Source organism: Chanodichthys erythropterus, chromosome 22, assembly GCF_024489055.1.
Source record: "Chanodichthys erythropterus isolate Z2021 chromosome 22, ASM2448905v1, whole genome shotgun sequence".
NCBI lineage: Eukaryota > Metazoa > Chordata > Actinopteri > Cypriniformes > Xenocyprididae > Chanodichthys > Chanodichthys erythropterus.
In genome coordinates this window covers 32,207,878-32,352,056 of record NC_090242.1, presented here as the reverse complement: position 1 = coordinate 32,352,056, position 144,179 = coordinate 32,207,878, and the positions used below count along the sequence as shown (strand labels likewise).

General features: G+C 37.4%; 7 protein-coding genes across 13 annotated transcripts in view; 2 read left to right on the top strand and 5 right to left on the bottom strand.

Annotated features, from left to right (window-relative positions):
• Positions 1–2,752, bottom strand: part of notch1a (notch receptor 1a) — a 36,249-nt gene extending 33,497 nt beyond the window's left edge. The window contains exons 1-2 of the mRNA XM_067375578.1: positions 2,405–2,752; positions 1–12 (exon numbers count right to left, since the gene is read on the bottom strand). The exon at positions 1–12 is cut by the window's left edge and continues 61 nt beyond it. Coding sequence (XP_067231679.1) covers positions 1–12; positions 2,405–2,468 — 76 coding nt within the window. The 5' untranslated portion in view covers positions 2,469–2,752. The remainder of the gene's footprint in view (positions 13–2,404) is intronic.
• Positions 2,753–17,526: 14,774 nt separating this feature from the next.
• kcnt1a (potassium sodium-activated channel subfamily T member 1a) lies at positions 17,527–42,220 on the bottom strand. The gene is given in 30 exon segments (XM_067375658.1): positions 17,527–18,957; positions 19,597–19,681; positions 19,985–20,047; positions 25,192–25,483; positions 25,669–25,791; positions 25,887–25,970; positions 27,593–27,739; positions 27,787–27,898; positions 28,083–28,217; positions 29,066–29,137; positions 29,230–29,402; positions 29,516–29,621; positions 30,461–30,671; positions 30,746–30,981; positions 31,053–31,202; positions 32,565–32,673; positions 32,844–32,952; positions 33,405–33,468; positions 33,788–33,924; positions 34,046–34,210; positions 34,301–34,484; positions 35,945–36,039; positions 36,124–36,207; positions 36,287–36,361; positions 36,536–36,595; positions 38,477–38,525; positions 38,637–38,678; positions 39,042–39,144; positions 39,221–39,300; positions 42,132–42,220. Coding segments are annotated over 30 exon segments (3,534 nt in total). The 3' UTR covers positions 17,527–18,857.
• Positions 42,221–70,973: 28,753 nt separating this feature from the next.
• On the top strand, positions 70,974–73,470 carry LOC137012302 (beta-1,3-galactosyltransferase 9). The gene is made up of 2 exons (XM_067375427.1): positions 70,974–70,979; positions 72,364–73,470. Exons 1-2 carry the CDS (start codon positions 70,974–70,976, stop codon positions 73,468–73,470), a joined length of 1,113 nt encoding a protein of 370 aa, XP_067231528.1.
• A 745-nt stretch (positions 73,471–74,215) lies between these two features.
• ark2ca (arkadia (RNF111) C-terminal like ring finger ubiquitin ligase 2Ca) lies at positions 74,216–96,246 on the bottom strand. Of its 4 annotated transcripts, XM_067375764.1 has the most exons (9): positions 95,605–96,246; positions 86,418–86,428; positions 83,231–83,443; positions 82,988–83,113; positions 82,752–82,878; positions 81,183–81,287; positions 80,998–81,093; positions 80,816–80,919; positions 74,216–78,696 (listed from the first exon to the last, which is right to left on the bottom strand). In XM_067375764.1, the coding sequence occupies exons 1-9, from the start codon at positions 95,671–95,673 to the stop codon at positions 78,579–78,581; spliced, it is 969 nt and encodes a 322-aa protein (XP_067231865.1). In that variant the 5' UTR covers positions 95,674–96,246; the 3' UTR covers positions 74,216–78,578. The 4 variants fall into 4 exon arrangements, with proteins under 4 accessions (XP_067231865.1, XP_067231863.1, XP_067231862.1 ...); XM_067375762.1 differs by lacking the exon at positions 86,418–86,428 and having other exon boundaries at positions 81,183–81,251; positions 83,231–83,429; positions 95,613–96,246; XM_067375761.1 differs by lacking the exon at positions 86,418–86,428 and having other exon boundaries at positions 83,231–83,429; positions 95,613–96,245.
• An 11,002-nt stretch (positions 96,247–107,248) lies between these two features.
• ark2n (arkadia (rnf111) N-terminal like PKA signaling regulator 2n) lies at positions 107,249–125,407 on the bottom strand. 4 transcript variants are annotated; one of them, XM_067376142.1, is made up of 5 exons: positions 125,241–125,407; positions 122,094–122,855; positions 112,939–113,016; positions 110,571–110,655; positions 107,249–108,843 (listed from the first exon to the last, which is right to left on the bottom strand). In XM_067376142.1, the coding sequence occupies exons 2-5, from the start codon at positions 122,782–122,784 to the stop codon at positions 108,678–108,680; spliced, it is 1,020 nt and encodes a 339-aa protein (XP_067232243.1). In that variant the 5' UTR covers positions 122,785–122,855; positions 125,241–125,407; the 3' UTR covers positions 107,249–108,677. The 4 variants fall into 4 exon arrangements, with proteins under 4 accessions (XP_067232243.1, XP_067232244.1, XP_067232241.1 ...); XM_067376143.1 differs by lacking the exon at positions 112,939–113,016; XM_067376140.1 differs by lacking the exons at positions 107,249–108,843; positions 110,571–110,655; positions 112,939–113,016 and adding an exon at positions 116,844–117,483.
• A 95-nt stretch (positions 125,408–125,502) lies between these two features.
• Positions 125,503–131,261, bottom strand: haus1 (HAUS augmin-like complex, subunit 1). The gene is made up of 9 exons (XM_067376772.1): positions 131,152–131,261; positions 130,537–130,711; positions 130,256–130,391; positions 129,761–129,895; positions 128,295–128,418; positions 128,149–128,214; positions 127,311–127,382; positions 127,004–127,051; positions 125,503–125,642 (listed from the first exon to the last, which is right to left on the bottom strand). Exons 1-9 carry the CDS (start codon positions 131,170–131,172, stop codon positions 125,583–125,585), a joined length of 837 nt encoding a protein of 278 aa, XP_067232873.1. The 5' UTR covers positions 131,173–131,261; the 3' UTR covers positions 125,503–125,582.
• A 740-nt stretch (positions 131,262–132,001) lies between these two features.
• Positions 132,002–138,660, top strand: atp5fa1 (ATP synthase F1 subunit alpha). Its single transcript, XM_067375165.1, has 11 exons — positions 132,002–132,157; positions 132,836–132,911; positions 133,005–133,174; positions 134,946–135,119; positions 135,229–135,395; positions 135,493–135,793; positions 137,255–137,479; positions 137,557–137,664; positions 137,918–138,062; positions 138,150–138,300; positions 138,438–138,660. Exons 1-11 carry the CDS (start codon positions 132,098–132,100, stop codon positions 138,514–138,516), a joined length of 1,656 nt encoding a protein of 551 aa, XP_067231266.1. The 5' UTR covers positions 132,002–132,097; the 3' UTR covers positions 138,517–138,660.
• Positions 138,661–144,179: the final 5,519 nt, after the last annotated feature.

Sequence of the window (144,179 nt, the reverse complement as noted above, 5' to 3'; positions counted from 1 at the left end):
AGCATCTTTGCCCTAAACAAACACAAACATCTGTTAGTGCATCCCATCAACTAAACCACAAAAATCACCTGCAGAAAACCAGGTCAAACATTCACCCACCCACCTGTACAACCCAAAGCACACCTGTCAATGCAAACACACATGCTAACTCCTTACAAAAGAACCTCGCCACCTATACACATCAATAAAGAGCCCTGAGCCCTTTGTTTTGTGGCCCCAATGGAGAGCCACTGGCCTTTTGTTGGACTGTGAATAACTGACTTTGATGGAGGACTGGAGAGGGGGGGGTTCTTGACTATTCATCTAAAGAGATCCTGAAAAATCCAGTTATCCAACACTGAGCCTGGAAATACCTCCACATTCTCAACAATTCCCTCTCCGTGTGGCAGTCAGCCTTTAACAAGGGTTTAAACTCAAAATACAGTCCTTCCCGTTTCGGTATTAATATATCACACTAAGTTTAGCTGACACAGTTGGGATGTGCACATTTGGGTCTGAGTAAGCATTCAATGTTTTTTATTAAGCCAAATGTGTCCAACATTGGAATGAAACAATATTTTTTAGCAGGAGCGTGCAACATCACACTTTAGGGATTAACAGCACATCTAAGCCAGTCAGCATGGACTGCAGTTGTGCACTTGTTGAATGAAACCAGCTGCCTGCAGGCCGTCTTTAATTGGTAACGACTGTCTAGAGACAAAGCTCTTAGTCAAAATCCTGAGACTGCTACTAATTATAGATTACACCACTCGTACTAATTCTCCTTTATTCTTTTTCATATGATTCAAACAAGCTTCTGTGCACAGACTAGGACGCACAATGGATTTCAAATACTTTCTAAGCAAATGTTTGACTGAAAAAAAAGGGGTTTTCAATCATTTGACATTATTGGAAAGAGATTCATAAAGTTATTTTTTCAAGACTGCCATTAAAAGTTAAACAGTCCAAGTTAAAGTTGTACATGTTTTCTATGCGTTGTCCACATGTTATGAATAAAATGTAGGCTAATGGAAGTTAAGTAATAAAAAATAACCTTTCCAGAAATTCTAACCTAAGGTGGCTGTTGGTCATCTTTGAAGTAGGCGATCATGTAAATAACACAAAGTACCATGCAATTTGCTATATACAGAACTTCATGTTTGCATAATTTCTCTCTTTCTTAACTTGTCCCTCAGGCTTGAAATATGAAAGATTAAACATTAATAAGCGTCTGTTTCGTTTCCTGTGCCTTCTGTCTAGTTGTGTCATTTCCCCTGTCTGTCTTCTCTCGGTTCCTCTACGGGAGCGTGGCCTAGTGGAGCGGCCGCGCGTGTGTGGAGGAGGGAGGGAGTTGGGGGGGGTTCTAGGGACACACGCGCGCCTGACGGGAGCGCGCGCGACAGCTGCGGAGCCCACGCCGCGCGGACAAAAGGAATCAGAGTCCAGCACGAGCCCATAAAACACTGTCTCGAGCCATTGTTTACCAGCGCACGAGAACAACAGCACAACCCCCTCCTCCTCCTCCTCCTCCACCTCCCTTCATTCATTCACTCACAGATCGCTTTCCTCCAGACTCCAAACACAATGCAACTCAATCAACATCAGGGATGAGACAAAAAAATCCTGAACACTAAAAAAAGCCACAATAACTTCAGAAATCAAGCACTTCTACTGTCATGAAGTTCTGAAGTTACTCAACTTTGATGTGAAGAAATGAATCTGTGATTTGATTTTTACTGTTATACTCCTAATAACAAGAATAGAAACTACCCCAAAGTTACATTAGTGAATCAAATTAAAAACAGATTTTAGATAAACTGGAAACTATTTTTGTAACTCAATGTGATCTAATTCACCCCAAATAGACTGAAACCATAAACTTGCACTGAATTACAATAATGCATATCAATATATTAAACACCCTATATCAGAAAGAGAGTTGTGTGAGAGTATGTTGGTTTTTACTTACAAAACTGGTACATTGCCATTTTTGTTCATGCAAATAATAAAAAAGTACTTGACATTAAAAAATAATACATTATATTATATATACAAGATAAACATTATATGCATCCCAATATCAGAATAGCTGTTAAATGTGTTCTAACACACCCCAAATAGACTAAAACCATAAACTTGCACTGAATTACAATAATGCATATCAATATATCAGAAAGAGAGTTATGAAAGAGTTGGTTTTTACTTACACAACTGGTAAATTGCCACTTTTTGTCATGCAAATAATACATTATATTATATATACACAGAAAATAAACATTATATTTATCCCAATATCAGACTATTTTATGCAACAAGTGACGCTAAAAAACAACACATTCACCTCTCCACGCAAAACAAAACAGAACAGTTTGGAAATATCAAATTAGACTGCATTTAAAACATTATTGTTGCATTGATCTTATACCTTGTGACACCGTCGCGAGCGATGCTGCCGTCAGTAGCGTTAATTTCACCAAGAAACGGTTCATAACTCCGCCTCGGCGTTACAGCTTCTTTAAAATCCTTTCTGAAGTTCTCATAGATCCCCTGAAGTCTTCTTTTAAACTTCCCAAAAAGTGCAAAAGAGTTAGAATAAATATCCGTATTATTAATTAATAAATAAATCCCAATCTCTCTCAGGAGCGTCTCTTTTCGCTGCTGCTGCTCGTGGGAACTCTTGCTTGATTCTCAGCTAGTAGCGCGCGTGAGCGTGCGCGTGCGCTGATGTCACTGTCGCGTGGGACTCTGGAGGAGCTCTTCTGAATGACTTCTCACGCTCTGGACGGAAAGCGCCCGCCCCTGTTATCCATCCGCGCAGGTACTGAGAGAGAGAGAGAGAGAGAGAGAGAGAGATTTCCTAGTTCAAATTAATGTGCTTCTGAGAAAAAAAAGGAGCAAACACTCCCTGCACAGTTTAGTTTCACCGCAAGGGAAGAAAAAAAAAAAAAACTTTCTCACACTTTCTTCCCAGGATAAATGTGGGATATGCAAGTTTATTCCTGTCCCATGTAGAGGATTGAGGAGGGACTAGGGCGGATCACTGCTTTCTGCTGGCGCCGGTTCAGACCCACAGAAAAGGGGGGAGGCCTCATTAACAAATCAAGACGCAATGCTGAAAGTGTGTGTCTTTTGTCCCCCATTTCTAAAGGAGGGAAATGTTTTTGTATCACCAGCTTAAAAAGTTTTTGCCATAGAAATACTGTTTTTCTTACATGGTACCAGCTTTTTGGATATATGGCAAAACCAAGTTTGTTTTGAACATTTAATAACATATTTTCTTACATGTTTTTGAACACATTTTAATCATTTAGTAGACTTACTTTGGACAAGAAGTACAAATGAAGACTTCAGATGCAAAAGCCTCTAAGTGCCATCTGAAATTTTCTTCTAAAATGAGCATTTTTATCAAGCTTGTATATTTAGGTTCAGTAATTTTACTTTAAATTGCAATTAATAGGTCCTTTTAATTGCCATTAAAGTGAAATAACTGAACATAAACATACAAAAATGCTCATTTTAGAAGAAAATTTCAGACGGCACTTAGAGGCTTTTGCATCTGAAGTCTTCGAATATCACATGAACGCATCTACAAATATTATTTCTCAGACACAATCACATTACCAGGTACTTTTTTGTAAATGTGAGCACATTGTTACTTAGTCATAATCTCTTTTTCTCTCTTTATCTCACTCAGACACTTCAAAAGTCATCTCTAAAATGATCAATGAGAGGTAAAGAGAGGAATTTCCCTTTGTATGACCTATAACTGCACTGAACTTACGATCTCCATGTGACAGCACTGATGCAATATTCTGTCATTCTGATACTGTTTTTGTTCATCTACAAGTTTGTTTGCCTTTCTCCCCCCTTTTTTGGCATGAAACTGCATGTGTGGTTTCATCGCCTCAGGAATTATAGTAATGACACATCATGTTTGACAGTACGCACGATATGTGTGCATGTCTGTGTGTGTCGGCCCGTGGGAACCGTTTCATTGTGGAATCTGCAACCGCAGGGCATTAAAAAAAAAGGAGTTGAATGAGAGGGCGAGTGTGTGCCAATACTGTAAATGACAAATGTTGGATAACTGTCGATGAGCTCAAGAGACAAATAACGTCCCGTCGTGCCACTGAAGTTTCATTTTGATTCCTAAATGCAAATCTGCAAATGTTTGTAGAAAGGTTAAGGGTGAAAAAGTCACCGAAATGCACTCAGCCTACTTTGATTTGAGAACAGCGGTACTTCCTTTTTCCTCTGTTCCTAAAACTCCCTTCCTTCCCATTTGAACGCACACATTTCACAGGGACAGGGGGTTTGAGTTTTGCATGGGTAAAATTTATACCTGAAAATCTTGCTTATAGCAAAAATCTGTTTGTTTTAAGTGCTTTCAAATCGATTGCTATTAATTATGTCTGACATAAATGTATACTAATATATGTGCTGTCAAATCAATTAATTGCGATTAATCATCTAGCATAAATGTATACTAATATATAAACTTATATATATGTATATAATAACTAATATATATGTATATATTAGTGCTGTCAAATCGATTAATCACAGCTAACAAAAGTATGTCAATATATGTATATATATAAATAGATATTTACAAACTTACTTTAGAAGCGAGTATGTGTGTGTATGTATATTAGTGCTATCAAATCGATTAATCACGATTAATCGCATCTAAAGTATGTAAATGTGTGTGTGTATATATTTATATGTAAATACATACACACATTTGCAAAATTTTTAAGTAAAAAATTAATCGATTAATCAATTTGACAGCACTTATATATACACACTTATTAGTATACGTTTATGTTAGACACGATTAATGGCAATTAATAGTGTTTAAAATAAACATATACTAACATATATGTATATACACTAATATTATATGTTAGTAATATATATATATATTACTAATATATGTATATATATTAGTGCTGTCAAACTGATTAATCGCAATTAATCGCAACTAAATATGTGCGTGTGTGTATATATATATATATACACTTACACACATTATATATTTATAAACTTACTTTAGATGTAAGTATATATGAGTGTGTATATATAATGTATATATATTAGTGCTGTCAAATCGATTCATCCTGATTAATCACATCTAAAGTATTTAATATGTTTATGTATTTATATATATATATAAAAATACATACACATATATTATATATTTGTACATTTTTACTATAGACATGATTAATTGCAATTAATTGTTTTGACAGCACATATATACATATATTAATATACATTTATGTTAAATGCTATTAATGCCGATTAATCGATATGAAAGCACTAATATATATATATATATATATATATATATATATATATATATATATATATATATATATATATATATATATATATATATATATATATACACACACACACACACACATATATGTACATACATATATTTGTGACCCTGGACAACAAAACCAGTCATAAGTCACATGGGTATATTTGTAGCAATAGCCAACAATACATTGTATGGGTCAAAAATACAGATTTTTCTTTTATGCCAAAAATCATTAGGATATTAGGTAAAGATCATGTTCCATGAAGATATTTTGTAGATTTCCTACTGTAAATATATGAAAAATGTATTTTTCTGATTGAAAATGCATTGCTAAGGACTTCATTTGGTCAACTTTAAAGGAGATTTTCTCAATTTAGATTTTTTTCATCCTCAGATTCCAGATTTTCAAATAGCTGTATCTCTGCCAAATATTGTCTTACCCTAACAAACCATACGTCAATGGAAAGCTTATTTCAGATGACTTATAGATCTCAATTTAAAAATGACTCAGTGACTGGTTTTGTGGTCCATGGTCACATATACTCTTAAACAAGACTGTAAGACTATCTATTGCAGTGCAGTTAAAAAGTTAACTTGGAGACTGTGAGTTAAGCAGATCAAATTATTTTAGTCAACTTCTTGGGCTTGTCTGACTTGAGATGTTTTGCATCTCATCAGATGCAACATAACAACATGGCTGGTTGACTAGAATAACTCAACTAGGTTAGGTTAACTAGCACAGAGCTCCATCATGATCAAAGAGCAGCGGACTGTGAGTGTGACTGGGTTTAAACGGCGTCTGTCACCTACAAGATCCTGGACGACTGAGGTGCTGTAATCACCTGATGAATTTCACACATATACACTGCGAACGAGTCCTCGCATGCTGCCCTGATGCATCTGTGCCTTCCCTCCCCCTGCCAGTGTTTGAATAATAAAGCTTTATTTGCATTTCTAAAGCTGATGACAGACACAACCCCCATTGGAGAAATCTCAAATCTGAGCAGAGCATGCCTGTACTCTTTACCCTACAGTGCGCATGTGTGTGTGTAAACACACGTAGGGACAGTACATCAGGATTTAAGAGAGACCGGGCTGCAGTCTTCACACACACACACACTGATAGTTGTGTGCTGGTGAGAAAGTAGACGCTTCAAGCCTCATGGCAGGAAATGAGCCCAATTCACACTGAACAGACAGAACTGAGATCTGAACCCACAAATGAGTGACTGTAAAATCTGCTGCTGACATCCTGAATGTATTTATAGTCTCTTGCTGTAATCATGATGCATAATAACCTCAATCATCATTTTGACTTTCTTTTAAGTCCTTAAAAAGAACTCAAATGTTTTCAGGTCACATTTAAGTAAAGACAAACCTGAAAAAACACAGACAATACGTTATTTTAAGTGCACGCACGCTCATGTTTATCAAAGCTGAAATCATCTGATAATCTTCTCAGACAGGAGATTGTGTGTATTCGTGAGTATTTGTGTGTTTGTTTGTGTGTATATAAAGATCTCATATTTCAGTAGCTTTAGTGCTACAAAACCACCAACAAGATCTCAACATCTCACAGATCCGTTTCTTATTTCAGTGTTAAAAGATTCACATCTTTTCAAGTCTGGTCTGGTCTTGTCTCTGAATGTACTTTTATATGTAGAGTTTCAAAAACATCATTTAGTCTGTTGAATTATGTTTTGGGTGCAGAAAAGTTGGTAATCTGAAAAATTAAGATACAGCAAATAGATTGAATATTCATTTAGAATTTAACTGATAACTTTAATCAATGTGCATTAAAGGCACAATATGTAGTTTTTCGCCTCTAGAGGTCGCATATTCAAAACAAAGGCGTAGCTTGATGATGTCATCTTCACCTCATGGTGGAAAAAGAATCCGACGGGAATCGGGCAGAAATCATGTTCATGGATGAGCAGAAATGAGGCCGCTTTGTAATGAGAGACGAGCGTGACACACGTCTGGAGAGCAGCGGGACTTTTATTATGCCACAGTCACCACTTCCACTTCTTCCGGTCAAGCGTATGTGGAAAAATTCAGCGCTGTTTATCATATTAGATACATTTGTGTGTTGAAAGTTGTTATAATGCTCGGCGGCTGCTATGAGACACTTGTTGCACACAATATTAGGCATGGTAAATCATGGTACTCGCGGTAAATCAACAAAACGAGATTTAAATAATAAGACTAAATGTGTTGAGCTATATAACATGATTAGTTTTCTGTCTGTAAATGTATCCAAAAAGTTGTTTCCTTGTATAATGAAACATAATTGTCACGACCGTCAGTGAGAGTGCCCGAATTAGCCACTTGAGGGCACTCCATCCTGGACTGTTTTCCCCCATTGACTACACTACCCATAACGCACTGCCGGACTCATTATCCAATTATCACATCATCACATCCAGCTGTCACGTATTTTGTAATCAGTGTCTGTCTATTTTATCTCAGTTGTTTCTGTTCACATCCTGGAGTTTTCAGTTCACATTCCCTGGGGCCTGTACCATGAAGCTGGATTAGCTGGCTAGCCAGGTAAATTTCAGATTAGTTTGCACCAATCCTGGGTTTTAGGTACCATGAAAGTGACTTGGCTTTTAGCGGTGTTCATCGCCATGGTAACTTACACTCCACGGCTAATCTGCTCCGGGGCAGGTTATGTTCAGGGTTAGAGATCTCAAACTGAAATTGGACCAATCAGGTGTAAGCTAAGTGACACTGACACACCCAATGCAATAAAGTCACTCCCCCAGTTTCTCTTCCTCCAAATTAAAGGTCATTATATAGTAAAAACAAATATTTAATGATGAAATTGTCTGGTTTTAATGATAATATAATTTATATATGATTTGTATATGATCTATATTTTTATTAATCCATTACACACATGCAAGTTTAGTTTAACAGTTGTTATTAAGCACTTAGTTTCAATGAATATTGATCATATGTAGGCTAATATAAATAAGGTGTAAATATACTATTTAAATATGACTACATGTGAGCTTGTATGTTTGAGTCTCTATCGCTATATATTATTAACCATATAAACTAACTTCACTTGGACTGATAGAGAAAGATCATTTCTTTTATTTGTCCTCTTTCAAAGATAAGTATTTTCCATTAGTGTAAATGCGTTTAAATTCTTAATTTTCAGTGAATTGAATCTCGCTGGCTCTCTCGTGAGAAGTTAATCACAGTTTATTTCTGTTGCAAGGCATGTGATTGGCTGTTCACCACTGATGTCACAGATTCATGTGCACACACTTCACAAACTCAGGATCAAAGCCTGAGTTGACAGAGAAAGTTGATGATCAGCATCATGGCACCAACAAAGCCGGATTGGAGTGGTTTGGTTTTGTCAACTCGAAACTAATCCTATAACCCTGAGTTTGTTCATCTACCATCATGGTACAGGCCCCTGGTCTGTGTTTTTTTCCTGTTCCCGTGTTTTGTTCTTTGATGGACTGATTACCTGGCCTTTGACCCATGCTTGTTTGTGGACTACGATTTTGGATTACCCTAAATAAATTACCTGCAATTGGATCTGTCTCTCGTCTCCGTGTTTGCACCCGTGACAGAATTTAGGGTAATCCAAAATCGTAGTCCACAAACAAGCATGGGTCAAAGGCCAGGTAATCAGTCCATCAAAAAATAAGAACAAAACACGGGAACAGGAAAAAAACACAGACCAAGTTTTCTATGTGAATACACTGCGTTCCAAATTATTATGCAAGAGACAAATCAGTAAGATTTCTGTACAATAAACATTCAGATTTTAGTTTTTCAAAGAAAATGTTTGTTTGTTTGTTTATCCATGTCTTTTTTAGATAACTGGTATCAATCTCAGACAAAATAATTTGCCAGATCTATGGAAACCCTACTTAGAGGTTGTTCCACATTACTAAGCATTATTAAGTTCTCATGCAATATGGGGAGGAAGAAAGATCTTTCTGAAGATGAAAAGCATGAAATGGTGCAATGTTGTGCAAAAGGCATGAAAACAACTAATATTGTGTGAAACTGAATGGAGATTATCGAATTATAATGAGATTTGTGAGTGATTTAGAGCACAGCAGAACTCGGTCAGATAAAGGCTTATTAATGAAAGTTCCTGTCAAAAAGTAATTGTATTAAAAGGGCAGCTATAAAAAAGCCAGTGTTGAGCAGCAAACAGGTATTTGAAGCTGCTGGTGTCTCTGGAGTCTCAAGAAGCTCTCCATGCAGGCTGGCAGTTGTGCGTAAAGATGCATTTCAGCCACTCCAAACCAAACCTCACAAAGAGAAACATTTACAGTGGGTTTAGAAATACATGAAGACTCATTTTTAAATAGTTTTATTCACTGAATAATGCCGTACTACAATGGATGATCTAAATGGATGGATTTCTGGATGGTTGGTAAATGGCCACCACGTTCCAACAAGACTGCGACGTCAGCAAGGAGCTGGTCGGTGATGATTTGGGCTGGAATATTGGGAAGTGAGATGGAGGGTATTAAAATGACTTTTGCAAGATATGTGGAGTTCATAACTGTCCATTTTCAGCTATGGTATAAAAAGGAGGATAGTGCATAGTACAACGCACTATTGTACAATGCACTATGCACTATCCCACGCTGCAAAAAACACCACAGCAATCAATCTGTTTGTATTTGTACACCCACTGTAAATGTTTCTCTTTGTTAGGTTTGGTTAGTGGTGTCTAAAATGCATCTTTACCCACAACTGCCAGCCTGCATGGTGAGGATCTCAAGACTCCAGAGACACCAGTAGCTTCAAATACCTGTTTGCTGCTCAACACTGGCTTTTTTATAGCTGCCCTTTTAATACAATACATTTTTTTGATAGGAACTTTCATTAATAAGCCTTTATCTGACCGAGTTCTGCTGTGCTCTAAATCAATCACAAATCTTATGATAATTTGATAATCTCCATTCAGTTTCACACAATATTAGTTGTTTTCATGCCTTTTGCACAACATTGCACCATTTCATGCTTTTCATCTTCAGAAAGATCTTTCTTCCTCCCCATATTGCATGAGAACTTAATAATGCTTAGTAATGTGGAACAACCTCTAAGTAGGGTTTCCATAGATCTGGCAAATTATTTTGTCTGAGATTGATACCAGTTGTCTAAAAAGACATGGATAAATAAACAAACAAACATTTTCTTAGAAAAAACAAAATCTGAATGTTTTTTGTACTGAAATCTTACTGATATGTCAATTGCATAATAATTTGGAACGCAGTATATATATATTAAAATGTAATTTATTCCTGTGATCAAAGCTGAATTTTCAGCATCATTACTCCAGTCTTCAGTGTCACATGATCCTTCAGAAATCATTCTAATATATTGATTTGATGCTCAAGAAACATTCCTGATTATTATCAGTGTTAAAAACAGTTGTGCTGCGGAATATTTTTGTGGAAACTGAGAAAATTTTTTTACATTGATGTCCTAAGACACGAAACGATCGGTTTGTGCGAAAAACCGAACAGTATTTACTATTTATATCATATTTTACCTCTAAAACACCACTATGTCCAACTGCATTCAGCATTCGCTTAGTGAGGTCTGATCGCGCTCTGACAGCAGCAGTGATGTCTCGCGCATATACTTCAATGAGTGCTGAATGCAGTTGGTGTTACTATGAACGCATAGTGGTGTATTAGAGGTAAAAAATGATATAAATACTGTTTGGTTTCTCGCATAAACCGATCGTTTTGTGTCTTAGGACATCAATGTGTCGTCACAAGCCGCAGGGTTTCATTTGGATTTGTCTGTGCATGTTTTTTTTGACTCTCATAGATGAAGTTCCCATTGACATGCATTATACGGCTAACAGACGGCAACGGCTGGAGTTAAAAATCATCATTTGTGTTCTACTGAAGAAACATAGTCACCTACATCTTGGATGTGCTGGGGGTAAGCTGATAAACATCACATTTTCATTTTTGGGTGAACTATCACTTTAATAAAAGATAATTAAAACCTCTTTTCTTGCTTCATCCCATCTGTATTTTTTTATCTGGCTGTGATTCTTATTTTGACTCTTTTTGTGTGTTTTGTCTCGCTGTGTCTCGTCTCTTCTACTCTCTTCTCTTCTCTCATTTGGTATGTTTGTCTCTTGCTGATGTGTGTGTGTGTGTTTGTGAGGGTTTGTTTCTCAGCTGTTCGCTGTATCATTTTCTCTAAGTCTCCAACAACTGCTGTCCAGACCTCGCCCTGGGGTTGGTCCTCTCGCTTTCCAAAAACAGACTCCTTAAACACTCACGGGGCTTTCGTTGACTTATCGAGCGCGTGTGCTGTGTTCTTGCCAGCATCTTGTGGATGTCGTACAACATGTGGCATAAGCCATCTCTGTGCTCTTGTTGAAGGTTTTAAGCTGCTCACCATTCAGACAGTGTCCTTGAGACAAACTCCTGCGCTCAGCATCCTCCAAAATATCTCACAGCATTCTGCTCATAGCAGACCGCCATGTCTCTCTCTCTCTCGCTCTGCATCCTTGACCTCGCACTAACTCGATCCCCTGGCATCTCTCTTTACTCTCTCTTTCTTAACGTCTCTTTCTCACGCTCCAAGCGGATATGTGTCTCTGCCAGGAGTGTGTCGATCATATAACATTTCACCCATTGAGCCCATCAATGAGAAGAAGATTTCACTCTCTCTCACTCAGATACACACAGCAGGGGTTGTGTGTTCATATGTTCATGTATCACTTTCTAAGTAGATGCATCAGGCAAGAGTGGGATTTTGCCAGACATGTTCCTGGGTCAACATATTTTGCTGATCCTGGAACAACATTCCTGTCCTACCCCTAAACCTAACCCTACCCCATAACTTGCCCCTAAAATCAGAGGGAAATGAATAACACTGATGTATCACTGGTTGTAAGCCTAAACTTGACATAAACTGTGAACTCTAAAATCTGATTGGTTGATTGTTATGTTGATCCATTAACATGTTCACTATGTGGGTCTATATGTGTGTGTTGATGTTTGTTTGGTTAAATTCATAAAATATAACATTCAAATATTAAATATACCACACTGTAAAAAAAAAAAAATCCTGTACAAAAATACAGACCATTACCTGTAAATTTACATTTATTTTTAAGTGCATTCAAAATGTTGGGGTCAATGTCATTTTACTTTTATTAATATTTTGAATAGCTTTTATTTTTTATATTTGTAGTTTTTATGTTAATTTTAGTTTTTTTTTTTTTGTACTTTGTCTTTTTAAGTTTGATTTATTTTCATTTCACTTTTAGTTTTTTATTCATTTCCAGTTTAATAATTTTAGCAACATTTCTAATTTTCATTTAGTTTATTTTTCATCTACTTTTCATCTACTTTTTTCAATTAACAGAAATTATTTTGATACTTTTAGTTTAAGTTAACAACAATAACCCTGGTAAGATATTTCTTTTTTAAAGAAATTAATGCTTGTATTAATCCAAATTGGTCAAAAGTAACAATAAAGACGTTTATAATGTTAACAAGAGATCAAATAAATGTTTTTTTAAACTTTCAATTCATGAAAGAAGATGGTATCACTGTTTCCACAAAATATGAAGCAGAACAACTGTTTTCAACATTGATAATAATCAGAAATGTTTCTTCATCATCAAATCGTCATTTTAGAATGATTTCTGAAGGATCATGTGACACTGAAGACTGGAGTAATGATGCTGAAAATTCAGCTTTGATCACAGGAATAAATTACTTTTTAATTAAATTTTACAATATTACTGGTTTTTACTATATTTATGATAAATAAAACCTTGGTGAGCAGAAGCTTCTTTCAAAAACATTAAAATAATTTTAATAAACTAAAATAATCACACAAAAATAATCTTAATTATTCCAATTATATATATTAGGCTATATATATTATAGATATTTCTCTAAAAAAATCTTTGGAGAAAAAAAATAAACAGCTCAGATTCAGATCTCATTTATGATATGACTTTACAATGGTAAAATGTGAGTATAAATAGTTTTGTATGTGATGAGTGAATGTGTGCTGCTGTCCGTCTGGATCAATTTAATCCCGTGTGTGTGTGTGTGTGTGTGTGTGTGTGTGAGAGAGAGAGACAGAGAGACTGCTTTAGGGCCACTCGTAACAGACAGCTGTTTTAGTGAAATGCTAACCACGCTAAATGCTAATGTGTTTAATGGTTAAAGGCCGTGCGAGCTGACAGTCCTCTGAACCTGACACTACACACACACACACACACACACACACACAGTTAAACACTCACTGAAATCCTGAGGTGAAAAGACGGGGAACACGAGTGCGCACTCGCTTGGGTTCAGAAGCAGGACCATGTCATGAGGATTTTCAGCTAAACCACATAAAACATGGATTTGATTGAACTAGTTGAGTTGAAGTTTTGGTTAAAGGGTTAGTTCACCCAAAAATTAAGACCTTCGTTAATCTTCGGAACACAAATTAAGATATTTCAGATGAAATCCGATGGCTCCGTGAGGCCTCCTTAGGGAGCAATGACATTTCCTCTCTCAAGATCCATAAATTTATTAAAAACATATTTAAATCGGTTCATGTGAGTACAGTGGTTCAATATTAATATTATAAAGCGACAAGAATATTTTTGGAGCGCCAAAAAAACTAAATAACGACTTATTTGGTGATGGGCGATTTCAAAACACTGCTTCATGAAGCTTCAGAGCAAAAATGAATCAGTGTGTCGAATCATGATTCAGATCGTGTTTCAAACTGCCAACGGCTGAAATCACGTGACTTTGGCGCTCCGAACAGCAGATTCGACACACTGATTCATCTGTGTTCCGAATCTTACCGCAGCAGTGTTTTGAAATCGCCCATCACTAAATACGTCGTTATTTAGTTTTTTTTTGGCGCTCCAAAAATATTCTCGTCGCTTTATAATATTAATATTGAACCACTGTACTCAAACGAACCGATTTAAATGTTTTTGGTACCTTTATGGATCTTGAGAGAGGAAGTGTCCATTGCATGAGGGTAAGTAATAAATGACAGAAATTTCATTTTTTGGGTGAATTAACCCTTTAATATCTGTTTATTTGATAAAAAAATACAGTAATATTGTTAAATATTACAATTTAAAACAATTTTTTTTTTGTTTTATATTTGAATACATGTTAAAATGTAATTTATTCATTACTCCAGTCTTCAGTGTCACATGATCCTTCAGAAATCATTCTGATATGCTGATCTGCTGCTCAAGAAACATTTCTTATTATTATCAATGTTGAAACCAGTTGTGCTGCTTCAATTTTTTTGTGGAAACCATGATACGGCTATATATATTTTTCAAAATAACATTAATTCGAAATAGAAATAACATGAAATATCGGTAACACTTAGTTGGTTAATAGCAAAAACTATAGTAATAGTCATGTGCAAGTAAAGTCATACAACATAATGATACATTTTCAAATCGTTAGTTAATGATTAATTAAAGCAGACAACTGGAAGTTGAAGTACATGGCTTCAACCCATTGTGGTAACTTACACTATTAGTTAATAAAATATGTTATTAAGAAATTAATACATTATGACACATTTAATTAATAAAAATTCATATATTACTTAACCTATTAATCATATAGAAACATTATTTGCTGATGCAGTAATCATTAATTAATGGTTTAGTTCTTCATGAGTCATACATTAACACATATTAGTGCACCCGTATTGTAAAGTGTTACCGAAATATCAATTTAATGTGTTCTTGTTGAGTAAAAGTATTAATTACTTTCAAAACAAAAAATCTTATTGACCCCAGCTTTTGCCTAGGTCAGCTTAACGGTCACTAAGCACGCAGAATGCTGCCATTGACCAATCAAAATCAAGTATCAACCACATGTGTTTGAAGGCAAAATTCAGGCAGTGACACTGACCTTTTGCTCTTTGTAGGAGTGTGTGCGTGTGTGTGTGTGTTGGGGAGAAGCTGGTTCTCATGGTCTGATGTCTCACGGGACACTGCGACAGATGTGACGTCTGCCCTCCCTCTCGCTCTCACACACACACACTGCAATCCTACACTATCCATGTTCATGTGCACATCCTTCTTATACACGTCCATTTGTTTGCCATGTGCATGTTTGCATGCACCTGCACACGTGTGCATACATGTCTGCGTTGCATGCGGACAGTATATCTAGGCGTGAAATGGCACAGATAAACGCTCTGGGTGTGTTTGTGGGTGTGAATGGAGATGCTAAAGAGCGCAGCCTCGGGTGATCTCTCAGGATGGGTGCAGGTTTGGGCCTGAGGCCGTCACACTTGAGGTAATGACACGGTACGATCAGAAAACACCTCCACAGGATGAAGAGATTAGCATCTGAGAGCTTCTCACAGTGGAGCCGCAGGAAGAACAATAAAACTTGACATGAACAGCTCCATGCACTCACCATGTTTTGTGTTTTATTCATCATTAATCACTGTTTGTTGTTTAATTTAGGAATTAAGAGTTTAGGGAAAGCTTAAGGGGATTTTTTTCTGCAGGCAGGGTTTAACATGGGAAGATTAAGGCAAAAAACACTTAGGAAAAGAAAAAGTGTTTATATTTAATGAATCTTGATTTACTCTGTTTAGGGACACTTTTGACTACTTAACCTTACATATAAAAATTTTGCAAGCTATGAATTATGAAGTTAATTTGTTAAAATATTGTTCACATGTCCTGTTAAAAAAATCTGATCATGGAGTTTGGTATAATTAAGTTTTGGTTTTATTAGAGGATTAGTTCACATCAACATGAAAATGTCCTGATAATTTACTAACCTCCATGTCATCCGAGATATTTATGTCTTTCTGTCTTCAGTCGAAAAGAAATAATGGTTTTTGAGGAAAACATTCCAGGATTTTTCTCCATATAGTGGACTTCACAACAGGTTGAAGGTCCAAATGTCAGTTTCAGTGCAGCTTCAAAGAGCTCTACATGATCCCAGACAAGGAATAAGGGTTTCATCTAGCGAAGCGATTGCTCATTTTCTAAAAAAAAAATACAATTATACACATTTTACCCAGAAATGCTCGTCTTGCACTGCTCTGCGATGCTCCACACATTGCATAATCATGTTGGAAAGTTCATTTCATTTTCTTCTCCAACTTCAAAAAGGCGTTTGACTTAATCTGTGCATATTTGCTTTGTAGACACTGGATTGGTATTTCCTACATCACATATGACCTTTCCAACGTGATTACGTTATGCGTGGTGCAGTGCAAGATGAGCATTTGTAGTTAAAAAGTATATAAATTTTGATCTTTTTTAGAAAATGACCAATTGTTTCGCTAGATAAGACCCTTATTCCTCGTCTGGGATCATGTAGAGCTCTTTGAGAAGCTTCACTGAAACTGACATTTGGACCTTCAACCCGTTGTGAAGTCCACTATATGGAGAAAAATACTGGAATGTTTTCCTCAAAAACCTTCATTTCTTTTCGACTGAAGAAAGAAAGACATGAACATCTTGGCTGACATGGGGGTGAGTAAATTATCAGGAAACTTTCATTCAGAAGTGAACTAATCCTTTAAAATCTGGGTAGACAGAAATTAAGGCAAATGCATCTTTACACTCAGATAAACTAAACAGACACAATCAATTCTAGTGTATTGCACTCTGTCCTTTAAAACTTAAATGTATTTCTTTAATTTTTCAAGTGATTTTTTTTCTCTTTAAACTTAGAGAGAAGCTCCTCTAACTGAAGAACCACCCATATATATATATCAAGAGAGAGAGAGAGAGAGATTATTAGGCTGATACTAAAATGTTCCCTCTCAAATCAAATAATTCATCACTCTTAAACAAACAAGCACACACACTTTTCCACAAATTTTTCCTCATACACTCCTTGCCGTTCACACGCCTCCCAGTCTCGCCCTCTTGCTCAGACCTGTCGACCGAAACTGCCTCACTCATCAGTGTGTGTGTGAGAGTGTGTGTGTGTGTGTTTGTACCCCACACTGCTGGCAATCGCTCTCATTCCCACTCTCATATGATTCTTCCAAATGGACACACCTCACATTATTGTTATTATACTATTAAATGTTCACACACACAAGCTAAAACAACATATGCATTAAATACTTTAATTTCAAAAGGCACCAATATCACAAAAATATCTGACGTACAAATTACATTCTATGTAAGTACATTGTACAGTATAATTACAATATCAACACATTGCACTTTTCATTATTACTGTTATGTTGACAACTTAGTGTAATTTAAAACTAACTAAATGTGCACAGCAATAATAATGGAGGTAATACCCGATACAGTGACCCCAAAAAACTGACACTTAAGTCTACAAGGGAATGTTCTCAGCTAATATTCAAAGTTATGAACGAACGTTCTTCCAGTAATATTAATAGAAAGTTATCTGGCCTTTAATCATTCATTCAGAAATAACGTTTTCATAACATAACATGGGAACGTTATCACAACGTTATTAGAACATATTTTTGTTAGCTGGGATGCTGCAGGATCTTCACTTCTCATTATGATTTTTGCACTATATTGCTTTGAATCAACTGCTGATTTTAAGTGCACGTGCTCCAAGTTCACACAACTCTGTGCATCTTTCTTTAAAACAAATGCTACTTGGTTTGATATTTTCCTATATAATCAGACATACATTTTTGTGGCCACTGTACAGAATTAAGAATTCTGTTTGTGATCTTCTGAATGCAAAACACACTGTAAGGCAATAAACAAACATGAAACAAAAGTGCAAACAAAATGAGAAATGCATGTCTGCATTTAAACAGCAAAAAGTTGATTTTCTAAGATTGACTTCAGTCAGTTTTTATGCTGACATCAACGCCCTCTACCGTCTGATCTACAACAGGACACTTTTTAATTCACATGATCTCTGTGTTTCCCCTACAGGTCAAATGTGGTACTGCACAGATTAGGACAACAGCCCCAGATGAACAACTCTCTTCTTTGATGGAACATTAAGTTTGACTTCACTGCACAATATTTCACAAATTAGTTAACTCACATTTCAAAGCTCTTCTTTTGTATTATTATATGCAGTGTTCAGACCATAATATCACTGATGAATCTAAACAAGAGCTTGTATGAGCCAACATTACCAACAGCTCTTTAGAGTCCAGTTATATCATGGCTTTTGAGCTGCTTCAGAGCGTCTGAATATGATCTAGTTCTAGTGGTGAGTTCTGACCGGTTAAAGGGATAGTTCATCCGAAAATTATTTAAATGATAATTTACTCACCCTCAAGCCATACAAGGTGTATATGACTTCCTTCTTTCAGATGAACACAATTGGGGATGTATTTAAAAATATCATGCTTCAGAAGGCCATTATTAACCCCCTGGATTACTTTTATGATGGATGGATGCACCTTTTTTGGCTTCAAAATCTCACCCCCTATTTACTACCATTATAAAGCTTGGAAGAGCCAGGATATTTTTAAATATGTCTCTGATTGTGTTTGTCTAAAAGAAGATAATTATCATGGGATAATTTTCATTTTCAGATTAACTAACCCTTTAAATCTAGTTGAGTTCTGGTGTGTCAGTCATGGACCGGCATCGGCGGTTCTGTGCAGGCGGCGCTTCGGGTACATGAGCCAGTGGATCCGGACGGATCAGGAACCTGCAGAACACAATGAGCACTTTGAGCGATTCAAGTTTGAGGTTTTACTCTGATAATGTGATTTGTTTGTGTGTATGCATATATATATATATATATATATATATATATATATATATATATATATATATATATATATATATATGAGAAAAGCTTGTGTGTGCATCAGGATTTGCTGCCTTTATGAGGGCCAAATGTCACCACAAATTTGCTTAAACTTGACCCACACACACAAACACACAATAAATATGACCAAATGTCCCCATAAAAATAGTAAAACCTGGAACAACCTACATTTTGGGGACTTTTGAGTGGCGTCCTTGAGAATAACAGATGGGTCCAAATAATGTTGTTCCAAACCTGTATGAGTTTCTTTCTTCTGCTGAACACGAAAGAAGATATTTTGAAGAAGGTTGGTAACCAAACAGTTGATGGACCCCATTGACTTCCATAGTATTTTTTTCTACTATGCAAGTCAATGGGTACCATCAACATTCTTCAAAATATCTTCTTTTGTGTTCAACTGAAGAAAGAAACAGTATAACAGTCTACTTGCATATAAAATGCATATAAATTATGATATTAATGAGAGGTATGTGTGCATGCCTGTATCTGTGTGTGCTGTCAGGATGTGCTACATACACAACATCATTGAGCTGCAGCAGCGTGTCGGGGGCGGGGTTTATGAGCACATATGAGATGGAGTTCTGCTGGTCATTCAACTCATCTGCAACAGAGATTGGTGGATACATCTGTCACTCAAACAATATGGGTGTGGTTAAACAAAGTTCCACAGGGAAAGATGAAGTATGACTAAACACACACACACAAAAAAAAAAAAATTTTGCAACAAAGTAAGGTACTACAATTTGTTATGTGCTATGTAGTATGTAATACAATTCAGATAATAAGTATATTATCATCAGTGGCAGTAATAATGGGAATACTGTTCATTATAACTTTTCAGATGCTGTTCTTCATCTTTTCTCCCAAAATCTCCTTTCCCATCAGTACTGTAGAAGGTGTTTACCTTGCAAATACCCCAAATTAACTCTGTTCATCACATCACTGGCTGTTAGATTAGTGACATCTTCTATATGAGATGAAAGATAGAATAAAAAAGAGGAATAAAGAAATGACGGTATATTTAGGATCAAAATTATTATCTAGAAATATAATTTCTGACAAAACAGTTTTCAAAAAAAGTTTAGCAATTAATTAAGTGATGATTGAGCATTAGTGATGAACACCTGCTGTTAACAAGCAGAATCACTAAAGAAAAGGGAAACACAAGAACTACAAGTGACTTCAGTCACAGCCTTAAGGCCTGTACACACTGGGACGAATATCGCACGCATTTATCACCAGTGTTTTTCGAGACGTTTTTTGTGTTCATACCCAAGTGATTTTCACTGTCGAAGTGTTGATGCGCAGAGTGGACGTGCAAATTAACTCCCTGACAGTATGTGACGCTTGTGCTTAACGGTAGTGCAAATAAACATATTTATGATATTAATAAAAAGTTAAAGATAAAAATGCAGATATAAAATGTCAGATATAATATATATATATATATATATATGACATATGAGAGATGGTAGTCAGAAATGGTAGTGCAAATAAGTCACAATGACAGTAGGCTAGTGCAAGTGAACGGTAGTGCAAATAAACATATTTATGAAATTAATGGTAACGCTTTAGATTACAGCCCGGAAAGTACTGCGTAATTACAACGAATTTACAGCATAACTTTCAATAATTATAGTGTAACTATACAGTAAATATGTGTAAGTATAGGGGAACAATATGTAAAGTATTGGGAATAAAGGGGGAACAACCAGGAAAATAACAAATTATTTATACTGTAAATATTTTATATCTAAGGGGTACCTATGACATATAACTAAGGGGTAAGTATGACATTACGGGCCGTAAATTAAAGTGGTGCTTGTTACCCTCTTATTTCATGTAGTTACAGGGTAAGTAATTAATAAAATGCAAACAATCTGATATCACTGACTCTGAAACCTTTATTTGAAAAACAACTTTATTAAAAACAGGTCTACAACACTTATTATTCATTTTTTTAAATCAACTTTTCATTTCAAACTCTAAAGTCCTGACAGAAAGTAACAAGTTTTGTCTGTTTTTTGGTTGTTGTTGTTTCTCGCTTGGCTTCCACCAGCTCTTGTTTCTCAGCTGATGAATCTTAAGAAGGAATCCCGTTACTATTCTGTATTAAAAGAAAATACAGTAAGTTACACCCCGAAATTTTCTCATGGTTTAGGCTATTCATCTTTTCGCTTCTGACCAACTGTCACCAGTGCCTGCATGAGAGTCGACTTCGCGTTCGATGCGGTTCGATAAAGCAGCATGAAGCTTTCATGACGTTCTCGCGGGAGATTCGTGTGAAACTCGCGCGAGAACTGCCGTCTCTGTTGTTCTGTCTTGTTTGTTTCTCATTCTCATTATCTGTTATTCTGTGTATTTTGTTGTGAGCATTACTAAAATAATAATAATGAAAAAAAAAAAAAACTGACAGCATCCAACATCTGCGTGAGTTTCTCGGCATGCCTACGTCACGCTTCAAGTTACGTCACGCATGAACTCTCAACCCTCGCATGCACGCGCAAGGAGACAGCTGGTCGAAAGTTTTAAAAATATTCAAATATTTGGTATTTTTATTACAAATACATATCGTTTCACTTCAAAAGACATCGATTCATCCATTAGGGCCGTATGGATTACTGTAGTTATTGCTGTTTGTGCTGTTTGATGCTTCGACTTTTAGGAACACGTGAGCTTGCATTATAAAGCGTTCCCAGATGATTTATTTTTTTCCTAAAATCCTTTTTGTGTTCATCTTAAGAAGGAAAGTCGTATACATCTCAGATGGCATGAGGGTAAAAGATGAGTAAACGGTGAGCACATTTCCGGGTGTTCTGTATTTTTTAAATACAGAATAGCAAATGGGATTCCCTCTTAAGATTCATCAGTGGTAAGAACGAACGAAGAGGAACAAGAGGAGGAGGAAACCAAGCAAGAGAAACAAATAAGAAGTGTTGCAACTTTAAATCTGTTTTGAAATAAGTTGTTTTTCAAATAAAGTTTTCCAAGTGATATGACTGTTTGCGTTTTTATTTATTTATTTATTTATTTATTTTTTTTTATTAATTACTTACCCTGTAACTACATGAAATAAGAGGGTAACAAGCTCCACTTTAATTTACGGCCCGTAATGTCATATTTACCCCTTAGTTATGTCATACGTACCCCTTAGTTATAAAATATTAAAAGTATGAATAATTTGTTATTTTTCCTGGTTGTTACCCCTTTATTCCCAATACTTCACATATTGTTCCCCTATACTTACACATACTTACTGTATAGTTACACTATAATTATTGAAAGTTACGCTGTAAATTTGTTGTAATTACGCAGTACTTTCCGGGCTGTAATCTAAAGTGTTACCAAACATTTCTGCTGCACTTAAGGTTCCCAAGAGCACAGTGGCCTCCATAATCCTTAAATGGAAGACGTTTGGGACGACCAGAACCCTTCCTAGAGCTGTCCAAACTGAGCTATCTGGGGAGAAGAGCCTTGGTGAGAGAGGTAAAGAAGAACCAAAAGATCACTGTGGTTGAGCTCCAGAGATGCAGTCGGGAGATGGGAGAAAGTTTTAGAAAGTCAACCATCACTGCAGCCCTCCACCTGTAGGGGCTTTATGGCAGAGTGGCCCGACGGAAGCCTCTCCTCAGTGCAGGACACATGAAAGCCCGCATGGAGTTTGCCAAGATGGTGAGAAATAAGATTCTCTGGTCTGATGAGACCAAGATAGATCTTTTTGGCCTTAATTCTAAGCGGTATGTGTGGAGAAAACCAGGCACTGCTCATCACCTGTCCAATACAGTCCCAACAGTGAAGCATGGTGGTGGCAGCATCATGCTGTGGGGGTGTTTTTCAGCTGCAGGGACAGGACGAATGGTTGCAATCGAGGGAAAGATGAATGCGGCCAAGTACAGGGATATCCTGAATGAAAACCTTCTCCAGAGTGCTCAGGACCTCAGACTGGGCCGAAGGTTTACCTTCCAACAAGACAATGACCCTAAGCACACAGCTAAAATAACGAAGGAGTGGCTTTATAACAACTCTGTGACTGTTATTGAATGGCCCAGCCAGAGCCCTGACTTAAACCCAATTGAGCATCTCTGGAGAGACCTAAAAATGGCTGTCCATCAACGTTTACGATCCAACCTGACAGAACTGGAGAGGATCTACAAGTAGGAATGCCAGAGGACAAATTCAGATGTGAAAAACTTGTTGCATCTTTCCCAAAAAGACTCATGGCTGTATTAGATCAAAAGGGTGATTCTACTAAATACTGAGCAAAGGGTCTGAATACTTAGGACCATGTGATATTTCAGTTTTTCTTTTTTAATAAATCTGCAAAAATGTCAACAATTCTGTGTTTTTCTGTCTATATGGGGTGCTGTGTGTACATTAATGAAGAAAAAAATTAACTTAAATGATTTTAGTAAATGGCTGCAATATAACAAAGAGTGAAAAATTTAAGGGGGTCTGAATACTTTCTGTACCCACTGTATATATATATATGACATGAGAGATGGTAGTCAGAAATGGTAGTGCAAATAAGTCACAATGACAGTAGGCTAGTCCAAGTGAACGATAGTGCAAATAAACATATTTATGAAATAGACATTCTCAACTATATTTCTTGAATGTAAAAGAAAAAAACAAACAGTAAAAATGCAGAAATAATACACATCTATTGGTGAGGCCAAGAACTGGCAGAACAGTTTGTAGGGGTCTTCCTCATCTACTTAATTTCTCTTCGTCGTCTTGGTATCAGTGTGTGCCCGGAAAGACCTTTTTGTGCTTGAGCGCCACCAAGTCATGTTTTACTGTAACTTCAGCATCTCCAGGCATGTGAACAAAAGCGCCACTCTCATTGGTCTGCCAGTTTTTAACGCGGCGTGCCAAACCAAAAAAACGAACCCGAGGCGTTTTAAAAAAAATGACGCTTTTACGTGTCGGTGTGCACACTCACATTGGCGCCCTTTGTTTAGTCAGGAGGCGGTATACGTCGGCGATAATCGCACGTGATATTTGTCCCGGTGTGTACAGGCCTTTAGATGAAATCAACTGAAGATAAAAATCATTAAATCTATCAAGATCTGATTAAAAGATTTGATTCAGTTATTACTAACCAGATTGACTTTATTTCTGTCACACGTCTACAGAAGTTTTTATTGAGATTAGTAATATGTGAAGCTGGTAATGCTGTTTGTGGAGTTGTTTAATCAAATCTTCAGAGATTTAACGATTTTTATCTTCAGTTGATTTTATCTAAGGCTGTGACTGAAGTCAGTTGTAGTTTCTCTTTTCTTCAGTGATTCTGCTTGTTAACAGCAGGTGTTCATCACTAATGCTCAATCATCACTTAATTAATTGCTTAATTATCTCATTAACTTTAACTCTGCTTCAGTGTTATTTTAACACTATTTAGAGAGGGACCAAATGTACTCTGAGCAGAGTTGATTTAACTCTGGGGATTCGGTTGTGTTCTGACCAAGAATGTAACCATATATTCATATATACATAAATCAGTGTTCACAACCCTTTTTACTTCCATAATTTGACATCAATTTTCAAGTGAAACATGATATGAGAGAAATTTAGGACAGGACTTGATTTTATCCATCAGGAATTTGTGAAAAGGGAGGGTTTTATGGTGGTTACAGTCTCTTTACCATATCAAAATAAACATGGTTTGGTTAGATCTTTCCACAAACTGAATTCAATTACTGCACTTAAAGTGACATTTTTATGGAATATTGCAGTATTTATTATAAATGATTTATCAGTGCACATCATTATTTCATTAAAAATTCATGTACCCTCGGAAACTTTAATTAACATAACTTTGCTTCCCTCTTGCAGAAACATCTCTTTTCTGATGACATGCATACTGGCGGGAGGGCGGGACAAACTGTCACTCACATGAGGTCGACCAATAGCAAACCACAACCATCCAATCAATTCCCCATGGTCAAAATCAAGTCCCACTCTACATTTTTTCTTGTTCGGGATGCTGTTTCATTCATATATACGTCACAATACGGAAGAAATAACTATGACAATTTCAGTTTCAAGCTGACTTTAAAAATAAACATTATACATATTTATGTTATTAATGAGGTAAAGGACATGGTTTACTGTATCCAGCTGTGTGAAGGCCCAAGTGCTGCATGCGGTTCCTGACCAGTTCCGTAAGCTCCTCCCTTTCCGAGCGCCGTAGTACGCCCAGACGCTGCTGAATGGAGCTGAGGGAGGAGTCACTCCTCTTCACACTCCGCCTACTGAGACGCCTCGTCCAGTACATGCTCTTCTTTCTCAGGAGCGGGTGGTCTGATTGGTCACTGCTGGAGGAGCTCCGGGTGAGGATCTTTGACTCTTCCCCCTTCTCTCTGGTGTCGTTTAACCCCTCGTTGCTGACTGAACCTTGAAACTGGAGGCAGAGGTCAGAGAGATACAGATAGATAGATAGATAGATAGATAGATATAGATAGATAGATGAATAGATAGATAGATAGATAGATAGATAGATAGATAGATAGATAGATAGATAGATAGATAGATAGATAGATAGATAGATAGATAGATAGATAGATAGATAGATAGATAGATAGATACCTCAGGGGGTGCATGTGATTCTGTGCGGTAAATTCCGATGGGAATCTCTGAACTAGACGAACAGAACTTCTGGAAGAGTCTCCCGTATGTGCGGATCCAGAGGTCAGCCTCGCATACATGCATCTAACACACACAGGAACATGATCATAACCAAACAATGACAGATCAGTGTAAAACATTATAACTCACATCTAAACACATAAATGTGTTGCACTCACAGCACACAGGTACCCTGATCCAGGTGTGGTGTCCAATCCCAGCAGTAATCTGGCTATTGGGATCATGTAGTCCTTCACAAAACACTCACACACAAAATAGACCCAAAATGACCATTAAACAAAAGCTTTGCATCACAGGAATAAATTACATTTTAAAGTATATTAAAATAGGAAACAGTTATTTTAAACAGTAAAAATGTTTCATAATATTACTGATTTGATCAATTAAATGCATCCTTTATGAACAGAAGAGACTTCTTTTTTAAAAAATGGAAACTGTATCAACCCCAAACTTCTACCAGGAATGCACTGCAAGTCTCCAAGAATTTAAAGTAAATGCAAGTTACTATTTGTAATTGTAATGTTCAATTCCTGAGCACAAGAGGGCGCTGTGGCTGAATTTATTAGGGATAAACCATAGACTGTAAAAAAATATGGACGTAGCGTCCGTGACGTCACCCATAGAGTTCTGAACAGCAGTTTTGAAGTGAAAATGAGGCCGCGGCCATCTTAGCTGCGCGTCACCGCATGTCACTCCCGGATAACTGAAAATGGGCAAAGAGGCGGGGAGGTGGTTTGAGCTGATGTGATTGGTTGCTGAAACCACGCCCGCCTAGCTCGACGTGACCACGTTAGCATGCAAAGGAGCTATCTATCTAGATACTATCTAGATTATTAATAGAGATAAGTTTTAACATCAGAAAGTTCTAAAGGTTTACTGTCAATTTACGGTGTTTTTTTAAGATATAGATGCTCCAACACCAGTAGTGTTGGGTGTGCAAATAACAACATGGAAAATCAAATGGGACTTCATACCTTGAATCCAATCTGTGGCACTTGGGTAAAATATAAATGTCCATTGCAAAACAAAAAAAAACATTTCACATTTCTTCTGAATGATCTGCTCTCTGTCATCGTTCTTCAAGAAAGGATGCAATCTGAGCAGCGATCATATCTAACAAACAAATGAGCCTGTGTCCAAAGTAGATTTTTTAAAAATAGTGCAGCAGTTTTAGTTATAATATCCAAGCAGTGCTGTCAGAGTTGTATATCCTCCTGGTATTGTCATTGTAGTAAATCTCGCAATCAAAACTTTCAGCCAATGCCACGATCCAACAACGTGTGTTCTGTGTCTCTTCCCCATGCACGCACACAGACACACATCAGTCTCGAATATTATGCAGCAAGCCATATTTTATAATTGTACAAAACAATCGAGGAAAAAAAGCACAAAAACGGCTGAGATGCCAAATTCAGCAGCAGCTGAGGTAAAGTGACAGCTCACAGACAGCAGCGCACTCTACCTGTCACTCAAGTAACCACGCCCTTAATTATGCAGAACTTTAAGGCTTAATATAATTTAAATGGATAAGTTATAAAAAAATTCACCCCCCTCAGAGTTGTCATGAAGGGCAAAAATAGCAGTATAGACCAAAACCACAATTTGAACCAACTTGTAAACATGTTTTTTTCTGCTATAAACTTGGCCAATTTAACATGGGACTCTATGAGATTCTGCTCTCTTTTGGAGCCTGTCCCTAGCGGCCAGTCGATGAATCGCAGTTTAAGTTACTTCCGTATTGGCTTCACGAGAGAAAGGGGGAGGTTGCCGCTTGGGATAAACCCAACATTTGTGTATAATTCAATTCATTTAATTTATTTATTATTAAAGGTACACACACACACACACACACACACACACATACCTGGTACAGGAGTGTGTCCAGCATACTGATGCTAAAGACTCGACCAGCAGCAAATGGAAGACGGAACATAAAGGCGAGATTCGAGCCTTTGTCACGTTCCTTCTGTCGATCAAACACACACATTTAGCAATATATCAAACTACAAAACTACAGTATCCAATAATTAAATGTACTCTCCTCTGTCCATCTCTCACCTTCTCTAGTTTGGACAGAGCGAGGGAGTAACAGTCCTTCGCTCTGAACTGCATGAATCTCATGTTTGACGGGTGAGTCAGTTCTGTGATTATACTAAGACTTGGAAACAACCTGAAGAGACAGAGAGAGAGAAAACGAGACTATTATGAGATTATTTACATTTAACAGATGCTTTTATCCAAAGCCGCATTCAAGGTAAACATTTTATTAGTTCATGCATGATGATAGCACCATGCTCTACTGTTTGAGCAACAGGAATGCAGCTTTTATAACAACTTTTTTTACAGACTCTCACCTGAACATGGTCTGCACATTGACGATAGTTTTAGCGTCAGCCATATAGTCTTCCTCTGCACTCATAGTGCTTTCTTTGTCCACCACCACTAGATTATCAGCATACAGAACGCCACACTGCAATAGGCTGTCCAAACTGTCAATCACACACACATCCAATCAGTTCATTCATGTCTAGAGGGATATATTTGAATTGGCTATCAAAGATAGGGATGCATGATTGATTTAAATAAATCAAAATCACGATGTGCTGAAACTTATTATATTATTTTCTTTAACACTCTTTTTTTACAGTGAAATATGGTGAATAGTAATATTTATTATTTTTGTTTAATATATTTTATTTAGTCATAGTAATAATAATAATAATTATTATTATTATTCAGTATTCACTAATTAAATGCAATGCAATATAAAAAATTCCAATGCAATGCAATATAAAAATGCAATATAAATAATACAAAAATGCAATATTAATAATATAAAAATCCCAATGCAATTCAATATAAAAATACAATATAAATAATATAAAATTCAATATAAATAATATAAAATTCTTAATGCAATGCAATATAAAATGCTATATAAATAATAATAATTATTATTATTTTATGGTCATATTTATATATAATCACAAAATCTTTAACCAAATTGTATAGCCCTACAAATAAGAACAGCAAACTTAAACATTAAAATTTTTAAAATTGTAATCACATTTTTTGGGGGAGTCTTTATGTGCTTTAACAAACAGGACAGTGGAGATTGACCGGAAAGCATAGGGTTGAGAGAGGGACGGGACCGGCAAAGGACCTCGAATCAGATTTGAACCCAGATCAGTCGGAGGTGCAATTACGCCATATGTCAGTGCGCTAACCACTAGGCTATCAGCGCTGACATAATCACATTTTTATTAGAAAAATCACAATTTGTGATCACAAATCATGCAGTCCTAGCCAAAGAGAAGGTTTTTTTGTTTAACTATACTTGTCAATGGTGCCACCCATATAATACACCATTGGGAAGCAGGATATGGCCTCAAGGAAGTGGTCATCGGGTCTGCAGGAAGCAGAAAAACATTCATAAGGCTTATATGAAACACACGTGAGGTGAATGGGAATGTGTTTGTGTCTGTGTGTGTATTTGCTTACAGGTTGTCCAACAGCAGGACTATAGGGTTGAGTTCCCTTCTGGGTCTGTAATAGGCTCTTAAAGGCACTATGAAGTTGTAAAGGCCATTTCCAGCCGTCTCAGCGGAAACGATGATGAGCTTGTTTTTGAAGCCATATGCTTTTGCATCTTCAAAGGTAACATGTTCACAGCCCTGTAATAGAAAATGTGAGACATATATGACATGCTTATGTGATCTAATGTAAAGCATATTGTGCAAATACAATATTTTGAAGACATTCGTACCTTGTGGAAGCTGGTGCTCACCTGGTCAAGCCGTAAACAGCAGAAAGGGGCTTTCTGGGGTAAGAGATGGCAAAGGGTCGGGGAGCTCCCAATGTATGGAGAATTTGGAGGATATCCTTTCACAAATCTAAGGAAAATAACATTAAAATACACCATAACAGGTTTTGTTCTTAGTTTAGTCATAAATAGATTTCATTTCATACTTATTTTTTTTCCCAGTGGAATACAAAAAGAGATTTTTTTATGAATGTCCACATGCTCTTATATATAGGGCTGCACGATTTGGGGGGGGGGGAAGCTAATTGAGGTTTTTCAGATAAAAAAACTGTGATTGTGATTTTTAAAAAATTCCAGGTTTGCTGTGTTTGTTTGTAGGGCTGCACAATTTTGTCAAAAATTATGTGATTATATATCAACATGACTATAAAATAATTATCTAAAATACTATTATTTGAGAGCAGACAGTCACCAGTAGCTGTCAAACTACTGGTGAGAAAAAAAAGCAAAAAAAAGCATCACAAAATGACTCTTTTATCTTAAAGCTTCATAAATTATTTTCATTAAAAAATATATTTTGTTTGTGATGTTGAAACAAACCACAAATTGTACAGCTCTATTATATTGATGTATATTGTACACTTAACTGTAAATTTAAAAGTATAATAATAATGATTGGTGTTGTTTGAATTAAGAAAGAATAGAGACTTAAAGGTACAGTAAGCAATTTCAGAGAAATGCTGTTGAAAATGAATCGGACCTAGCACCAAAACACTCGTAGCCAATCAGCAGTAAGGGGCGTATACACTCATAATGGGGGTGGTGCCTGTGTTGCATAATGTGTTTGTTAATTTGTGGGCGGAGCTATCAAAACAGGGGTGTGATCCTTTGGGTAGGGGCGTGTTTGATTTGCTGATTTCAAATATCAACAGCGTTCCTCAGAAATCGCTTACTGCACCTTTAACTCACTCATTAGCTGTTACATCTTCATCTGAGTGTCCCGCCTCATCTTCTGATTGGTCACTGAGCAGATCACATGGTAGTAAGGAGGCGGAGTCAGCGATCTCCAGAACAGGCGCTATGCTTGGGCGTCGACTTCCTTGTTCGTTTTCTGGGGGCGGGGCCAGTTTGACGCCACTCTCGGTGGGACTGGTGTTTTGGAAATCCATGGCAACCGTTCCTGCAAACAATCAAACTGTTATAAACAGACCCTCTTGACAACTTCCTGTCTGTCTTCTATGGATTCCCGCTCACCCATGCTAGCAATAATACTATGAACAGGTAGGCCAGACGGGCTGTTTAAAATGTCACAGTGGCCCCTCCCCTTTCCCTGATCTTCTTCCTGTCTGAAGATGAAGGCGGAGTTTTCCTCCTTCGTGATGTTGATGTAGTAGCAGGTGTCGCTGGTAGACATGATGTGGCGTGGTCCAGGATTCAACAAGATGCTTTTGTTATCTTCTCTCTTCACGCCGATCATACACACACCGTACCTACAAACAAATAGCCTGCCAATAAACGTTTTAAACACATTTGATATGTTTTAAATAGTGTGTAAACCTACTTTTTGTGAGCGTGAAAGGCTGCGTAGGTAAAGCTTTTGCTGTTGTACTCTCTGAAGAACATACTGTCACCCAGCCGGATATGATACACCTCATTACCCGAACAACGGCCGTACATCCTCTGCCACTGCTCCGGAGACTGCTGCCCCTCTCTAAAAGGGTTTTAACATGTTATAAAATAAAAATATATAATAATACATAAAAATATTTAAGATGAGATTAGAAGATTTTAAGTTAGCGTACTCAAATATTTCAGGTCAAGAGCAATTAAAATGTATGAAAATAAAAATCTGCCAGTTCTGCTTACTTAAACTTTGAATTTCTTAAAGGTGTAATATGTAATATTTTCTGTCCGCTAGAGGTCGCTAGAGGCCTGTTCAAAACAAAGGCGTAGCTTGATGATGCCAATCTTCGGACATGTGGTCTTCACCTCACAGCCGGTGGAAATAATCAGGATTGGACTCAGGAAGAAATCATGTTCATGGATGCGATTATTAACGTTACTGTAGTGTGAAGCAGAGCAGGACCGAGTGTTGTGGAGCTGAACGAGGAGCTGGAGCGAATGCGCAACACACGCCTCACGAGCAGCGGGACTTTTATTATGTCACAGTCACCGGCGCCGCTTCCGATTTTCCGGTCATGAGTATGAGGTAACGCAGCTCTGTTTATCATATTAGATACATTTGAGAGTGTTGAAAATGTTATAACGTTACTCTATGCGTTCACTCAGCGGATTCTGTGAGACACTGTTACACACTGCAGTAAGATAGATCGATTTTACGATATCATATTAAATACTGGATGGCTTGTGTTGATAAATGGCATGCAATGAATGTTTTAAAACGTATTGTGTGATGGAAAAAATGCTGTATTACTGTTGATAAAAATAAAGCTGCATCTGATTATGCTATGTTAGCTACTTCACAAAATAGTGTTTTTCTCTGAGACATGGTAAAGCATGGTACTCGCAAAAAATCAAGAAAATTAGATTTAAACAATAAGACTAAACATGTTGAGCTATATAACAATAATTAGTTTTCTGTCTATAAATATATCAAAACAGATGTTCCCTGGTCTATTAAAACATGTAATATATATAAGCTTCTTTGGTGTTTCCATGGTTTCTACAAAATTAAACAGAAACCGAGGGTAACGCGGGTATGACGCAATTGACAGGCGACTCCTCACACGTCCCGGAGCCTTGGTTAAAATTGCAATTTTCTCACGATTTACAAATAGATGTAAACATTTGGGATATTGTAAATACTCAAGTGAACAAAATATATAACACTGGCCTAGTAATTTTTGGATATTTTAATGCAAAATTCTTACATATAACTTAAAAAATGAATTAACTTTTTTTTTTTTGCCAAGTTATTCGGATTTACAGTGCATAAATGTGTTTGGGAAACCTGTTTGAAAACAGTCAGTATTTTTCAATTCCATGTGGTGGCGCTAGTAGTACAGCAATAACACACTTCACCTTTAAAGAAGCTAAGAGAGTTGCGACTCACTGTCCGCGAGATGTGTGGACCAGTAAAGTGATCAGCGTAGAGGTGGCCGGACACAGACAATTCAGAGCCAACATGGCGTATTTAAACTCTTCTTCACACACAACGTGATCTGTGGAAATAAACGGACATGCTGCTCAGAGGCAAGATGACCGGGGTTACAAAAGTGAGTCGTCTAAGGGCTTCAAGAAATACTGAGATGAATACATTATACAGAAAGAGTGAGCAATAACCTAAAGGAACCTGAAACCAAAAAGGAAGTGAAAAGAGCCAAATTAGTACCTGCAAATTTAACATGGAACTTGTTTTCGGGTTTGAGAATCTGGACGTAAAGGGGGCAGTTTGGAGCGAAGTCTTTCACAGCCCAGGCCCTCAGGATAGTCTGGTGATCCTGTCAATAAATCAATAACTGTCATTATGTGTTTATTAACTGTGTATTTAAATTGGATAAACTGACTGGATTCAATGTGTAAATGAAATGACACCATCTGACTGTACTGTAATGTTGTTAATTTATTATTATTGTTGATTAATGTTGTGTGCTTTTATCTATCAATCTATCTATCTATCTTTTCTTCTTTTTTTTCTTTTTGTTATGTAGTGTTTGGTTAAATATGCTTTTGGATTGCTTTATTATATATTCAGTTTGTGACAATTAGTAAAAATCAAAAAATCAATAAAATCAAAGTCAATAACTGACAGATAAATTACAGATAATAGTCTTATTCTAGGTATTCTAGATGATTAGTGATATTTTTTAATCTAGAAAATATTGATGTGTGTATCTTTATCAATACATGTGAATAATAAAATAAAAAGTTATTGATTTGTCCGAACACTCACTGCCGCCATGCGATCAGCTTCATTTCTGCTGCTAAGAATGAAACATGCTTCCGCATCATCCATTCTATAGAACAAAAGCGACCAATCACAGAGGGGGATTAACAATCACAGAATTTTTTTTTTGTTATTCCAAATCTTCTCCAATGCTTGCCTTTAAACAATGTGCAAACTGTGATATATAAAACAAAAAAGTGGTATGAATTGTGTGGAAAAAAGGCTTAAAATACAAGTTGCAATATAAGGGTGCACATTGAACTATTATCCAGCACTTAATGCATTTTGTTCATTAGTTGTTACAGCCTTATGAAAAATGAATGAGATTATATGCAAATTCGCCTATGCATAAGCAGATGCTGTGATTGGTCAGTGGGGCTGTCACTCACTTGGCTCTCAGTAAATCCTGGTTTTTAAGGGCGGAGCCTTGAAGGTATATGACTCTCTGTGACCACAGTGGAATCTGCAAAATCCTCCTCACCTGGACATCCACCTCACATGGACACAAGATGACCACGTAGTAATCCTAAACATGCACAAATGCAACATGTCATCATACCAGAACAAAATACAGTAAACATCATGTACAATGGACAGATAAGTCATTCTAAACCTATTAAACACACACAGGCAGACAGAATACACACCTGTGTGTGTGGGTGAGCGTAGAATTCATTAAGAAAGTCCATGAGCAGATCGATTTTGAGAGTGCTGACGCATAAGACCACGTGTCTCTCCGTCTGAGCCCGATGTCTGCTGTAGTTTCCCCCAGATTTCTGCCTTTCCATCCACAGATAGATCAACTCCTCGAACTATAGCCAGAAGAGAGGAGGAGAGACAGACAATGAATAAAAAGCCATATGATACTTAGAAAGATCATTGGCTGTGTTCATAGTGGTGACCTGTAGAGGCAGCACCACCAGGGCCACACAGATCATCACCACCACCAGCAGCTGAGACGGCCAAATCTGTGGCGTCACATCGCCGAAGCCCACCGTAGAGAAGGTCACGATGCAAAAATACAAAGCGTTAAAGAGAGATAGACTCTTCCTACCAGCACGTTCTAAATGCTGGATACCACATGTGCTGAAAGAGACACACAAGACTTTAGTGAAGGTGATGAGAGATAGAGAAGAAGAAAGATCAGCTGCAGAGGTGGGCGATATATACCAGTTAAAGTAATAAAATATTGTTTATATTGCAGTTGTGCAAAATGCATGGTAGAGCGTGGCTGGTCGTTGTTAAGCCCTGCCCTCCTTAGTCACTGCTGCTAGCTATAAAATTGAGTAAATAAATCCTCAAAATATTTAAAATTTAAATAAAACTCAAATTTTTAATAAAAAATAATAAATTAAACTAAACATAATAAAAAATAACAAAATAATCTTGACAATAAAATGATGTAAGAGACAGTAAATAAATTAGGAATAAATTGTTTTAAAAAATAAAAAATATAATTATTAATAAAAAGTTTAACAAATACAATTGAAAAAACAACACCAAAAATAATATTGTCAATAAAATGGCACGCTGAAAAAGTAATTAAAAAAGAAATTTTTAATAAAAAATAAATTCAATAAATAATAAAATTAATCAGATACAATAATAAATAACAAAAATAATCTTAACAATAAAATGACAATCTTGACTTGAAAAAGTCTCCAATAACATGAAATCAGTGAATCAGGAGGTTTTAGAGAAGTTTAATTTCTTATCTGGATTTTAAAAATGAAGCTGAGCAGATTTAAAGTATTAGTCCACTTTTAAATAAACTTTTCCTGATAATTAACTCACCCCCATGTCATCCAAAATGTTCATGTCTTTCTTTCGTCAGTCGAAAAGAAATTAAGGTTTTTGAGGAAAACATTCCAGGATTTTTCTCCATATAGTGGATTTCAATGGCCTCCAAACGATTGAAGGTCAAAATGTCAGTTTCAGTGCAGCTTTAAAGGGCTTTAAACAATACCAGATGAGAAATAAGAATCTTATCTAGCTAATCGATCAGTCATTTTCGAAAATAAATACAACCGTTTATGCTTTATAAACACAATATATCGCCTTGAACGTACTTCCCGTTTCCGCATTCTTCAAAACACTTATACTGTATGTCCTACACCTTCCCTATTCTTCTTACGGAAAAAAACGAAACTGCCGCCGCGTTCGTTCCGTAAGTAGAATAGGGAAGGTTTTCCTCAAAAACCTTAATTTCTTTTCAACTGATGAAAGAAAGACATGAACATCTTGGATGACATGAGGGTGACTAAATTATCAGGAAAAGTTTATTTAAAAGTGGACTAATCATTTAAATAGTGTTTAATTACAAGTGTTTTTGACAAATTTCAATTTACACAGAGCTCATAAGCTTTACATTTTTTTTTGGTAGTTTTTTGAATACTTTTCCATAAAATTGTGTATATAGATTAGTGTCCTTGTTAGGGCACCCGCCTCCCATGCTGGTTTGATTCCGGGTCAAGTAGGACCGGTTACAATGATATAAATTTTTGGATATATCGCCCAACCCTAAACAAGAATAAAATGATCCTTACCCGGTGAAAACGAGACATAAAAGAGTGCAGATAAGAATGAGAACCTGGTTGAACATGGCTGAGTGTGTTCTCTGAATCGCCCGGTGCAGATCATTCTGTAACACACACATATTGCCTGGTTTTCAAATAGCAGTGAACAGAAACTGGTGTGGGTTTATTTGGCAATGGTTAACACTCACTATCATGCTCTCCAGGGCACACTTGGCCAGCCAGCAGTTGAGGAACACTGGGATAAACAGGTTTCTGAGTGGAGGCCAGAAGATCTGACACACAGAAAGAGGTCAGATTACATTATCAGTCGTGGTGAGGAGTTTGGGATTTAGTTCTGAAGATGCATCTTACCGTTATGATGAACGGGACAGTATTTAGCATCTCCAACAGGAAGGACACCTGAAATATCTGCTCCCATATATTACCCTGGAAAAACACAGGAATTATCTATTTTGAACATCAGGAACCAATTGTTGTGTCTTTATACTGCTGTGTCAAAGGAAAATGAAGGAGCTAGATATTCAGGTCTGTGATAGTGAAAACTGATATAAAATCAATCAACATTCATATTTCACGCTTCATATATATGCCCAAGCTCACCTTGTAGCTGAGGTACATTAGCAACATGGCCTCCATGAAACTGATGGATGCTACGATCACCTGAGGAAACAAACAGGCAAACTTTTTAGACAAAAAAAGTGTTGAGTATCATATTTGACACATCAGACTCCTGTAGTCTGATATAGTGAGAATATGGAGCTCATTTGAGAAGGAAAAAACAGAGGCCCAAACTGAGCAAAAAAAAAGTTATTTTGGTGCAGTTCTTGTAATGTAATTCAATGAGATCTTTATTACAGTTTAACAGGCCAATTACAAAAAAGCACATGAATGTCACTTGTCACTTGCCCGATAATATGTCTTAGTAAGATTATATTTAAAGGCTTAGTTTTATGATCAAAGCTAGTTTTTATTGTCAGGGACAAACAATGCAATATGCAACTCATTATGTCGGAGTGAAATAAACAGTTATGGAGAAATTTAGAAATCTTTCTTTAATGTAGAAATTAAAGTTGAAGGTCCAAACTCCTCCCGAAAATCCAGAAAAAAAGTCTGTTAGAGCATCACTGACTACATCAGAGAAGCTGTCAATCTCAGCTGTCAATCATGACGTTTTTATAGCATCAAATAACTAAACAAACCTGAACTTATTTTAAAAAACGAACACTTGAATTTACATCAGCATGATAAATAACTACCTAAAATGACAGAAAACAGAAAAGTGTAATTTGATTGTTTTGTTTGTCCCGCGTCCCATTAGATTACATGGAGAGGGTGGGGTTTGGGAACTATACTGCATCATGCCACCTGGGGGCGAGTAAACGTTTTGGCTTCACTTTTCAGGACTTGTGCGGCACACTTGGGCTATGTCCAAAATCGCCCCCTATAACCTTAAATATGGCACTATATGATTTGTAGTGGTGTCCGAAACCACAGTTGACGTTACTGAGTGCACTCATTCAGTCCCACAATGCATCACAATAACAAGTGTACAACCGTTGTACACTCAACAGCTAGAGAATACCCATAATGCACTGTGAGAGTCATGTGGCGAGCCGAATGAATTCCCGCATCTGACCAGAAGATGGTGCCCACAGCTGAATCTTCCATCCATCCACTTCTCAATGTGGCTATAGCGTAATATCATACAGGGATACATTCATTTTTACTTGATTATTGAATTATATACATGCTAGTTTTCATGACAGAGCTCAAGATATTTTCATTTTCATTACTACTAGAGCTGCCAGTTTTCTAAGTTTCAACTGATTATTAAACAGTCCTTCAAGCGGACTACATTAGTGGACTAATGTAGGGAATAAAGAATAGTGATTTCGAACACAGCATTGGTTTTGTGTTGTTCCTTGCATCAGTCAAAGAGCATCTGGTAGCAGTGTCACTTTCAAAATCTTTCAAATTCACTGTTTCTGGGTGGTGGAATGCATTGCAAACTTAAAAAAAAAAATGACTGAAAACACCCCTCTTGATTCAACTAGCTTTTTTAGTAGAATTTCTGCTGCAACCGCATTGTACTGTTCCAGTATTTATGGCATGGTAGCACTGTCTTTGGATTAAGTGCTTCTGCTTGGATTATGCTCGTTTATAAATGGTTTTGGAGAACACAGTAGGGGAGAAACAAAGCTTTTCAAAGCTCTTAATCAACTGAACAAGTTGCTTTGCAAAATGATTCACTGTTTTGAAGCGCTTGAAACACCACAGTCTGGCAGCACCTGCTGGTCAAAACAATATACATGCAATTAAAATCTTAATTAATGGTCATTAAACATCCCATAGCACTTGTCGTAAAAGAGTAGGGGTGTAACCGTAGTGTCCTCATTTACTGAAATCATGTGACTTAGCGAGTTTGATACAACCACCAAACCCCCGATTCAAAGCAAAAGATTTAGAAATGTTTCGAAAATTCACAAAGCGGTGTTTAATCAATAAATTTAAATATAAATGCTTTGTTTCCCTTGGACTCACCTGAATGGCCCACACTGGTACTTTTCTATCTACCCAGAATATCAGCTCCCTGGAAGAAAGAGACGGATTAGAGCAAATACATTAGAAGCATAAAATCAACCTCGAATCACATCTGCATAACCGAAAATAAACTGCAAATTGATGCTGATGGTTTTCTCACCAGTTGATCTCGTTGGTCTGCGTGGTGTTGTTGCAGTTGACGCTGCAGAGAGAGGAGGTGTGGGTCGCTTACTGTGACACATCAATCTATAGGGATATTTTACTGCAGCATAATAAATGATTCACTAACTTTCTTTAAATATTAAAAAATATTATCTAACACCAGCAGAAATGAGTCATGGTAATCATACTCTTTAAGTGAAATGCAAAACAATCGGCACGATTGAATAAATTGCAGCGTTTCAAACACAAACGGTCTTCATAATAGCGTGGTGTCGGTTCTTTTGCATTTTTAAGCTCAGTTTTCTTTTGATCGAGCACCTGCTGAAGTGGTGTTTGGATGTGCGCATATTATCATATTCTCTAAGCCATTTCACACTCACAAACATTAAAACACAGTTCTGACCATGTGTGGCGGAGCTGGGCCGGATTGTCCGTCATGACTCGTATGATGTAGAGAACACATGTTAACAGCTTCAGGCAGAAGTTAAATATTCGAATCCTTAAACCTGGAGGTGAAAGTTTATGCATTAAAATACTAAAATATGAAAATTAAAGGCCAAAGTTCAAAAGGTTGAGACTTACTGGATCTTTGGTTTTTGATGAAGAAAAGTTTGAGTCTCTCTTTAAACGTGTTCTCATCCACATAAAACTCCACATGGACCCTGCAGGAAAAAACATCAGTCTAACATTAACCACTGTCAATCAACTGAAATTTAATATCTAGTTCAGTCATGAAACTCTAGAGGGAGCAGACGATAGGTCCTTTACATGCTATCTGCAGTCAATCACATCGTTACTGCATGACACAAGCTGATTGGCCTCTGCTTATCCTGCAGCCAATGAGATTGCTTGCCCAACAATTAAAAAGTCTGGTTCACTGTTTGCTGTAAGCTAGTCCTGTAGCACGCTATCAGAGTTTCTCTGAAACCCTCCACCTCCCCCAGCTCCACCTGCCTAGATCTGCTACAGGATTAATATATGTCTATTCATGCAGCAGCAGAATATCTTACATGCTCACAGCAGCGTGTCTGTGTACCTATTAGCAGTCCCGGCACTAGGACACATCACTTGGAGGGGGATACCATACAAGCAATGTGCAAACTTTGCGCTAGAGTTATAACGATAAAGAAGTCTCAAAACCAAAGTCGATTATTCACTAAAGAAAGTTAAAGTAAAAACTGACAGAGCTTTTGACATCTGACGCTGCATTAATGGTGCATATTGAGCTGAATCTACTTCAGCATGTTCTGATAACAGTATATAACTGCCTTAATTCATTTTCTTAAAGGGGACATATAATGTCTCTTTTACAAGATGTAATATAAGACTCTGGTGTCTCCAGAATGTGTCTGTGAAGTTTCAGCTCAAAATCCCCCACAGATCATTTATTAGAGCTTGACAAATTTGCGCCTATTTGGGTGTGAGCAAAAACACATAATTTTGTGTGTGTCCCTTTAAATGCAAATGAGCTGCTGCTCCCGGACCCCTTTCCAGAAGAGGGCGGAGCTTTAACAGCTCAAAAAAAACAAAGCTGGAGAATCTCACGCAGCCAAAATGAGGATTGTCAGTAACGGTGTTCAGCCTTACATTGTTCGAACCGGAGTCGACACTGATGGAGAGACTCAGGATGAAGTTACAACTTTTAGAATGAAACTGGATGTTTCTGAATGGTTAGCAGATAAATTTATGTAGTTGCTGTGGAGTTGATTCAACTCATCCACTAGCATGTGCCGTCATGTTCATCTTTTGTGTTGAATTGACCCTCGATTGTGAAGCAGTCCGGCGTAAAATGACGGCATGACAACAACACTCTACTACAACAACTCTTCCTCTTCTCTAAAGCAGACCAACATGGCCCCGCCCCCTTTGTTGTGTGTTCTCAGGGGTGGGGTTTATGTAAATTTTGGGTTTGTGATGTCACTAACCCAGGAAGAAGCTCATTGTAGTCCCTACCAGCTGTTTGGTACTTAAAAAGAGATTTCTTTAAAAGAAAATATCTGCCTTTGCATTGAACTTTCAGTGTCGTATCTTTGCAGATGATGTTTATGCTCAAACTGCAATATTACACACTAACTAAAGTTAAAAAAGTGAAATCATAATCAAGGACCCCTTTAATATTTCTCTTGTGGCACATATGTGGTGAAAAAAAAATGAGAAGAGATGTTTTTTGTGTTAAACAAGTTTTGTTTTTTAAAAGAGGAATAAGTTACCAACTGTACTCTGTCACAATAGACCTTATTCACAGCAGCACCATCTTTGATTTTTACCGGGAATGAAAGCGAGGTTGTGAGGGATTTATGTGTCTCATCTCTTATTTAATGTGTCTTTGGCTTGTTCTGCTGACAAAAACTGCAAAAATATCTTTCAGAGGAATTTCAGTTGACAAAAAACAAACAAAAAAACAGACAAAATTAACTCTGGAAAATTACGTGATCTAAGGGCTTTATACAGCAGATGCCATTGAAAACATGAAAAAAGTCTATCCCTCACAGCCTCGCTCTCATATCTGTCATGGCGCTGCTCTGAATAAGGTCTATATATAGACAGACAGATCATATAAAGATAAAAAAAGAAAGTGAAAAAGGGCAAATAAATGTTTACTTTACTGTGAAAGCTTAACATTGGTGAAGGTTAAGAGGCTACAGCAATACTGGCTAATAAAGTAAGTGCTTTGTGTGGGTAAGACAGGGTGTATTCATGTATGTGGGTAGTTGACATGAAATACTTTTAGAAAGTTGACAAATCCTGTGGTGCAGCATGCTAAACTCCATCAGAAATTTGTGAATTATTTCATGAATATATCATCATGCATGCATGCATTAGTAGAAAAAATCACTTGTTGCAGTACTAGTCAAAATGTGATTAAATATAGTGAAATAAACACAAATTTGAACCTAAAATCTTGAAAAGCAGACACGCTTTGCATCCAGTACTCATGTAGATATGAATGTACATGATCGTAATGCATAAACTATGTTATATAATGTCAACAGAACTATGTGCCAGTATATGTGAGTTTTCCTGTGCGTGTTGTGAAACTGAGAAGTAATATTTGATGCACAAGGACTCTCTCCCCAGCTTTCTCAGTCAGATTTACTGTTTACATAGTTAGAGCAATTCTCTACATTACAATCCCAGATTGGAGATGCGATGTGTCCTCCAGTTCCCATGGAGACCACAGGAATGGTGTTTTTGTTTGCCGTAATAAAGTGAGACGGAGCCATCAACATTACAACCCCTGGCACAATGTAGTGTCCAAAATATTCCATATGTCTTTGTTGGTGATTATATTTAGCATGGTTTACATATAAAAGAAGTAAAACTGGAGTAACAAATGATTAATATTTTAAAGAATGCAAAAAAACTTTGAGAAGTGCAGTACTAGCAGCATCTGAAATCCACTACAGCGTTCCTACTTCAGCCAGACTCAGTGATCATTTCCAGTTATTCAGTCATGCAAAAGACTGCAGTGACCCTTAGAGACGCATCCTACCTCTGCCCAGCATCGCTACCAAAAGAGTCCAGCCTCCAGTTGACCAGAGCTGGGTTAACCCATGACGGCACTGCATTCTTCTGTTCCATAACAGAGAAAACCCAGAGGGTTTCTAGACGAGGATGTGCGGAGATCTGAGATGAGAGGATTGTTATGGAAGTACATAATCTTCAGCGGCGCGGTTCAAAAAAACCCGCCCACACACTCTTGATTGCAGGCGCACAAGCATGCGCTTCGCTGGCAGAGTTCTGCTCAGTCTCTCTTTCTGTTGTATTTGCCTCTGCATTACAATTTCAATGCACGTTAATTGTTTATTAGTTTTACTAACATCTCTATATCAAATATGGGCCTAACTAAGTAGGCTGGAACATGCACAACAGCTGTATAACGTGAACCTACTAGTTCTGTCAATGCATAAAGCTTAATAAAAATAAACAGATTTTTTTGGATAGTGGATGATGGTTGTCTAAGCAACATGCCTCAAGCGATGCTGTGTGTCTTTGTAATGGTGCAAAGTCACGAGTGTATGTACTGTAGTGTTATCATAATGTGTTTACAAAGAGAACTTTGAATGAATGAGGAATAAATGCACCAAAGAAAATTTAAATATTTCAGTCAAATGAGCAATTCTTTTGTTTTTTTTCTCTTTCCACCTTTCCGCAGTGCCCACCCTTCTCTCTTTCTCCTGTTCAGAGGAAATTACAGATAATAACCTGCTCAAGAGGCTATTTCTGTCGATCTGGAGAGATGTGGCCGTGTGCCCACACACACACACACAATGGGACTTTTTCTTAACATTCAAGGATGTTGTTCTCTTGATCAGCGGTTTAAAAAACTGCAAACATGATTTTCACACAGTTATATTTTTCATAGGTTCTGGGTGCTTGCCAATGTGTTGCTATATGATTGCTAATTGCTTATTTTTCATACAATACAAACACTCTAAGTGAAATACACTTTTTTTGTGATGCAGTCAGTAAGTACTAACCAGGGGCTGCATTTCAGAAACATCATAAATCCTAAATGAATATAATTTATTTGTATCTGCTGGTCATTTGGATGTAGTTCTGACTGCTGGTCTTCAATGAGAAATGTATGAATTTGCAGGTGGAACAATGGCAAAACTGGGCAATACACTGTAAAAAATTTCTGTAAAAAAGCAGCCAAATTTTAACAGTAACATGCTGTTTTCCATTAAAACAGTAATATACCATAGGAAACAATGCATTCTGGGTAATTTTTGAAGTTTTCGATAAAGTAGCCTACAGCAATATACCGTGAATGAACAGCGCTTAAAGTTGACACTCTGAGGCTGTTCTAAATTACACCCTATACTCTCATTTCCTACATTAGTTCACTAATATAGTCCACTTGAGAGAGTAAATGAAAACACATTTGCGAATTCAGACACTGATGAACACCTGCTGTTAACAAGCAGAATCAATGAAGGAAAGGGAAACAAGAACAAAGTTTAAATTAGAAATAAACCAAGATAAAAGAAGACATTAAATCTCTCAAGATCTGAATAAACATCTCCACAAACAGCATTACCAGCTTCACTTATTACTAACCAGATTTACTTTATATCTGTCAGACGTCTATAGAAGTTCTCGTTGAGAATCAACAGAGGCTTAGATGTTGCTTTATTTTTTTGTTTGACATTACCATGATGGAGGTCAGTGTTTGCTTTAGTTGTGCTCTTGCACTAGTTTTTCTTTGGCTGCTGTAATTGTGTTTTTAAAACACATTTATTATGGCAAAAAAGAAAATTTGATCATATGATATTAGCCATTAATAGTTCCAATCATCATTTAATGATGTGATATTAATCTCATCAGAGTCTGGTCTATAATTATATAGATTATGTTTTATATTTTTATTATTGTATTTCTGTGATTTTTACAGCATGAGATCCATCAGTGTGGATTTTTAAAACAGTTTGTGCTCAAAACATTTTGAACTACTGACTCATTCAGACAGACTCACACAGACATCAAGAATTGGCATTTGAATCACAACAATGGTGAAAATCAAAAGCTTCATGCAGCAATGCATGTTGGGTACCAGCATAGTACTAAAATCATCCATGACTCCCAGCATTCATTGAATAAATTATGCAGCTGAATTGTCTGGTTATTTTCTTTAAATTCTTACTGTATGCCTTTATTTTTGCTGTTGTTTTTGTGTTGACATTTTGTAGTGTGTTTTGTGATATTCAGAGCTGATCTGTTTATCTTTTTGTTGATTGTCACCATTGTTGAGATTCGTACGCTGATTCTTGATGTCTCTGTGAATCTAATTGATGCCCTAGTTCAAGCATTTTTTGTAAATGAAGAGTTTAAAAATCCTTAACTGATTGCTCAGCACTGCTTTATCCTTTGCTCTAGTATCACAGTGTTGGTAACATAAAACTACATTTATTTAAAAAAAAAAAAAATCTGATAATGGATTAGACCAGGGGTTGTCCTGGAGGGCCGCTGTCCCTGCAGAGTTTTACTCCAACCCTAATCAAACACACCTAAACCAGCTAATCAAGGTCTTCAGGATTACACGTAGGTGAGCTTTATCAGGGTTGCAGCTAAACTCTACAGGGACAGCGACCCTCCAGGACCAAGTTTTCCCATCCCTGGATAGACACTGGACACGTATTGCCACCTAGTGGACTCGTCTGTCCTGCTTGCGCATGCACTGTTGCACACACACCGTCTGCATGGTCTCGAAATTTGGGCTGCACGCGGACGGGGTGTGTGGCCGGACGTGAGCCCTCCGCATGACGAAAATAACATAATGCGGACGGTGCACGAACGTGGACGGCCGAAGTATACCCGGAGCTTTAAAGGGTTAAAGGTGTAAGATGAAAAAACACGCATAGTGAAACACTTTTCTACAGTAATAAACTGTAAATTCATTTTACAGCAACAAACTGTAGAAAAACAGTCATTTACAGATTACCGTAAAATCATGAAAAAACAGCAATGTACTGTAAAATGTAACAGTCAAATTTATTGAATGAAACAAGTTAATTTCACTGAAGTATTAGTGAAATTCAGAGGTGGAGATTCCAGGGGTCAGAAAGTAAAAGTCCTGCCATATTTTTATTCCGCCCACTGAAGCATTAATGAGATAAATAAGTGATTAATTGAGTGATGATTGAGCATTATTGAAGACACCTGATGATAACAAGCAGAATCACCAAAGGAGAAAATCACAATTTTTAAGTTACCATCATCGAGGTCAGGGTTTGTTTTAGTTGAGCTCTTGATCCTTGACTTTTTAATATTAGATTTTGTTTGGGCAATTTTAACTGCATTAAAACCAAACAGACTAGCAAAGTTAAAAGATGATCAGGTGTTGTTGGTTATGTTTTTTCAAAATCATTATTTGATCTGAATCACTGAACTCATTTAGAGCCCAATCTCTGAGTTAGATTTACATTATTGATTACAGCAGCACTGTGATTCTACAGCAGAAGATCAGCTTTTACAATACGTTTTTTTGTTTTAAGAGTTCGGATTTAAAAAAAAAAAAGCAGAGCTCATTTAAACACACAGACATCAAGAATCATCCTGTGAATCTCAACAGTGGTGGCCATCATAAAGCATGTTGCAGTGCATTCTGGGAGCCACCAATCAAAATTCATCCATGGCTCCCATCATGCATTGCTGCATGAATAAATTATGAGCTTAATTGTTTTAGTAATTTCATTTATTCTCACTATTAAAATTTTGCTGTTTTTATGGGACTTTTTAGTAGCTTGTTTTCTAATGTTCAGAGTTGATCTGTTGATCAGAATATGTTGCTTGTCACCGTCATTGAGATTCACAGGCTGATACTTGATGTTTGTGTGTGCCTAAAATATATTTATATTTTTTTTTTTGTGATAAAAAAAATAAATAAATTCTGTATTGTATAAGCTGATCTTCAGCTGAATCACAGTGCTGCTATAATCAATAATGTAAATCTAATTCAGAGATTGAGCTCTAAATGAGTTCAGTGATTCAGATCAAATAGTGATTATGTGAAAACATAACCAACACCTGACCATCTTTTAACTTTGCTTGTCTGGTTGGCTTTAAAGCAGTTATAACTGCCCAAAACAAAATCTAATACTAAAAAGGCAAGGGTCAAGAGCTCAACTAAAACAAACCCTGACCTCGACGATGGTAACTTAAAAATTGTGATTTTCTCCTTTGGTGATTCTGCTTGTTATCATCAGGTGTCTTCAATAATGCTCAATCATCACTCAATTAATCACTTCTTTATCTCATTAATGCTTCAGTGGGCGGAATAAAAATATGGCAGGACTTTTACTTTCTGACCTCTGGAATCTCCACCTCTGGTGAAATTTAATAGAACTCAATAATTGATCAGTAGAGTAAATGTTGAATTGAAGTGGTATTTTATGTGTTTTTGAACAAGATGTTTTTGAACACCATTGTGCTGGAGAGTAAAGCCTGTGCTTCAGTCAGTGATGAGCTGAGAAACGCTGATGTTATCCTGCATGTTGTTTTATTTAACTGTGTAATTGCTGATGCAGTGACAATCTCTCAGCTAATTTTAATTGCACATGTGCTGTTGTTAGCTAGCAGTTATCTGCAAGAGATATAAGCTGACTTGTTGTTTGTGGTTTTAATGATTTTGTTTAATTTGGTTATTTTTACTTTAGTAATATTCTTTCAATTTACTCAAATGAAATAAGTTCAAGTGAATAATATGCTCATATAGTAATATTAGTTTAAGAATTTAAACATCAGTCAGCCACTTTAAGGTAGTTGATTTCTGCAAATTAAATTTGTTGACTCGAGTTTTAATTGAGTGCATGGTATTTTTACGGCAACATACTGTAATGTTGATTATGGTAAAGAACAGTAAAATTAACAGTAAATTATTGGCAACTTTTTGCCAGTATTTTACTGTGAATTCACAGGACAATTTTTTAGAGTGGCATTGTCACTGTTCATGTACCTGTCATCATAAGTCGTCTGGTCTCCTAGTAACAGGTCTCGGAACCGAAAGTAGGTTTGAAGGGAAGGAACCGCCGATGGTCCAGTGGTCATCTCAAGGTCCTGCACATTTAAAACCACCCCTCTGCCCCCACAACTGGGACTACCAGTAAAAGAAAAGACACAGAGACTTGAAATGGACTATTTGACATTTTAACAAATGAAAATAAGTGCTGCATTACGACCGACCAAGACAAAATGTACTATAATACATTTACAACAGATTTTACTGCAATACTTTCTCATGGGGAATGTGGTATGAGCCACCAGTACCTTAAAAAAGTACTTTAAATCTATCTATCTATCTATCTATCTATCTATCTATCTATCTATCTATCTATCTATCTATCTATCTATCTATCTATCTATCTATCTATCTATCGCATTTCTAGCTTAGTTGTTTGTTAGTTCCGAAGAAGACAACTGTGCGCGCACTTTACCTCAGGCGCGCGGTGCGCGTGCTCCCATCATCGTATTCAAATGTGTGGTTGGTGTAGCACGCGCCGCTCATCTTTTCATCTGGCAAATGGCTCGCGGACGGAAACGTCACGGCCACTGTTTCTTCCTCATGAGCCAGAGCTTCAGGCATCGCGCGCTTTACGATTTAAAAAAAAAAAAACCGTTATTCAATCAACGGTCAAAAATATCCACATCAGGAACATACTTTTTGAAGTAAAAGTATGTTATCCAAAAAACATGGTGACATCAAAGCTTATGAAAAGTCAGCCGAGCTTACATTAAATCAAGCTTCACTTGTACTTTCTGACAATAATTTTTCCTGTTTTTTTTTTGTTTTTTTTTAAATAAAACCTGTGGCGCGCAGTCTCTCAACTTCTACATCAACTAACATTGAGAGGTAAGATCGCCGTGGCATTTTAAAGTGTCAGACACAGCGCCGTGTGCTGGACAACCTTGAACAGCATCTTATTCATCATGAATAATAACTATTACTCTGTAAAAAGACATCAAGTGTCTCTTTAGTTGCCAGGGCTACATCTATCCACCGCAGTAACATAGCAACAGAGTTTTAGACTTCATTTCTGAGTAAAGGCAGACTACAGCATAAGATTTTTCCATGGTCATGGGAATTTTAAAATTGTGATTCCCATTCCTGGGGGAAAAGTCATCAAAATTTCTCTACTGATTTAACTTACACTATTTAATTGACATATAGTTGCTCTGTGGAAAGTGGTCAGATGAATTTCTGAACAAAAAAGTACCATGGTGTTCGCCATTATTTCCATTTATATCTACCACTGTTGGAATAAAATACTATGGTATTATCATTCAATCTGATACTGGACATGGTATAAAAGCAGTTTGTTTTTGTGAGTGTCAAGAAATTATACACAATTTAATTTCACAGTCATTTATTACTATTAATATCATCAGACATCAGTACATTTCAGTCTATACATTTCACACAGCCTTAACCAGAGCAACATGTCCACCTGGATGCTTGGACTTCATACTTCCAAAATGTCTAAACACAAAAGAAGACAGAATGAATGTGATAGATGAAGAGAAAGGTATAGTATGGATCTTTATTTAAACTTCTATTCTGAAAGTAAATAATGACAGAATTTTTGTTTTTGGATGAACTATTCCTGTCATGAGCGCTTAAAGTATAAGAGCATTCTTTATACGTTAATGGCATATTTAAAGGGTTAGTTCACCCAAAAATGATAATTATACCAAGATTTACTCACCCTCAAGCCATAGTTTGGGAAGTGTTTAATAATTATCAACATATATTTTTAATAAAAATATCTCTATAAATGAGTTCCAAGATAGACACTCCCCAGATAGCAACTTTGTGCCATCCCACATCTGCCACGCATGGTATGATGATCTGGGCCACATGTGGCGGGAATGATGGCACTTGAGCCTGTTTACCAGATCTGGGCCACAAGTAGGCCATACAAATGCCACATGTCAGCCAAGAGCAAAGAAATAAACCAGAACTGGACCTTATCTGAGCTAAGAAAAACATTTATACATTATTTATAGAATCATCTTAGCATTAACAAGTCTGTTAACATGCAGAATCACTAAAGGAAAGAAGAGAACAGAAAAAAAGAGACAAACAGAAACAAAAGAACTACAACTGACTTCAGTCACAGCCTTAGATGAAATCAACTGAAGATAAAAGAGGACATTAAATCTCTCCAGATCTCTGCTGAGGTGGATTAAACAACTCCACAAACCGCATTACAGCTTCACATATTACTAACCACATTAACTTTATTTCTGTCATTCATCTACAGAAGTCCTTATTGAGAATTAAAAGAAGTTTAACGCTCATGTTTGTTTCATTTGAAGTCACCATAATGGTGATTGGTCTTTCCATTAGTTGGGCTTTTAACTTTTATGTTTGTTTTTGCTGGCTGCTGTGACAGTTTGTTTGTTAAACATGTTTGCAGTAGCTAATAAAGCCGAAATGAGATCCGATAATGATTTTATAATCATTGCAAAATAGCAAGAATCACTGATGTAATTTGAATGTAATAATTGTGTTGTGCCCTTAATGCATTCAAATTACAATCCCTGTTTTACTGAAACATGAGAAAACAGCAGAATAAAGATAAATACTTTTTTTTTTGCAGAAAATACTAAACTACAATGACAAACATAGATATGAGCAATCAGTGTATACATCTCAACAATTGTGGCAACAAAATATTCAAACAGATCAACTCTGGACATCACAAAAAGCTACTAAAAGACAGGACAAAAACCACAGCAAAAAATATAAGCAAATAATTGGAATTAAAAAAAAATAATAGGAAAATTCAGCTGCATAATTTATTCATGCTGTGATGCATTCTGGGAGTTTTGTACTATTGTTCTCAGCATGCATTGCAGCATGACACTTGATTGTCACCATAGTTGAGATTCATGTGCTGATTCTTGATGTCTTTGTGTGTCATCTTAGAATAACTTTTTTTTTTTTTTATGGATTTCTGCAATATAATATGTTTGCAGGGTTTATAGTGTAAATGTATTACACTGTTAAAAATGTTTTTTTTTTTTTTTTTTTTTTTTTAATTTAACATTTTTGTTTTGTTTCTAGTCTAAATACTTAAAAATTCTTAAATCCAAATGCTTTTACTAAATAAGTAAAATGACAAGATTTATTTTGTTCTCTGGTAAAAATGTCAAAACTGAGTTTTTGCTTAAAACAAGCAAAATTATCTGCCAATGGGGTAAAAATAATATTGTTTCTGTCCCTAACATGCAAAAAATCACATGTTCTTGGAACACAGTAGATGATTTTCAAGTCTTTACTGATTTTTAAAACTGGGAGACCACAGACATAATTACAGTTTCAACCCAATTTTAGCACTATAATCCTCTGAACGTGCACACTAGATGATTCGACTAGACCGCGAGACCACACACCTGTTGATTGTGTCAATTTCACAGTGACACAAGATAACGTGACTTGAGAAGAAAAACAAATAGAGGACAATCGACATTGTCAGCAGGCTCAGCTCCCTTTTGATCGGGAGCAATTAAATAATAATGACACCACACAATAGAGGATATTTTGGACAAAAAATAGTTTGTGACAAGCTTTGAATCGGGCCACAATATCTGTTATCTGTTATCTATATCTGGATGGGAGACCTCCTGGTAGACTGGGTAGCTGTGGGAAGAGGTGTTAGAGAGGCCAGTGGGTCTGATCAACCTGTGGCCTGAATGGATCCTAATGCCTAAGCTGTACTGTTTAAAGGGTGTAACCCTGGTGTAAAATAGTCCATACAGCACATACTGTCCAACGCCCCAGTACAGTCGCCATAAACTGTACTGAATAAAATGTTAAACTAAACCCCAGAAAATAAGAGGGGTGTAACCCTGGGGCAAAACTAATCCCTACATACCATGCAGGTAGTTAGTTAGTTTCACATCACAAATGATATAATACATTATTTACTTTTTAAAGTATTTGAAAGAAGTCTCTTGCTTATCAAGACTGCATTTTTTGATCAAAAAAAAAAAAAAAAACGGAAAATCACAAACAAAACTGATTCAAAAAATTCAAGCATCATTGAAATCTCATAACGGAACAAAACCGACTGTCATTGAGATCTTGTAATCGAACAAAACTGAGATCTCATAACTGAACAAAACCGACCATCATTGAAATCTCATAACAAAACAAAACCGTCAACCATTGAGATCTCACAAAGGAACAAAACAAACCATCATTGAAATTTCACAATGAAACAAAACTTACCATCAGTAACAATATTACAAAACTCCCAGCATGCATCACAGCATGAATAAATTATGCAGCTGAATTGTCCTATTATTTTCTTTAATTCTAACTATTTGCTTATATATTTGCTGTGGTATTTGTACTGTCTTTTAGTAGCTTTTTGTGATGTCCAGAGTTGATCTGATTGTCTGAATATTTCATTGTCACCATTGTTGAGATCATACGCTGATTGCTCATATCTGTGTTCGTCATTGTAGTTCCATGGGCTTTTCTGTAGTTTCTGTATTCTTAATTGTTGCAGATTAAATTTTGTTTGTGATCTTATAATATATACACACTTGAGGATGAATAAATCATGGGATAATTTTAATTTTTGGGTGACCTGTCTTTTAAATCCATTCTGTAGATTTCCCCCATAATCAGTACTGAAAAGACGGCATGTTTGCAGATTTTGCAAGGCTCAATATGTATGAGTCCCTTTAAAACAATACACACCTCCAGGAGTTTGTCTCATGGTTGTAAGCCTCCATTGTTTTAAGGTCACTAACACCATCAAATCCTCCGATAGCCAATAGAAAGCCATTAAACAGCACTAAAGAAACCTGTGCATACACAAAAAGGCCATGATTATACCACTTCAGAATAATTTCAAAATGGCCAAGATATTCTTTGTTTAGGTTTGGAATGACAAGAGGTAAGTATATAATTTTGGTGAACTACTCTTTCAGTAGAAGACTACTATAGCTCCCTCGAACCTGAAATCTCTTGTTGTTCATAGCCCTGACTGGGCTCCATCGGAGAGTGTCTGGGTCGTATTTCTCCACGGTGCTCAATGACAGACCAAGTTCGTCTCGTCCTCCGGCCACATACAGACAGCCAAGAAACACAGCACATCCTGAAGCTTCCCTCGGGGTGGACATGGTGGGGCAGAGACACCAGCTTCCCTCAAACTGATCAAAAAGCTCCACTAGTTCAGAAGAATAATGAGTATTGAAGTTTTTTATTTTCATTTCAAATTTGCACATGTATGTGTTTGTGTACCTGAATCCAGCGGCATGTCTCCATCTGTTCCTCCCATGACATAAATTTGACCGTTTAGGACAGCGGCTGATGCAGCTGCCCTGTTCCTCAGCATTGGAGTCAATTTAGACCAGGAGTTCTTCAACGGGTCATACCTACAGCACAGAGCGCTATGTGTTTGTCTAAAGAAGATCTTCATACCTCCAGAGTTATGTTTCTCTGTGATGTACGTCATATGTGTCATTGTGTGTAGACCTCTCTACTGTGTTAATGCAGGTCATTCCATCAAAACCCCCGAGTGTAATGAGACATCCCTCCATCTCTACAACACAAACCCTTGACCGTGGCGAGGAGAGCGAGGGCACGTCCACACACCAGGTGTTACGCTCTGGATCATACCTAAAACACATAAACACATTCACTCAGGCATCATAGACATGCTCCTGTTTTTAGACATTCTAGGATTAAACTATTGTCCAAATTCTAAGGCAGCACTGCTTGTCCCCTTTTTGGAAAAGTCAACACATCAATATAAAATAGCAGACAAAGACAGAGAAATGAGAATTGTAAATGAATATCCTTAAAATTAATTAAATTCTGAGAAATGTGATCCCAAAAACATTTAATATAATTAACTATTTTACCCAATATTTGTGTACCATGTATTTTTTTAGATTTACTTAAGCTTTACCAAAGACTTTATATAGGAAAATGGTGCACTAGTATTATTATTATAAATGGGAGAAAGTGCAACGCGCAATATGGCGGAATAAGCCCCGCCTTCTAAATAAGATAAAGTCATCGCGTCACTGCAGCTGTTGTTAGAAGCTCTTGCTGCGTCCCAATTCGCATACTATGCGTCCTAAATAGTATTCGAAAAAAGAATTAGTAGCCTATGTCCCAAATCGTAGTATGTTGAAATGAGTATTCCAAAGATACCCGGATGGTGTACTTTTTCCGGTTAGAATTCGAAGTGCAGATCCGTGCACACTTCTAACGGACAATATTGCCCATAACACATTGCGCTGTGGACGAGGATTCGATTAGAACTACACATACGAATAAAAATTGTTTAAAAACTACAAACATGATGGGCGTGCAAGGTACAACGGTTAAGATAAAGGGGCTTGAATGATTAATAAGCAGTGTCTAACCTGACAAAAAGATGTTTATTAAATGTTATCCACATTATATTTAATCTGCAACAGCATTGTGAACTTTTATAACGATGTGTTTGGTCATTAACTTTTAAATGCATCATTATGCAAAGATGAGGAGAGTTCTCTGCATGAAAGACCCATGACTGGCAGATCAACGTGCGACTACATTTCTCTCCGAAATGGTAGGAAAATAAATTTAATTCAATGTGGAGGATTTTAACTGTGACAAGATGATTGACAGGGTAGTTTAAACAGTTACAGGTTGAGTAACATAGCAACAGAACGTCCGTTAAAGACGCAGTTATGACGAGGTAGTATGTCCCAAAGCTTGCATACTCTTCTACTACACACTCAAAAGTATGTACTTTTTCTTTACAAAAACAGTACATACTTTTAGGACGTAGTATAAGTAGGCGAATTGGGACGCAGCATGTTTCCTAGACGCGCGCCTCCGAAATGAGGCAGAAGAGACGCGCGTTTAGGACTGCGCATTAGGTTGATCCAGCCTGGAAAATGCCGTTTTTTTGTCATGATTCGAGAGTTTAGAAACAAATTTATGAGACAGTTGTTGTCAGATTTCATTGGTGATTTCAAATATGAAATTTAATCTAAGCTTGGTGAACAGCTTTGAAGAATTTAATGTTTCCCCATTCAAAGAGATAGGAGCTGCACTTGAATGCCTGAGAGGCGTTTCAAAGATGGCCACCGAGTGAAATAACTTGTCTTAAAGGGAGTTCCCAGCTAACAGAATTTTCTTATAAGAACGTTCTCTAAATATTCAGTGTTGGTTCAGTGTTGACATTAAAAACGTCCAGTTTTCTTGGCGTTACAGGAACGTTTTTATAAGGTGTGATGTTCCTCAAACGTTCTTTCAACTTAACTTTGATTTAAAATTCAACATTTTAGGAATGTTGATTTGTAACATTCCAAGAACATGAAAATGTCCAGTTTCCTTAATGTTAGTAGAATGTTATTTGAAGGTTTGTTTGATGTTCCTGAAACATTCTTTCAATCATTCAAACACCTGCTGTGAACAAACACTGAAAGAAAGAGAAATAAAAACACAAACTAACTTTCTTCTGCCACACAGCCTTAGATTAACTGAAGATAAAAGACATTAAATCTCTGAATTTCTGATTAAACAACTCCACTAACAGCATTACCAGCTTCACTTATTACCAACCAGACTGACTTTATTTCTGTCACACATCTTCAGAAGCTCTTACTGAGAATTAACAGAAGTTTAGATGTTTCGTTTGAGGTCACCATCATGAAGGTTGGTGGTTGTTTTAGTTGAGCTCTTGACCCTAGATATTGTAGAGTTGCTTCTTTATCAGCAATTGCAGGTGTTTTCAGAAAACATTTCTGCATTGATAAGTCTGTTTTAATAACAGACAAACGATGCATTAAAGTGGTTTAATCAACTGCTTTTTTTCTGTAAATGTTAACTTAAGAAAACTCAACCAATGTGAAAAATATCATTTGCAACACAGTTATTGTTATCTTTTTTGTTTAAAACATGTTTTGTGTCATTTATACACTAACAGACATCAACATTCAGCATATGAAACACAACAATGGTGACATGCTTCATGCCAGCATACAAAACACATTCATGGTTCCCAGCATGCATTGTGGCATGAATAAATTATGCAGCTAAATTTTTTTTATTGTCACCATTGTTGAGGTTTGTATGATGAGTGTTGATGATTTTCCTTTTCACATAACGCTTCAATACCAAAAGTAAAGAAATCTACAAAAAAACAAAACAAAACAGTTGACTAAACCACTTCATGTTGATCTTCATGTAAACTGATGTAAACGCCCACCTCTCCACGCTGCTCAAACAGGTGACATCATCAGACCCGCCCACAGTATAGATGACCCCGCCCAGAGCACACACCCCTGTGTCACCGCGCTGATGGTGCATTGGAGCAGTCATCTTCCACTCATTATACTGGGGGCAGAACTGCTCAACTGGACAGGACGGGTCATCTTTACTCCAGCCTCCAACTAAACACAAACAAACATTTAAAAACATGTAGAGAAGCAACTGAGATCTCATTTGTGATTTTATACTCTCTCTCTCTCTCTCTCTCTATATATATATATATATAATATATATATATATATATATATATATACTCTTTACATTTATAGTTGGCAGCAGACCAAACTTCCTAAAATGTTTAGGCAGGTGTAGAAAAGTCTGAAAGTCATTGACAGACAAAGAGACTGATAGAAATACTGACCAACATATATCACGTCAGAGGGTTTGTCTTTGGATGACACTTTATTCCTCTTTGAGCTGGTGTTGCTATAGCAATGACCCTTGGTGCTGTGCGGGTTGATATTATTTTTGATGACCATGAGGTCCTCATCCTCCTTAAAGTGACTGCTGAACATACACACACATAAAAAAAAAAGAAATCCTGAAAATGCATTTCAGACAACACATATGCAAACTCATCACACTTAAAACACAGCGGGCAAACAACAAAACACCCATCTGCTCTGCTGTGAACATGCTGTACAGTAGATCACAACACTGATGGAGCAGATCGCTGCTGTGTCTCTCACTGAATGACACTCAAATCTTGCTGTCTGCTGAGGAGATGTGTGTTGATAAGGCTTATAAGCTTTATAAAAAATAAGGGGATAAATCCCTCTGACTTACATATGATCAAGGGACCTGAGCCATATCTAGAGACCAGAATATCCGAGAAACTTGAGTGTGGACTTTTTTGACTTGGGACTTCTCACCTGTTATAAAATATGCCAATGACTGTGTCTGACCTACATATCCAATGTGATCGCCTACAAACCACCCCCGCACATACAAGCACTTTGATTTTGCAACTCCACTGCTTCGTGAATCTTCAAAATTTTTGTGAATCTTTTTTTCCCCTAAATCTGAAAAACATATCAAACTGAAAAGTCACGTGATTTCACTAAACAAGTCTCGTTATGTCATAATTATTCAAATTTAAGAGGTTTGATTATCATTCACAGTACATGAAAGGTTGCCATCCTGTTCTAGATGTTACTTGAAAGCTGTATCTAAGCACTATTGTTAATCTTTTTTTACAATTAAAAATATAATTTTAATCTCATTTGTAGGCTATATAATAAAAAAGTATTGTAGTTAATTGTCTAATATTGGCCTGATTTGCCAAGCCCTCCATATAACACACAAAAACAAGCACAAGCAAAATTCACTTTTGCATGGTGTGTGGCTATAAATGTGTGTTGTGTGTGTACACAACCACCCTATAATGATAAAAATCCAACCACTTCTTTTTTTTATCCCCATAAATCATAAGCATTGTCTCTGAACAAGCCATTTGCAGGTTCCTGGCAGTGTGACGTCACATTAGCCACAGGCCCCGCCCACGAATGTTGACAGACAATGCCATTTTAACATAGAACCGCCCTTAGCGAGTTCACAGCAAATCCGTCATTGCTGCACTGACGAGAATGTCTCCCGAGCATTTTAGGTGTTCTGTAGCTAAATGGATGAATCCACATAGCTCTCTCCATTTACTCCCTAAATCTGAGCCGCTGAAGATGAGGTGGATTAATTTTGTTTCTGAAGAAGCTAAAAATTTGTTACTCAAGGATAGATTAGTACAAACTGTTCATGATCAAGCTTACAACCTTCAGAGTGATACTGGATACGGCAGTAATGAAGGTGAGAGCACTTTATTACAATTCATTGGAGTTGATTTATGGATATTTGTACCAGTTTATTAAGCACCACCCGAAAAGGCATAAGGTCTTTATATATTTGTTTATTGTTAGTTGTAACAAGTGTTTCTGTGTACTTCGCTGTGTATGTTGATGATAATGCAAGGGAGAGAGAGAGAGTTTATGGATAATATTTTAATGCACACTTGCACTGTTTTATTAAGCTCTTACAGTGATTTTCTAGAGTGAAAACAGACGCTTCATATTTTGTGTGAAGTACAAAAAATGTTATAAAACTCATCGGTAAACTGACTTGTACTAATAGACCCTTTTACTGTTTGTACACAATGATGACGTAGCAATGTATGCGCGCATTTTGGCAACGAAACTATGGCGAGAATCAGCAATGTGTCAAGCTACGCGAGCGGATTAAGCAACACAGACAGAGAAAGTAATTTTAAAAAGTTGACTTTATCAAATGGTATCCACCTACCAGATCCGTGTACTATAGTGGAGTGGATAGAAGACGTTAGCAGATGGCCAAATATACAGTGGCCAGATATATATATATATATATATATATACGTATTTAGTTGAGAAACCAAGCGTGTACACCCGAGAGAAATTATGAGCATATAAATCATATAAATCATATCTAAAACATTAGAACCACTGGAGAGCAGCACCACTTCCGTTGCCAAAATGCGCGCGCCACTATTTAATCACGTAGGCTGTAAAAGGGTCTATATAGTAGATAAAATCAGGAATACATAACCGTAATTAAACTAAACTACTCCTGTTCTATCTCCATGCAGCATATATTCACAGTTTCTGACATTATAGTGCGTCCTGACTGACTCCTGACACCAGAGAATCAGCTCTTAAAGCTCCGCCCTCTCAGGCAGAGCGCAGCAGCTAATTTGCATTTAAAGGGCACATACTGAAATGGCGCCCCATAAAAGTGGCAATTTTAAGATGCTATAAAAAATGATCTGTGTGGTATTTCGAGCTAAAACTTCACATACATACTCTAGGGACATCAGAGACTTATTTTACATCCTGTAAAAGGGGATGCAGTCTGTAAGTTTTGCCTCTTTTTTGCCATCTCAGTTTGAAACCTGCAATTGCAGTTATTTGCAGAATAATCATTTTTGCGTGGGTTGTGCATCGGCACGGCTCCTCAGCGCGGATGAATTTAACGTTTGCTGTCAGTCACCACATTCCACTTCAGAATCACAGATTGAAGTCTTGGAAGTTTGACCAAAATAAGAATTTTTTTTTACCAGAAAATCTCCAGTTGTTACTGATTATTGTCATTTGGACCTTTCTGGATTACAATCTGCCATCAAAATGATAAGTTTAATTATTCCAGCTGCTGTGAGAAAAGGCTATAAATGATCCGCTTGCAGCAGCATCCTCACATATAGCCTACTAGCTGGGACTCCTTCCTTTCTGTTTACAGACGTGACGTAATGACATGAAGACGAACGGCTGCATGCTCGAATTTCCCCACGGAAACCCACCAGTAGAGTTTTTTATTATAAAACATTATTATAAGTTTACTGTTGTGAATCGGGCTAAGGTTACGAGATAGTTTTGAACACTGGCTGGTTATGTACTTGCTCAAAAATAGATTTTTTACCCAAAAAAGTTACGGACTGCAGCTTTAATTAAAGAATACATTATATTACAGACAAATTGTAGATTTAATGGAATTTGATGACTTGTAGATTGCATTGAATAGATTACACTTTCAAGAAAAAATTGCAATTGGTTTGTAAGTGACTTTATGCACATTTCTGCTGAGTTTTTGTTGAATTTACAATGTTTTGACCACCATGTGATGCACTCTACATATGGATTTATACCATTATGACCTCTTTGAAACTTCTAAATTTTAACACTTTTAAGTTTTAACCTGGACTGTCAATGGAGAGACAAAAACCTCTCAGGTTTCATTAAAAATATCTTAATTATTCGAATTTTAACCAAAGTCTTGTGGGTTTGGAGCGACATGACGGTGAGTAAATGATGGCAGAATTTTTGCGTGGGCAAACACTTTTCACTTTTTTTCTTTTTCATTAGAAAGAAGAATTTAATACACAACCATGTCTAGTCCAATCTGTATTTCTCAATGAGAACAGACCTTTACCGATCAATCCTTTTTGATACATAAACACAGTTGTGAGTCACGCATGTGGGTGTAAGTCGAACGCCCTTGACTCTGTCTGCTTTCAGTGCTCATGCTTTTCTGATGTTCTGCTCTCTCTCTCTTTCTTTCCAGCAGCGCTCATTCTTTTGAGACATAGTTTACAGTGCTATGTTAGGTAAGTGCAGTGCTGCAGCATGCCAACAGCTCAGAGGATGGGGGTTGTGCATGTCAGGGGTCAAGGGTGGGTTGCGCCTGTCGCCACAACAAAATATATTACCTCTTGTCGACAAACATAGCATCACATCAGACATGTCTGCAATGTGCACAAAATTCTTCTTCTTCACACACACACAAACAAACACACAAAGTGACAAGAGGAAATAATTGCACTGACAATCAAAGCACAATCAAGCCATGACAACTAGACACTCCTGTAACTCTGAGAACCAATTGCACTGTCATTTAACTTAATACCATGAAACCCTGAGTGCTAAACCGGTCACCAATTCACCATGCTGTTTCCCTATGCCGATAATGCAATCATCACCCTGGCAACCAGTTTTGTTACCATGACAACCCAGAGCTCAAATGCTTTCATAACCAGTCATCATGCGGGTTTCTGGCAGATATCACACTCAACCCATGACTTTTAAATAATTATCAGAGACAAAGACTGGCAGAAAAATGGGAATGTCCTATATGTGTGATTGAATAAATGTTGCTGGAAGTAGTGATAAAATCTCTCAATCATCATACATATCTTTTGAGAAGAACACAGTATAACTAAATATTATTTATTTATCTTCTGCTACAATTCATGTCTTGTTTCCCCTGCTTTGCATTTAAGGACTTTTATTTTGATATGTATTTTCTGTTGTTCTGCTGTTTCACTTCCTATGTTTAGTTCCTTGCCTTTCCATTGCTGCCTTCTTTGTTTCCATAGTTACCCTTGTTTGTTGCCATAGCGATTCATTACTTTCACCTGTGCCTTGTTTAGCCTCTTGTTATCCATGTGTTTCAGCGGTCTGTTGTCGGTTGTTGTCTTTACATCCCCTTTGTAAAGCCGTTGCAGTTTTCATGGTTTGCTTTTTTGTTTCCTTTATGGATTATTGGCATCTTCATTGCTGTTTTGGATCTTTGTTTGTTTTTTTTCTTCAATAAAACTGCTGCGCTTCGTTTCTTCTTCGTCCCTGCTGCACTGTCACATCTACAATCTACTTATTTTTTACCATTATGAACATCAAGAAACTGCCATTTGTGTCAAAAATATCTACTAACTTCCTTAACTAGCAAACATCATTGCACCACCCCAGATAGCAACAGATCCGGCCCACATCTGGCACATGTGGCGTGATGATCTGGCCCACATGCTGCACTGAATTACGGTCCTTGTGTGGGCCGCTTCTGTTTGCCAGATCTGAGCCACAAGCAGGCCACAGCAATGCCACATGTCAGCCAAGAGCAAAGAAATAAACCTAAACTGGACCTTACCTTAATGTAATTAATAACTAAATGCGATGAGACAAGACATATTTTGCATTTTTGACATATTAGACGTACAAAAAAGAGTGAATATATTTGTTAAAAATATGAATTGCAAATAGTTTAATTGATTACTTAATAACCACATAGACCTGGAACTTCTACCGTTCTTTATTTTTTAAAATTATTTAATTCCTTTTATTAACAAAAACAAAAAACAAATACCCAATTACAAAAAAAACATAGTCCCCTCCCAATGTTCAAGACAAGGTTATGGCTTTGATTTACAGTCAATATTATTGTGCTTTGTACCATTATTTTTCAGTATTTTTTGGTTAAAACATATCAAGTGAGTTTTTTTCCCCATAGCATAGTTACTATTATGCTTGAAGAGGGTAAACGTAAAGAAATAGTAGATAAAGACTGTAAGAGAAATTAACCTCTGTCTGTACCATGTGGTCAAAAAATATGCATGATGTCAGAAAGTGCAAACCATTGCAGCTTTTTATTTCACAGAAATTATTGCGAGAAATAAAGTTAGAATTGCAAGATAAAAAGTTTTATTCAGTGCCGGAAACAAAACTTCCATACTAAACAGAGTAAATCTAGTCCTGTATAACATGACTATAAAATATTACATAAAATATATCAGTGGTAAATCATAAAAACACACTTTGCATGCAATTTTCCTGAGAATGACCCATTTTGTACATTTATGAACTGATTAATAATATCAGGAGGATTTTGAGCAATAATTGTGGCTGAATAATTTAAACCACAACACTTTAGAATATAAAAGCCTTGAAGATCTACACTTTTTGATTTGAATGCACAGAACATCCAGGTATGTAAAATGATAGTTTGAGACTGAAGTTATAGGTTTTACGCTATTCATTCGTTTTTGTCATTAGAATCTTTAAAAGAAAACTCATATACTTGTGTCTTTCCGTCATTAATGTGTTTATATATGTACTCACTTCTCTGATGCCATGATGATGTTGCTCTTTTCCTGGAGTCAAACTGTGTGTCATTGATTCTCTTTCTTTATTCCCTCTAGTTCTCTGCAGTACATCATGTACGAGACAGAGCCTCACTCATCTTGAGTGAAGACAGTGTAAAAGGGTTATTTGTGCATGTGACAGACACAGAGAGACTGTATGTGTGATATGTAGGTATGCAGGTTAGTGCTGACAATGAATGATGCTCAACATGTAAATGTGATCGTAGAGGAGAGAAAATAGCTCTTCTGACATGTGAATCATCACACACGTGTCTTTCACACTTACAGAAGGCAAATGTTCAGCCTAGGAACAAGCCAGTATTCACACAACCATAACTCACTGTCACTGAAATAAATTTGATGTAGAAACAATTTTCACTCAGAAATTGCTAGTGAATTTCCCAAATAATTACAAGTAATACATTGAATTAAACGTGAAATTTTGAAGTGCAAAGACTGAAATAGTACATTCTCCAGTGATCTTGGGAAAATCATTTTGTACAGTGTACACACTTTATTATAGGCCTCGTCTTTACTTTTACACAGTGTTCTGGCATACTTGATTGTGATTGGTCAGTCACAGTCAAACCGGCATCATTGAATTAACTGCTGTCCTTGCCGAATGATTTCATGTCTGTACATTCAACTGGTCACCGTTACAAAATACAGTCGAGTTTTTTCAACTTGCTTGCCATATATCAACTGAAAAAGTCAAAAGAAAACCGTTTCAAACTCCTCTTCGGTAATACTTTGTAATAATGTCTCATTTGTTAACATTAGTTAATGCAATAGTTAAGTAAGGAATAATCCACAGCTATCTGTGCATTAAACGATTATAATGCACGGTGTGGAGGCAAAGAACCACTCGCCGCGATTACACCTCAGGTGTGCATTATTTTCTAATAATTCAACAGACAGGAGTCAAGTATGCCGCTTAGACTATTTTATTTGTGTGTTTTCCTGAAAATAATTGCAATAACCTTAGAAATTATAAGTTTGTTTCCATAGTTACCCTTGCAGGAGGGTATAATGCAGGAGGCGGGATGCTTTTGATTTGATTGGACAGAAAATCTGATGAGAAGCTGAAGTACAGAGTGATGTCATCAAAGTCATTGATCCATATTGGTGGAAGTGAGAGACTGTATGTTTTGAATGCTTATATCTTCTGAATAATTTGTATAAGTATTGTATAAAAATGTAAATGGAGGAATTAATATGAACAAATATTAATAAATACTGTACAAGTATTGTTGTTGTTCATGTTAACTAAATGTAGTTAAATCATGAAACAAACAAAACTTTATTGTAAGTATTGCTTCAAATTCTTCCATAGTGCATAGCACAATCTGGGAACAATCCTTGGTTTAATGTTTTCAATATACTATGTGTCACGATCACCGTCTGTTACTGTCAGTTCCCGGACTACACTTCCCACAATCCTACCTACCAGTCACATGTTCACTCTACACCAATCACCTGTCGCCACATACAGCCATGCACACACTCCTCGCTAATCACCACACCCAGCTGCAGTACGTTAACAGGACTATAAAGGACTCACACTCACACCACCAGTTTGCGAAGTCTTGATTACCCAGTGTATCATTTCCGAGCGTTTCCCTGTGTTTATTGTCTGCCTGTTTACTGTTACTGATCCTGCCTGTTTCCTGTTTATCGACCCGTTGCTGCCTGTCCTGACCCTTGCTTTGCATACCGACCTGTGAGTGATATCTGCCTGTCCTGATCTTTGCTTGTTCCTTGACCACGATTCTGCCTGTCCCTTGCTGTTCCTGTTTGCTCCTGTTTGACCCTGCCTGTACGACCACTCTCACTTTAATAAAAGCTGCACATGGATCTCTGCCTCAGTCCCGCTTCGTTACAGAAGACTTCGCCGCCACCTCGATCCAGCAGCTTCCCTGGAGGACATGTTTACGGTATGGACATTGATCAATTGTTGCTATGGAGTACGCAGGGCACACGTTCACTGGAGGATTACATCACAGAATACCTCAATATTGCATATTGTTCAGACCTGCCGGACTGTGTGCTCATAGACTTTTTCTGTGAAGGCGTTAATCAGCCACTCAAGTCACAGTTGATTCGTGAGGGACCCCGTGCTTCACTTAGTCATTTCCTGGATTATGCTTTATTGACTGTTGGCTCTCTGTTTACTGTGGGTGTCGCGGAGGAATGCGACACCACGCTTAATCATGTAATGGCTGCCGCGCCAAAGGACACTCACAAAATGGCGGTCACAACAACAACACAAAGTCAAGCCACATTTGATCTCCCAGAGCCACGTCACGTCTCCACTGATCTGCCAGAGTCAAGTTACGTCTCCGCTGATCGCCCAGAGCAACGTCACGCCTTCGCTGATCTGCCAGAGCAACGTCACGCCTTCGCTGATCTGCCAGAGCAACGTCACGCCTTCGCTGATCTGCCAGAGCAACGTCACGCCTTCGCTGATCTGCCAGAGCAACGTCACGCCTTCGCTGATCTGCCAGAGCAACGTCACGCCTTCGCTGATCTGCCAGAGCAACGTCACGCCTTCGCTGATCTGCCAGAGCAACGTCACGCCTTCGCTGATCTGCCAGAGCAACGTCACGCCTTCGCTGATCTGCCAGAGCAACGTCACGCCTTCGCTGATCTGCCAGAGCAACGTCACGCCTTCGCTGATCTGCCAGAGCAACGTCACGCCTTCGCTGATCTGCCAGAGCAACGTCACGCCTTCGCTGATCTGCCAGAGCAACGTCACGCCTTCGCTGATCTGCCAGAGCAACGTCACGCCTTCGCTGATCTGCCAGAGCAACGTCACGCCTTCGCCGATCTGCCAGAGCAACGTCACGCCTTCGCCGATCTGCCAGAGCAACGTCACGCCTTCGCCGATCTGCCAGAGCAACGTCACGCCTTCGCCGATCTGCCAGAGCAACGTCACGCCTTCGCCGATCGCCCAGAGCAACGTCACGCCTTCGCCGATCGCCCAGAGCAACGTCACGCCTTCGCCGATCGCCCAGAGCAACGTCTCGCCTTCGCCGAGCGCCCAGAGCAACGTCACGCATTCGCCGATCGTCCAGAGCAAAGTCACGTCGCCGCTGATCGTCCAGAGTCACGTCACGTCTCTAGATCAGTCAGGGAGTGGAGAGGACTGCGTTGCAGTGTGGCAGATCCGCCGATGACTTCAGCTCGAGCGGCTGGCATTCCTAAGCATCCACCAGCCACTTCGCACTCAAGTTCGCCGGACGCAACGCTCTCAAGCTCGCCGGACGCAACACTCTCAAGCTCGCCGGACGCAACGCTCTCAAGCTCGCCGGACGCAACGCACCTATGCGCCCTGGACGCGATGGACAAGATGGCTGCTTTGCCAGTGCCTACGGGCAAGATGGCCGCCCCTTCGGTGCTCACTGAGGTAGGGGGCGTTCCAGCCATTGAGTCCGCTCCAGAACCCGCTTCAGCCAGTGAGTTTGCTCCAGAGACCGCTCCAGTCGGTGAACCATTGCCTCACTCTCGGAGGAAGAGGAGGAGGAGGAAGAAGGCGTCCTCCTCTCCTCAAGACGCTGACGCCGTTCAAGAGGCCGCTGTGGGCCTGGAGACCATTCCAGAGGTCTCTCCTGCTCTGCCCAAGCGTCATGCTCTACCAGTACCGCCTACTGAGCTCCTCGCCCTGCCGGCGCCACCTGAGCTCCTCGCCCTGCCGGCGCCACCTGAGCTCCTCGCCCTGCCGGCGCCACCTGAGCTCCTCGCCCTGCCGGCGCCACCTGAGCTCCTCGCCCTGCCGGCGCCACCTGAGCTCCTCGCCCTGCCGGCGCCACCTGAGCTCCTCGCCCTGCCGGCGCCACCTGAGCTCCTCGCCCTGCCGGCGCCACCTGAGCTCCTCGCCCTGCCGGCGCCACCCCAGCTTCCAGCCCTGCCGGCGCCACCCCAGCTTTCAGCCCTGCCAGCACCATCCACGCTTCCAGCCCTGCCAGCGCCACTCAAACTCCTTGCGCTGCCAGCGCCATTCAGGCGTCTTGCCCTGCCGGCTTCACCCACACGCCTGGCCCTGCCAGCGCCACCCGAACTCCTTGCCCACGAACCTGCGACGGGCCCCGCTGAAATCCCCAAGAACTTTTTTGGGGGGGGCAGTATACCTAGGGGTGGGGAGCTGGTGGGTGGGGACCCTGCCCAGCCACTGCTGTCAGGGCCATTTATGGACTCATTGCTGCGGTTGCCCAAGCCACCTGACCTGCCGTGGTTGCCCAAGCCACCTGACCTGCCGTGGTTGCCCAAGCCACCTGACCTGCCGTGGTTGCCCAGGCCACCTGACCTGCCGTGGTTGCCCAGGCCACCTGACCTGCCGTGGTTGCCCAGGCCACCTGACCTGCCGTGGTTGCCCAGGCCACCTGACCTGCCGTGGTTGCCCAGGCCACCTGACCTGCCGTGGTTGCCCAGGCCACCTGACCTGCCGTGGTTGCCCAGGCCACCTGACCTGCCGTGGTTGCCCAGGCCACCTGACCTGCCGTGGTTGCCCAGGCCACCTGACCTGCCGTGGTTGCCCAGGCCACCTGACCTGCCGTGGTTGCCCAGGCCACCTGACCTGCCGTGGTTGCCCAGGCCACCTGACCTGCCGTGGTTGCCCAGGCCACCTGACCTGCCGTGGTTGCCCAGGCCACCTGACCTGCCGTGGTTGCCCAGGCCACCTGACCTGCCGTGGTTGCCCAGGCCACCTGACCTGCCGTGGTTGCCCAGGCCACCTGACCTGCCGTGGTTGCCCAGGCCACCTGACCTGCCGTGGTTGCCCAGGTCACCTGACCTGCCGTGGCCGCCCGACCCACCTGATCTGCCGTGGCCGCCCGAGCCACCTGACCTGCCGTGGTTGCCTGAACCACCCGACCTACCGTGGCTGCCCAGGCCATCTGACCCGCCATGGCTTCCTGACCCGCCGTGGCCGCCCGAGGCTCCTGACCCGCCGTGGCTGCTTGAGTTCCTGGACCTGCCCTGGAGACCTCCATACCCGCCTGCACATCCAGTATCTCCTGCCTGTAGGTCTCCAGGGCACCCACCCCCCCTCCCCAGTTGTGCCATCTACGGCGCGAGGACGCGCCTTCCGGGAGGGGGACATTATGTCACGATCACCGTCTGTTACTGTCAGTTCCCGGACTACACTTCCCACAATCCTACCTACCAGTCACATGTTCACTCTACACCAATCACCTGTCGCCACATACAGCCATGCACACACTCCTCGCTAATCACCACACCCAGCTGCAGTACGTTAACAGGACTATAAAGGACTCACACTCACACCACCAGTTTGCGAAGTCTTGATTACCCAGTGTATCATTTCCGAGCGTTTCCCTGTGTTTATTGTCTGCCTGTTTACTGTTACTGATCCTGCCTGTTTCCTGTTTATCGACCCGTTGCTGCCTGTCCTGACCCTTGCTTTGCATACCGACCTGTGAGTGATATCTGCCTGTCCTGATCTTTGCTTGTTCCTTGACCACGATTCTGCCTGTCCCTTGCTGTTCCTGTTTGCTCCTGTTTGACCCTGCCTGTACGACCACTCTCACTTTAATAAAAGCTGCACATGGATCTCTGCCTCAGTCCCGCTTCGTTACACTATGATTTGGGACACACTAATCCTAAAGCATGCCCACTATATAGTCCCAATTATGTACAAACCCGATTCCAAAAAAGTTGGGACACTGTACAAATTGTGAATAAAAAAGGAATGCAATAATTTACAAATCTCATAAACTTATATTTTATTCACAATAGAATATAGATAACATATCAAATGTTGAAAGTGAGACATTTTGAAATGTCATGCCAAATATTGCCTCATTTTGGATTTCATGAGAGCTACACATTCCAAAAAAGTTGGGACAGGTAGCAATAAGAGGCTGGAAAAGTTAAATGTACATATAAGGAACAGCTGGAGGACCAATTTGCAACTTATTAGGTCAATTGGCAACATGATTGGGTATAAAAAGAGCCTCTCAGAGTGGCAGTGTCTCTCAGAAGTCAAGATGGGCAGAGGATCACCAATTCCCCCAATGCTGCGGCGAAAAATAGTGGAGCAATATCAGAAAGGAGTTTCTCAGAGAAAAATTGCAAAGAGTTTGAAGTTATCATCATCTACAGTGCATAATATCATCCAAAGATTCAGAGAATCTGGAACAATCTCTGTGCGTAAGGGTCAAGGCCGGAAAACCATACTGGATGCCCGTGATCTTCGGGCCCTTAGACGGCACTGCATCACATACAGGAATACTGCTGTAATGGAAATCACAACATGGGCTCAGGAATACTTCCAGAAAACATTGTCGGTGAACATAATCCACCATGCCATTCGCCGTTTCCGGCTAAAACTCTATAAGTCAAAAAAGCCATATCTAAACATGATCCAGAAGCGTAGGCGTTTTCTCTGGGCCAAGGCTCATTTAAAATGGACTGTGGCAAAGTGGAAAACTGTTCTGTGGTCAGACGAATCAAAATTTGAAGTTCTTTTTGGAAAACTGGGACGCCATGTCATCCGGACTAAAAAGGACAAGGACAACCTAAGTTGTTATGAGCGCTCAGTTCAGAAGCCTGCATCTCTGATGGTATGGGGTTGCATGAGTGCGTGTGGCATGGGCAGCTTACACATCTGGAAAGGCACCATCAATGCTGAAAGGTATATCCAAGTTCTAGAACAACATATGCTCCCGTCCAGACGTCGTCTCTTTCAGGGAAGACCTTGCATTTTCCAGCATGACAATGCCAGATGTAACGAAATGTAGCGGTTATTAATCAATTTATGGATGAAATATGAAAATAATAATTCATAAGGTTATGAATAAATTATGATTCATATATCGACCCAACGGGGAATTAAACATATATCGTGAATCAATTACAACGAATTATAATCAATTACATATATGATTAGTTCTGGTTTAATAATTATTTAGAGAAACTGTTCGTTTGTCCAGCAAACTACGTCCCTCACAGAATATTATAAACAAAGTTATCTGGCCATGAAAACAACCTGCTATTATAACATCAAAGAATAAAACGATCGAAAAACGTTAAGGTGACTTGGGTTTTCAGCTGAAAGAACAAACAGAACAATCGAGCATGAATAACGTTTTAATATATGCAAACTACGAATACAGAGGTTATACATCTAAATATATATACAAGAAAATACACACCTATGTACAAGAATAGAAGTAGAGAAGGAAAGAGAGAAGGCAAGTAGCAAACTCACAACCAGTCCTAAGCCAGCACGGAAATCAGTTTCATCATCTAAGATTGAGAAACGGCAGTATACTTGCATTGGTTGCGTGTGTCGAATTTCAGGTTAGCGCTGGCTTCCTCCGTTCAGCGGGAAGGTTTGAACTGAGGACGAGAGTGAGTTTCGCTGGAAGATGGCGATCCCGAAGCTGAGCGCGATGACAGCGCGTGGTCACCGGAGGGGTCCGGGAAAAACGTGCATGAGATGCTCGTGAGACAATCGGGAGAGAACACACAAGAAATTGTGCGTCTTTGCTTTTATGACAGATAAGCCGACACACCTCCTTGAGGTGGGGTAGCCAATAACATGGGTGCAAAGTTGGCGGGAAAGCTTTTCCTTTGTTTGGCCTCACGACTTAATCTGCATGATTTATGACTCTCAGATCAGATCTCCAAACGGAGTGTGTTCTTCACAGTATCATTAAACACATAGAAAAATACATTTGTCCGTTTGGTGACATGTCTCAATGAATAGCTCGAGTCCGGAGCTTTGAAACGAGATCAAACTCGATAGGTCAGGAAGGCATAGGAGAGAAGTTATGGTTTACAGACAAAATTATATCATTAAAATGCACACTAGCACAAATACACTCATTTAAACACTAGGAAACATGCATACGCCCTAAAATATATGAAATATATATTTCAGCATAGTGGTGCTATATATATATATATATATATATATATATATATATATATGCAGTTAAAAGTGTATGTTTGTGTGTTTCTGTATGTGTGTCTGTGTGTGTGTGTTTTTGTGTGTGCCAGTGTGTGTGGGTGCTGGAATGTGGATCTGGCCCGTAGTCCACATGAGGGGCCCCTTTGATGTCCTAAGAGCAAGGAAATTGGGCCTGCTGTGTTAACTCGGAGGGCCACAAAGGTGTCAAGTGGGCTCATCTTTAGTAGACAGTTCGGAGCCGATTTAGTGATTAAGAAACAAAGTTCATCAGGTTAAAAGCGTTCTGGAAACTCCAAAGTTTATTGATTATCCTGATACGTGTGCATACGCTACAGAGACTACATACTGCATCAATTACAACATCATGGCTGCGTAGAAGGATCCGGGTACTGAAATGGCCAGTCTGCAGTCCAGATCTTTCACCCATAGAAAACATTTGGCACATGATAAAGAGGAAGATGCGACAAAGAAGACCTAAGACAGTTGAGCAACTAGAAGCCTGTATTAGACAAGAATGGGACAACATTCCTATTCCTAAACTTGAGCAACTTGTCTCCTCAGTCCCCAGACATTTGCAGACTGTTATAAAAAGAAGAGGGGATGCCACACAGTGGTAAACATGGCCTTGTCCCAACTTTTTTGAGATGTGTTGATGTCATGAAATTTAAAATCAACTTATTTTTCCCTTAAAATATTACATTTTCTCAGTTTAAACATTTGATATGTCATCTATGTTGTATTCTGAATAAAATATTGAAATTTGAAACTCCCACATCATTGCATTCTGTTTTTATTCACAACTTGTACAGTGTCCCAACTTTTTTGGAATCTGGTTTTTAAATGTAATGTAAATTGCAATTTGTACATCTGAAATTCCTACAAAACATTCTGTTAGATCAGAACAGAGCAGTAGCTTTGAGTGATACGGGCTGAGAAAAATATAAGCAGCCTGGGAACAGGCTTGAGTAATGTATCCTGACATCATCCATTATTACTGTAGGTGAAGCTGGACATCTTTGGCCAGTGGAGACGGAGCTGTGTTATGTTACCATTACCTGCCTGGTGTCAGTTTACTGTAGAAACAAAGTCCAGGTGAGCAGCACGCACATAGCTCATGGGACAGAAAACTGAAGAGGAATTTGATTTAGAAGAGAGAGAAAGAAAGACACACTAAAGGGACATCATGAAGGTAAGTACATATTTGTCCTCAGTTCCTATCATTGTTCCTCTCTATTGGCCTCTTTGCACAATTCTAGAATATTCTGGTCTGTATGTCCAGCATATGTTGTTGTTTTGGATACTGTTCCTCATGTGTTGGTTAACTCTCTGCTTAACTGGCAGAACCAGCAAGACTTCCTTGGTTTTGCAGCATCAGAAACGATGCTTATTAACCTAATAGATTTTGCTTGCCCATGCTGGTTCACCAAATAGACTACAAAACCATTTTCATGCTGCATGGTCTAAGGTGGTCCTTTTAGCAGAGATAAGAGATTTAACTGTATGTGTATTTGAAGTATGGAAGTGTCACTATAACAAGAAAAAAAAATGCTGGGTTAAAAACAACCCAAGTTGGGTTAAATATGGACAAACCCAGCAGGTTGGGTTAAAGGGCATCTATTATGCCTTCTTTCACAAGATGTAATATAAGTCTCTGGTCTGGTTAAGTTTCAGCTTAAAATACCCCACAAATTTGCCTCTATTTGGGGGTGAGCAAAAACATGCCTTTTACTATATTACTATATTGCTGGCTAAAACAATAAATCCAAAATTGATTGAAAAAAATGGCTGGGTGAAAACAACCCAATCCCTGGGTTTGTCCATATTTAACCCATTTTTTAGAGTGAATTGTTAAGCATATTTAAATGACATCAGTGTTATTATGCATGAACATTGATATCCCTAAAATATTAAAACAAAAAAATAAAATAAAAATAGTATAAAATAATATAAATAAAAATAAATGTACTGAAAAATTAAAAATAAACTCAACCATACACTCTAAAAAATGCTTGGTTAAAAACAACCCAAGTTGGGCTGAAAATTGACAACCCAGCCGTTGGGTTAAATGTTTGTCCAACCTGCTGGGTTAGTTTTATTTAACTCAACTATTGCTTAAAAATTACTGTATTGCTTGCTTAAAATAAATGAAATGAACATTTTTTAATGTTTAATAAATAAACATTTATTAATAAGTTTAATAAATAATAATTTAACAATAAACATTTATCAAATTGCTGATTAATAAATGTTCACCTATTTTGGGTTCATTTTAGGCCAGCCATATAGTCATTTTTAAACAAGAGCTGGGTTAAACAAACCCGCCCAGCATGTTGGGCAAACATTTAACCACCTAGCAACCACCAAAACCATCCTAACAACACCCTAGCAACCACCAAAACCATCCTAACAACAACCTAGCAACCATCCAAAACATTCTAGCAACCAAATAACAACAATAAAAACACTCAGAACACCTTAGCAGCCCTTGTTTCAAATTAAACCCTTCACCATTTTTTTCAAGTGTAGATGTTGCTTTAACTTGGTCACATTTGTTGTTCCACTGTCTCTCCCAGATCTGTGTGTTTCGGCTGCAGACTCATCAGTGGTGCTTCCTGTTGTGTAACGTCATCTTGTTTCACGCGCTGCTGTTTGGGGGTGACATAGTCGAAGAGTTTCTCTTGCAGTCTTCTCCTGCCGCCTACACTGACCGGGTTGTCCTCGAGGTCCGGGAGCGTGCACGCAAACTGGACCTGACTGAGACCAGGGTCAACACCTCGCAGCTCTATCCCATTAACACCGAACCCTGCCTTCATCACCAGGACCTCCTCATCCTCACGGTGGTCCTGAGTTCTCCTGGTAACTTGAGCCAGAGGGAGGCAGTCCGAAACTCCTGGGCCAATCAGACTTCGGTGCACCGTGTTGCCGTGCGGACTTTGTTTTTCACAGGCTCCTCCCCTTTAGGAGCAGAGCAAGAGATGATGAGGGAGGAGTCGGCACGGTATGGTGACATTGTGCAGTTCGAGGGAGGCGTTTCAAGGGGAGACTGGCAGAGGGGACACTGGGAGCAAGTTAAAATGGCGTTTCGCTGGATCCTACTTTTTTGCCCACAAGCCCGATTTATCGTTCTTTCTGAGGATTCTGTGTATTTAAACCTTCCTGCACTTACAGCATACCTGCTGGGACTGAGAACACATCCGGATGACCTTTACCTAGGCAGGGTCATCCATCGGGCCGCACCTGAGAGAAATCCCGAAAAACCGTATTACTTGCCCTATCAGTTGTATCCTGATAAATACCTTCCAGACTACTGCTCCGGCCCGGCATTCCTTCTATCTCAAGACGTCGTGAGAAAAGTTTATGTCGCTGCGGAGGACGTATCTCTGCCCCTCCCCTCCGATGTTCTGATTGGCCTGTGTGCAAGACGGGCAGGTGTGGTGGCCACTCACAGCGCTCGTTTTTCCGGTGACCGGCACATTCGCTATAACCCCTGCTGCTATGACTTCCTATTCAGCTCGGCAGGGATGGGGGCGGGGCTGATGGGCGTGGCTTGGCATGATTTAGGGGCAGGGAAGGGGAGGGGCTGTGGAATGCTGGAGACATATTATAGCTTGGTAGTGTGCAAAGCAATGACCTACCTGGATAAACTCTCCTTTCTGAATAGCGACAACACCCAGGGCTAGAACGGACGGGGAAAGTTTATGTGTGTCTCTTAGATGTATAAATTATTGTAAATATTTATTTGACCAAATATATAAAACATTTCGCAAAGTATTCAAATTAATCTGTACTATTATTTAGGACTCTAAGAGGCTTTAAAGTCGACATGAAATCAAAAGTATTCCTCGTTGCAGAAGGAAATTGCATTGTGAACATAATTTCACCTCGACTCTAATGATTCTGAGTTCATCTGTGTCATACGTACAACAGTGTTAGAAGATAAAAAGTGAGAGTGAATTATTTATTGCTTTGGTAACAGAGAATGTAAGGGGTTTCATAAATTATTAAAATAAATTAGCATATTATATATAAATGATACACTCTCTTGTCTCTCTTACTGAATATATTCACCAATAAATGCCAAAGATGAGATAATGTTTCAGTGAATATACATTAAAATGTTAATTTTGTTCATATTTGAATGCATATACTGTCTCATTAGGCATTTAAAAGAGTCTGTTTGGCCCTCTACTGTTAAGATGGGTGAACTGCATTACAATTCTAATAAATAAAACACTGTACACATAACAAATCAGCATCTACGTTTTGTTCACAACATGTATACCAGCTTCAACCAGCCTGCTTGGACCAGCCAGAAACCATGTAAAACCAGGTGTCAGCTGGATTTTCCAATTTATAATGAAATTATATAGAAATATGATTAAATAGAAAGAGAGCAAGACACAAAACAGCAAATTAAGCATTTCAACAGTTTTTATTACAAAATGAGCACATACAAAAAGGATAATGTACAAGCTTTGAAATTAAACAAAAATGAAAACAAAACGAAACAAAACCAAAAACATTTTAGCAATGCCACTTTTAAATTCATCATTAGTAGTAGTAATAAATAAGGTACAAAAATTCCACCAAAAGAGAATTCTAACATTTTACACAGACTTTTTTTTACTCGACCAGTTACGTACTAGCAGTCACACCAGCAGGAGCGCTATTGCTTTAATATGAATGATAAATAGTCTATATTCTGCTAGAAAATCCGCTAGTGAAAAAACACCCACAGCACGCGGCACCCCTGTCACTGGCACTTTTAGGACAACATTATTATTAATGTCTTTTTTTTTGTTGTTGGTTTTGTTTTGTTTTTCAAATGCAAGCAGCAGCAAAAAAATCAATCCTCTAATATCATTAGTAGAACATCTGCACTAGTCTTTATTTTCTCTATGTAGCTGTATATTTCTATTTAGTCATGTATATATTCAAACCTGAGAAACATGCATTTTAAATCTGTTGTGCTTTATCATACTCTGTTAGTCCTGACCCTGCCATGAGACAGGGAGAAAGAGAAAGAGAGAAAGAGAGAGAGACTGGCAAAATAAACTAGGAAGAGAGAGGTTTCACATGCCCTGGAGACAGTCTGAAAGTGCTGACTGTCAATATCAGAGATGAAGATTGAGAATAAAACAGAAATAGGCACAAGGAATGAGAGATTGAGGGAAAGACTTGGGCTGGTTCCAAATCCCAGTAAGCCTCCTACCTAGGTTAGACAACACCATATGCACACTGCCTAGGCGATGGCTGTTATAAAGGATCTATAAATCACATGCATCCTTAATAGGGAATGCAATCTCAAAATGCAATGTGATAATCTCTGTCAAAAAATATGGTGGAGAATGCGGGCACAATCATAAGTATGATTCATTTTAGTATGGAAGCTTGTTTCCGCCACTAAATAAAAAAAAATAAAAAAGGTCATTGCGACCTTTTATCTCACAATTCTACGTTTTTTCCTCACAATTGCGAGTTGTCACGCAATTCTGACCTTTTTTTTTTCAGAATTGCGAGATTTAAAGTCAGAATTGCAATTCTGATGACTTCTCATATTTGAGAGTTCATATCACGCAATTTTGACTTTATGTGAGTTCATATCTCACAATTCAGAGAAAAAAAAAGTCAAGATTGAGATAAGTTGCTTTTTTATTTTATGGTGGAAAAAAAAGCTTCTATATTTTAGTACCAAAATGTACTGATAAAAACAGTTCTATGTAATTAACAATGGACTATTTTAACCAATATTTATACATGCTATATACATTTCATGCCTATCGCTTTGTTAGCTTAGCAATATGCTAATAAGAGACGCTATTGTGCGTTGTGTATTTGTTGCTGCCTATGTAGTGCGTTTCAAAACAGTCATTTATGAGGTTAGTATGCTGCCTTAGAAGGTAATCACCTATGTAGGGAAGCTCACTAGATTATGAACACACCCTTAGATGTAAACATTAACAATTTAAGACTGTTCAAGACAGAAAAAGCATGAGAAGACTGAAAGCAAGCAAGTAGAGGATGTAAACATTAACAAGAATAAAAGTGTTAAACACTAGCAAACTATAGACAGATATGAGACGAGAGAGGTAAAGATCATGTAAACATTAACAATGTAAGAAAGACTTACAGAGAGAAAGAGAGAAAGATTGTTGCAAAGGTCGCCAGAGTGGTAAAAAACGATGCCAGTGAGAGGGTGGCCTTGGAAAACTAAGAGTGCAAACAGGACAGCGAATCAAAACCCATAATACTCCCACTCCGCTGCCGCGTCTGACCAGTCAGCAAGCGGAATGTCAGTAAGGTCACAGCACCAAAGGGAGAAACACACACGAACACGACCAACCGCATGCGAAGCATTCCCGCAAACCAACTCAAACATGAGGTAAGAGTTTTAATCATTTTGTGTTATTTCTAAATAAATAAAATATGATTCCATTGCAAAAAATGAAACTATACAAAATTAAATACGCACTCACAATATCTACAGTTAGTAATAAATTATGATTGTTAAATACTTAAGGCATTTCAACGGACATAACCCTGTGTAAACGATCAACACGAGCCATCATCCACCAATCAGCACACAGAACACTGGGGGGGAGGAGCCGATGCACAGGCAAAAACGCAGCTCATTGGCTGAAACAAATAAAAACTGAAGTGGTTTTTAAAATGGCCCCAAAAATGTTGCATTTGAAGCCAAACTAAACCAGAAGTTTCAAAAAACAATGCATTTAAAAAGTAAGTAGTTAAAATTATGATTTAAAAAAAACAAAACAACTAAAAAGTGAAAGGCCACGTGTCCACCAAGCGTTTTTAGCCAGCTGAAAACGCAGAGCTTGAGAGTGTTTTTTTCAGTTGAAACGTTTTTCTTGTTATGATATTGAGTATCCACGGGAGTGTTACTATTATCTTATTTCACAGATAGTTTGTTTCCGCATTGTTTTATATAAAAATGTTGATACAATGTAAAGTATTTGCTCTGGGTATTGTTTTTAATGATTGTTCGGTTGTTGTGCTTGTCATCTGTTGATGTTGTACAAGCAGAATGTGGCGTTTGGTCCCGCCCCTCCTCCACTGTGATTGGACGGCTGGTTAAAGAGCGACAGTGATTTACTTAAAATTGAACATTCTTCAACTCTCAGCGACTGGTAAAAAACGGTGAGCACTTGAGCGTGAAAAAGCTCCTTGTTGCGCGTTTAAAAAACACGGCGCTCCCATTGAAAACAATTGGAAAAGTATGCCGCTGGAAAAAACTTTTTTTTTTGGACACCCGGCCTAAGGCCAGAAACGTACACATTGCAAGCATGCTTCCCTTTTTTAATGTGCATTTATGCAGTGCTCAACAGTGTCTGCACCATTATACCAGATGTGCTATTGTTCATGTTGCAAGCTGTAAACATGTCAACAGTTTCGCTAATTTTAACTTGCTCAGCAAGATACTCTTAAAAAAAACAAAAAACAACAAAAAAAAACATCTGACCTAAAACAGAAAACTAATCATAGCAGAAAACTGTTACAATTGAGAATGTTTCGGGTCTTGTTGGGGCAAATACGAATAATTCCTGGTTCGTCCTTCTCGACCCGCTTGTGTGCTGTTGGCGGATGGTCCTCTATCACACGACATTCTACATTGTAGTTCTAGCAATACAGCATAGCATCCAGCATAGCAACCACGAGGGGAAACCTGTCACACACAAACATGGTTGGACACTCACAAGCCCCGCCCCCCTCCAAACACTGCATGTTTTAAATACCAATAATAAATACAGTAACCATGGCAGCGCAGCACCAGAGTGAGGCCGGGCACTTCAGCTATGCTCACATGTGCTTTTTTCAGTAGGCATTTAGGGTCAAAGGTCATGGCAGGGTCTCTCTCTCTCTCGCAAACACACGCGCGCGCTACATGAGTCTGATAATGTTACGGATCGTCACAGCTTAAAGGAGCTAATACACATTCATGCGTTCTCACACATACACACACTTCCAGGTGTACCTTGAAACAACAACCCAAGCACAGATGCATGCAACTACTACTGCGCCTATCTACACAAATCCACCAATCACGACATTCTCCGCCTACTTTGATGTTTTTTTTTGTGTGTGTAAGACAACAGCCCTCCTCCTGCTGTCTCAGAAATGTTTGCGTTGAGCATGTGTTCTTTTTTTGGCTTCTCTACATGCACCGTCGTGCACCGCTAACCCAGTGACCCATGAAAATATTAACACACATACGATACACGCGCACCAAAATGGTGAACAAGCGCACATACGCACACACGCAAGCCGAAGTAGCTCCAGTGTGTAAGACTAAAGCAGTATTGCAGATCAGAAATACAGTGGACACACACACACACACACTCCAGCAGCTAGATTTGACAGTGTCTTATCCGCTTCATTGTGTATACATTATAATTAGTGTGTAAGTGTGTGTGTGTGTATTGTATGCAAGCTGAGGGTCTTTAGTAAAGTTCATGGCTTAAGGAATTGCACAAATACACACACATGCTACGGACACACACCATTTCCCTACAGACAGAATCACTCCTTGCGACAGACCCTTTAGTAAGTTCTACCAGCATGTGTGTGAGTGTGTGTAGTGTCAGTTATTGTCATTGGCTCAGTAAAGCGTGTGAGTGTGTGTTTAGTGTGTGTTGGATGGCTCATACATGTGTGTAGGTAATATACAGTGTGTGTGTGTGGATGGAAATGTCTGTACAGACATATCTGTGGATGTATAAGAGCGAAAGAGAGCATGTGTGTGTGAGTTATTTGTTAATGCGTGCATGTTTCAGCTCTCGGGGGTGAGCTGTGTTTGGATGTCCACTCTGCAGATGGGACACTTCCTACTGGTGGCCAACCACTGATCCACACACGCCTGATGGAACAAATGCATACAGGGTAACCGCCTGAAAGAGAGACGGAGAGAGAGATTAGATCACTTATTCTTTATGTTTTTTTAAGTATAGAAATGGTTTATTTAGGATGAGTAAAGTTTTTAGTGACAAACACACACTACAAAATTACTGAAACTTAAATTTAAAGGCACACTATGTAGTTTTTCGCCACTAGAGGTCGCCTATTCGAAACAAAGGCGTAGCTTGATGATGCTGAGATTGAATGTGGAATCATGGGAGACGTTGTCTGCACCTCACAGCCGGTGGAAATGAATCCGTCGTGACTCGGGCATTACAATGTTCATAGATGTGATTATTAACGTTATTGTAGTATGAAGCAGAGCATGCCACAGTCGCCATTTCTGCTTCTTCCAGTCAAGCGTATGTGGGTAAAGCAGCTCTGTTTATCATATTAGATACATTTGTGTGTTGAAAATGATGTTATAACATTACGTTCGGCTACTATGAGACTACTACTTGTTGCACACTGCAGTAAGATACATCAATATTAGAATATCATTAATATAATCAAGATTCAAACAATAAGACTAAATGTGTTGAGTTATATAACAATGATTGGATACATTCATCGACAGAAAACAAACAGATGTTCACTTGTCTAATAAAACATGTAATATATTAAAGCATCTTTGGAATTTCCATGGTTTCTACAAAATAAAACCGGAGATCGAGGGTAACGCGGGTGAGGTCATTGATAGGCGATGCAGGGACACGGTCCGTGTCCTGGTTTAAATTGCTTATTTCTCTGGATTTAAACATTCTTGGAAACATCTGGGATAATGTAAGTACACAAGTCAACAAAATATACATAACATTGTTCTAGTGGTTTTTGGATATTTTAATCCAAAAATCTTACATATTGTGCCTTTAAAATAAAACCTGAAAATATAAAAACCCCAGCTAATTCAAAATATTAATGTATACTGTAAATAATACTAAAATAAAATTAAAACTAATTCAAAATATTTATAATTACTATAATAGTACATAAATACTAAAATAACATTGGTACTTTGTAGTATTTATAGTGCAGAAAAGAGATTTTTTTTTTCTTTTTTTTTTTTAAATGGTCATCTCTGACCTACAGAAGAGGATTAGGGCCAAGCAATAATAAAAAAATAAAAGATTGTCTCGAGAAGTTGTTAAATTTCAAGAAAAACCTCATTAAATTACGAGAAAAAAGTTGTTAGATTATGAGAACAAATTCGTTAAATTATGAGAAAAAAAGTCGTTCAATTTCGAGAAAAAAAAGTCAAGATAAAATGTTGAGAATAATTAAATTACAAGAAAAAAAGTTGTTAAATTCTGAGAATTTACTGACATTTTTCTCATAATTTAACAAATTTGTTCTCATAATTTAATGACTTTATTCTCAACATTTATCTCGACCTTTTTTCGAAATTTAACGACTTTTTTTCTCAATTTAATGACTTTTTTCTCGTAATTTAACAAGTTTATTCTCAACATTTTCTCTCGACTTTAATCTCGAGATTTTTTTTTATTTTTTATTATTGCTTGGCCCTAATCCTCCTCTGTACTGACCCAAGTACCCCCTGATTTTAAGTTAATATTTCAATAATTTAACAACACATTTATATTTTATACATTAATAGATTTTTATCAACTCCATAACATCCTGCAGTTCCCTGACCCCAGTTTGGGAAACCCTGGTGTAGTAATACCATTCAAAAATTTGGGGTCAGCAAGATTTTATTTTTTAAAGAACTGAAAGAAATTTATCATTTTATTTAGCAATGATGTATTAAATTGATCAAAAGTGACAGTAAAGACATGTATAATGTTATAAAAGATTTATTTAAAATAAATGCTGTTATTTTGAATTTTCTATGTATCAAAGAATCCTAAAAAAATGTATCAACTGGTTTCAACATTGATAATAATCAAATATTTCTTGAGCAGCAAATCAGCATATTAGAATGATTTCTGAAGGATCATGTGACACTGAAGACTGGAGTAATGATGCTGAAAATTCAGATTTGATCACAGGAATAAATTACATTTTAACATATACTCGAATAGAAAACTTATTTTAATTTGGAATAATATTTGATCAAATAAATGCAACCTTCTGTCATCTGTATTACACTACCTGACATCTTCTCCATCCTCCAGCATGGAGAGGCAGATGGTGCATTTCTCATCCACATCAGACTCTTCCTCACTCTCACATAACTTCAGATCCAGTGGCTTCCGCTACACACACAAACACAAGTGTGTTAGCAGCAGAAAACTCTGGGCTGGACATGAAAATATCAAACTATAAGTATTAACCTTCTTGTATTTGTGCGGGAAGGTGAATCTCTCTATGGTGGTCTGCACGGCCCCTCGGCTGACGCTTCCCAATCGATCCTCTAACTGCAGCAGCTCCTACACACAATCACACACTCAGTGTTAATCAGAGCAAAGCATGAATGTGTGTGTGTTAGTATTCATCTGTTTGTGCATGTGTGCGTTACCTCATAACTCTCCCGAACAGCAGAAGAGTGTCTGCTGGGACTCAAGCTCTGCAGCGCCAGCAGGTGGAGCTGTGGATATGGATAATTCCTTATCTCATGGACAACCTAAAAAAAATAAAAAATAAAAAAAATTAACATACATGACAAACACTCTGTGCTCATTTTATGAGGACTACATTCAACACTTTAAAATCTAAATAAATGAAATATATATTTATACATTTGGCAGATGCCATTAATAAAATAAATTATTTTTATTAATAGGGTCTGCGAAAATGCATTTTTTAAAATTATAACAAAGTAAATAAGAATTATATATAAATAATAATAAATTACATAATATTTATGACACTTTAAAAATCTAAATAAACAAAATATATGTTTTTTATGCATTTGGCAGACACTATTAATAAAACACGTATTATTTATAGATAAAAATTATTTATTGTTATAAATAATAATTAAATAAAAATGCATTTTCGCAGACACTATTAATAAAATAAGTGTTTTATTAATAGTGTCTGCCAAATGCATTTTTATTTAATTATTATTTATAACAATAAATAATTTTTATCTATAAATAATACATCTATTACATATAATATTTATGACACTTCAATCTAAATAGAAAAATATATAAATGATGTTTTTGTATGCCTTTGGCAGACAATAATAATAATAATAATAAAATTATTATTAATTACAAAGTAAATAAAAATTGACTATAAATAATAATAATAATACATTTGTTACATATATTTATGACATCAATCTAAATATAAAAAATATATGAATTATGTTTTTATGCATTTGGCAGATATTATTCATAAATTAAAACACTTATTTTATTATTAATCGAAGGACAATGCATTTTTATTTAATTATTAATTATAACAAAGTAAATAAGAATTATCTATAAATATTATTTTTATTATTATTATTATTCATCTATTACATATAATTTTTACGACACTTCAATCTAAATAAGCAAAATATATAAATTATGTTTTTTATGCATTTGGCAGACAATAATAAAAATATATATTTTACTTTATTATTAATATTGTTTATCAAAATGCATTTTTATTTATTAATTATAACAAAAATAATTATCTATAAATAATAAATTACATATAATATTCATGTTAAATTGCTGCAGTATAGGCTGCATCTGAAATCGCAGACTTCCCTACTACATAGTAGGTGAAAACCAGTACACAGCGAGAAGTATGTCTGAATTCAAAGTACTCAAAAGCATAGGCAAAAAATTGACCTACTACTTCCAGTGAGATTCTGAAGTGTGCATACGGTGTACACTTTACAATCCCATGAGGCCACAGAGAGGTTCTGTGAATGGCGGTGAAGCAAGTGACGCTTGTAGGTCACATGATAATGACAACATGGCGATAATGACAATACGTCCGAATTGCATTCATACTACACTCACTCATACTATATAGAACACACTTTTTTAGCAGTTGCAAAGTACTTACTTATTCAAAAGAAGTACCTACTCAAGAGAGTATGCGTTTTCAGACACAGCCATAGACATGTTGCTTAGACACTCACCACCTGGGTGGAGGAGGTGTTCCTGGGGAGGTGGTGCATTCTGGGAGAGGCCAGGTAATGCTGGTAGGGTTGAGGAATCTGCTGCAGAGGATATTGATGTGGCACACCTGCGTCCACACTCAGATCCCTATAAACACATGTGAACGTGTTCATTTGAATAAGAATCATTTAAAAACAATCAATCAGCAGCAGTTTCAATGGAGTTAGTTTACTGCTGCTTTGTGTGCAGAACTCACCAGTCGGTGCCTTCCGCCAGGTATCTGGGCTGCTGTGGGATTGGCTGTGGGACGTGGAGGGGCGGAGCATATTCATATCCTGGGCGTAACCGATGAGTGTTCAGCGGGACTCGCTCCTGTGTGCGTCTGACGAATGTGATGAAACACCTTTTATCTATCAATTGTTTTGTGTGTTTCTCCTTCTTTTATCTTAAAGAAAGATGCATTTTTAAATGTCCAAATATGTTTAGGTGCACTTTGTACCTGCGCTGCAGTAGCTGTTGCTGGATGAGGTATTGCTGCTGTAAGGCCTGAGGTAGGAAAGGGGGCGGGACTTCCTGGTACTGGGGCGGGGACAGATGAGGGGGCGGGAACTCAGCAGGCAGAGGCGTTGCTGTAGCAGCCAGGTGAAAATGCCGGCAGGAGGTAGCATGACTATGCTGGTGCCTGCTAAAATGTGCTCCTGTACGGGACAATCAATCACAAAATAGAGTCCACACAACCGATCAGAGATCAGCTACAACCGTGTGAGAAAACACAGGCTATGTTCGGAATAGCAGACTATGTGTCAAGATACCCTGATAACTGGATGACATTTACCAGACATGATGAGGTTGTGAGACTCTCATTGAAGTATATGGCTTTTTAAAAATGTTTATCATCGAGTTTCACATATTTAGCCTTACTCGTGAGACAAGCAAAAGCATTCATAAATTCATTTATACATTTTTGAAAAGTATAGTTTAAATTTAAGTAAATAGTACACTAGGACTCCGTTCTGAACATAGCCAATGAGAAAGACACACATGCTTTTAATGGTTTAAAAATGTACAATAGTTTCAGCTAAAATACCACATTTACTAGTTATCTTAACCACAGAGAAACTGTTATAATTTAGCATTAGCATAAATAAAAATGAAAATAAAAATTAATAAAAATAATGATCTAAAAAATAAAATACAGTTATTGTTAATACAGAAAAGGTATTAGCTTCAATAACATTAAATAAAATAATAAATTAAATAAGAAATACTACAGAAAACTTATAAATTTGCATTAGCATCAATAAAAATGTCAATAAGAAAAAATAAAAATAAAAAAAGTTAGTTACTACAGAAAAACGTATAATTTAGTACTATAAAGAAATAAAATAAAACAAATAGTTTGTTACTAGAGAAAACAAATTGTATTAGCATCAATAAAATGACTAATAACTAAAAATAAATTAAATAAAACTTAAAAATAGATTGTTACTACAGAAGACTGTTATAAATTAGTATTAACATCAATAAAAAATAGTAAAAAAATAAATAAAAATAAAATAGTTATTGTTACTACAGAAAAACTGGTATTAAATAAAATAAAAATCAAATACAATGTTATAAATTAGAATTAACATCAATAAATTAAAATAAGAACTAAAATAACAGTAAAATAAAATAAATAACTAAAAAAAATAGTTGTTACTACAGAAAAACTGGTATTAAATAAAATAAAAATAATCAAATACAATGTTATAAATTAGAATTAACATCAATAAAAATGTAAATAAGAACTAAAATAATAGTAAAATAAATAAAAAACTAAATAAATATTGATAACAGAAAACATCTAAATAATTAAGATGTTAAATTAACAGTAAATGTAAGGCATCTTACACATTTTGAGATACCATATTAATTATGAATGTGCAGTAATAATATCTGGAGTAACTATAGCGTTTTTGTAGAAACTGTGGTTACCATGGTAAATGTTTGTATAAGGGTTAGTGATGTTGTGAAATGTCTCGTCTCATCAGCAGGACATGAAGCAGAACCCAGAGGCCGTCCTGATGATTGAATATTACCTGTTCTTTATTTAACTGAAGCCAGGTGACGATTCTTACGTCGTGACCTGCTGGATCTAATGGCCGCGTAACTGCAGGTAGGACTCGTTCTTTATCTGGATTACCACGGATCTAACTGATCCCGTTCCCTCGGGATTAGCCGTGCTTTCTTTGAGGGGAAAATATACTGGACCTAACTGCTTCAGACTGGAGGTTTGGTTTAATAGGAAATGTATTGAACTCTAAAGACAGGTGTTTACGAGAGCGCATGAGCTCCGGACGCGGCTGATTCAGCAGTCAAACGGATTCAGTGACGGACATAACACAGACAGATGGAGGGGTGGGGGGGTTTCAGGGACACACAGAGGGGGAGGGAATGATGGGATTGGAGGAGGGGGAGGGGAGGGAGAGAGCGATGGAGGGGGAGGGAAGGAGTGTTTGACAGCTGCTCCTCAAAGTTCTATTTCAGCCGCTCAGCTGTCCGACTCTCACACACACTTACAAAATAACTCCCATACCGAGTTAGCTACATAACCTGCGCTGGTTATATACAGAAAAAACCTTCACAGAATGTTATTATTAAACTGAATTTTTTAAAACTTGATTTTTAGTTTGTAATGTCGCTGATTTGCTGCTCAAGGAACATTTCTTATTATCGATTTTAAAACCAGTCGTGCTGCTTAATTTTTCTGGGAACCGTGATACATTTTCAGGATTTTAGCATATTTGAAAAAGAAATCTTTTGTAACATTATAAATGTCTTTATCTTTGATACTTCTCACATAATAAAAACATCCCAAATTAAAGGGTTAGTTCACCCAAAAAATACATTTCTGTCATTTATTACTCACCCTCATGACATTCGTTCATCTTCAGAACACAAATTAAGATTTTTTTGATGAAATCCGATGGCTCAGTGAGGCCTGCATTGTCAGCAATGACACTTCCTTTTTCAATGCCCTGAAAGCTACTAAAAACATATTTAAAACAGATCATGTGACTACAGTAGTTTAAGCTTAATGTTATAAAGTGACGATAATACTTTTGTGCACCAAAAAAAACAAAATAGCGACTTTATTCAACAATATCTAGTGATAGGCGATTTCAAAACACTGCTTCATGAAGCTTTACGAATCTTTTGTTTCGAATCAGTGGTTCGGAGCGCCTATCAAACTGACAAAGTCATGAACTATTGAAGTTTCGAAACACTTATGACGTAACAAAGCCTCTTTACTGAAATCATGTGATTTTGGCGCTCCGAACCACTGATTCGAAACAAAAGATTCGTTCAGCTTCATGAAGCAGTGTTTTGAAATCGCCCATCACTAGATATTGTGGAATGAAGCCGCTATTTGTTATTTTTGGTCCACAAAAAGTATTCTCGTCTCTTTATAAGATTAAGTTTGAACCACTGTAATCACATGAACCGTTTTAAATATGTATATGTATGTATATATATTTTTAGTAGCTTTCTGGGCATTGAAAAGGGAGTGTTATTGCTGGCAATGGAGGACTCGCTATCAAAAATATCTTAATTTGTGTTTTGAAGCTGAACAAAGGACTTACAGGATGAGTAATTAATGACAGAAATTTCATTTTTGGGTGAACTAACCCTGCAAGATTTCAAATGCATCCATCTATATGTTTGACATAGCAAAATAAACTCTTTTAAGGTGATTTTTGTGACAGTGACAGATGGCTAAATATTAGTCTACTCCTTACATATGGGTCTGTTAAATATGTTAAATCTGAAATAAGTGTCTTATTTCATGTTAAAGGGATTGTTCAACCAAAAATAAAAATTCTGTCATTTTTGGGCTGAAACTTTACAGACACATTCTGGGGACACCTGAGACTTATATTACATCTTGTGAAAATGGGCATTATAGGTCCTCTTTAATATGCAGAAAACAACTGTAACCATCATCCCTCCTTGAGTACTGAAGTATGTTACAGCCACAGTAATGCATGTGAAGTATGTACATCGCAGTGTGTTGGCTGGGTATTCAGATCTGCATTTGCATACTGTAGAATGAGCACTATTGGTCAAGATTCCCAAGATGTCATGGCAAAAAAATAAAATAAATCTGACCTCTGCCTTAAAGGGATCGACAGTTCACCCAAAAATTAACATTCTCTCATTAGCTATGTTTCCATTAAAAGTTGTGAATTTAACTTGTGTATAATTGAAATATTGCTCCTCGATTGGTCCAATGGTTAGTTCAGTTATCCAATCACATCCTCTGTTGAGGCAAAGTCACGTGAGTGTTTTTGTTGCACATCGAGGAAATTATTTGGTAAACGTGTTTCCATTGTTTATGTGCATGTTAAAAAAAATGTATCCACCTCAATGCACATTTTTAAAAAGTATGCATATCTTAGCATTTCCATCCAGCTTTTTTTTCTCTCCATGCGATATCCCAAAATGTGCATAATAATACATGGATGGAAAACATAGCCATTTACTCACCCTCATGTTGTTCCAAACCTGTAAAACTTAAAAAGGTGCTAAAGAGGATCTTTTCGTCGACTGAGAAACCAAAGACTGAGTTTTTGAAATGAGCGCATGCGTAAGAACAGCCCCCCTCCTTCACAGCTCATTTCGAGGGAACGCCTCCCAAAACTTGTGCACTAGTATTGGAACACGAGTATTGGAACACGAGTGTTTACCACCGGCATTCGCTGTCTCCTGTTAGTGGATTCATTATGTCGGACTCACCGCAGGTAACTCATAATCTGCAGTTGTTACTCCTGTCTCCTGACAAAAACTTTGCATGCGGCGCCTGTGGAGTGTGGAAAGTTACTGGAGCGCACAGCCGTGCTCGTCTCTCACAAGGAACGTCAGGGCAGTGATTGACAAGCCAGAGGGCCAATCGTTTACATGATGATCGCGTAAACGATTGGCTGATGTTTTTAAGGCCCTACCTCGTGCACAGATTATGTATATTAATATTATTACTTTCAGTGCACCTAATAAATAGTCTTTTATCAGTTAGTAAAGACAGTTTCAAGTAATATTGCAAAAATGTATAAAACAAAACATCCTCTTTAGCACCTTTAACAGATATTTTGAAGAACATTGAAGTACAAACAATGTTTGGAGTTAAAAGGGGTGTGTAAATGACGACAATTGTGATCTTTGGGTGAACAATATCCTAATCACTCGTTTCTAACAGTATGTTGAAGGAAACTGTGTTGATTTTGAATTGCATTTTTTTTCCTGAGGAGAATACGAGGACAAAACAGTGCTGTGAAAGGTCACGGGAAATATTTTTAAATTCTCAAAAGTCTCTGGCCCTGGGGAAATGGAAACACAGTTGCACTTGAGGAAATGATGGAATTTTCCGAGTGCAAAAGTGCAGAAACTCTTGATATAGAATTGTTATTGTCTCATTTCACGCCGCCTTTGGAGAACAGAACAGAGGAGAAACCGGTGATTTACTCAGCGGGAAATATTCCCCAGGGCTCCAGAGATTCAAGCAAAACTCTTAGATCAGCAGAAACGTATGGAGTGTGCAGTTCACGCGCTCTGAATTCTAATGATCTTTCTCCTCTGCTTCCCTCAGAAACCCAGGCAAAAATATTGATCAGTGAACAATTGTGCGATGTACTCGCCGTTCCGTAGATGTACATTGCGAGTCCCTAATAAACCATGAACCTCTCTTCTATCTGAGATTATGATGTTTACTGAGTGAAACCTCTCTGACCTCCAGCATTAGAAACAAAGGTCATCAACTGAAGGTCAGGTAGCAGAGTTGTGTTAAGATTAAACCTCATTCAGATGTATTTTATTCTTTCCTTATGCAGTGACCTTTCACCTCTAACACTTTCTAACTGATGACCCTTTTAACTAATTATCAATCTACCTTTACTCAGACCATTTCTGCATGTTTAGTTTTCACTGCACTTTCTATAATATAGATTGAGTCTTTATCTGTGAGACTATATAATGCCGGGTTCAGACTAGATTCTGCCACGATCCGTTTGACGTAGGGTGTCGGTGATTCGTAAATGACAATTCCCAACTCTTCTGTACATGCCTTTCAAACATGGCGAAACGAAAGAAACGATGGTAATGGTGATGCTAGGGTGGAATTATTTCGATAGTCATAGTTTACGCTCGTTTCCTGAAGTCAGTCACTAGTTTCGCCTTTTTGATGACATCATGCACGTTGTTAAAGACGGCAAGCGATGATTGGTCAGGAAGCAACGTGTAGTCCACAACACAAGAAAAATTTAGAAGTCAAAAACCAGTGATTATCATAAGAAAAAAAAAAAAAAAAAAATGTAGTCTGAACCCAGCATAAGTTTATGACCGCTCACCCAAACATCAAAAAGTATGTGTATAAATAAACATCATTAGATTTTAAGCACATAAAAAAAAAAACATCCCAGCAAGATTATGTTTTTGGAAGACGTCTTCTATATGGAAGCTTACAAACACTATATTAAAATAAAAAATAAAAAGGTAATTGCAACTTTTTAGCAATTGCGAGTTAGAAAGTTAGAATTATGAGATATAAAGTCAGAATTGCAAGATATAAAGTCAGAATTGCGTGTTCTCTCACAATTCTGACTTTCTCAGAATTTCAAGATATAAACAAACAATTTCATCTTATAAAGACAGAATTGCAAGATAAAAATTTGCAATTGCTGGTTAATCGTGAGGGGACATTTTTTTAGTGTGGAAAAAATATTTATTTTATAAGATCCAATTGTGAGTTTATATCTCACAATTATGACTTGTTTCTCAGAATTGCGTGATAAACTCGCAATTCTGAGAAACAAGTCATAATTGTGAGATATAAACTCACAATTGGATCTTATAAAATCATAATTACAAGATATACTTACAATTTCGTCTTATAAAGTCAGTAGGGCTGTCAAACGATTAATCGCATACAAAAGTTTGAGTTTGCCTAATATGTGGGTGTACTGTGTGTAATTTTTTATATAATATATATATATATATATATATATATATATATATATATATATATATATATATATATATATATATATATATATATATATATATATATATATATAATAAACACATTCATGTATATATTTGAGAAATATTTACAAGTATATGGATTTATATTTTTATATAATTTATATTATATATAAATAATATTTTGTACATAAATAACATTTCTCTTATATATACACATTAATTTGTGTGCATTATATAATTAATATATATATATATATATATATATAAAATTACACACAGTACACCCACATATATTATGCAAATACTTTTATGGCTGTCAAATGATTAATCGTGATTAATCATATACAAAATAAAAGTCAGCATTGCGTGAAAAACGTCCCCTCACAATTAGACATTATAACACACAATTGCAAGTTTATATCTCACAGTTCTGACTTTATATCACAATTGCGAGAAAAAAGTCAGAATTGAGAAGTTTAATTTTTTATTTCAAGACGGAAACAAGCTTACATGGTTTTGCTCACCAATGATGTATTTAATTGATCAAAAATACTGTAAAACAGTAATATTGTAAAATATTACAATTTAAACTTTATTTGAATGCATTTTAAAATGTAATTTATTCCTGTGTGAAATTATTCTAATATGCTGATTTGCTCTCTCTGTGCTGCATAATATTTTTGTGTAAACTGAGATTATTATTATTTTTTTTATGATTCTTTAATGAATAGAAAGTTCAAAAGAACAGCATTCATTTGAAATAGAATGTGACATTATGAATGTCTTCACTGTCACTTCTGATCACTATCCCCAACCCTTTGAACGGAAGAGTATTTTCAAATAAAAAAGGGGGGGGGGGGTTGTTTTTATCCATCAGGAACAGACTAAAATGATTGGAGAGGAGACATCCAACAATTTATGCACTTGAATCCTGCATTAAGAGAGGAACTAAAAATCATTGAGTTCATGTTGACCAAGTATTGATTTATTCAAAACACGTTTCCCCGGAAGAAAAAAACGAGATGCACTAAACGCAGAAGGTCAGATAGTGAAATGCAGATGGGATGTGTGTGACTTGAAGTGACAATTTTGCCTCCGTATTTGTGAGTGCACATTCCCATGATTCACTTTGGCAAGTGGGAGGAGCTGAGAGATGACTCGAGGGAGGGGCCAAAGAGGCCATAGAGTGGAGTGGGAGGGGTTTGAGGGTACGACACATGGAAATCAGCAGAGAGCACACTGAGGGTTAGGGGAAAATCTACAGTCTTTATTGGAAAATATTAGTATGAGTGGAATTGTGTGATCATAATAATAATAATAATAGTAATAATAATAATAATAATTCCATGCAAATAAAGAGCGAAGGCAAGGCCCAACCATGCTCCATAAAGTTAACATAACAGAAGCAGCATCCAATGGGTAGATGTGTATGCTACAACACGTCAGTACAGCAGGACATGTCTACACAAAGATACATTGGAGTTTGCTGTTCAATGTTCCAAAACAAAGAAACAATCAAAATCAAGAGGAAAATAATAAACATGGTCATGCATTACAGCCTAGTACAGGAACAGAAGGCAGAGAACCACAACCAAAGAAATAGAGACATTTCAATACTAGGAGGACTTCTACAGTGCAGTTCTAGTGATCCCTGTAAAGTGGATGACATTGATGCTCGCACAGCGCTAGGAGCGCCGCTCGGTAGCGCTAGGCTAATGCTGGCTTTGCAGCATGGGTAAATCAAATGAATGAGGGTCGGTTTGAGCAGTGGTCAGATGCGGTGTGCCAGTCAAGTGCCATAAACTACCGCTTAGCTACTCGGTAGGTAGGGCTGCACGATATTGGAAAAAACTGACATTGCGATAATTTGTTTTTCTGCGATATATGTAAATGTAAAATATGAAAATAATTTCACCAGATGACTTAAATAGCTCTGTTTGGAAAGAATTAATCATTCTAGAATGATTGGCATGATTTTGTAGAGGAGTGAATCTGCATTGAAAACAAAAACAAATTACAAGTATAGATAAACAGAACAGACACAGTGCTTTATGTTTAAGTCTAACAGTATTCAGGAACAGAAATTGAATAATCAAATGTAAAATAGCACAATTGATCTTTGTCACAGCTACAAAACAATGTATTTTGTTGTTTGATTAACATTAATGACACCGACAGCAGCAGGTTTATTAGGCTGCTGTTACTTTAAGACCGAATGCACGGATCCAATATACTGATACACATCAGGATACACACCGAGATGGGCATTTTGGCATCATTTTGCATGTTTGTGTCTATTCAAGCACAAATATACATGAAAAAGAAAGGAATTTAGTGTTCGTGTGCGGTCTGCATGGCTCTGTGTGCACAGAAAACGGCACACAAGTACTGAATTGAGTTCTTTTTCATGTCATCTTGTGCTTGAATGGTTTAAAATCGCTTGAATGTTTAAACTGACGGCATAAAACATGCAAATGATAAACTCCACACTATGATGGTTAAACTTTGCAATTAATCCGCAAATCACAGTGGTTCCAGGTCCATATGGATTAACTACGAACCCTAAACATGACATTGCACGTCCGAAGCGCACATCGCAATATCGATGCTAAAACGATATATCGTGCAGCCCTATTGTTAGGGTATGTTTTTGTTTCTTCAGAGTAATTTTATTACTTCCAAACTGAAGATAACTGGTTTTTCCTACAACAAAATGCGCCATTTAGGTTCTCTTTAACATTGTCATATTGAATTTTATTGAAGTATCTCTTTTAAAAGGTACATTACGCTGGTCTTGAAATAGCAGTTCTATTTTCCCTGAGTAACTCTTTAGAGATCAATAAAGCTCGACTGACAGTAGTCGAATTCCTTTGAAAATAATACCGCAACAAATGTACATTATATAGACCATATTAGGGCTGGGCGATATATCGAATGCTTTTTTAAAATTTAAAATCTTCCGGTCTACTGACATTTACTTAACTCTACAAAAAGTAAATCCGCTCTTCAACAGCGATGCCATACAAATGTACAGAGCTACAGCAAAAACAGTTGTTCAAAATTCAAAGACAAAATTCAAGAGATGGCGCATATGGTCTAGGGCTGGGCGATGTATCGAATGCTTTTGTCACGCGCATTTCATCAGTAAAGCCGGTTCCCTGATTACCGCTAAATCGCCATCACCTGCTTTCAAATATAGCGGCATTTAATAGACAGAGCTGTAGATCACTGACAAGCTACGCAATATCGCGTTCAATATTTTAAATTAGATTTTAAATAGAGCGGTTCATTCATAAATCCGTAAGATCTTACCTTCATACTGTAGAAATACAAACCAGAAGACAGCGGAGCTACATAAGGTCCATACTAGACTTAAATGGAGTAATTTACTCATTCTCATGTCGTTCCATTCCCATATACTGTCATTTTATTCAATGCAACAACAAAAAAAACGAGACTTTGAATCTTTGCTGCATCTCTTTCCATTAACAACCACACACAGTGACCAAAAAACACCATTATTGAATATGACTTTAAGTCATATGATAGTTTTGCATGCGGCACGTATAGATTCAGCTCCATACAAGAACCAATGGCGTTTTTAAACGCACATGAGATTTCAGAGCTTCTATGGAGAAAATAATCAGTGAACAATAACTTACATTTTACTTATGAGACGTCAGAAGACTTGAAATATAGTGCACGAGTCATTTAAACTAGGGTTTTTATTAAATAAAACTATTAAAAACATTTTTGTTAATTGCAAAAGCTGCAATAAAAATCAATATTAGATGAAAAATTAACTTAAATTAGAAATGCTACATTTACAACTATCTGAACTAACTAACTAGAAATAAATTAAACCTAAATTAAATGAATAAAAATGACAAAAGCACATAGCAAAATTACTAAAAATTTAATTAAAACAAAAGCTGAAAAATTGTAAATGGTATAAAAAACTATAATGGTATATGAACTATACTAAAAACTGGTTTAAACTACCATTATGGTGTTTTTTTGTCCTTTCCTTAAACATCCCCTTTTGTTTCCCACTAAACAAACAGCAGCATACTGGTTAGGAACGACGTGAGGGTGAGTAAATAATGACAGAAACCATTCCTTTAAGGAAGACGGTATAGATTTAATTTGATTAAATAATTAATGGTTCGCCCCAGGAGGCACTGAGTGAGGTATTATCGATCCGAACTGTACATAAATAATTAGAAAATAAAAATAAACACTCCATCAAGCCCAAATCTCTGGCAAATCCCACCGGCACAGCACACCTTCCCAAAAGACGAGACAGAGACATGTGTTTAGGGGTCGATCAAGCCCGGCTATGATCGAGTGAGAGGCCAATGCATCCACTTGACAGAAATTTACAGCAAAAATGTTGGTCTATCCACACTGAGAATGGGACAAATCACAATGACAGTCGTAAAAAAAGCTAAAATGCTACAATGAGTTGTTATTTTCGTCAAAAGCAACAATGACCATTTAAAAATAAGAAGACAAGAGGATTCTTCTAGAGAAGAGAGAGTGTTATTCTGCAGTCGGTTACACAGGAGGATATAAACTGGATGAGTGAGAGTTTGTTTGTAATGTCGTCTTCAGATGGAAAGAGAGGGAATGAGAAGAGGGAGTCACAACACAGCTAGATGCAGGGCAGGCAGAGGCTATAGCACAGCAGCGGCGGGTGATCGTTAGATACACAATGGAAGGGAACAGAGCTCTGAAAAAATGCGGTATGTAGAATCAGCCCCCAGACTATGGAACAAGGAAAAAAATAGAAACAAATACAAGCACAATCAATGAAACCATCGGTGCTAGGGCACGGCTACAAAATGCACCTCAAATTATTACTATTATTATTGCATTTGTTTTTATGCTGGTGTAAAATGCATACACTACTACTACATACACATTTTATATACATGGCTACTAAATGCACCTCATATTTTACTAACATTGCACATTTTATGCAGGAATGCATCTCTTTCTGCTGGTGCAGAAAATGCAAGTATTTGCATATTAAATATAAATGCATCTTCGTCGGATGGTGCAGCATGGCTAAAATTGTGTGTACAGATACTGTATGTGGATGCACCTTTTTTTCCCTGTCCAGACATGGCTGGCTAAGGTGGGATTTAAGAATCAGACGGTTTTTCTTCCCCCCATTAGAGCAGAATTAAACACGTATTGCAAGCTGCAATCGATGATTAGATATTAAAACGACATGAAGCCAATTTGTCATGCATTCATCCTGTAAAAGCTTAAATTAGGAGCAGGTTCAGCTGAGGATATTTTGTGCCACTGCAGCTGCCCATCAGTACACTGACTGCTGAAGCCATGTTTAATTATTCATAAACAAAACCGCACACGGCGGAACGGATGTGAGGGAATTTAACGGATCGTAGCGCGTTATTAACGAACCAAAACGCGCTACTTTGTTAGATTATAACATGCAGGTTTCCGTTGTTTGCAACGACAGCTTGGTTGATTGAAACACGCGTTTGACGCGCCCCAGTGGGGAGCTATACGCAAGACAAATACGCATTAACGCGTAGTTATTCCTATATTATATGCGTTCTGACACAAAGGCGCGTAGTGCGCGTTGTCCAAATTGAGACCTGATAACGACTTATCCATCGCAAATTAATGCACAATAAATATCTGGTACATAAACATTAAGTATTTTTCTTTAACGTTACGCCACTGAGCAAATCGCTCCGTGTTTGTGTTGCAAAATACGCGACGCTCCGGCAGGCCAGCAGCCTTTGATCACATCTGCGCGTCCGTGCGACCCTCGAACGCTCATAAAAATCAGACGAGAGCGCGTGCGACAGTAAATAAGACGCAATTACCTCTACTTCTGACGGAACCGAAGACGGGAAGAACCAGATATCCGACGTGCACTAACACCATCCTGGCTCCTTTGTTGCTGTGCTGCCCATGGACACCTTCGCCTTCCAATACGAGACCATTCAAAATGCAGCCCAGACGCCAGCTGCCCGCACACAAAGAGAACGGCAGCCAATCAGCGCGCCCGCCGCCGCTTCCTGTGGCTCCTGCTTCGTCCAATCAGGGCGCTCGGCACGGCGGCGAGTCTTTTGTGAATTAGCTGTAGGGGGTTTTGACATCATCAGAGTGGACGCGGCGGAAACGCGCAGCTACTAAAACGCGTCAGGGTTTGTAAACTATGACGTCAGCGGGTAAATAACAATGTTGGGGAAAGATATATAAATTAAAGAGAACTGCGGTTTTAAAGATAGTCAAGGTTATGTAATCAGTCTATTTTTCTCTTAAAGGAATCCAGGTTAAATATAAGTAGCTGTGACATGCTGATAGATAGATGGGTAAATAAATATATATATACTGGGCCTACTTGGGATTTATATGGACATGATTGTTACCTGGCATACAATAAAAGGTTAAAAAAAACTGTAAAATAGTGCTTTTCAAACTGGGATAAAACAATAGATGAATAAAAAGGTGATTCAAATAAAAATAATTAGTTATTACTTAATTATTATTCTCTTAAATTAGATTTAAATCAACAAAAATGTTGATAAATATAAAAATAAATACATTTAACAGTATTTTATATATATATATATATATATATATATATATATATGGTGAATTCAGGTTGATTGGGACACTTTTTCCAAGTCATCTCTATGGCAAAATGTGTCCCAATCACCCTGAATTCACATTATTATATATATATATATATTAGTGCTGTCAAACGATTAATCACAATTAATCGCATACATAAGTTTGTGTTTACATAATGTGTGTACTGTGTATATTTATTATGTATATATAAACACTTGTAATAAAGAAATATTTACATGTATACATGTATATTTATTTATAATTTATATCATATTTTATAAATATATTTTTGTTAAATATATACATGCATGTGTGTGTATTTATATATACATCATAAATATACACAGTACACACATTATGTAAACAAACTTTTATTTTGGATGCGATTAATCGTTTGATAGCATATATATTATATAACAATCAGGTACTAAACATTTGAAGTCATTCAAAAGTATTTTGATTGTCTGTTGGGCAGCTGTTACATAACTTGTATCACAGTTTCATATTTGGTGTTAGCACATATATACCAACAGAAACATGATCAACATGTTGTTCTGTATTTTTAAAAATCTAATTTGAAAGAGCGTAACAGAATCACAGACAGAGCCTGCTGGCCATAAAGGGGGTTGGTTGCTTTGAAAGACTATACACTCCATATGTCAGTCCTTACCCGTCCTGAACCCCTTCCCCCAAACACACACACACGCACACACACAGGGGTCTGAGCTGTGATTATCTCTGCTCCTTCTGTTCATACTTCTCACCATGACCCCTGTGAAGACCCCCACCCTCTCTCTGTTCCTCCAATTATAAAGTAACACATCTCATTCAGCATCAATTACAATGCTTGTTATAAAGAATCCTTTCTCTTACAGTCACTGTACTCATATTTTACATGACTTCTGCCCTGTATAATATGGGGCTAAATGTTAGAATTTTTATAGATTAATCGCTTTTTGTTTTGCCAATGTGTGAATCAATAGCATGTAACAAAACTTCAAAAACAAGACCTTCCCCGACTTCCTAGGTTGTCTATGAAAGCTTGGTTTTTATGTGAAAGACTCGGTCTGGTTTTGCTGAGAAAATCTAAAGGATGTGACATTTACACGCTCTCCGGAGAGCCTCTCTTATACAATGTTTATTGTATATCAGATTTATTATAGGATGATGCCAAGAGAGCTATTCTGTACTGTAATATCAATGTGTCATGCAAAGAAAAGGGATTAATTCAAACTAAAGTCTCACATAGCCAGATTTATATAGTCTATATACTCAAGTATATTTTATGATCAAACTATAATAACAGTTTAATATTAATGACCTCAACTGTCGGCATGATACCAGTGAATAACAGAGCTGGTGAAAACATCCACATCGCTATGATCAGATGCTTTCTTAACTGCCGCTGCTTTCTCACTGCTGTCATTTTGTTGTGTTTTCAACAAATATGTTTTTAACATTGATAATAATCAGAAATGTTTCTTGAGCAGCAAATCAGCATATTAGAATGATTTCTGAAGGATCATGTGACACTGAAGACTGGAGTAATGATACTGAAAATTCAGATTTGATCACAGGAATAAATTACATTTTTAAAAATATTCAAATAGAAAACCATGGACGCTTGTTCCTACCATGAAATAAAAAAGTTAATTGCGACTTTTTATCTCACAATTGTGACCTTTCTCAAAATTGTGATATAAAGTCAGAATTACAAGTTATAAAGTCAGAATTGATTGATATAAAGTCAGAAGTGTGAGATATAAAGTCAGGATTACAAGTTATAAAGTCAGAATTGATTGATATAAAGTCAGAATTGTGAGATAAAGTCAGAATTGATTGATATAAAGTCAGGATTGCGAGATATAAAGTCAGAATTGATTGATATAAAGTCAGGATTTCATGATATAAAAGTCAGAATTGCGAGATATAAAGTCAGAATTGATTGATATAAAGTCAGGATTTCATGATATAAAGTCAGGATTTCATGATATAAAGTCAGAATTGCGAGATAAAGTCAGAATTGATTGATATAAAGTCAGGATTGTGAGATATAAAGTCAGAATTGATTGATATGAAGTCAGGATTTCATGATATAAAGTCAGGATTGCGAGATAAAGTCAGAATTGATGGATATAAAGTCAGGATTGCGAGATATAAAGTCAGAATTGTGAGATATAAAGTCAGAATTGCGACATAAAGTCAGAATTGATTGATATAAAGTCAGGATTGCGAGATATAAAGTCAGAATTGTGAGTTATAAAGTCAGAATTGATTGATATAAAGTCAGGATTTCATGATATAAAAGTCAGAATTGCGAGATATAAAGTCAGAATTGATTGATATAAAGTCAGGATATCATGATATAAAAGTCAGAATTGTGAGATATAAAGTCAGAATTGCGAGATATAAAGTCAGAATTGATTGATATAAAGTCAGGATATCATGATATAAAAGTCAGAATTGTGAGTTATAAAGTCAGAATTGATTGATATAAAGTCAGGATTTCATGATATAAAGTCAGAATTGCGAGATAAAGTCAGAATTGATTGATATAAAGTCAGGATTTCATGATATAAAGTCAGGATTGTGAGATAAAGTCAGAATTGATTGATATGAAGTCAGTATTTCATGATATAAAGTCAGAATTGCGAGATAAAGTCAGAATTGATTGATATAAAGTCAGGATTGCGAGATAAAGTCAGAATTGATTGATATAAAGTCAGGATTGCGAGATATAAAGTCAGAATTGTGAGTTATAAAGTCAGAATTTATTGATATTAAGTCAGGATTTCATGATATAAAGTCAGAATTGATTGATATAAAGTCAGGATTGATTGATATAAAGTCAGGATTGCGAGATATAGTCAGAATTGCGAGATATAAAGTCAGAATTGATTGATATAAAGTCAGGATTGCGAGATATAAAGTCAGAATTGTGAGATATAAAGTCAGAATTGATTGATATAAAGTCAGGATAGCGAGATATAAAGTCAGAATTGATTGATATAAAGTCAGGATTGCGAGATATAAAGTCAGAATTGTGAGATATAAAGTCAGAATTGATTGATATAAAGTCAGGATTGCGAGATATAAAGTCAGAATTGTGAGATATAAAGTCAGAATTGATTGATATAAAGTCAGTATTGATTGATATAAAGTCAGAATTGATTGATATAAAGTCAGGATTGCGAGATATAAAGTCAGAATTGTGAGATATAAAGTCAGAATTGATTGATATAAAGTCAGGATTGCGAGATATAAAGTCAGAATTGCGAGATATAAAGTCAGAATTGATTGATATAAAGTCAGAATTGCGAGATATAAAGTCAGAACTGATTGATATAAAGTCAGGATTTCATGTTATAAAGTCAGAATTGTGAGATATAAAGTCAGAATTGTGAGATATAAAGTCAGAATTGTGAGATATAAAGTCAGAATTGTGAGATATAAAGTCAGGATTACGAGTTATAAAGTCAGAATTGTGAGATAAAAAGCCACAATTACCTTTTTTTTAATTTTTTTTATTGTTTTTCTGATCAAAAAAATGCAGCCTTGGTGAGCATAAACATTTAAAATATCTAACTGATATTTATATATATTAAGGTTTTTGGCCTAAAATTGTTATACTGACTGGATTAATATCTCGGCTATAAATAGCAGAACTGAATTCATACCACAAAACTTTTTCCGATTTAAAGCCAGCAGACTGAGCTGACATTAGCATACAGCTGCGGGCGTCTGTATGAGAGGAACCCCTATTTCTTTGTCATTAGGGATGAACAGACCCTCTTGTGGCAGCTGCCTAGCTGTGACCCCGGGAGGTCAGAGGTCACAGGCTGCTTTCCCACACTGAAGTCTGTATTATAAAAGGTTTGTGAGCTGTTTCTCTGTTACATTCACAAGTTTGTTAACTCATTTTAATAAATGATAACACACACGCACAACGTTACTCTTTAAATATCTCTATTTATTTATCTTAAAATAGTTTCATTTTATTCTACATAAATGTTTAAAGGAAGAAAGACTTGTGGAAGCAAAAAATATTAACACTCTTCTGCTGTTAATTGAAAATACTGTCGAAATGAAATGAACCAAAACAGAGTAGCATGATTAAATTAAAGGGAAAGTGTTTTTCAAACGCAGTGGAAATCTAATAAACAACCCATACCCCTCATGTCACCTGACTTATATTGAGTTCAGCCACATTGGACTGTCCCTCTGCTCTCTGGATGCTGGATTATTGCTGCTTAAATCTGTATTAAACTACAAAACATTACAGGCAGGAAACACGAGACAAAATGCAGGAGAAGATGATGACGACATCATAATGGAGGCTTTAGAAATCCTTTAGAATTGAAATTGGAAACGTAACATTTAAAAGTGCTTAACTAAGAAGAGCCGGATATGCTGGTGTGTGTGGGAGAACATTTGACAACGTCAAAGGAATAGTTCAAATGTCATATTTTACTCATCTTTATGTGGTTCCAAACCCGTATGATTCATCCATGGAAGATAAAAGGAGAGATTTCTGTAGAATTGCAATGATCTTTTCCTTATAATGAAAGTTATTGGGGACAAATGCCGTTGAGCTCCAAAAAGTTTTCTAAAGCCATTAGTTCTTTGTCTCATAACTGAAACGTGAGGAAATAGACTACTGTTCAAAAGTTTAGACTTTCAATGTTTCTGAAAGGAGTCTCTTTGGCTCACTAAGCCATCAAAAATACAGTCAAACAGAACAAGTGAAAATTAGATTAAAAATGACAAAAATTTTGATGTGATATTCACACAAAGCTATCGTATGGCTTCAGAAGATTTGGAATATAGTTGCATAAACTAGTTTAATGGTGCTTTGTTGGGTCACTTTTGGAGATGGACAGCATCAGTCCCCACTGACCTGCTAAAGAGCAGAGGAACATTTTGCTAATCATCTTTTTTTGTCGCAGAGAAGTCAGTCATACAGGTTTAGAACGCCATGAGTAAATGATCATTTCTGAAATTCAGAGTGAACTATCCCTTTAAAGCATCAGCTCCAAATGCATCTCTTTAATCCTGGAGGGTGTAGGAACATCTCCATGCTCTTTGCAAATCACAGGAAGAGAAGATGTAACACATTCTGGGTATCGTAGTGTCCACAGTCACTGGTGACAGATGCGCCCAATTTGAACTCTGAAAGGGCTTCCTTTCCTTCACAAAAGCAGCCTGAATGTGAGATAACAGCTGGGATCCAGCAACTGCCTTCACTTTTCAAGGCAGAGAAAAAGAGTTTGCTTGGAGGGATGCAAATTAAAGGAACAGTTCAGTCAAAAATTAAAAATCTGCCATTTGCAGAATGTTCACGCAGCTCTTCCGAGCAATGAAAGTAAGACTATGTATGGAAAAAAAAAATTCCCTCAGAAATTGCTTGTAAATTTCAAACAACTGCACAGAAACAGCAAGTAACATTGCATTAAAGCGATAGTTCCCCCAAAAATGATAATTATCCCATGATTCACTCACCCTCAAGCCATCCTAGGTGTATGACTATCTTCTTGCAGATGAACACAATCTGAGTTATATTTAAAAATATCCTGGCCTTTCCAAGCTATATAATGGCAATGGGATTTTGAAGCCAAAGAAGTGCATCCATCCAATATAAAAGAAAACCCCACATGACTCTGGGGGTTTGACAAAGGCCTTCTTCCGGCAGACAGCAGTACGCATCGATTTGCGACGGAAGAGTAATCTCTGACCCAACACATGACGTAATGACGAACGCGGAAGCGCAGAGGATAGAGCAAAACAAAACACCGGTCACAAATTAGAAGTCTAAAACAAGACATTTTTAAAGGTGCCCTAGAACTTTTTTTTAAAAAGATGTAATATAAGTCTAAGGTGTCGATAGATTTTTTTAAATTAATTTTTTTAACTGCCTATTTTGGGGTATCATTAGAAATGAGCCGGTTCAGGGCTACTGGCCCTTTAATTCTCGAGCTCCACGCCCACGGAGCTCGCGCTTGCCATGAACAGTGCATAAACAAAGTTTACACAGCTAATATAACCCTCAAATGGATCTTTACAAAGTGTTCGGCATGCATGCGTCGGATTATGTGAGTATTGTATACTGTTATATTGTTTACATTTGATTCTGAATGAATTTGAGGCTATGCTCCATGGCTAACGGCTAATACTACACTGTTGGAGAGATTTATAAAGAATGAAGTTGTGTTTATGCATTATACAGACTGCAAGTGTTTAAAAATGAAAATAGCGACGGCTCTTGTCTCCGTGAATACAGTAAGAAACGATGGTAACTTTAACCACATTTAACAGTACATTAGCAACATGCTAACGAAACATTTAGAAAGACAATTTACAAATATCACTAAAAATATCATGATATCATGGATCATGTCAGTTATTATTGCTCCATCTGCCATTTTTCGCTGTTGTTCTTGCTTGCTTACCTATTCTGATGATTCAGCTGTGCACAGATCCAGACGTTAATACTGTCCTTGTCTAATGCCTTTCATAATGTTGGGAACATGGGCTGGCATATGAAAATATTGGGGGCGTACATATTTATGATCCCAACTGTTACGTAACAGTCAGTGTTATGTTGAGATTCGCCTGTTCTTCGGAGGTCTTTTAAACAAATGAGATTTATATAAGAAGGAGGAAACAATGGAGTTTGAGACTCACTGTATGTCATTTCAATGTACTGAACTCTTGTTATTTAACTATGCCAAGATAAATTCAATTTTTCATTCGAGGGGAACTTTAAAGAGAAATGTGGGAGGATTTCGATATAAGAGAAGAGGAGCTTGAGTTTGTTGCATTTGAACCACAAGAGGCATCTTATGCTACTCCTACATCATACATCAGAGGTTACTCTCGTGGCACAAGTCGACTTTATTGCCATTATATAGCTTTGAAGAGCCATGATATTTTTAAATATATCTCCGTTTGTGTTTGTCTGAAAGAAGATAGTCATATAAACCTTGGATGGCTTGAGGGTGTTCGGAGCCCCGGACATGACATGCAGGAAAAAAATAGTAGGCTAAATCGTGCGCACAATTTACTATTTCGTTCCCTTGATTTAATAAATTGTGCCCATGACTTACTAATTCATTCCCTCAATTTACTAAACATGCGCACAATTTACCATTTCATTCCCTCGATTCACTAAAACGTGCACACGATTTAATTTTTTTTCATGTCATGAGCGGGGCTCCGTAAGGGTGAGTAAATCATGGGGTCCCTTTAAATGTGAAATTTTGTGGTATTCTCTTGTAAAACATACTTTAATAATCTTTTGTTTTATTTACACCATCAAAAAATACTTTTTTCACAGTGTAGAGCACAAGTCAAATGAACAGATTTTAATAGTGCTTTACGGTAATAATCTATTTATGTTGGTTTTCGACAGCGTCCATCTCCATTCACTTTCACTGTATGAAAAAGAGCTGAGTAAACATTGTGCCAAACATCTTTTCCACATATTCCCCATTTTTAAAGTCATTTTAAACAACATGAGAGCATGTCAATCATGAACTATCATTCTTAAATTACTCTGCTACCATCTGTTTTCCTGCTTTGGAACTACATTTTCCCTTTTCTCAAGCAGTTATTCACCTCATGTGATTGATAGAGAGGTAAAGGTTCAATCAAACTCTAAGAGGGGCGGGGTACAGCTTAAGGCGGGGCTAAGAGAGCCAAAATGGCCACCAGCATGGCTTCAAAACCTGCCTCTGAAATGTCCTACAGGGTCTGAGGGCGATACACAAGCTGAAACAAGCAGAATAATTCACATTCAGGTAGTGAGTGCTCCTCACACACAGTGGTCTGACAAGTAACAATCGTGAGGAAGAAAAACAGAAGGAAACATTTGATGTTATACAGCCTGAATATATTGCCAAGACTCTAACTTAATCAACAGTGCACCCATAAATGAACATTTTGTCATCATTAACTCACCCTAATGTTACTTTAAACCTACATAACTTTCTTCTGAGGAACACAAAAGATGTTTTGAAGGATGCTCTTTTACATTTAACGAACGCATAAGTGACTTTCAATCTCCATAAATGACAATAAAGCACCATAAAAGTAGTCCATACAACTTGTGTGCTGCATATGGACCACTTTTAAGCAGTCAGTTTTGCTTCATTTTATGGAACCATCAGCATAAATATTCTTCAAATCACCTTTTGTGTCAGGTAGAAAGAAAGTCTTGCGGTTTTGAAAAGACATGAGGGTGAATATATGACAGTTTTCATTCTTAGGGTGAACTATCCCTTTAATATGCAGATTTAGAGATGCATATTCATATTGCTCTTCGAACAAATGATTCATAAATGTAACATCAAGTAAAACACAGCAAATATCAATAAATAGCTTCAGTGGCCTCTGGGATATCATGATGCAACCATAGAAACACGTATATAAAACTAAGTTGTAGTTAAATTGCTTAAAAGGTCTATATGCAAATTAGACCCCATTTAGAAAACAAAAATCACTATTTTTTTCTCATCACACACTGATTGTATTCACAAGTGTAAACACTACCTGTCAAAAATTTGGAATTAAGATTTTTTCAATGTTTTTGAAAAGTCTCTTCTGCCCACCAAAGCTACATTTATTTGAAAATTCAAAAATACAGTAATATTATTTCAATTTAAAATGTGTTTTAAAATGTAATTTATTCCTGTGATCAAAGCTGAATTTTTAGCATTATTACTCGAGTCTTCAGTGTCACATGATCCTTCGGAAATCATTCTAATCATTCTACTGTATATTTTTGATCAAATACACGCAGCCTTGGTGAGCAGAAAATAATTATAATCAAAATTCTTCCAAACTTTAGATCGGTAGAGTGTTTGAAGAAGAAGTTCCATTGGCATAATAAGAGCAAGGGCCTGTTTCTATGACAATGCGAGATGTACGCAACGAACATGCTCTGAAAAACTCTAATGCTCAGGATATACACACACAAACATATTGTGAAAGCAGTATTGGGTGAGGAACACACACTCCAAGGCTTCTCCCCACACAGCAGCATCAAATGTTTGACAGTGAACACACACACATAATCTCGCGCACGCAGAGCAGCGGGGCGTTTGCTCCGGTGAGAGTAAGACCAGCAGGTTTGCGGTTATGTCTCGACTAACAGCTCTTCAGCAGCTAATAGGAAGTTACATCACGAAAACAGTGGCTGGGGTGGTTCAAGCAAGCGACTCCTGAGGACAACAGCAGGATCGTGTAAGTGTGGGTGATTTTTCAGTGGGGCAAAGTGACTCAAAAGAATTCAAGACGTTGAAATCTGAGGATCTGAGAAAGCAAAGCATCCCTGATTTGCCATGACGAAATGGCGTTTGAAAAAATTTACTTTTTTTTGGCTGAATCTCACAAAAACATCCAGATGTTTTAAAGGATTAGTTCACCCAACAATGAAAATTCTGTCATCATTTACTCACCATCCAGTTGTCCAAAACCGGTATGAATTTCTTTGTTCTGTTGAACGCAAAGGAAGATATTGGGAAGAATTTGTGTAACCATGCAGATCTCGCCCCCCATTGACATCCATAGTCAATGGGGGTGAGATCTGCTTGGTTACAAACAACTTGAGGGTGAGTAAATGACGACAAAATTAATTTTTGGGTGAACTATAACATTAACCTCAAAATCAAAACACCCAAGAAATTATATTTTATATTATATTTTGCATTGCATTTTTTTGAATTGACATTGTTTTATGATTTTCAAACATTTTCACCCCCAAATTACTGTAACACATCCATGTGTTTTACTTTTGTTTATTGTAATTCCCATTATTCTCAATAATGATTATTTTATAACAGTAAATGTAATTGAGAGCTTTATAATGAATTATTTAATTCAACAAAAGGCAGTAGAGCAATTCAAATATTTGTTCATATTACGAATATGGTTGTCAGCCCTGTATTTGAGTCCTTATGCGTGGTTACGTTCACACACAATATGGTTATTTAAGGGAGTGACAACCGCATTCTATAATCAAACTCACACCCGTAAATTTGCAGGACTTACAACCGCATTCTCGGAAAACCCGCGCTGTGTGAACGGAATCGTACTGGACAACTAGTTGTCTGTCACGTCACTGTGCGAGAGAGTCCCTTTAAGACAAGTCATTTCACTCGGCGGCCATCTTTGAAACGCCTCTCGTGCAGCTCCTATCTCTTTGAATTGGGAAACATTAGATTCTCCAAAGCTGTTTGCCAAGCTTTCGATTAGATTTCATATTCGAAATCACCAATGAAATCTGACAACGACTGTCTCATAATTTTTTTTTTTTTAAACGCTCGAATCATGACAAAAAACTGTATTTTTCAGGCTGGATCAACCTAATACGCAGTCCTAAATGCGCGTCTCGATTTCGGAGGCGCGCGCCTGATGGTTTCTATAGGAACCGGAGCTTCTAACGGCTGCTGCAGTGACGCGATGACTTTACCAATTCCGCGTTGCACCTTCTCCCATTCAAAACAATAAGAGTGACGCGTCCTGTGTTATGCTATAGCAAAGACTATAGAATAACACAAGACGTGTCACTCGTATTGTTTTGAATGGGAGAAAGTGTAACGCACAATATGGCGGAATAAGTGCCGCCTTCTAAAGCGGCCGTTAGAATCAACGGTTTCTATAGAAACAGTCAGACGCGCGCCTCCTAAGAGTTTAGGTCTGCGCATGCGCATTAGCTTGATCCAGCCTGAAAAAATAGTTTTGTCATGATTCGAACGTTTAAAAACTAAATTTATGAGTCGGTTGTTGTTAGATTTCATTGGTGATTTCAATTATGAAATTTAATCATAAGGTTGACGAACAGTTTTGGAGAATCTGATGTTTCCCCATTCAAAGAGATAGGAGCTGCATGATGCCCAGGATGCCCGAGAAGCATTTCAAAGATGGCCGCCGAGTGAAATGACTTGTCTTACAGGGACTTTGGCTATAGTCTTTGGTGGTTTCGTGTGTGTGGTTTCACTTTCGGTAACTTACAGCGACGGAGAGCTGTGTGTCATCTGAAGGTTTTAGATCCAGTCACCGTGCACAGCACCGGTCGGTTTTGTGTTTTACTCGCAAATCAAATGCCGTGTCATGCGCAAGACGCGAGTGCAACGGTTAAATGTGTCCGGCTTTACACTGAAGCTTCTGTCGGTTAATGAAGATCTGACGGATGAACTCGTGGCTCAATTGACCCTTCGCAAAGACCCGCCCCCCTTAGTTACTGTTGCTTTGTCCGACAAGCCGTGGCGCTGTTATGCCACAAGCAGTGAAATATACATCGCGGAGCAGAGAGGATACTGACAACAAGTCGACAGACAAGACAAACAGGTTACTTATGATATTAATCAAAGTCCCAGCTTTCAAACTGTGTCATTTTTCAGGAAATTCAGACAATAAAAACCGTTTTGTGGCTCTTTAATGTGTCGTGACCATGGTCGTGACAGTTTGCTGTAGCGCCTCAGCTCAAGAGGCTCGTAAACAGGTCATCTCTTCCTAGTGGTCCATTTATAGCATCAAATAAACATGAATGAACATGAGAATGTTCAAACGCGGAAAGACGTCATTATACACAATTTTTCAAGTTTAACTCCACCGAGGTTAATCTTCTAACTCCTGACTGCTTTGTCGGACAAAATGGCGGATTCTGCGTTATGATTGGTTAGATCGTTTGTCAATCAAACTCCCGGCGAAGGGTTTTCAGTTTTATGGAGGTCACCATCTTTGATATTACTTTGGTAACTGTTGCTATGGTTGCTGGTAAGAGAATAAGGGCTTGATTCTCGTTGCATGTTCATACAGACAGTATTCGAGACTCACACCTGTATGTAAATGCGGTTGTCAATCCCAAAATTTGACAGTGTGAACGTAGCATTCAAACTCTTATATTCTTGATTTTGAAGTGAAATATGGCCAGTTTTTGTGAGATTCACCCTTTTACATTCAGTATGTTGATTTCTTTAAGGAAGCCCCATATTAAGATCATAATAAGTATTTCAGACTAGTAGCTTTGATACCTGATTCTATCATGGGAGAACTTGGTACAGCATTCGCTCGCTAACCATTACCAGCCTGGTGTCATTTCCTCGTTACGATCTCACAGTATCAAATAATTATTCAAAATGTATAAGAAGAAAGCGTTGAACAGTAAGTTTGTAGAGTTTTTCCATTTAATGAAAACATTATTCTGTGTTCTTAGATTCAACAGTCAAAGTTCATTATGGTTTGAGTCACTCAGCCCACCAGTCACACGTATATGAGGGTGTGTATCTAAGCGTGTATGTGTGTTTGTGAGATCACAGCAGGTATCTGTGCCGGTCTTCGTCCAGCGTCAGGTCCACCACCTCAGGAGGAGGAACCCAGCCTGACTGCGCAGAGACTGACGTCCACGCCGGCGGAGCTCTTTGCTTCCAGGAAGAAAGCGACTGGATCACTCCACCACGAGGAAACCTTGAGACAACGCTGAAACAACATTACAAAAACATTAAAACAGTCACGAAAACATCATAATTCAAAGTAACAAGAATGAATTGAATATTTAAAGAAATAGTTCATCCCAAAATGAAAGTTATCCCATAATTCACTCACCCTTAAGCAATTCTAAGTGTATATGACTATCTTCTTTCAGCCGAACACAGTTGGAGTTATATTAAATAATATCCTTTTATGAAGTTGAAAAAAGTGCATTCATCCATCATAAAAGTAATCCATACGACTCCATTGGGTTAATGAAGGCCTTCTGAAGTGAAGTGATGGGTTTTTGTAAGAAAAATATCCATATTTAAAACTTTATAAACTATAATCACTGGCCTCCAGCAACGGCTGTCACGCATTCAGGTGGAAGAGTGACCTCCGACCCGACGAATAACAGCTCCTCTTCTTTTACATCAAAATCTTCGATTTATTAACCCCCTGGAGCCGTATGGATCACTTTTATGATGGATGAATGTGCTTTTTAGAGCTTCAAAAACTCAACTGCCATTACAAAGCTGGGTAGAGCCAGGATATTTTTTTTTAATATAACTGTTTGTCTGAAAGAAGATGGTCATATACACCTAGGATGGCTTGAGGGTGAGTAAATCATGGGATAATTTTCATTTTTGTGTGAACTATCCCTTTAAGTACTTAGAAATATGTTTAAATAATAAATCCTAATCCTAAATGATCCAGTTTCAATTTACGTTTTTTTTTATCATGAACTAACAATGAACATTAATTTTTGCAAGCATTTATTAAACTAGGTTCATGTTCATTTATAAATCTATTGATAATTTTTAAGTTGTTGATTCCAAATTTACACAACTTGAAAAGTTTTGAAAAAAAAACAAACAAACAAAAAAAAAAAACCTATTTTATATGTAGAAATGAACATGAATCTAGATTTTCAAAGCTGCAATATGCAACTATTTTGGGTTAAACAAATAACAAAAATCAGTTATTGAGAAAGTACATAAGAAAACAGTTTTCAAAACTATGTAAACATGATTTATAATTTGAGCTGTTTATTTGCAGGAAATGTCAGTTTGAGGTCATTAGTGTTTATGTGGTTATGTCACGTCCGTAAACACAATGACCCGGTCACTATACTGTATAGCATGTGCTGAGGATTTAGTTGCATAGAATTTAAACTTGTCATCTAGTTGGCTGCTTTTAATCTAGAAAGGTCTATCATTGCAATCACTGACATCTGAAGAATCGCCTGTTATCAAAACCAAGAAAGCTCAAATTGAAGATAGCCTGCAGTCAAAAGGTAAAGCAACAGAATCTGTCGACAAATTTTTAAAACAGGTGATTGATCCCCCAGAAGTCTGAGATTTAGCTGCTCCATGTCAATCGTTCTCTCTCAATTTGACAACTAACCTATACCACACCCACACCAGACACGCAGCAACTTTTCTCTATTTACGGATAAATATTTACTCTATTTTCCAGAGAAAACCGCCCGACAGGTCTGAAATATAAGCACTTATAATAGACTTAACTTGGCGAATCAGGGCAAGACAAAAACACGTTTTGGAAGAACGATCAATGATGTATTGACTCTCACTTTAAATTTTGTTCATTTTGAACAACAACAAAAAAGTTACATAATGTACCTTTTAACAACCAATTTACAATTCTGCAAATTATTGTTTAGAGCTAAAATATGATGCACACGATGTACCACTGAAAGATGAGAATCAACTCACTTGGCGTTCTCTTGAACTCCGACAATCTCCACTTCACTGTCTGTAGACGCCAGACTCACCTGAGATGGCTCGACTTCTACAGCACCTAGAAACACAACAGACTACATTCAGGAAATGTTAACAAAAACCCTTTTGTTTCAGCATTCACTGCCATCCTTAAAATGAAATATGAGTGAATCTGATGCAACACATCAAGGACAAAACACAAATGTCTTTCAACAGCATCAGACGCCTGACATACTATCTAGATTTCAAAGGGATAAACTTCACTACTACAAAATATCCTGTAGTTGAGGCCAAAACTTATTCATCTCACAGTAAATGTGAGTCAAGTCAATGAGGAAATGGCTGCGTTACAATTCACATACTAAAAGTACTTAAAGGCAACATTTAAATTACAAACCATGATTGGTTAAAGTGCCAATTTAGGTGGTGTGTTGTGGCCTGATTGGGAACTACTGTTAAAAAGTTTGGGCACACTTTTTTCTTTTTAAGAAATTAATACTTTTATTTAGCAAGAATGCATTAAATTGATCAGAAGTGACATTAAAGACATTCATAATGTTCTGTTTCAAATAAATGCTGTTCTTTTGAACTTTCTATTTATCAAAGAATTCTGAAAAAGAATCAGTTCATAAAAATATTGAGCATAACTGTTTTCAGCATTGATAAGAAATGTTTCAGCAGCAAATCAAACTGATTTCTGAAGGATCATGTGACACTGAAGACTATATGAAAAAAATATATACACGATCAGGCATAACATTATGAGCACTGACAGGTGAAGTGAATAACACTGATCATCTCTTCATCACGGCACCTGTTAGTGGGTGGATATATTAGGCAGCAAGTGAACATTTTGTCCTCAAAGTTGATGTGTTAGAAGCAGGAAAAATGCGAGCTTGACAAGGACCAAATTGTGATGGCTTGACGACTGGGTCAGAGCATCTCCAAAACTGCAGCTCTTGTGGGGTGTTCCTGGTCTGCAGTGGTCAGAATCTATCAAAAGTGCTCCAAGGAAGGAACAGTGGTGAACCGGTGACAGGATCATGGGCGGCAGAGGCTCATTGATGAATATGGGGAGTGAAGGCTAGCCCGTGTGGTCCAATCCAACAGACGAGCTACTGTAGCTCAAAGTGCCCAAGAAGTTAATGCTGGTTCTGATAGAAAGGTGTCAGAATACACAGTGCATCAGTTTGTTGTGTATGGAGCTGCATAGCTGCAGATCAGTCAGGGCGCCCATGCTGACCCCTGTCCACCGCCGAAAGAGCCAACAGTGGACATGCGAGCATGAACCACGGAGCAATGGAAGAAGGTGGCCTGGTCTGATGAATCACATTATCCTCTACATCACGTGGATGGCCGGGTACATGTGCGTCGCTTACATGACACCAGCTGCACTATGAGAAGGCAAGCCGACGGAGGCAGTGTGGTGCTTTGGGCAATGCTCTGCTGGGAAACCTTGGGTCCTGCCATCCATGTGTTACTTTGACACATACCACCTACCTAAACATTGTTGCAGACCATGTACAGCCTTTCATGGAAACAGTATTCCCTGGTGGCTGTGGCTCTTTCAGCAGGATAATGCTCCTGACACAAAGCAAAAATGGTTCAGGAATGGTTTGAGGAGCACAACAATGAGTTTGAAGTGTTGACTTGGCCTCCAAATTCCCCAGATATCAATCCAATCGAGCATCTGTGGGACGTGCTGAACAAACAAGTCCGATCCATGGAGGATCCACCTCGCAACTTACAGGACTTAAAGGATCTGCTGCTAATATCTTGGTGCAGATACCACAGCACACCTTCAGGAGTCTAGAGGAGTCTGGGTCAGGGCTGTTTTGGCAGCAAAAGGTGGACCAACACAATATACAATATTAGGAAGGTGGTCAATGTTATGCCTGATCGGTGTGTGTGTGTGTGTGTGTGTATATATATAATATGAAAAGTTATTTTAAATGGTAAATAATATTACTGTTTTACTGTTTTGTTTAGATCAAATAACTGCGCCTTGGTGAGCAGAAGATGCTTCTAAAAGATCTTGCTGACCCCAAACTTTAGTATAATACAATAGTATAATAAGTCATTTTGTTAAATAAGTTAATTTGTCTGTTGAGTACTTCAAATTCCTAAAATCAAAACTATTGTAGTTGCTTCCCCCTTTTTTTTCCCCCCCAAGAGAATTGACAATGTTTTGGTAGTGCAAGGGATCATGGTTAAGTCTAAAAAACGCGTATTGATGCACACTAAAAAAACTTTTTTGAAAATACGGCGAACTTGCAAATCGAATATTAGTATGCGAATTGAGACGCAGCCGATGAGTAAGTCAGTCTACCGTCCTGGAGATTGAGAAGCGGTGGAAACGAACCTGAGAGTGAGTGCGACTGCTGTTCCTGTTCGGAGTGAGTGTCTGAAATATCATAGTGGCCAACCACTGCAGGACCCACTGCAACACAATCACATTCACACACCGTTCAGAAGATTCACCGCCATATTTGTATGTCCATAATTCAGCTTTGAAGTTTATTTGTCTAAATAGATCCCGTTGAAAATCTTTCCAAACACTGGTCATGAAACTGAATGAATTAATGAAACAAACATTTGGCAAACTGTGTTTTGACTTTAGGTTTACATTGCATTTGTAGCATGCTGTTGATTACCATAGATACTTTGAATTACTCCTTCAGTAAAATTTTTGTGAATTTTTGTGAGCAAACAACTGCAATAAAGAAAGAATGATGAAACTCACTTTTCATAAAACTGCTCACAATTCCTTTTTATTCCGTAATGCAACATTTTCCAAGAGAAAGCGTATATTCGGCAATGTATGACTGATGAAGATTATAAATATATTATTTTTCTGTTTTCAAAAGACTAATATCTTTTTTTTTGATAAGTTATTTTTCTTTTTTACAAGCAACAATTTTTTACATTATTACATTAAAGTATTTATAAATTACAAATTATAAATATTTGTTGTGCTGCAATTATGCCAATTTAATTTTTTTAAATGTTATTTTTCTTGTTTTCAAAAGACTAGAGGCCTGTTCACACCAAGAACGATAACTATAATGATATCGATAAAGTTATAGTACTAAATAGGGATGTGCAGCGATTAATTGTTTGCAAAATAAAAGTCTGTGTTCACGTAATATATGTGTGTGTTCTGTGTATAATAATTATGTATAACTAAATACAGACACATACGTGTATATATTTAAGAAAAATGTTACATTTATATATAAAATATTTATATTTATATGTAATATAAAATATATATTTATACATGCATATATTTCTTAAATTTATACATGTGTGTAATTATATATACATTATTATACACAGAACACACACATATTACGTAAACACAGACTTTTATTTTGCAAACGATTAATCGCGATTAATTGCTGCACATCCCTAATTCTAAACATTGTTCTAAATATAAAAGAACCGCAGAGTTCACACAACTATAACGATAATAACAAAGAGAAATTATATATTTGAATGACTTTTCCAGCTGATGAACGTTAAAAACACTGACAGCCAATCAGAATCCATCCTGCTTTAAAGCGCTCAAGCATTTAAAGTGGCACCACGTACTTAGAATGGTATTATTTGTGACGATATCGTCCACTGGTGTGAACATTAATATAATAATGGTTAGATTTATCTTTATAGTGTATATAGGCCTTTACATAAATTCTTTAGTCAGTTTTTTTTGTAAATTATATTGTGTGATAGTTGACGACACAAAAACAGTACATAGACATTAATTTCTAAACTAACTGGATAATAAGACTATAAAAGTCAGGTAATGCTGGTAAAATACCTGTATATTTATTTACCAGCCAATGACAGAGCAGATATCACACGTCAATGCGTTACATAGACATGAAAACACAAACGAACGTCGCCTGGCACACTTTTACGTTTGGTGAGGCAGTAGTATGACATTAATAATGCAATAATAAAGAAAAAATATTTATAACAAATAAAGGCATCTATCTCTGGTTACTATTTTCTCATTTTCTAACAATTATGTGGAGGAAATTCTGTCCTCTATCTAAAACATTATGACACTAAACTTAGGCAGTTGGTTATTACCCATAAAAACAAAAACGTAAACAATCTCCTTCAGACACTCTATACAGTAAAACATTACAGCAAACAGCTTTCAAGTCCTCCTGTAAGTCAGTAACTACAGTAAACATTGACTATGTGTTTGTATTAGTGTGTAGGAAGCACATGGGCGAATCTAAAAAGAAAAAAAAAAAAGGTCAAGAACACATCCAGCTTATATTATTTCAACCCAAACACAGAAATTATATTTTTCAATAAAATTAAACCTATTTATATGCATATTAGGAATTTTGGCATTGTAACATTATTTTAATGACAATTACAAACATTTTGCTAAAACAAAATTTATCTCAGTCAGTAGAACTTAAAATAGTTATCTTACATTTTTTTTTTTTTTTTTTTTAAGAGAAGTATTTATATATCACAGTATTTATTGTGATGCATTTAATTTATGCTGATGTATTTTTTAAATGAAACAATTATTGTATTATAGGATATTACAGTGATGACAATACAATGAGAAGCAACAAAAACATCTGGTTCTTTCAGTAATGAGAGAAAATGTGCATAATTGTCATGGAAAATAATGCATCAAATATTAATTTTTCTAAATATAGGCAAAACTTTAACTTTGGGGCAAAATAAGACTAACATGTTTTCGTGAAAAATCGCCCTTAAATAGATACATATCTCTTGCTTTAGACATTGTGTCAAGTAGTAGAATAACCCCTGTTTATTGCATGTGACTTTCTCCATTAGTGTTTGATGCTCGTTTGTGTTTGTCCTGTGTTAGTACTCAGCAGAAAAACCAATGTACAGGCTGTCATTACATCACAGCTCTCCATTGTCAGCTTATGTCATGCATATTCCGCTTTGGAAGAAGCGATTAAATAAGAACCTAAAGCAACAAACAATGCAAACAAGAGTTCTTTGGTAGACATGCCAGCCAAGCTGTTTCAGATGAAGACAAAAAGACACATGGCAGTCGAGGGAAAACTTTAGAAGTCTCTTAGGGAACAAACATCTTGTGAAACAGTCACTATATACTATGGGCAAGAGAAAAAATGATTCTTTAAAATGATTCATCTCCAGGTGAATGGGAGAATCTGGCTCTCCCAAAGACATGAGATCGCAAAGGCACTGACTGTGGAGGGCGGCCCTGAGATGCGAATATAAAACAAACTGTTAATAGCAGAAAGACAGATGCGGTTAAAGAAACGGTTTACCAAAAAAGAAAGAAAGTTCTGTAATTATTTACTTACCCTCATGTCATTCCAAACCCATTTATTACTTCCATTGAACACAAAAGTGGAAATTTTATTACATGGAAAAAAGTCAATGCAGACCAAGCCTGTCAACCTTCAAAAAGAAAAAAAGGAAAAAAAAAAAAGTGTTTTTTCATTAAATGGAAAAAGCTCATAATATTCCTCACATTTTGTGTTCCATGCAAGAAAGCCAAATAGTTTTGGAAAAACATGAGAATTAGTAAATTTTTCGGTAAACCGATGCTTTAAAAGGATTAGTACACTTCAGAATTAAAATTCTGATCATTTTCTCACCCCCATTTCATCCAAGATGGATACATCTTTCTTTCTTCAGTCGAAAAGAAATGGTTGAGGAAAACATTCCAGGATTTTTGTCCATACAGTACATTTCAATTGGGTTGAAGGTCAAAATCAGTTTCAGTGCAGCTTCAAAGAGCTCTACATGATCCCAGACGAGGAATAAGGGTCTTATCAAGTGAAACGATCGGCCATTACCTAAAAAAAAATAAAAATATATATACTTTTTAACCACAAATGCTCATCTTGCACTGCTCTGCAATGCGCCATGCATTACGTAATCATGTTGGAAAGGTCATGCATAATGTAGACGGAAGTACCGATACAGTGTCTACAAAGCGAACGTGCACAGACTAAGTCATACGCCCTTTATATAAATATATATAAAAAAAATAGATTTTGAAATTGGAGGAAATGCAGCATTTCCGCCTACGTCACACGTGACCTTTCCAACGTGATTACGTAAAGCACGGCGCATCGCGGAGCAGTGCAAGATGAGCATTTGTGGTTAAAAAATATATACTTTTTTTTTTGAAAACGACTGATTGATTCACTAGATAAGACTCTTATTCCTCGTCTGAGATCATGTAGAGCTCTTTGAAGCTGCACAAACTGATTTTGACCTTCAACCCTTTGGGGCCAATTGAAGTGCACTATATGGAGAAAAATCCTGGAATGTTTTCCTCAAAAACCTTCAAAGATGACATGGGGGTGAGTAAATTATCAGGAAGATTTAATTCTGAAGTGAACCAATCTACCATCTAAAGAAAGGTAGATGTAGAAGGCAGAATGAAGAAGAAAATTAGTAGAACGTTAATGAGAGATGAGGAGAAAGTTTGTGCATTGTCTCAAGTCTCCACTTCAGTGGTCAAATAGAGTCGGCACAGTCGTTTTGCGTCTTTAAACGTTTGGTTCAGATGGCTCCACGCTTCCATTGAGACTGGCAGTCTGGGGAGGAGGAACCGTGATGGCGTTGAGTCGGGCCATTTGATAGGCCGCCAGCGTTTCCTGCGACTCTGATGACGGCAGGAACGAGCTAACGTGGCTCCGCCCTTCCGGATTTTCGCTAGATGAAAGGTCATCGTCCGAGTGCATGCGGGTCAGTCTGTCCATCCACACGCGAAAGCGCTCCTCGGTCTGTCTCTGCATCGCGGCGAATCGCGTAAGAGCTTCCTCCAAGACTCCGCCCAGGCTCCCACTGGCCACGCCCATGTCAAGTTGGCCCCGCCCACGCGCTGATGCTCCAGAACCGTCGGCTCGGCGATGGCCAGCTTAAAGACAGACGGCAGTGCCGAGAGAGAGACGTCAGACACACAGGAATGCAGAAAGTGGCGGCGTTATTGCGTGCACACCGGCGAGCATGCTGGGAATAAGACATGCAGCTCTCGCAGTGCATTCTTAGTACAGTTCACCAATGGTCACATGACTAACGACGGCATTTTAACCACTATAACCACCACCAACCCTCAGGAAATGACAGGTGAAGAAATAAAAACAAGTGTAACAACTACATCAACTTCTGCTGTGTCATTATGCTGGTTTGGAGTCATATATCAGAGGATGTTTGTTTGTTAATGATTTACAGATGCTAAAGCCCAAAGTATACTTCACTTGACAAACGCGTCATCTGAATAGTACGCACACCATTGGGTTTTTGTAACCGCGCATACTTGTAAGCACAGGTTGCACATGCGCATTTAAATTTTTTTTGCATTAATTAGTTCATCCACAAGGTGGCAACCGTGCCCTGGGGGCGTCGATTCACAAGGTAGTCAAAGAAAACCAGCATAAACAAAACAGACCGGAACGCATACAAAGCTACAGCGACAATAGAAGCCTATATAGATGAATCTAACATGAAAGAACACAAATATATTTACATGGGTTTTAACTCATGTCAAGAGATTGCTCAAAACTGCACATGCTTTGAACACGTGCATGCGTACGAGTCGAATGAAGTATACTTTACAAGGCTGTGCATTTGATTGTGCGCATATGGGTAAAAAATGAAGTATACCCGGGCTTCAGAGTATATATATATTAGAGTAAATGAGTGGCTAAATGCTGCCCTGATAAATAACATTATATTACACAAAACTACCACGGACCTCACAAGTTATATCATAAAAGGAATGTTGCTCAAAGCAGATTAATTGACGTGCAATTTTTAAATTTCTTAAGGTGGTGAAAGTGTTATAAAGTTTATAAGCTTAGAGGTGTAACTTGAAGGGGAACCGTTGAAACTTTGCATCTGCAAACCATTGTTGTTATTTTTAACTAAAACATTATATATATATATATATATATATATATATATTTTTTTTTTTTTAATTGAAAAAGCTGCAATAAAATATCATATATAAATATATATATAAAAATGTAAGTACTAAAATGACTAAATCTAAAACAAATAAAATTAAAGAATAAATTAAAATAAAATGAAAATGAAAGCTGAACATAAAAATAAAATTAAAATGGAAAATATGAAAAATTATCATTTAAAATTGATAAAACTGCTGCAAATGCGTCGGCTTTTAAAAATGTTGCTAAAATAGAAAATGGAAATTGTCAATATTGGAAGCTTCAAACTGCACTACTAATTTAATAATCAGAGAGATAATATAATATAAAAGTTGAGGTAGGGTCTACAAACAATCACATATACTGAGATTAAACTCCTGCCTTGCCAACAATGTGGCCCCCAGAAAGAAAGGCAAACACCTCCTGGTGGCCCCATGAGGAACTGTTGCTAACTTTCTACCTGTAGTGCTTTGGACAAAATGTATATCCTAATTAAGAAGTACTATGCAGAAAATGTGTAAGGATTAATGAACAAAAAAAAAAAAAGAAAACTGTAGACACATTATACACACAAGCCAACTATAGGACACAAAAACAAATGAGACAAAAGACAAAAATAAAATCTTGTGATATTCTAATCTAATTTACAAACTTTCATCCAAAACCTGGTATAATTTTCCTCCACTAAAACGGATCATAAACATACTTGAATTATACTCTCATTGCAAACATGACATTGAGCATAATAGCTATTTTAGTTAATTTCTAGAGCTTGAATATTTGTCCGCAGCAATGGTAAGCAGCAGCATCAGAATATCAAACCCAAATTAGAAATTGTGCATTTTGGTATAAATGACCTTGGATTTCAAAGGCTATCCAGAGTTAGTGGGTCATTCTGGCTGGTCACTAGTATTGACAGCGGTCACTGTAAGGTCAGAACGTGGTTGAATTCTGATACTGGAAAAATGTTCCTCACCTGGGGCTTTGCATATGAGGTCATTCAACATGCATGCACAGAAAACACCCTGACGGGTGCAGAAGATCCTTCATGTGTTGGATTGGAACTGGTGTGTGATTTGCCTGACCTATGAGACTCTCGCCGTGTGTGTGGATTTATTCAACCGTTCTGTCATTCGGTCAACATGCACCAGACAATGCATGAAAGAATGAAATGTCAACATGGCTTCGCTGCAGGTGTTTGTTTCAGGACTAGAGGTGGGAATCTTCAGGCACCTCACGATTCAGTTTCCATTCAGAGTCACAACCTGATTCCAAAACGATTCTCGATGCATCTCAATTTTCAGCAACAGTGCAGTTGCAAATCTTTAATGAGTTTACAGAACTCGCTGCAAAATTCTGTGTAAAGATTTTGCATAAAACCATACTATAAAACATCCACAAACAGAAGTAAAAATAATTCATAATTATTTTACAATAATCGGTTAAAATGAGTTCTACCAATTACTGGCACCATATAGTTTTTGGAGATGGTCAGATAAGTAATGATTTCCTTTTTTAATCAACATTAATAATAATAATAATAATAATAATAATAATAATAATAGGGCTGTCAAACGATTAATCGCATACAAAATAAAAGTTTGAGTTTGCCTAATATATGTGGGTGTACTGTGTGTAATCGTTATATATATATATACACACACAAACATTCATAATAAAAATATTTTGTACATAAATAACATTTTTTAAATATATACACATTAATTTGTGTATATTTATATATACATATTAATTACACAGTACTCACTTTGTATGCGATTAATCGTTTGACAGCCCAAAATAACAATAAAAATATCATAATTACAAAATGATACATTTAGAGTTACAAAAAATTAAATACTTAACAGCCATAAAGCGGTATTATTGTTGTTAATAATATGATAATTACTAACAATAATCTATTTTAATTTTTAATCAATAAATATGCTCTTATCTATATTAGGGCTGTCAAGTAATTAATTTTTTTAATCAAATTAATCACAAATTTAACACATCAAATTTGGCTGAGAAATTATCCCAAAAGATAATTTAAAGTCATTATTGTGTTAAACGAGAAAAGCATCAAATAGTCATTAGAAAAAGTAGCTTTAGAAAGAAATATATTTTTTCACTGATTCAACATAGAATTATTACACAAACTTTTCATTTTTGGGTGAACTATACCTAATGTTTTTTTTTATTAATATGGAAATATGAAATCATTCTTAATGAAATTATGCTCTAAATAAGAAACCAAAACTACCAGCAGATGGCGGTAAATGTCTTAATGAGTAAGTCACTGAGTCATTCATTCATTTGATTCATTCAAACAGCTGATTCATTTGGGAATTAAAGGGTTAGTTCACCCAAAAATGAAAATAATGTCATTTATTACTCACCGTCATGCCGTTCTACACCCGTAAGACATTTGTTAATCTTCTGAAAACTGATATTTTTGTTGAAATCCGATGGCTCAGTGAGGCCTTCATAGCCAGCAATGACATTTCCTCTATCAAGATCCATTAATGTACTAAAAACATATTTAAATCAGTTCCTGTGAGTACAGTGGTTCAATATTAATATTAAAGCGATGAGAATATTTTCGGTGCTCCAAAAAAAATAAAAAAACAACAACAACAACTAAATAACGACTTATTTAGTGATGGCCGATTTCAAAACACTGCTTCAGGATGCTTCGGAGTGTAATGAATCAACGTGTCAAATCATGGTTCGGATCGCGTATCAAACCACCAAACTGCTGAAATCACATGACTTTGGAGCTCCGAACATCTGATTCAACACAAAAGATTCATTACGCTTCCTGAAGCAGTGTTTTGAAATCAGTCATCACTAAATAAGTCGTTATTTTGTTTTTTTTTGGCACACCAAAATATTCTTGTCGCTTTAATATTTTACCACTGTACACACATGAACTGATTTAAATATGTTTTTAGTACAGTAATGGATCTTGAGAGAGGAAATGTCATTGCTGGCTATGCAGGCCTCACTGAGCCATCGGATTTAAACTAAAATATCAGTATTCAGAAGATTAAAAAATGTCTTATGGGTGTAGGATGGCATGAGGGTGAGTAATAAATGACATTATTTTCATTTTTGGGTGAACTGACCCTTTAAGTAAATGGCTCTTTTTATGAATGGACCATTGAATCACTGGTTCACCCGATTAATTTGCTCAAAACGCAGATTAATTTCAAAACAAAGCACAGCTGTGTGTTGCTCGGACATGCACAACAGTTGCTCCGGCTTTATTGATGAAAAATTTGGCAAAGTTGAGCAAAAACAGACAATATTGTGTCTAAAATGTAACACAATATTAACTTATTTATTGAACTGTTGAATGATTGAACTATTGTATCAAATTGTAAAAATAAAACTATTAAAAACTCTTCAAATGGCTGTCAAACACTTCACATAAGTCATATTGGTTGTTGAATAATAAAAATATTAAATATTTGTGGATCAACGAATCATGATGCATCAATGAATCGATTTGTTCAGGACAGGCTGTTACTGCCAGTTCGCACTGATCAAAATGCTGTATGTGTGTTTGTGCAGTTACCTGGTGCGTGAGAGTTGATTGTCTCTCCCTCGTTGTCGGACGAGGCCGTTAGCGGCGAGGATGATGAAGAGTGGGCTGTGATGTCGCTGTCGCTGGTGCTGCTGTCCTGAAGCACGTCGGGTTTACGTCTCGCGGCCGCCTCCCGCTTCTGCCGCAGCTGTCGCATGCGCTGCTTCTGCCGCTGGCTGCGCGGGCCTCTGACGCGGACGCGCCCGTTCACCTGCTTCTCCTGGCAACGGTTCTTCTTGGCCGCCATGGCGACGGAGGATGTATCGCTCTCTGAATGTGAGCGCCGTGACTTCCTGCCGGCCGTCTGGGCGGGCGTGGCCACTTCCTCCGCCGACGAAAGCGTGTCGGAGTCTCCGAGGTGACCGGAAGAGGAAGGTGACCGCAGACAGACGGAAGAATCGCTGTCTTCCTGCAGGCAGGACTGGGTGGCGGTTGGAGGCGGATCCGTTTCCTGCGGCTGCCCAGGGGCGGAGTCTCTATGAAGCTCCTTCAGTAAGCACGGCATGGAGAGCAGGCCAGGGGCTGGCTCTTTGTCAGGACTCTGCGAGCTGATTGGCTCATCACAAGGTGGAGAGCTAGTGGGCGTGGTTTCTTGCCTCAGGGGCATGTCCTGCTCCTCTGCTGTGGCCCCGCCCTCTGTGGGGCATTCAGGGAGCTCGTTGGCCTTCTGGGCATCAGTCATCTCTGGAGGGCGGGGCCAGGGGCGGCGTCTCTGAAGTAGCAGTTGCTAGGCGATAAACAGGGGCGGCTGACCTGGAAAACAGCAACTGTGTCAATATTACAGCCGACAAATATCTGATTACACGGTTAGTTCAGTTTCTCACTTGCCTTGACACTGCTTTGACAACCTGTATTGTATAAAGCTCTATATAAATAAAATTTGACTCGAGTATTTATCCAGCACTGAGGTCCAGGTGTTTTGGGTAATCATCCAGAACGCTGAACTATCACGCACCAGTGAAGCTCATCAACTTTTCTACATGTCACCCGACTCCAGTGCACAATGCTGCATTTCACAACAGCGTGGCCTTGAAACGGTTTCAAAACTTAATGACCACAAATAAATTTTTGCTGCGATCAAGTGTTTAGAGAGGCCTCAGACACAATGTACGAACTTGCACATAGGGATTGTCATTTTAAAAATCATTTTTAGAGACGGGCCGCACAAAGAGCACTTTATTTGCAATATATTTAATCTATGCAAAACTAGATTTTTTTTCTTTTTGCAGTGAATATTCATGACTTTTAAGATTTTATGTTGTTAATTCCAGGACTTTTTCAGGTTGAAAATTACCATTTTAAAATTCTCTCCTAGGTTTTTCATAATATATAAGGTAGGGTCTACAAACCCTATATTATATAAATATGTGTATGCATATATTACACAAACATTATATATGTACATATATATATATACACATGTATATATTATATATGTATATATACACACACATTTTAAATATTTAATTGTGCCATAAAAAAACTTGAGATTTTCCTTAGGTAATATTTTTCAATTTATATAATGTGTGTGTTTGTGTGCGTGTATGGAAAATATTATAAGTAAAACATTTATTCGGGATGTTCAAACTATCACAAGTTTCTTATTTGTTTACACTGCACGTTTTATCTATCTATCTATCTATCTATCTATCTATCTATCTATCTATCTATCTATCTATCTATCATATATATATATATATATAATTTTAAAGAAAAACATCTCAAGGCACAGTACAACCATTAAAATATTTGTTTTATATTTTAATATAATATTTTGTGTCTGTGTGCATAATTATATAATATGTATATATGCACACACATGTATACATATATATACGTATACATAGTGTATATATTTGCAAACTTGTTAGATGTGATTAATCACGATTAATCAATTTGACAGCACTAAAATACTTATATGCGTGTGTATTTATATATATATATATATATATATATATATATATATATATATATATATACACACACACACATATACACACACGCATACATATACATTATTATATATATGCATAATGTGTAATATATATTATATACACACACACACATACATATACACACACAAACGTATACATATACATATATACATACACACAAACATACATCTCATACATTTGAACTACTTAATAGTGCCATAAAAAAAAAAACCATGAGATTTTCCTTAGGTAACGTTAATATTTTTGAATATACATCTCGTATATGCAAAAGCTGGACATTTTCTTATTACTTTAAACCAAATATAATATGCATTATATGCTATTCCAAGCAGGTGTTTAACATGCACTGACTGCCACAGATCGTATGTCTGTATTACGTGTATTTCGTGAATTACAACAATAAAAACTGTAGCAGAGTGCCTGTAAATACCAAAGTCATCAAAAGAAGAAATCAAAGTAACAGCACGATTCCACAAGTTTCTTACACTGTCTGAAGGAGATCCCAGATTCATTAAAACAGCAATCACAGCAGCAACAACTGTTTTTTTGTGGTTACCATGGTAATTTTTATACGAGTTTCCATAACATTACTAGTTCTTCGCGTTCGCGCAGCCACCCTGAAACTCGAACCGCGCGCGACACAGTTCACGCGCTCTATCAGACAGGCATCGCCAATGCATGATGTATGAATATCGCGCGCGCTCTGATCATATCGCACTGCGTTGCCGTTAATGGCGCATGTAACAGCGCGTTTATCAGCCCGTAGTGTTACAAGAGCTTATTTGCAAGTAATCCATATCAACGCTTCTTTAAAATTTCCCCAGAATCAGTTCATAAAACGCAGCGCGTGCATGCATTTCAATGCAGCTGTTAAATAATCGGACGGAATACCGCACTTGAATCATCAGAGAAAGAGCACTAAAAAGTAAAATCGCCTCAAAGACACTGCAGCACAAACACTCATCCTGCGACATGTTGCTGCAACACATTCGGTCTGGAAGTTGTTCAACTTCTGCGCGTTAACCGGTACATTTGCACGCTGAGTGAACACGGCACGCATGCATGTATAAAAGCATGCAGTTATTAAAGTGAGAGTAGGTTTGGGTCAACAAACTGCAGCACAGGATCAAAATGGAAGGGCGCAGTGATGAGAGCGCGGCAATAACTGACGACAGCAGCTTACCTGCTTCAAATCTGTCCTCATGTGTGTGTCCTCTGTAACATCTCAGTCTGTATTACCATATTCATAAGGGGGGAAATGGAGGTAATTGAAATTTTATGGAATAACTGCTATGTGCTCCCGACTTTCCGACCGCTTTAGCACAGTTTGCTAATTTAAAATGTCCCCACTAGCCGTCGCTGGAACAAATGTGTAGGCGTCATTTCCGCTGCGCTGGCGTCGAGAAAAATAAAAGGCACCACCATGAGTTTTGGAGAGGAATTGCGTTTATTACAAATTGCACAAGTTAGAAGTCATATGAATTACATTTATCAACACACTTAATGTTTTATTAGATATTTAAAGTTATCTACATAAAGTGTTCATGAAGTCCACTTTCTGCTCCAGCTGGGCATCCAAGGCAGCCTTTGGAAAAAATAATGTAATGCAAATTACTATTCTTATATATATATATATATAAATATATATAATTTATATTCTTCTAGAAGAATGGTCAAAAATTCCATCAATCCATAAACAAACTCCTAAACTCTGTGTGTCTGTGTGTGTGTGTGTGTTTTACAAGAAGTTTCGTCTGCTCACCAAGGCTACATTTATTTAATTAAAAATACAGTAAAAATATATATTATTTATTATATTGTGAAATATTATTACAATTTAAAATAACTGTGTACTATTTAAATATATTTGACAAAGTAATTTATTCCTGTGATGCAAAGCTGAGTTTTCAGCATCATTACTCCAGTCTTCAGTGTCACATGATCTTTCAGAAATCATTCTAATATGCTGATCTGCTGCTCAATAAACATTTATGATTATTTTCAATGTTGAAAACAGTTGTGTACTTTTTTTTTCAGGATTCCTTGATGAATAGAAAGTTCAAAAGAACAGCATTTATCTGAAATACAAAGCTTCTGTAGCATTATACACTACCGTTCAAAAGTTTGGGGTCAGTAAGAATTTTTATTTTTATTTTTTTGAAAAGAAATTAAAGAAATGAATACTTTTATTCAGCAAGGATGCATTAAATCAATCAAAAGTGGCAGTAAAGACATTTATAATGTTACAAAAGATTAGATTTCAGATAAACACTGTTCTTTTGAACTTTCTATTCATCAAATAATCCTGAAAAAAATATTGTACACAAATATTTTGTACAATTGTACACATTAAATGTTTCTTGAGCAGCAGATCAGCATATCAGAATGATTTCTGAAGGATCATGTGACACTGAAGACTGGAGTAATGATGCTGAAAATTCAGCTTTGATCACAGGAATAAATTACTTTGTCAAATATATTCAAATAAAAAACAGTTATATTAAATTGTAATAATATTTCACAATATTACTGTTTTACGGTATTTTTAATTAAATAAATGTTGCCTTGTTGAGCAGATGAAACTTCTTTTAAAAACATAAAAAATCTTAGTGGTTCCAAACTTTTGGACTGTACTGTATGTGTGTGTAAATATGTATGTAAATTCAAATTCAAAATGACTGTAAATAATACAATATTGCCAAAGCATATATACATAAAACAATAATAAAAACATCTGTATAATAGAATAAAATATCAAATATTATAACACAACTTAAACTTAAATTAACAGTGTAACAAATTAGAATATATATATATATATATATATATATATATATATATATATATATATATATATATATATATATATATATATATATATATATATATCACAATAAAATAATTAATAATAATTATAAATAAATAAAATTGTGAATTAAAAATTACCAGCTCTCGTTTAGCTTCCTCGATTTTCACCCGTGCAAGAGCCGGACTCTGAAAAAAGTACAACAGTAATAAAAACTGAGAAAATGGATAAAGGATCAATGATTAGAATTTTAAAACAATTAGTAATGATTTGTAATAATGTAGATGTGATTATTTTATTGAAATGTGTCCTACATACTGTGCATGATAAAAATGAATATTTATTAGCCACTCCACACATCAAACAACAAAACCATTTGGTGCTTGTTCATGCCATTATCAATAATACAGTTGAAAAAAAGTCAAATCTTCATATGAATGTACTTACAGGGCTCAAATCACTATACGGCTCTAGTTTCGTCTTCAAAGGTAGTGTTTCTTCTTTCAGCGCAGCAATTTTCTAATTATAGAAAAAAATAGCGAGAAAACAACTTTCATACCATCCAGTAAGATGAAGTGTTGTTTCAGTGCATGTTCATTAAATTTAAAGAGGACCCATAATGGTTTTTTATATGTTCAACTTTCTTTAGTGTGTTTCTTTAATGTTGCTGTTTGAGCATGAAAAAGCTCTGCAAAGTTACAAAGTCCCTCCAGCGGGAGATATCAGTATCACCATTTCTGAACTCCCTGAAACTCCTTCATTGAAGTCTTGATTTTTCTTCCGGGAACAAACGTCACAGTATTTCTCATTTAAATAATTCCCGCCCAAGGCATTTGCAGAATAAAGGGGCAGGGCCTGGTTGAGTTAGTTAGTAGTGTGTTGAAACTGGCAGTTATGGTGAGGGGCAGGACATTTCCCCAGACATGCTTGAAGCAGTTGACCAATCACAATACACTGATCCAGTCAGCCAATCAGAGCACAATGTGCTTCTCAGAGGGAGGGGCTTCATAGAGACAGGAACTAAACAGAGTGTTACTGACAGACTGGGAAGAGAGGAGCTGCAACAATGGAGAATATGAGAAAAATAATGTGTTTTTTGAACAAGACTTTGTAAAAGGGCATAATATGGCCTTTTTAAAATAAATCCTTACATGCCATTTACTGTACAGCATAACAGACTAGTTATACACCATATTAGGTGTGCACAAAAACATCCAGAAAACATAGAACGACTTTGTAATCATGTCAGAATTGCATGTTATTACAAATCAGTAGGGTAGTTTACCTCGGATAGCTGCAGGATGGCCTGATGGGTAAGAGAATCTTCCATCTGCCGTGAGTCCAGCTTTTCCTGTCACAAACGCACAGTCTCTGTTTATATAATATAAATTGATGACTGGATACAGTATTAAGAAAAAAGGTGACACAAACCTGTGCGATCTTATTCCTGCAAGTGAGATCTCTGGATTTATTCTTCATGAAGTCCATGTTAAGAAGCCTCTCCTCCGCTGTAGCTGCTTCCACCTGCTGTATATGTGTGATCTTCATCAAATCACTGAAAAACAGTTTTACACCCAAACGTTAGTTTTAGTTTTAGTATCAGGGGTTTCTAAACTGGGGTCTGGGACAGCAATCACAGCTGCATGTGACAGGGGGTGCGTGGAAAAGAAAAACTGTATAAAAATAAATACATAAACAAATAATAGGATTAAAATAAAGAAGTAAATAAATAATTAATAATGGAACCTTGTTTCTGCCACAGAATGAAAAAATTGAAAAGATAATTTGGACTTTTTATTTGACAATTTGGACTTTTTTCACAATTTCGAGTTTATCTCACAATTTTGAATTTTTTTCTCATAAATGCGAGTTTATATCTCGCAATACCGACTATTTTCTCACAATTACGAGTATATTTCTCGCAATTCTGACTTTTTTGCGCAATTGTAAATTTGTATCTCGCAATTATGAGAAAAAAGTCAGAATTGCGAGATACAAATTTACAATTGCGCAAAAAAAAAAGTTTATATATCACAATTCTGACCATATAACTTGCAATTGCGAGTTTTTAATCACACAATTGCTAGAAAAAAATGTCTGAATTGTGAGATAAAAAGTCGCAATTACCTTTTTGATTTTTTTCTCGTAAATGCAAATTCATCTCGCAATTCTGACTATTTTCTTGTAAATGCAAGTTTACATCTCGCAATTTAGCTTTTTTCCTCATAATTGCGAGCTTATATCACAATTCTGACTATTTATTTGCTATTGCAAATTTATCTCACAATTCTGACTTTTTTGCGCAATTGTAAATTTATATCTCGCAATTCTGACTTTTTTCTCATAATTGCGAGTTTATATAATCACAATTCTGACCATATAACTCACAATTGCGAGTTTTTAATCACACAATTGCCAGAAAAAAGTCTGAATTGTGAGATAAAATGTCGCAATTATCTTTTTTATTTTTTATTTAGTGGTGGAAACAAGCTTCCATAAGATTGAAATAAATAAGTGATTAAAATAAAAAAGTTATTAATCTATTAAATAGATTACATTTGATTCAAATAAATAAAAAATAGATTCTTATATATATATATATATATATATATATATATATATATATATATATATATATATATAAAAATGGAACTTAATAGAAACTAATTGGGTGTTTATAAAAGATTTTAGGATTTCAGGATAAAAGATTTTAGCCTCTTAAAATTTTAGGATGGGAGTCCTTCACACAGTAAGAGGACTTAAGTAGGCTGAATAAATAACAGCAGCAGTTAAAATCAGGTAAGAAACTTTCCAACCAAATCATTACATTTTTTGCAAAATTAACAAACAAAGAACAGTAAAGTAAAATGCATTAATTATCTCTCGTGTTTTCTTACTCCTGATGTTTTTTCCGAAGAACAACTGAGGAAGTAATCTTCTTCCTAACAGCAGAAAGTTCCCGCTGCAACTTCCGGTCCGTTTTCTCTGCCTCCAACACGTCATTGGTCAGTTTATTGATTGCTGGCATGTAGCTGGAGACCCAAGAGTGTGAAGAGTTTGTTACATGGTTACACAGGTGTGTAACAGGAAGTGTGACTGGAATTGCTCAGAATCGGTTCTTTCTTTTGGAAGACAATAACTTTATTTGTTGTGTGCTTTGATCTTTAAAACTTTGCAGGCCTTTTACATGCACAAACAGCTATATCACACATTGCATGAAAGGTAATATCTGAAAAAAGCATAATAGGGGCACTTTAAGATTAGGTTCAGGTAGGTTCTTCAACAACAACATTTTAAACCATGGTTGGGGTATTTTATAGTAATGCTGTCACCATGCATGTTACCCCAGGAACAAGTGTATGATGCATTTATGAAGTAACATGTTATTTTACCTCCCAAGTGATGTGTCTTTGATTTTAAGCACTTCAGCGGTGCCCTCCAGCACCGACAGCAGGTCCACTGTGGGTTTAGAAAGTCCTCCAAGCTGAAGTCCAACTCCCTGGAGAAGCACTTCCTGCAGATGGGCTCCTGTCACAGACCACAATGAAAGTCATGGACCAGCAGCCCTAGCTCAGCATGAAAACAAGACTCGAAAATCATTTATTCCACAACCTAATATGTACATTTACAGAACACTTATGCACTTGGCAAAGTGACTATCCTAGAGTCTCACCATCACTGCTGTACTCTTCTGTTTTCTGCTCGTGGTCCTCGATGAGCAGCTCAACCTCTCTGCATCTCAGCCCGCTGCTCTCCGCCAGCTCATACAGAATCTCCACTGTGCGCGTGTTCACCTCAAACTCTGGTACCGGCTGCTGCCCGAACACCTTCCTGAGCCACTGGGTCACCTGCAATTACATGCAAACGCACAGTAAATGTATGCAAATGAGATTCAATAATCAACATTTATTGCAATAAATTGTGCCAAAATGATAACACAAATAACATGATTATGCACGATTACTATATACATTTACTATGGTATTTACATTGTATTTCAAGGTACAAAGGATACCATGGTATTGCAAGTCCAAACTACTTTTTATTATTATTATTATTTTTTGGTTTTGTTTTAATCGACCACACAAGGACGTGTTGTATAAGACGTGCCATATCAAACATAAAAAATGTATTAAAATCAAAGTGAATATGTATAGTATAATTAGTAAGTGTATTTAGGACAGATAAACACTGTGAACGTTTACGCATTTGGTAAAGCGAATTACATCGTATTCAAGATGTGTATATTAGTAGTTTTCTAATGAATTCTACAATGACATTAACTCACAATGTTGATTTTCTCGCACATATTTCCACTAATTTAGTGTCAAATTTACTTGATATAAACTTCAGAACCCGAAAGTAAAATCCCGCCACTGTTTTTGTTCTTCTTGTTCCGGTGTCTCAATGCGCGTTACTCATTGGCTGCCCGAATGACAAAGTGACCAATGAGATTCTAAGACGCTGAAGCACCGCCCAAATACAGCGAGCTTCAACAAACTGACGTGGTAAAAAAAGAAAATAATTATGAATCATACATTTATTATCAAGCCATTTATTATATAAATCATAGTATTGTATACATTTATTAAAATTATTATCAAAAGAAAAATGTTCAAAACGTCAAGACTAGCACAGAAGACTACTTTTTTACAACATCATTCCTAAAGTAAATTAAGTTTAGTCATTTTTAAAGATTAATAACCATTTATTGTTATCACAAAAGCGTTAACAGTATGTAAATATAATTCTGACACTTGTTTTATTCCTCAAAACACAGATAAATCTACAGCGCAGATATAATTTTTCATACAAGGAATTAAAATTAAATAATTATTTTTCCCCTTTTTTTCAAATTTTAAATTAAATAACATAAATGATTTGTCTATTAAGAAGTTTTTCTTAAAACTTGAAAAGAAGAAATCGTTCATAAAAATATGAGCTTTTGTTTTCTTTTGCTTTGGATAAACTCGTCTCCTAAATGCATAAATGTAAATGTATCAAATCAACACAAACACAGTTTAACTGACATAACCATGACTTTATATGTTATGATATATAAGAACAAAAATGTCTCGCGTCGTCTCAAGGAACTGCATCCGGGTCTGTTGTTGACCTTTCCTATATGAGCTGCGCTCGCGACCTCCATTTCCTTCACTCAGCTCCTCGCGCTCTAGCCGGCCGCTGCAGGAGGACACACGCTCGAGCTCCCGCTACACAATCTATCAATAATCATGCTCTCCGTTCGCGTTGCGGCGGCTCTGGCCCGCACCTTGCCCAGACGTGCCGGATTCGTAAGTCTCATTTTGTGGCGTTTTAACTTGCCTTCAACACCGAGCTGGTGAATGTCAGCGCTTGTAAATGGCGTGAGGCTGCGCGTCGCCATCTTGCAGTATGAAGGGCCTGCGTATGCTGCGTTTGATTTAGTTTTATGTGGTTTTAGTTTTAAACTACAGCATGTGCTTTAAGGGAACCGAATCTACCGGTTTTAAAAGTGTATATATATACATTATAAATGGTTTCAAATGCATGTTTAGCGAGGTTGTGATCAATGAATGACTTTCCCAATTGAAGGTCAGGAAATGCTTGCTTGGGTTTGTGACAGATCAGCTGTCAGTAGCTTTACTATGTACATAAGTTTATTTGGAGTATTTTAGTGCTTAATGCTTTAGTGCATTCATATGTAACCATTTTTTTTGCACTTACCCTTTATTTAGGCGTACGTTAGGATGATGTAAGTGCTTTGTGTCGCATTAGTGAGCGCATTATCTTTGCAAATGAGAGGTTATACACCCTTTTGGTCTAGTATATGTAGCTGTTACTGTTGAAAAATTCAGGTGCAATGACGTGGTTGTTGATGGCACATGAAGGTCAAGGGCTCTCAAGCAACATGCTTGGATTTCTATGGAAGAATCTGAAAGTGTGTTTATTATGATCAATATAGGATTATAACAATTTTTTTGCAATTGCAGGTTTCCAAGAATGTTGCTGCTGCATGTGTTGGAGCAAAGAACCTGCACACTGCCAGACCGTGGCTGCAGAAGACAGGTTATTAAATGTTTTTCATGGTGCGCTTGGGTCATTTAGGTGTGGTTTTTGCTCTCGTATTGTTGTTTTCATTTATCAAGCGTTGTTTTCCAGGCACAGCGGAGGTGTCCAGCATTCTGGAGGAGAAGATTCTTGGAGCTGATACTAGTGCGGATCTGGAGGAGACCGGCCGTGTGCTGTCCATCGGTGACGGTATCGCTCGTGTGTATGGGCTGAGGAACGTGCAGGCCGAAGAGATGGTGGAATTCTCCTCTGGTCTGAAGGTGAGTGAGACGGGGGTCATGAGCTCGTGGCTGAGCCTTCAAGGACTCCAGATGCTTCAAGATGATGGTGCTCTTAAAGGGATAGTTCACCCAAAAACAAATTCTGTCACTTACTCATTCTCAAATGAGTCCAAACCTGTATGATTTTCTTCTGCTGTTGAACACAAAAGAGATTTTGAAGAATCTGTAACCAAACAGCTCCATAGTATTTTCCCACCATACTATGTAAGTCAATCCATCAACTGTTTGGTTACCCTTGTTCTTCAAAATATCATCTTTTGTGTTCAGCAGCAGGAGGAGAAATTCATACAGGTTTGGAACAACTTGAAGGTAAATGACAAATTTTCTCTTTTGGGTGAACACTTCCTTTTAAAGGTGCAATATGTAAGAATTTTGCATTAAAATATCCAAAAACCACTAGGCCAGTGTTATATATTTATTTCACAGCTATTTTTGTTCATTTGAGTACTTACAATATTCCAAAAGTTTCCAACTATTTGTAAATCGAGAGAGAATTGCAATTTTAACCAAGGCTCCGGGATGTGTGAGGAGTCACCTGTCGATTGCGTCATACCCCTGTTACCCTCTGTTTCCGGTTTTATTTTGTAGAAACCATGGAAACACCAAAGACGCTCTAATTACATGTTTTAATAGACTAGGGAACAACTGATTTGATATTTATAGTCAGAAAACTAACTTATTATATAGCTCTACATGTTTAGTCTTATTTAAATCAAATTTTCTTTTTCTTTTTTTTTTCTTTTATTCTCTTTGCGATTACCATGCTTTACCATGCCTCAGAGGAAAAACACAACTTTGTCAAGGAGCTAAAATGGCATAATCGGATACAGCTTTATTTTTAGTGATGGTAATACAGAATTTTCTCCATCATACAATACGTTTTTAAATTAATTGCATGCCATTTATCAACACAAGCCATCCAATATTTAATATATTCTAAAATCAATCTATCTTACTGCAGTGTAAAAGTGTCTCTCAGCAGCCACCGAGCGAACGACACACTCAACACACACAAATGTATCTAATATGATAAACAGAGCTGCGTTACCTCATACTCATGACCGGAAAATGGAAGCTGCGCCGGCGACTGTCACAATAAAAGTTCTGCTGCTCGTGAGGCGTGTGTTGATCAATTGCTCCAGCTCCAACACTCCTCCTGCTCTGCTTCATGCTACAGTAACGTTAATAATCGCATCCATGAACATGATTTCTTCCCGAGTCCCATCCCAATTCTTTTGCACCGGCTGTGAAGTGAAGACCACATATCCCAAGATTCCGCTCTTAAACTTGCCATCAAGCTACACCTTTTGTTTTTGACTAGGCCTCTAGTGTTCCTAGCGGACAAATCTTACATATTGCACCTTTAAGTATAGACTTTTTTTTTTTTTAATCAAATGTCAAATTTGAAGTTTTTTTTTCATGTTTGAATATTTAAATGTCAAATATTTTAGTATGTTAAAATATTACATGATATTCTGACTAGTTAATTTAAATTAAAAATCTATAGTATAAATTTAAATATTTATATACACTACACTAATACAATTTTATTTACAGTTAAATAAAATGGTCTGACTAAAAAAACTGATGTAATATTTAAATTTTAGTTATTTATACTGCAATGATTTGACTAGTTAAATCAATATTTACATTATTTCAATATTTAGTTTTAATTATGTAATAAGTAATCCGGTCTCAGTATTCTTGGTTAACTGCTTTTACATCAAGACTCTTTCACTTCTCTTCTCAGGGAATGTCTCTGAACTTGGAGCCTGATAACGTTGGTGTTGTGGTGTTCGGTAACGACAAACTCATCAAGGAAGGTGACATCGTCAAGAGAACAGGAGCTATTGTGGATGTTCCTGTCGGAGAGGAGCTGCTCGGCCGTGTTGTGGATGCTCTGGGAAACCCCATTGATGGCAAGGTCTGACCACCAATTGGACTCTTGCATAGTTGTAGTTCCTTCCTTTTATTGATTCCAATTGTCAGAATTCTTCTTCTTAGAGTTGAATCTATTTTTTTCCTCCTCCAAGGGACCCTTAGGCTCTAAGGAGCGTAGGCGTGTGGGTCTGAAGGCCCCTGGCATCATCCCTCGCATCTCTGTGAGAGAGCCCATGCAGACCGGCATCAAAGCCGTGGACAGTCTGGTGCCCATTGGCCGTGGCCAGAGAGAGCTGATCATTGGTGACAGACAGACTGGGTAAGTGCTGGACTTGGTAAATGTAAACTCTGGCATTGCTTGCTTCATTTTGAGCCAATTTTAGCTCAATCATCCATTTTAAATTTGTTTATCCCAGCAAAACCGCCATTGCCATCGACACCATCATCAACCAGAAGCGTTTCAATGAAGGCACTGAAGAGAAAAAGAAGCTGTACTGCATCTACGTGGCCATCGGTCAGAAGAGATCCACCGTGGCCCAGCTGGTGAAGAGGCTGACAGACACTGATGCCATGAAATACACCATCGTGGTGTCTGCTACTGCGTCCGACGCCGCTCCCCTGCAGTACCTGGCTCCATACTCTGGCTGCTCCATGGGCGAGTACTTCAGAGACAACGGCAAACACGCCCTGATCATCTACGACGATCTCTCCAAACAGGTGAGAACTTGGCACTAAAGCTGCAGTTGCATTTACACCTTTGAATCCAGACATGACCAAGTTGTGCATACAAGGTGTCTCATAGGCCACACTAGATTAAACCATGGAAGAAGCACCGAAATGCCAGTATTGTAGCACCATCTTGTTAATAAAATGCATGCCCAATTTTTAATGTCATGAGACAAAGCTTATTATCAGGACAAATTTTAGGGCTTATTTTGAAAGATCAAGACATGGACTTTTACAGTTTCCAGTTTATTATTATTATTATTTTTTTAAAGCTATAAAGTTCTCTAATGTATCTGTGTTTTTAATGAAAATGGCATGTGAAACTGATGTGGCAAACTCCAAATACTACTAAAACAGCATAGGTTTAAAAAAAAAAAGCGCCACAGATGCTGATATGGTGTTAAACTACTAAAACCGCAGTCTTGCTCAAGTTTGCATATGTGATTGTACATACCTTGTACATCAGGTTTTTATGGCTCATATAGTCTGATTTATTCATTTAAACAGCTTGCTTAGTTTTATTTTCGATCAAAGCTCTGTAGTTTTAAAATGTGTAATGCAATTAAAACAATGCTGAATGAGACATGTTCCTCAAGACTTATGTATCATTAGATGCTCATATTTGCTCATATTATTATTTTTTTTTTTTTTTTTTTTTATAAAACCATGATTATAAAGTAAATCTAAGTTGCTTCAGTCCAGTAATTGTTCATCTTGAAATATTACTAACAATGTTGTTATTGTTTACTTTAGAAAGTAAAAGGCCTTCAGGTTGTGGTTTGTGCATCTTTACTCTGAAATCTTTACTGACTTTTATAAAGTATGAACCATTATACAACAGAAGGCATGTAGTTTGTGTGCAACAGGTTTTTCAGCAAAGTTGAGCATTAGGGATAAACTGAACGTTTTGGCCGATAATAATTCTTTATATTTTAAAGCAGATTACTGATATATTGGCAAATCTAAAAAAATATTATTTTTTTGAGAGCCTGATTACAAAAACAAGCTTCACCATTATAAGTCATGTCCCAAACAATTATAATGTTTTCATTATTATATGTAGCTTATGACAGACGTGTGCTGCACATGTTGCACTTGACTGCATTTTCCTTTTTGAAGTGATTTTCAATCATATTTCAAGCAATTCAAAACCATCATGGCAGACAGTGCACATCTGAAGTGTCTCAGATGTAGGAAAAATCCATTATTTATCGGTTTTAATATATCGGCCAAATTTTCTTATCTGGCCAATGCACTAAAAATGAACACCCATCGGCCAATACTGTTATGGTGGCCGATGTAATGTGCATCCCTATTGAGCATGTTGATTTAGAGGCCCTAGAAATGTGCATATCAAATGATAGAGTTGGCTGTATAGGGGTTAATGGTATTGCAGGAGTTAGTGTATGATGAGTGTGAATGCAGAAAATGTGAGCTCTGTTGCTCTTTCAGGCTGTTGCCTACCGTCAAATGTCCCTGCTGCTGCGTCGTCCCCCCGGTCGTGAGGCCTACCCCGGTGATGTCTTCTACCTGCACTCCCGTCTGCTGGAGAGAGCAGCCAAGATGAACGACAACTTCGGTGGTGGATCCCTCACCGCTCTGCCCGTTATCGAGACCCAGGCCGGAGACGTGTCCGCTTACATTCCCACCAATGTCATCTCCATCACTGACGGACAGGTGCGTCATTGCACAAGCAGATCCTGAACAATCAAAGATTTGATACACAAGCTGATCTACTTGATCTCTTCATGCAGATTTTCTTGGAGACTGAGTTGTTCTACAAGGGCATCCGTCCAGCTATCAACGTGGGTCTGTCCGTGTCCCGTGTCGGCTCTGCTGCCCAGACCAGGGCCATGAAGCAGGTTTGTTTTGTGTCCTAGTTTGGCTCCCAATGGATGTTTAAGTTTAGTAGGGCCGCACTATAATTGCGATTATGGCTTAGCGCGATTGTCAAAGCATGCCACACTTTACTTATTTTTTTTATAAAAGAAACATGCCAAAATAAAAGCTTGAGGTTATCAATTTTATAGACGAATGCAGAAAAAAATGCAGCCCTAGTTTGAGTAAAAGAAAGAAAAGGGGGACGTTCTAACCTGCCGGCTGTTGGTTCTCCAGGTGGCTGGTACCATGAAGCTGGAGTTGGCTCAGTACCGTGAGGTGGCTGCTTTCGCCCAGTTCGGTTCTGATCTGGATGCCGCCACACAGCAGCTGCTCAACCGAGGCGTGCGACTCACAGAGCTGCTCAAGCAGGGCCAGTACTGTAAGTACACTACTGCCCCCTACTGCATGGGACACGTTCACACTCAACCTATCTGTGTGTAATGTTCCCATGCTGTTTTGTCTTAAGGTCCAATGGCCATTGAGGAGCAGGTGGCCGTCATTTACGCTGGTGTGAGAGGACACTTGGATAAGATGGAGCCTAGCAAGATCACCAAATTTGAGAGAACCTTCCTTCAACATGTCCTCAGCCAGCACCAGGATCTGCTCGCAGCCATCAGGTAGGTTTTCATTAGCAGTTCTGCATTCTTTGTAAGAAATGCCAGTGGAACACCTTGTTCCTGAGCCATTGCTTTAAAACACAAATGACCACTATCAATTTAACTTCTAAGTGCTTCTACTCATCTTTATGTTTTAGGGTTGACGGTAAGATTTCAGAGGCCTCTGACACAAAACTCAAGCAGATTGTGCTCAACTTCCTCTCAAGCTTCGAGTAGTTTGTTTCCTGTATCGCTAATGTTTTGTCAATGTTTGCATAGTGCTCATGCTTAAATTTATACAAACCCTAAAGAAATTCAAGTGGCACTTGATCCTCGATGTACAGAAATCTCCTAACAGAGAATAAAGTGTTCCCAACTCCATCTCTGGTTCTGTTTATTTTGTTGTGTGCTTGTTTGAATGATGTTTTAGTGTTTATAAGGGGTGCTAGTGCATTTGAGGTGCATAAATTATGGCTTTTTAAATGAAGTATTGTGCAAACTTTTTTTGGGGGGGTTTTTTAAATATAAGTTTCTCAGCACAGTCAGCAGAGTTACTGCTCTCTAGGGTTGTAAAGGGAGAATGTAGGCCTACATAGATGTAAATGTGAGATGTAGTTTAATTGTTATGGGTAATTTCAGTTATTTACTTAACACTGACAATTTAAAATAAAGTGAAATGGTTACCAAACTACCCTAACACGTAGCATGAACTAACAAAGACGAGTAAGGTGTTTTGTTTTGTTTTTTCATCCATAAATTTGTAAATGAATGCGGGTAATGACCACTTTAATTACAACTATTGTTAAAAAAATATTGTATTTTCTACTGTTAGGAGACTAATAAACACTGATCACTGTTAATGCATTATTGTAGTAAAATGTTACTGATGCTTTTGAAACAGTTCTTGCTGTGCCCGTTTTACTCTGTATATGAAGTTGGAGTCATGAGATTTCATACCTGCTGACAGCAGGTAATTCAGCACATTGCTTACACAGGTAAAGCTGAGAGAACTTGATTACCTTTTCAAAATCCTATCAAATAGCAATGTTTGTCACCCATAGTGTGCATTTAAAATTGAGATTTGAATCCGAGTTGCTTGAGAGCTGAAATCTGGGACCCTTCAGTCAGATGGCTGCATCGCCTGGCAAAATTGAAATGTTTCAAATCATTTTTCAAAACTTATTAAAAGGAAGAACCTGTCCAAACCTGGTTCTAGTTGTATGACCTGTCAATGAGGTCACTTCAGTATAATGTCATTTTTGGGCAGTTACACACATTCTGCCACTAGAGACAGTCAAGTGAAGCTCTTTTCAAGATGATCACTAGTGTTTGTTTTTCAAGTCTTTACCACCAGGTGGAGACTGTGTGCCTCTGGACACTTGTGACAGCAATGTGCATTTGCTGTAAAACACAGAAGTCCTGTAGTAGCTGGTCAAAGTTTGGTTAAAGCCGAGATCACTTAGACCACATATACTACTGCACAATGGCATTGCCAAATAGCTATTTGGGCATTTCAGTTCCTGATGGTCACATTTCTTTCTCCCATCTAAATACATCAAATACAGTTACTAAAGTGGGTTGCGAACAGTTGTTCATGTTAAACTTAAAGAACCCAGAAACCAACACAATGATCTGATGATCCTATATGTATCAAGAATCTCCAAAGCAGCTCTAGAACCCAATAAGATGTATGGTTCTGCTGTAAAAAACCATTGAAGAACCTTTCTTTTTAGGATCATACACATCTACAGCTTCTCTGTAAACTCACGTGTGTGTCCTCCTATAGCCGTTTGCGTAATCTACCCCAGAAAACACACACAGACCCTCGAGCTCTGTTGACAAAGTGCCATTACATGTTCTCTCCACATCTCTCATTAGAATCAAACAGCTGGATCCAATTGTTCACATTAGCAAAATCAAAGCACAAATTCCCCTTACAAAAATCATTTTGCAAAGTCTGGAAGAACAAACATAGCTTGTATCTTGGCAAGTGCGTGTCTGTGCATGTTTTTTTTTTTTTAAGGTTTTTTATACATAGTAATCAAGGATTGACATTAACGCCCGACAAATTTCAGCAGTGGCGTGTAACGCGGACACTCCTACTAGCTACTTTACATTTAATTGTCTTTTAAAAAGGCATCTGAAATAAAAAAAATCAGTGCAATGTAGTATTCCCAAAAAAATATTGATTATTCGTTACATATCGATACTGAAAAATTGAAAACGCTTCCTATACTAATTCTCCGCAGAATAGATAGGCTACACAATACCAGTTGCTCTCTCTCTCTCATCTCTCTGTCAGTGAGTCGACACACAAACCCTCCTCCCCTCACTCACCTGTTTCATTTGCTCTGGATGAATATTGTTAAAGTTACAGGACTTGAATTTTGGTGCGGTATTGCGTGTATTGCGCATAATTTTACTCATTCCCGCAGATTTTGTTCTCACACCCAAAGTGCGCACACATAAAGCTGCCTCTCGGTACTAAATTGAGTTCGTTTTCGCTGCTTTTTGCGCTTAAACAGTCAAATACACAAAATAATGTCAAAATGCCGGTCTTGGCGAGTATTCACGTAAACACAGTCAGTTGTTTTAAGTGGACGTAAACAGTTGGGAAAGAAAACGTGTAACAGTATAATGGATCCGTGCATCAGTTCTTAAAGTGACAGCAGTTTACCTGCTGCCAAATTATGAGATAATATATGTCAGTCATGGTATCAGTCAAAATTGGGGCCAGTGGAAAAAAACAAAACCTAACCCTAATCCTAACCTAACCAAGATGGCTGGTGAGCAAAAAAAAAGGTTAATGTCAAGCCCATTGTTTAGAACCATATCTTCCTGAAGAACCATTTTATGCTAAAACAAAAAAAAAGTTAGTTGTGTTAGAGTTTGTGTTTTGTGTTTGTGCCTAACAAAAACTAAATTCACTGTAAACCACGGCTTCACAGGGCTTATTGCTTTTATAAAATGCTTAGTTCATAAAAGTATTTTAATATTTATTGAAGTGGTGCAGTAATACTGACGTGATGAGGTCACAGGTGTATGTTTGTAGAGTAATTTACAACAGCTTTGAACACGGCTCAACCAATCAGAATCAAGGACCAGAACTATCCATTTATATGTTTTTTATTATTATTATTATTCCTGAAATTATGTTTTTCAAATCTGAAAATTTCTTTTTTTTGGAACTCAACCATCCAACTACACACTCTCAACAGGTACTTGATATCCTTCTTAAAGTGTGTAAACATTTTTAATGAAATTTTAATGAAATTTAAATAGTAACTGGTTTTCTACCAGTCTTATTGGCATATGGTTCCATGAAGAACCTTTAATATTCACGGAACCTTTCCTTTGCACAAAAGATTTTTTATGATGGAAAAGTTTCTTTAAATTTTTATAATGTTCTTTTAAGAATTGTTAAATGTGGTTCTTCTGTGGCATCGCTGTGAAAACCCCAATTTGTATCCTTTATTTTTAAGAGTGTATTTATAAAAAGTTGTGCGTCTTTATTGGGCCACAGGAAACGTTATATACCAGCGGGATACTGTACAAGAGTTTATGATCACAAACACACAAGTCTGCTGATCCCCCATGTGTAAAATGCTCTTCTGCTATATTTACACATGTGTGTAAAGACTCTGGTATTATTATGTCCCATGGTAGAACTTTTTAATATCACAAACACACTCTTGGCACGAGGACTCGGAAGGTCTGATGTTGGACTGTGTGTGTGTCTATAAACCAGACAGGATGCTCCAGGTCTGCTGTATGAGTGTGCGTCATTTCAGATGTGGTTAAATGGTGAATTCACGTCTGAGAATCTAGACATCAGTGTACGTGGATAAGAGAAGGTTCAGGTTTAATGAAGAGGAACAAAGAAACTCAGATATTGACTCTAGATTCTGACTGCATGAGCAGCATTCAGATCTTTTGGAAAAAGCAGATATACACACAAGTGTGACTACACACCAATTGCATTTCGTTGCATTAAGTTGTAAATGGCCTGCAAAAGAATTATTTCTTGATTATTATAATAACATTTGCCTCTGCTATTGTATTGCTGTTGCTGACATTTTAGAAAACAATTAAGCCAATAAAGGCTGTGGGTTTAAGTGATTTTATTTTTACTTAGTGAACTTATTTATAACTTAAGGTTTAAAAATGTGAGGCAACTGGCTTACCCCCCCAAAAAACAGCTGGATCTAAACCCATTCCAGGAAAAACATCTTCAAAATTTAGCGCGACAAAGTCTTCTGAACGTCCATGATTGCTCAACCAACCTCTTCCAAACTTTGAAGTTCTGCCAACTTGGTAGGGTTTACAATATAGCAGATGTGAAATTGTGATCAGTCATTGTGCCATTTTTTTTGTTGTTTGTTTTTACAGATAATTTCCTGTGTAAAATTGTGCATGTATAATGTTTAATCTGTTTGATACTCTGCACACCATCACCATTCATTGTCTAAGTCTTAAAGGGTTGGTTTAAGCAAAAATGAAAATACTGTCATTAACTACTCATCCTCATGTTGTTCCAAACCCGAAAGTTCTTCGTTCATTTTCAGAACACAAATTAAGATCTTTTTGATGAAATCTGAGACATTTCTGTCCCTCCATAGACAGCTACACAACTACCACTTTTAAGCTTCAAAAAGTTCATAAAGAGATCATAAAAGTAGTAGGAGTGGTTTAGTCCAAATTTTCTGAAGAGACAATCACTTTATATGACAAAAAGTTTTAATTTAGGCTTTTATTCACATATAAAATTGATGAGCGAACATGAACAGAAGCTCGACCAAACCTGCTTCACACATGAGAACGTGCTGCGTAACACAAGAATGAACCTCATTGGTTCTCGCTGAAGCTCAAACGTGCTCCGTAACACGAGAATGAACCTTGTTGGTTCTTGAGGAAGCTCAAACGTGCTGCGTAACACAAGAATGAACCTCACTGGTTCTTGCTGAAGCTCAAACGTGCTGCGTAACACGAGAATGAACCTTGTTGGTTCTTGAGGAAGCTCAAACGTGCTGCGTAACACAAGAATGAACCTCACTGGTTCTTGCTGAAGCTCAAACGTGCTGCGTAACACGAGAATGAACCTCATTGGTTCTTGAGGAAGCTCAAACGTGCTGCGTAACACGAGAATGAACCTCATTGGTTCTTGAGGAAGCTCAAACGTGCTGCTTAACGCGAGAATGAACCTCATTGGTTCTTGAGGAAGCTCAAACGTGCTGCTTAACGCGAGAATGAACCTCATTGGTTCTTGAGGAAGCTCAAACGTGCTGCTTAACGCGAGAATGAACCTCATTGGTTCTTGAGGAAGCTCAAACGTGCTGCGTAACACAAGAATGAATCTCATTGGTTCTTGCTGAAGCTCAAACGTGCTGCGTAACACGAGAATGAACCTCATTGGTTCTTGCGGAAGCTCAAACGTGCTGCGTAACACAAGAATGAACCTCATTGGTTCTTGCTGAAGCTCAAACGTGCTGCGTAACACGAGAATGAACCTCATTGGTTCTTGAGGAAGCTCAAACGTGCTGCGTAACACGAGAATGAACCTCATTGGTTCTTGAGGAAGCTCAAACGTGCTGCGTAACACAAGAATGAACCTCATTGGTTCTTGCTGAAGCTCAAACGTGCTGCGTAACACGAGAATGAACCTCATTGGTTCTTGCTGAAGCTCAAACGTGCTGCGTAACACAAGAATGAACCTCATTGGTTCTTGCTGAAGCTCAAACGTGCTGCGTAACACGAGAATGAACCTCATTGGTTCTTGAGGAAGCTCAAACGTGCTGCTTAACGCGAGAATGAACCTCACTGGTTCTTGAGGAAGCTCAAACGTGCTGCTTAACGCGAGAATGAACCTCACTGGTTCTTGCTGAAGCTCAAACGTGCTGCGT

Bases quoted from the DNA above. Each gene is read 5' to 3' on its own strand.
- ark2ca (XM_067375764.1), bottom strand. From the start codon at position 95,673: ATGGTGTTAGTGCACGTCGGATATCTGGTTCTTCCCGTCTTCGGTTCC. The intron at 81,094-81,182 runs GTAACGCACACA...GATTGTGTGTAG, and splicing joins CTGTTCGGGAGAGTTATGAG to GAGCTGCTGCAGTTAGAGGA. The intron at 80,920-80,997 runs GTTAATACTTAT...TTGTGTGTGTAG, and splicing joins TCCCGCACAAATACAAGAAG to CGGAAGCCACTGGATCTGAA.
- ark2n (XM_067376140.1), bottom strand. From the start codon at position 122,784: ATGACTGATGCCCAGAAGGCCAACGAGCTCCCTGAATGCCCCACAGAG. The intron at 117,484-122,093 runs GTAACTGCACAA...TCTGTCTTTAAG, and splicing joins AATCAACTCTCACGCACCAG to CTGGCCATCGCCGAGCCGAC.
- haus1 (XM_067376772.1), bottom strand. From the start codon at position 131,172: ATGTGCGAGAAAATCAACATT. The intron at 130,392-130,536 runs GTGAGACTCTAG...GGTCTGTGACAG, and splicing joins AGAAGAGTACAGCAGTGATG to GAGCCCATCTGCAGGAAGTG. The intron at 127,383-128,148 runs GTAAACTACCCT...TTCTATAATTAG, and splicing joins CCATCCTGCAGCTATCCGAG to AAAATTGCTGCGCTGAAAGA.
- atp5fa1 (XM_067375165.1), top strand. From the start codon at position 132,098: ATGCTCTCCGTTCGCGTTGCGGCGGCTCTGGCCCGCACCTTGCCCAGA. The intron at 132,158-132,835 runs GTAAGTCTCATT...TTGCAATTGCAG, and splicing joins TGCCCAGACGTGCCGGATTC to GTTTCCAAGAATGTTGCTGC. The intron at 135,794-137,254 runs GTGAGAACTTGG...TTGCTCTTTCAG, and splicing joins ACGACGATCTCTCCAAACAG to GCTGTTGCCTACCGTCAAAT.